Here is a 144,179-nt window from a genome sequence, read left to right as displayed (position 1 = left end):
GTCTGATCGTGTGGAGCAGCTCGCTGCGGAAGTGCGGGGAATTTCCGCCTACCTTGCTCATTCACATGCTGCTGAACCAAAGATTCCTACACCTGATGTATTTTTTGGGGATCGGTCTAAATTTTTGAATTTCAAAAATAATTGTAAATTATTTTTTGCCTTGAAGCCTAACTCGTCAGGGAGCTCCGCGCAGCAGGTTAAAATTGTCATCTCTTTGCTGCGTGGCGATCCCCAGGATTGGGCGTTTTCTTTGAAACCAGATTATCCTATTCTGACTAATGTGAACGCATTCTTTCAAGCTTTGGGGTTGTTGTATGACGAACCTAATGCCATTGATCAGACTGAAAAGACCCTGCTGGCATTGAGCCAGGGTCGTGATTCTGCAGAATTGTACTGTCAAAAATTCCGAAAGTGGGACGTACTTACTACCTGGAATGATAATGCCTTGGCTGCTCTCTTTCGGAAGGGGTTGTCAGAAGCCGTAAAAGATACTATGGTGGGATTTCCTGTTCCCTCTGGTCTGGACGATTCTATGTCATTAGCCATTCAGATTGATCGGCATTTGCGCGAACGCAAAGCTGCACAAGAGGTGTTGCCACCTGTTGAACAAATGTCTGAACCTATGCAATGTGATAGAGTTTTTTCCAGAGAGCAGCGTCAGGAGTTCAGAATGCGTAATAAGTTGTGTTTTTTCTGTGGAGATGCCTCGCATATTATTTCTGTCTGTCCTAAACGAGAGAAACGCTTTGCACACACGTTTTCTGTTGGGGGTGTTCAACCTAAGTTTCTTCTGGCTATTACTCTGATCTGCTCCCTGTCCACATTTTCCGCCAAGGCTTTTGTGGATTCGGGAGCAGCCCTAAACCTAATGGACTTGGATTTTGCTAAACGTTGTGGATTTCCGATGACACCTCTGCAGACGCCTATCCCTTTGAGGGGGATTGATGCTACTCCTTTGGCTAAAAATAAACCCCAGTTTTAGACCCAGGTGGTAATGCGGGTCGCCCCAGACCATCAAGAAAATTGCAGATTTTTGGTGTTGCATAATCTGCATGATACTATTGTTCTGGGGTTTCCCTGGTTACAGATTCATAATCCAGTTTTGGATTGGAAATCTGTGTCTGTGGTGAGTTGGGGTTGTCGGTGTGCCTTTAGTGAGGCTCCGGTGTTTTCCACCTCTCCTCAGTCGCATGATGTTCCTGATTATTTGGCGGACTTTTATGATGTATTTAGTGAGAATGAGTCTGCGTCTTTGCCTCCCCATAGGAGTTATGACTGTGCAATTGAACTGAGCCCGGGGTGTAAATTTCCCAAGGGTCGGCTCTTCAATTTATCTGTACCCGAGCACGAGGCTATGCTATCCTATATTAAGGAGGCGTTGGAGAAGGGTCATATTAGACCATCCTCGTCACCCTTAGGTGCCATTTTTTTTTTTGTAGCCAAAAAGGATGGATCATTAAGACCTTGTATTGATTATCGTGCCCTCAACAAAATTACTGTTAAATATCAGTATCCGTTACCCCTGATTTCTGATCTATTCTCCAGAGTTAAAGGTGCTTGCTGGTTTACCAAGCTTGACCTCAGGGGGGCGTATAATCTTATTCGCATTAAGCATGGGGATGAATGGAAGACGGCGTTTAATACTCCGGAGGGACATTTTGAGTACCTGGTGATGCCTTTTGGGCTCACTAATGCCCCTTCTGTCTTCCAGTGCTTCATGAACGATATTTTCCGAGATTTTGTCGATAAATTTTTGATTATCTATCTGGATGATATTTTGATCTTCTCCAAGGATTGGGATTCTCATGTGGAACATATTCGGACTGTGTTCCGGATCTTGAGGGAGAATTCCCTGTATGTCAAAGGATCCAAATGCCTTTTTGGAGTACAGAGGATTTCTTTTTTGGGATTTATTTTGTCCCCGTCAACTATTGAAATGGACCCGGCCAAGGTACAGGCCATTCACGATTGGGTTCAGCCCACTTCTTTGAAGGCCCTCCAGAAGTTTTTGGGTTTTGCTAATTTTTATCGGAAATTTATAGCAAAATTTTCTAGTATTGCCAAGCCATTGACTGATTTGACTAAAAAGGGTGCTGATGTGTTAAATTGGTCTCCGGAGGCTGTTTCTTCCTTTCAGGAGCTGAAGCGAAGACTCACCTCCGCCCCGGTTTTGCGGCAACCTGATGTCTCACTTCCATTCCAGGTAGAGGTGGATGCTTCTGAGATTGGTGCAGGAGCTGTTTTGTCCCAAAAGGATCCTGTAACATCTAAAATGAATCCCTGTGCTTTCTTTTCCCGAAAGTTCTCTCCATCTGAACGTAACTATGATGTGGGGAATAGGGAACTGTTGGCCATGAAATGGGCATTTGAGGAGTGGAGACATTGGTTGGAGGGAGCTAAGCATCAAGTCGTGGTCCTCACTGACCACAAGAATTTGATTTACCTAGAGTCGGCCAAACGCTTGAACCCTAGACAGGCTAGGTGGGCCTTGTTTTTTACACGTTTTGATTTTGTGGTTTCTTTCCTTCCTGGAACAAAGAATGTCAAGGCAGACGCCCTCTCTAGGAGCTTCTTTGCTGATTCTCCTGTGGTGACCAAGCCTGCTACCATCTTAGGCGAAGGGGTATTTCTTTCTGCCATCTCGCCCGATTTGAGACGTGCTCTGGAAGAATTCCAGGAGGACAAACCTGAGCGTTGTCCCAGTGGAAAGTTGTATGTTCCTGACCAGTGGAAGAAGAGAGTGATGTCTGAAGTTCATTGCTCTGCTTTGGCTGGTCATCCAGGTATTTTTGGTACTAGAGATCTGGTGAGTCGGTTTTTTTGGTGGCCCTCCTTGTCTCGTGATGTCAGGAATTTTGTGCAGTCCTGTGGGACGTGCTCCCGGTCTAAATCGTGTTCTCGCTCTAGTGGGTTGTTGATGCCTTTGCCTGTCCCCAAGAGGCCATGGACCCATATTTCAATGGATTTCATCTCTGATATGCCTGTCTCTCAGAGGATGACTGCTATTTGGGTGATTTGTGATAGGTTCTCTAAGATGGTTCATCTTGTACCACTCCCTAAGTTGCCATCTTCCTCTGAGTTGGTGCCCCTGTTTTTACAACAGGTGGTTCGTTTGCACGGGATTCCTGAGAACATTGTATCTGACAGAGGAGTCCAGTTTGTGTCTAGATTTTGGAGAACTTTCTGTTCCAGGCTGGGAATTCAGTTGTCCTTCTCCTCTGCTTTTCACCCTCAGACCAATGGGCAGACAGAGAGAACAAACCAGACCTTGGAGTCATATTTGAGATGTTTTATCTCTGCTGATCAGGATGATTGGGTTTCATTTTCGCCCTTGGCCAAATTTGCTTTAAATAATAGAGCTAGTTCTGCCACTTTGATGTCACCTTTTTTTTTGTAACTTTGGGTTTCATCCTCGATTTTCTTCAGGGTAGGTGGAGCCCTCTGCCTGCCCAGGTGTTGACACTGTGGTGGAGAGAATGCACCAGATCTGGGACCAAGTGGTGGATAAGTTATCTCTCTCCCAGGAAAAGGCCCAGCGGTTTTCCAACTGACATAGGACCATTGGTCCCCAGTTTAAGGTTGGTGATATGGTGTGGTTATCATCAAAAAATATTGCTATGAAGGTGGCTTCTCCTAAGTTTAATCCTAGATTTATTGGACCTTACAAGATTGTGGAGATTATTAATCCGGTCTCTTTTCGTTTGGCTCTTCCTGTCACATTTAAAATCCATAATGTGTTCCATAAATCTTTGTTGAAGAGGTTTGTTGAACCTGTTGTTCCGGGGGTGGCACCTCCAGACCCTGTATTGGTTGAAGGTAACATGGAATATGAGGTAGAGAAAGTACTGGATTCCCGTCTGGCTAGACGGAGACTCCAGTATTTGGTTAAGTGGAAGGGTTATGGTCAGGAGGATAATTCCTGGGTCTCTGCCTCTGATATTCATGCCAAAAGATTGGTGCGTGCCTTTCATCGGGCTCACCCTGATCGCCCTGGTGGCGTAGTTGAGGGTTCGGTGACCCCTCCTCAAGGGGGAGGTACTGTTGTGAGTTCATTTTCCCCTTCATTACTGAGTCCCGAGGAACTCCCTCTTCTGGTAAAGAAAGGTAGTGAGCCTGATTATCAAACATCTGAGGCTGATGATGATGACTGGCTGAGTGGAGTTACTGACTGGATATAAGGCTGCCGACGCCCTTCTGCCCTGCGGGTGATTTCTCTGTGGGATCCTTGGAGACCAGTCTGAATTCCTGCTCCTCTAAAGCTAAGTTTGCTGCTCGGCCTTTTGCTTTGGTGCTTTGACTTTGTTTTGCTTTGTTTCTCTGGATTTCTGCCATTCCCTGCTGGGGTGTGCTGAATTCATTTAGCTCTGTCTTCTGAAAATACCTGAGTGCTGATTTAGTTTTTGAAGCCTAGCTGCTTCAGGGCCTTTTTCATATCAGCTTGTTGGCTTATGTCTTTGATAGGGTTTTGGCAGATTGCAGACAGCAGCCTTCCTGTCCTTTCCTATCTAGGTAGTTTTGGGCCCCGTCTTTGCTCAGTCTATCTTTCCGTCTGTGTTAGTATTTTCATCTTGCTTCACCGTCATTATATGTTGGGGGCTGCCTATTGCTTTGGGGTCTGCTCTGGGGCAGTTTAGATTTCCCCTTTCTTTCTTTACGCCTACAGTATGTAATTCTCCGGCTGTGATCGAGGGGTCTAGGGCATCGTAGGAACCCCCCACGGCTACTGCTAGTTGTGTTGATAGGTTCAGGGGTCTGCAATCTGATAGTTGCCAACTTCTCTGGTTTTCTGGACTTAGCTTGTATTTCTGCTTTTGCCTCCTACGGTGACTCATTCATAACAGCATTCCTTGTCAACCGTTTGTTCCGCCTCTGTCCTTGTTCCTGTGCCGTCCTCCTTGCCTGCCTTTGCCCTGCTCTGTCCGTGCGTTCCCCAGTGTCTTCGCTGTCTGTCGGTTGTGTATGAGCCTCTCCGCCAGTCTCTCTGTACCTTTCCCTGCTGTTTCTATTGCTCCTCCTTCCCGCCCAGGAACTCCTGCTCTAGTTCCTTTAGTTCCGTCTGTCTCCCATAGCCTTGCTGTCCTTCAAGCCGTCCCTCTTGGTTCTGGCTGTCGCGCTTCTGTCCCCTGTGGTCCTGCCCAAAACGATCCCTGTATAGGGGTCGGTCTTCACCTGGCGTGCTCGCCCCAGGGGCTCCAGATCCACGATCCAGAGGGTCCACTCTCGGACGTAACCTGCTCCTAATTGTCACACACAGCTTCTGGCTGGCCTGGGCCTGCACCATGTTCCCATGCACCAGCTGCGTCATTGCCTGCATTTTGTCATGGAGACGCATGACATACTCTATGACTAATACTTGAAGCAAAGGGAGACACAAAGCGCAAAATAGGGTCTTATCCCACAAATTAAACAGCGATTTTTACAAAAAAGCTGCTCACCTGGCATTCAGTAGTCCAAGCGCGTATAGTAGGTAAAGGCCACAGGTCGAACATCAACCAGATAACACAGAATACTGCAGGGTAGGATGTGGATTATTGCCTGCGCTGCCAAATGATGAAATTCCAGGAATAGGTAGAAGATAACAGTGGTTTATTTGACGCTTTTCAAGGTTAATACAACCCCTTCTTCAGGAAATACCACGTACAACTTACAAGAATAGTGACAAGACCAGGGGCGTATCCGGGGGGGGCAACCGGTGCATTTGCCCCGTGCGCAGCCGACCGGGGGCGCCATCGAGCTGCCTGATGCGGCGGTCCAAGGGGGAGACTCCCTGTCGGCGGCATTCTGCCGCCCCCACACTCAGACTCTCCGGTTCTCTGAGCCGACTGTCAAACTAACAGCTGGCGCAGAGAAAGTGCTGCGCGTCTGTGTACTAGCGTCTTCAGACCGCTAGTACACATACACGCTGTCTGACAGACTCTGTCTCTGACTCACTTGTTGCGAAGGTGTAAGCGCCGCTGCGCCCGTGCGCCGCCACTGCCAGCGGCCAGCAGCGTGATCACGCTGATCACATGATCACGCTGTGACGTCACACGCCAGCTCTTCAGAGGCGAAGACTCAGGCAGTGAGGCAGCGTTGCAGTTGGTGCGGTAAGTGCTCCAGACGGGTAATGGAGCTGAAGACACCACCGACGACTGTGCAAGGGAAGATAGGGGGATGGCTGCCTGCAGAGTCCCATGGAATGGATAGGGAGGGAGCAGGGGGAGTTAATTTACTGAGGACAGTGTGTGAGGAGGACTCGGAGCAAGGCCAGGCCCAGGGTGCAGACATATTAATGTGATTTGGTGGAGAAAGATTGAGGAACATATGGGAGGTGGAGGGGGAAACCTGAGGACATTATGGGGGAAACCTGAGGACATTATGGGGGAAACCTGAGGATATTATGGGGGGAAACAGCGTTGAGCAATTATATAAAGGGAATCTGTCACCTCATTTTTTCTCCTATGAGATGCGGCCACCGCCATCAGGGGCTTATCTCCAGCACTCTGTAATGCATTCTGTAATGCTGTAGATAAGCCCCTGATGTAACCTGAAAGAGAAGAGAAACGAGTTAGATTATACTCACCCCGGCGTCCGGTCCGATGGGTGTCGTGGTTCTGTCCGGCACAGCTGACTTCTGAATTCTTATACATAGTAGGGCATGCTGTCAGGATCCTCTGGTGCCAGCGATGAGAGTGGGAGGTCATGAAACCGCAAGTATGCAATTTGCATATATACGGTCACATGCCAACTAGAAATGCAGGGCCTCGCTCAATAAAAATGAATTGAGCAAGGCTGGACAGGACACGTTTGACCAGAAGTTTACAAATCACATTCTTGGCTCACATGATAGTCCACTCTTGGCACTGGCCAGGGAGAATCCTGAAAGTGTGCAGTGCATGCGCTGTGGGAATTCAGAAGCCAGCAGTCTTATAGCGTAATTACGCGGCATAAGAAAATGAAGCCCTGTAGCCAATCCTAGCAGAGCGTGTAATATCCTCACTGTCAGGATTCAGCTCTGCTTGCTGGTTTCATCAGTTATCACATGGCCACTTCGCTCATATGCGATTTTTCTAGTTACTGTCATGTGACAATGAGCTTCTCTTCCTGCTTCTCTCAGTCGTCGTCTTCTCATGGTGAGTCGAATTTTGACATCGACTGTTATGACCCAGGAATGTGGCCAAGCACATTTTCCGATGCACAAAGGTGTTTTGTTACCAGCATGAGTACAAAAGCAGCCCATGAACCTGACATCAGTAATAGCTAAAGAGATGGACGAAAACTCACAAATGGACAGAAAGTGCGCCGGTCTGGGCTCGAATACAGCCGGTTAAGAAATGCTGTATCCTGCATTCCATGTCCAATGTTTCCAAACTCAGAACCAAAACGGTCATTTTTGTCAAAGGAGGAAGGTTTGACACAATGGAAAAAATGAAGGGAGAGAATTCCTGAACATGAAAATTCTTTCCACCATAAAATGTGTTTCTGTTCATGGGAACCTCTGGAGGCCTCATTAGGTAAGGGAGGCAGTGACAAAGAACTTCAAGAGCAGATACTGAAGGAAGAAGACACCTGGAGGGAAGTTCTTCATGTAATTGTGGACGTGTCCTTAGCAAGACAAGGGCGTGCATTGCCAGGCTCACGTGAAGGTCTTGATTTTGCAGACCCTAAAAGCGGAACATTTCTAAATGCAGTTGAACTTGCTTCTCATTATAGCGCCCCTCTGCGGGAACATTGGCAGCGTCATAAGAAAGGACAAGGGAGCTATTTCTCACCTAATATTCAAAATGAATTTTTAGACATCATAGCAGGCAAAATAAGGGAGCACATACTTAATGATGTTGTGGAGGCGAAATATTTTTCTGTGATGTTTGACTGCACACCTGACATAAGCCATTTGGATCAAATGTCTGAAGTCATTAGATATGTCAAAATAGCAAAATATGGCCCTGAAATCGCAGAAAGCTTCATAGACTTTTTAACTGTGAGTGAGAAGACTGGACTCGCTCTCACTGAAATAATTTTACATCAAATAAGATGGCTTAGATCTTAAAAATTGCAGGGGTCAATCCTATGACAATGGGGCAAATATGGCTGGAAAGTACAAAGGGGTTAAAGCACGATTGCTTCAAGAAAATAACCTAGCGCGTTTTGTACCCTGTGCCGCTCATTCCCTAAATCTGGCTGGTGTGGCACGAGAAGCCGAGACTTCCTTTGGAACAGTGCAGTGTCTTTATTTGTTCTTTGTTGCCTCCACTTTTAGATGGGAAGTTTTACAGAAACATGTACCGGTTACCCTCAAGTCACTAAGCGAAACCAGGTGGTCAGCGAAGCGAGAAGTGGTAAGACCTATTTATATGCATCTAAGTAGAGTTGAGCGAAGCGGATCAAAGAAATTCAAAAGTCGCCAACTTTCGCCAAAATCGGGTTTCATGAAATGAAACCCGACCTTAGCGTGAGCTCGGCCACGAGGTCGGCGACTTTAGCGCCAAAGTGGCGTTTCAAAAGATGCTTTAGCGCCCTTTTTCAGCCAATCAGGAAGAACGGACACTGTGGGCAACGTAATGACATAGGCAGCGGTCACCACCATCTTGGAGAAGGGCATGTAAGAGATTGGCTTGCTTTGGGGGGCGTCACAGGGGGTATAAAAGGGCGTGCACGCCGACCGCCATGTTACTCATGCTGATCTCAGAATAGGGAGAGCTGCTCCAGCTGCTGATTCTGTAGGGAGAGCGTTAGGAATGCAAAAAGAAAAAAAAAAACGCTTCTGCTGCTAGCGCTTTTCACTGTAGTTAGTGTGCAGTGAAAGGTGAAGATTTTTGCTTTTGTGCAGCAGCTCTGGTGGTGATTAGGCTTCCTTTTAAGGCTAGCTGCATTGCTGTGTGCACACTGGTGTTCAAACTGCTTTTTTAAAAGCAATCCAAATTGTATTGTTTTGTCCTGGTGAGGTAGTGAGCATTCATTTTTTCACACACCATACAGCGGTGTACGCTCCTCACACAGTACCATGTAACGGCTGTTATCACGGCCAAATTGAAGCTATCTACGTGTGTGACTGTAAGGAAAAGTCGAGGAGTTTGTCTGTTCTTACAGACCTACACCTTATAGTTTTGTCCGTTTTTCAAACAGTTTAGTATATTTGCTGTTTGATTACATTCAAAACTAGAGAGAGACAGCGTGCGTCAATCCGTATACAAAAACACAGAGCTTGACAATTTTACATACACCGTACAGCGGTGTACGTGCACGCTCCTCTCTCAGTACCGTGTAACGGCTGTTATTACTGCCAAATTGAAGCTATCTACGTGTGTGACTCTGTAAGGAAAAGTCGAGGAGTTTGTCCGTTCTTACAGACCTACACTCTAGGGAGATTCCAATTCTGCCCAATTGAGGAGATCAATTGCATATCCCAGTGTCTTCTGGGATAAGTGAAGAGTCTCCGCGAGCTCAACGATCACTGGGTTTTGGCCGTTGCAGCTGAAAAGAGGAAATCGGATTTTGGCTCATCTTTCATCATTTTTAAGAAATCTCAAGATGGAAGAGGCCAGGAGCCATTTGGTGAGCTGCATTTCTTGCTACATGTTCACAGACTTACCAGTGGAAAAGCCAAACTTCACATGCCACAAATGCAGCTTGTGTCCCTATTGGAGGAAAAGTTGCAAAATCTCGAAGAGAGGTTAGCTACGTTGAAGATCATTAAGGAAGGTGAAGAGTTCTTAGACAGAGCAGAATTATCTCTTCATGTTACAGAAAGAGAAGAAATTCGAAGTGCACCTGAAGAAACAGAGGAATGGAGACATGTGACCCAGAGAAGCAGGAGGATCAGGAGGCAGTCAGCACCCATACTGCTCAGGAACCAGTACCAGGCTCTCACGCAGGAAAACGATGAAGAAATACATCAGGATAAGACTTTGCCCACAAACAGCAACCTTGTACGCCTTCAGAGTCCTCCTGGATGGAGAAAGAAAAATGTTGTGAAGAAGAAACGGAGAGTGGTGGTCATGGGGGATTCCCTGTTGAGAGGAACAGAGGCCGCTATCTGCAGACCGGATATAACCTCAAGAGAAATGTGCTGTCTTCCAGGTGCAAAAATTAAAGATGTGTCTGACAGGATATCAGGACTCTTCAGACCTACAGATGACTACCCATTCCTGCTACTACATGTGGGGACAAATGACACCGCAAGAAACGACCTGGAAACCATCTGCAGAGACTTTGAAGACTTAGGCAAGAAAGTAAAAGAACTGGGAGCGCAGGTGGTCTTCTCTTCCATCCTCCCAGTGGATGGCCATGGAACAAGGAGGTGGAATAAGATTCTGCAGGTGAACAACTGGCTACGTCGATGGTGCCGTCAGCAACGATTTGGATTTCTGGATCACGGATTGAATTACTTATTCGATGGACTACTTGCTAGAGATGGGGTGCACCTTACAAAGACTGGAAAGCATGTATTTGGAAGTCGCCTTGCTACACTCATCAGGAGAGCTTTAAACTAGAACAACATGGGAAGGGAAGCAAAAGACCAGAAAAAGCCATACACCTGACAAATGCTATTGAGAACTCTGCTATTAGAAGTGGAAAGGAAGAACAAAGATGAAAGAATCTAATTAATAAAAATATTGGAGAAAGAGAAACCAATAACAAACTAAAATGTTTCTATACTAATGCACAAAGCATGGGCAACAAACAAGGAGAATTGGAACTACTAACACAGGAAAAGAAATATGATGTCATTGGAATCACTGAAACTTGGTGGGACAATACACATGATTGGAACACAAGAGTAGAAGGATACAACTTATTTGCAAGAAACAGACTTGGTAAACGAGGAGGAGGTGTCGCATTGTATGTTAGAAACGCGTATATCTGCACAGAGATCCAAGCTTCAGAGACTGGGAGTTCTGTGGAAACTGTTTGGGTAAGAATACATGGACAGAACAATGGAAAAGACACCATTGCAGGCATTTACTACAAGCCGCCTGTGCAAGGTGAAGATATGGATGAACTCTTTATGCATCAAATGGCCAAGTTCTCCAAAAAATATGACATAGTTGTCATGGGAGATTTCAACTATCCAGACATTTGTTGGGAATCTCTCTCAGGCAAAACTAACAGGTCAAGGAAATTCTTATCCTCTCTTGCTGACAACTTTATCTTCCAAAAGGTAAGGGAGAAAACAAGGGGAACTGCTACCTTGGATCTAATCCTTATAAACAGGGAGGAAATGGTTGAGGAGGTAAAAGTGGCTGGGACCCTAGGAGGTAGCGACCATGCTATTTTAGAATTTTGGATAACTAGAGGCGGAAGACCTGTGAAGACTCAGTCGTCAAGGTTAGATTTCAGAAAGGCAGATTTTATGGGATTCAGAAAGAGAATTGGAGGGATCCAATGGCTGGATATCCTTAAAGACAAAAATGTCCAGGAAGGATGGGAAATCTTGAAAAATGAAATTCTCAAAACACAGTTGTTAACAATTCCGAAAAGATGGAAGAATAGGAAGCATTTAAGGAAACGAGGATGGATGAACACAGAACTTAAGCACATGCTAAAAAGGAAGAAAAAAATGTTTATAAAATGGAAAGAGGGAGGCATATCTAAAGAAGAATATAATGCTGTCTGCAGAATGTGCAGGGCACAAATCAGATTATCTAAAGCTGAAAATGAATTGAGGCTTGCAAGAGATGTCAAAAGCAATAATAAAGGATTTTGGGGATATGTCAAAAGTAAAAGAAAAGTCAAAGATGCTATAGGATATTTACAGGATGAAAATGATGAAATGGTAAGACAGGATGTTGAGAAGGCTGAACTTTTAAGTTCCTATTTTGCATCTGTTTTCTCTCAGAAAGGAAATGTAACATCAACTGTTATTCACTGTCCTATTAAGGGAATAGAAGAATCCAGGATATCTATAAACAGAAAGATAGTGAGGAAACACTTAGCTAACCTAAATGAATTCAAGTCTCCAGGTCCAGATGAATTACACCCCAGAGTACTGAAGGAGATAGCAGAAGAAATTTTTGAACCCCTCTCCATAATCTTTGAAAATTCTTGGAGAACAGGAGAAGTGCCAGAAGACTGGCGAAGAGCAAATGTTGTTCCTATCTTGAAAAAGGGGAAGAAGGTGGACCCAGGCACCTATAGGCCGGTGAGTCTGACTTCAATATCAGGAAAGATCTTTGAACAAATTATTAAACAACATGTATGTCAATACCTGGATAAGAATGAAGTGATTAAACAGAGTCAGCTAGGGTTTGTAACTAATAAGTCATGTCAGACTTCAGGAAATGTAACATCAACTGTTATTCACTGTCCTATTAAGGGAATAGAAGAATCCAGGATATCTATAAACAGAAAGATAGTGAGGAAACACTTAGCTAACCTAAATGAATTCAAGTCTCCAGGTCCAGATGAATTACACCCCAGAGTACTGAAGGAGATAGCAGAAGAAATTTTTGAACCCCTCTCCATAATCTTTGAAAATTCTTGGAGAACAGGAGAAGTGCCAGAAGACTGGCGAAGAGCAAATGTTGTTCCTATCTTCAAAAAGGGGAAGAAGGTGGACCCAGACACCTATAGGCCGGTGAGTCTGACTTCAATATCAGGAAAGATCTTTGAACAAATTATTAAACAACATGTATGTCAATACCTGGATAAGAATGAAGTGATTAAACAGAGTCAGCTAGGGTTTGTAACTAATAAGTCATGTCAGACTAACTTAATTTCCTTCTATGACGGTATCACTGATTGGGTGGATCAAGGAAATGCTGTAGATATAGTATATCTTGACTTCAGCAAAGCATTTGACAAAGTCTCTCATACAATCCTTATTGAAAAAATGACTAAGTATGGAATGGACAAGGCAACTGTTAGGTGGATTCATAACTGGCTTAGTGATCGGACCCAAAGCGTGGTCGTAAATGGCTGCACATCCAGTTGGAAGAATGTCTCAAGTGGGGTACCACAGGGCTCTGTCCTGGGCCCTGTATTGTTCAACATCTTTATCAGCGATTTAGATGAAGGAATTGAGGGTAAACTGATTAAATTTGCTGATGACACAAAGCTAGGAGGGATAGCTAATACTAGAGAAGAGAGAGAGAGGATTCAAAAAGATTTAAATAAACTGGAGAAGTGGGCAGCAACTAACAGAATGGTTTTTAACAGGGAGAAATGCAAAGTACTACATCTGGGCAATAAAAATGAAAAAAGCATATACAGAATGGGAGGAATAGGGCTAAGCAACAGCATATGTGAAAAAGACTTGGGTATACTAATAGATCACAGACTGGATATGAGTCAACAGTGTGGTGCAGCAGCAAAAAAGGCAAATGCAATTCTAGGATGTATTAACAGAAGCATACAGTCTAGATCACGTGAAGTCATTATTTCCCTCTACTCCTCTTTGGTCAGACCTCATCTGGAATAGTGTGTCCAGTTTTGGGCACCACATTTTAAAAAAGACATCAACAAACTGGAGCAAGTTCAGAAAAGAGCGACCAGAATGGTGACCGGTCTGCAAACCCTGTCTTATGAGGAAAGGTTGCAGGATTTGGGAATGTTTAGTTTGCAAAAGAGAAGACTGAGAGGAGACTTAATAGCTGTCTACAAATATCTAAAGGGCTGTCACATTGTAGAAGGATCAACTTTATTCTCATTTGCACAAGGAAAGACTAGAAGCAATGGGATGAAACTGAATGGGAGGAGACACAGATTAGATATTAGAAAAAACTTTTTGACAGTTAGAGTGATCAATGAGTGGAACAGGCTGCCACGAGAAGTGGTGAGTTCTCCTTCAATGGAAGTCTTCAAACAGAGGCTGGACAGACATCTGACTGGGATGATTTAGCAAATCCTGCTTTGAGCGGGGGGTTGGACCAGATGGCCCAGGAGGTCCCTTCCAACTCTACGATTCTATTATTCTATGATTCTATATACACCTTGTAGTTTGTCATACACTAGGCAATTTCTGCCAGTCACATTGCGGTGTTATAGACACAGGGCCTGACAGAATCCAACTGTGTTCTGAAGTCTACAGAGATTCCAATTCTCCACAGTCCTCTATCCACCTTTATTACACCATCCAGAATCCGCCTGTCACATTGCGGTGTAAAATAAACAGGGTCTGACAGAATCCAACTGTGTCCTGAAGTCTACAAAGATTCCAATTCTCCCCACTCCTATATACACCTTGTACCTTGTTTTAAAGTACCATATAGTTGGTGGTTTTTTGGGTACATTTTCCCCAAAAATGAGGAAGTGTGGTGGAAGAGTCCGTGGAAGTGCGCGGGGGTTGGCAGCTGGTAATGATGGTGTTGGTGTTGGTGGTGGACCTGCTGGTAGTGGCAAAAGCAAAATAGCACCTAATGCAGGAGGTGTTGAGCCTGCATCATCGTCTGGCTACACAAGGCCTCGAAGGCTCCCTTTTCTGGGAGTAGGTAAACAGCTTTTAAAGCCGGAGCTTCAAGAACAAGTTTTGGCTTACATTGCTGACTCAGCCTCCAGCTCTATCGCCTCCTCTTCTGAAGTTTTAAAAAATTAAAGCACTGAGTCGTCATTGGAGGCTCATGTTCATGAACCACACCTTTCCTTGTGTCCTTCACCCCAACCAAAATTGAAGGATGCGGCAGGCCACACTACAGATTACTCCATGGAGCTGTTTTCACATACCATGCCTGGGTTATCAAGTCAAATCGTGAATTACCCAGGCCAAGATGAATCTGACATGGAGAGCACTGATGCACAGACACTGATAGATGATTCTGCTGGTACATTCACTCAGAGCACTACATTGTCCTCGCAGTGTACTGAGCCAGAAACTGACCCAGATGAAACTCAGGTGCCCCTTCCCACATACTATACCACCATACACGGTGACACAGAGGAAGGTGCACATGACATTGAAGAGGAGGTGATGGATGACCCAGTTGTTGACCAAGATTGGCATCCATTGGGGGTAGAGTGTGCCGCTGCCAATAGCTCAGAAGAGGAGGAGGAGCATCCGCAGCGGGCATCGACATCGCAACAGCTGTTATCTGGCAGGCCCGGAGCAGTCCAAAAACGGGTTACAAAAAACAAAAGAGTTGCAGGACAGCTTGGCCAGACGGTCAAAATAGCACAGTGCGCAAGGCCTCAAAATGTCTTCCCTAGTAGGAAGAGTGCAGTGTGGCACTTTTTTGAACAAAATCCTAATGATCAGGCAAAGGTTATCTGTAAGAAGTGCGCAAAGACCTTTAGCCGAGGGAAAAATCTGAGAAATTTGAATACCAGTTGTATGCTTAGACATTTAACCAACATGCACTTGCAAGCGTGGACGGACTACCAAAACTCACGTACCACATGTGCTACTGCTCCCAAAGAAGGTAGTCAGCAACACTACATTGTTTCCCCCACTGTAAGCCCACCGGTTAGCACACCACCAGCAGCAAATGTTGAGTTGTCGTCGCAAGGGCAAATCAGTCAGGCAATCACACTGTTATTGCAACGAAAGACTGAATCTAGGCCATCAGAAAGAACACCAACTCCTTCACCATCATCAACCCTCTCTCAGTCCGCCATGTCCACCGCTAGTTCCACCATATGCAGCTCTCAAGTCCAGCTCACCCTACCAGAGATTATGAGTAGGACAAGAAAGTACTCAGTCTCTCATCCGCGTACACTGGGATTGAACGCCCACATTGCCAAACTAATTTCGTTAGAGATGATGCCCTATCGGTTGGTTGAAAGCACAGCTTTCCGCGAACTCATGACCTACGCAGTACCACGCTATGACCTACCCAGTCGCCACTTCTTTTCTCGCAAAGCCATCCCAGCCCTCCACCTTCATGTGAAAGACCGCATTGTCCATGCACTCAAGCAATCAGTGAGTGGAAAGGTGCACCTCACAACTGATGCATGGTCCAGTAGGCATGGCCAGGGCCGTTACGTGTCCATCACTGCGCACTGGGTTAATGTGGTGGATGCAGGGTCCACAGGGGACAGCGGTGGTGGGACAGTGCTGCCTAGCCTACGGTATAGGAAACAGCTGGCTGTAGGCGTTCTACGCTCCTCCTCCTCCAGAAGTGAAAGCTCGTCCACAGAGCGCAGTCGCACGAGCACTGCATCCACAGATGACAGTGGTGCACTCGATGTGTCCCACTATCGATCAGCTAGTGGAAAGCGTCAGCAGGCTGTGTTGCAGATGATGTGTTTGGGCGACAGACACACGGCGGAGGTGCTGGCCGACTACTTTCAGCGACAAACTGAGTCATGGCTGGGCAGTGTACATCTTGAGGCAGGCAAGGTAGTTAGTGATAACGGCCGGAATTTTGTGGCAGCCATAGCCCTTTCAAAACTCAGACACATACCTTGCTTGGCTCACACCTTGAACCTGGTGGTGCAGTGCTTCCTCAATAATTATCCGGAGTTAACAGGCCTGCTTCATAAGGTTCGAAGACTGTGCTCGCACGTCCGCCGGTCGCCCGTACACTCCAGTCGTATGCAGAAGCTGCAGCGATTGCTCCACCTTCCCAAGCACCGCCTAATTATCGACGTTGCAACAAGGTGGAACTCCACCCTGCACATGGTTGAGCGGCTGTGCGAACAGAGGCAGGCCGTAATGCATTTGTGGGAGGATACACGGGCAGGCACTTTGAGGGCAGACATGGAGTTGACAGGTGTGCTGTGGTCGAAGCTGAAAGACCTCTGTAAAGTCCTTCAATGTTTTGAGGAATGCACACGGCTGGTAAGCGCAGACGACGCCATCCTAAGCATGAGCATCCCACTTATGCGTCTGCTCATGCAAACTTTGACACACATCAAGGAGCAGGAATCTGCAGCCGAGGATGATGAGGAAGAGGAGGAGGGAATCCTTGATGACAGTCAGCCATTGTCTGTTCAGGGAACTGTCGTGGACGAGGTGGAGGGAGAAGAGGAGGAGGATGATGATGATGGGGATGATTATTTAGGGGAGGAGGATGCTTCTCATGGGGCAAGAGAAAATGTTGGCGTGGCAAGGTCTGGTACTGGGTTTGTGTGTGACTGGAGGGATATGGATTTGCCTGAAAGTGCTCCTCCACCCAGCACTCGCAGTGCATCATTGACACCGGGAACATTGGCCCACATGTCAGATTATGCCTTGCAGATCCTAAAAAGGGACCCACGCATTGCCAAAATGATGAACGATGACGACTACTGGTTGGCCAGCATCCTGGATCCACGCTATAAAGGCAAATTCCAAAACATCATGCCACAGAACAACCTTGACCTAATATTGGCTAATAAACAAGCAACTCTGGTAAATCGGTTGGTTGAGGCATTCCCAGCACACAGCAGCGGTGATGGTTGTCACACGAACCGTACGGGCCGGGGGCAACTTGGAAGAGGTGTTGGTGGTGCACACATCAGAAGTGGCGTTGGAGACAGGGGTTTCATGGCCATGTTGTGGACTGATTTTTCAAGTCCCGCTCAAACGACTGGTAATACTGCATCAATTGAAAGTGACAGGAGACAGCACTTGTCAGCTATGGTTACAAACTACTTCTCCTCCCATGTCGATGTACTCCCTCACAGGTAATTCCCCTTTGACTATTGGGCCGCTAAACTGGACACCTGGCCTGAATTGGCACAATATGCATTACAGGAGCTCGCTTGCCCAGCTGCAAGTGTGCTATCGGAAAGAGTCTTCAGTGCAGCTGGATCAATCCTGACAGAAAAAAGGACCCGTCTGTCGACCCAAAATGTGGATGATCTAACCTTCAATAAAATGAACCATGCATGGGTTTCCAAGGATTTTGTCCCACCTTCCCCTGATGACACATAGGTTGACAGAAAAATGGCTTTCTTTGGTCCGCCTCTTCCTGGGACTTGACCAATTTCGCCTTTAGCAGCAGGTGAATGTCCCACATCAACATATGCCATTTTGTAAACCTCCCTAACTGGGCTGCCTCCTCCCCCCATGGCCGGGGTCACCACCTAGCGCACACAACCGTGCGAGTGCCGTTGCCCTGGGCAGGTGGGTGGGCCGACTCTTGGGCGCGGGCCCTGGCACAGGGTCCCTCATAGTGCAATCAAGTGTCTCTGACGGTGGGGGTGCACACCCGCCGTCAGACACACCGCTGTACTATGAGGGGCCCAGTGCCAGTACAGACGCCCACGAGTGGGCCCCCCTTGCTTGGGCAGGGCCCCAGCATTTGCAATGTTTACCTCTCCCTGCTCCTTCGCTGTGTAGTCTGGGCTGTCAAATCCTTCACTGGGACTGCCACTACAAATTTGGTGAACTGATAGAAAATGATGGTTAAGACGTAGCTATGCCCTGTCCCGCTGGCCGGGATCTAGCTTCAGATGATCAATGACTTCCATTTCTTATGGACGTCGACTCACAATGAGATGCAGTGGTGGTTTCTCGTCAGCTTTCACAGTTTTCCTACCCACAGACGTGTGACATTCTGGCGCACATTTTTAAATGTGCCCTCTCATGCCAATCCAATTGAATCGCCTACGGCCTGTGGCTTCTGTCTTTTGCACTCCAAAGTTACGTGACAGATCATGATAGGCAGTGAGCACCATGTTTACATCTCTCCCTGTGATCAAAATTGGATATGAGTAACGGCGATGGGATCAACGGTACTGCGATACAGCAACACTTTCTTCACAAAGAAAGGTTTTCGCTGTCTCCACACACTAATTAATTGAGGGTCAGCATCGCCTCTGAGAATTGTGATGGAAGTTTTCCCCGTGATTATTAATTCCTAGATTTCTGCAATCACTAGACTTTATGTCAGTAATTGTATGCATCTCATTTCCTATTGCGGAGAGTCTGGGCTGTCTTACTGAGACAGAAATATAAATGAAGATTTAAAAATACCACCAAAAGTGTATACTGGTGTACGCTTCAAATACATTTCCTTTTTTCTACTTTTTAGATTGTTGTCTAATCCATACTGAGAACATGGAGATTTTAAATATTTAAACTATGCTATATATACCTGCTATCCAGTGATAATGTACCCTTTCTCAACTTTGTACAAGCTGGTCAAATCCATACTGGGCCTGAGACCGTCTGAGCCTGCCTCCTGATCTATAGACATAGGTTTTTAATATGTAAACTATGCTATACATACCTGTTATCCAGTGATATTGTACCCTTTCTCACCTTTGTCCAATCACGTCCAATCCATACTGGGCCTGAGACCGTCTGAGCCTGCCTCCTGATCTATAGACATAAATTTTAAACTATATATATACGTGTTACCCGGTGAAACTGTACCCTTTACCAACTTTCTAGAATCTTGTCGAATCCATACTGGGCCTGAGAACGGCTGCCGAGCTGTTAAGCAAGCTACAGCACCTGTGGTTTGGACACGTAATTTTTTGCATTTTTTTCAGGAATGCCGGTTAGGCCTAATTCAGGAATTGCGGTTGACCTGCACTTACTGGGAAATCATCGTTCGCGGGGAATAATTGGAATCACAGATCCCCAACACTAACGGTGTTCTGCTGGTTATCTGCACCTGTAAGCGACAAAAGCTGGTCCTTTCAGTGTAGCGCGCATGCAGCCACGGACATGTAACGCCATGATAGACCATGATAGTGCCAGAGCCTCGCGTATCCCTCTAGTAAGCTTTATGCGTACCGCGGGGGCATGCCGAAGTCTCGTTCGTTAACAGAATAAAGCTGACAAATCGCTAGCACAACTACAAACGGACATACCACACCACACACAGAATCGACAAAGCTTTCAATATGTGCATCTTTTCTGTAGCTTGTATGGTTGTGGTTTCCCGAGTGGAGTCCAATTAAGCCGCAGGCTCCACTCCTGGTGGTGCCCTTTTGGACATTCCTTTAAGGTTCAGCTTTGCAATCATACTGCCCCCGGAAAGAAAACACTTTGCCTTCATGGACGCTGTTTGGAGGTTCATGGTAATAACGCCGCCCGATCGCCAGTTGGCATAATTTATTGGTGGGAAGTCCGACGGTATATGATCGTGTTCGATTTCAGAAATTTTTTTTGGGTTGGTATTTTACATTTTTATTCCAGCCTTTCTTGACTTTATAAGGGAATGACAAGCCTAGATCTGTGTCTCCTCACCTCCTCCTTTTACTCCTCCACCTCTTTTGTAAATGGAGTTGCCCTTTTCCATATGTTATTTTTGGCTTCTGAGCATTTTGTCGGCTTTGGGACACCTTTCAAGGTGTTATGTAATTGTTTTCTATGTGTTTGTATGTGTTTGCCTGCCATTGTTTTCAATGGGGTTCGACGAACATTCGATGAACTTGCCTCCTGTGCGACGAACCAAAACACTAGCGGGGTGGCTAAACACTACTCCTGATATATAGACGTACATTGTTAATGTTTAAACTATACTATATATACCTGCTATCTGATGATACTGTACACTTTGTCTACTTTTTATATTCTTGTCTAATCCATACTGAGCCTGTGAGTTTCTCTGTGTGACTGATGGAATATATATGGAGATTGACAATTATCCTTTGACTGAATAGAGCTGTACGCTTCTGATACAGTGCCATATATTTGATGCTATTTTGCGTCTATTTTGTGCTAAATTTGGAAGTTTGGTGGAAGAGTGTTGTGAGTTGATTTTCCCCTTCACCTTTGATGTCTGATGAACTCCCTCTGCTGGTGAAGAGAGGTAGTGAAATTGATTGGGATGGGAAGAACCTGTCATCTGAACAGGCGGAGTGTGATTGGACATCTGGAATTTCTGAGTGGATATAAGGCAGCCGACGCCCTGCAGGGTTTGCTGGTGACACTTTCTGCTCTGAGCTCTGGCATCCAGTTTTAGTTCCTGTCTACTAAAAGCTAAGTTTTTGCCCTGCTATTATTCCATGAGATTTTGCCTGGTTTCCTTAGTGTTTGTATTCAGCCAGTCCTGGTTGGGACTGGCTGAATTCCATTTTTGTCTCTGATCAGTTGATCTCTTTGCTCTGTTTTCAGAATATACCTGAGTGCTGATATAGTGATTTTGAAGTCTAGCGACTTCAGGGCTTTTTTTTCCTATCAGACGGTTGGGACATTTTTGGTACGGTTTTTTGCAGATTGCAGCCAGCATCTTTTCTGTCCTGTCCTATCTAGTTAGTTGGGCCCCATCGTTTGCTCAGTCTGTCTTTCTGTCTGTGTTTGTGTTTTCATCTGTTTTTCACCGACAATACATGTTGGGAGCTGTCTATTGCTTTGGGGTCTGCTCTGGGGCAGTTTAGATTTCCCCTTTCGTTCTTTAGGCTTATTTAGTTCTCCGGCTGTGATCGAGGGGCTACTGTTAGTTGTGGTGTATAGGATCAGGGGTCTGCAATCCGATAGCTACCAACCTCTCCGGTTTTCTGGACTTAGCTTGTATTTTTGTTTTCTCCTCCTCCGGTGACTCATTCATAACAGAATCACCAGCCATACCGCAGATTCTAGGGTACTCAATAGCAGGAGAGAATTGTAAAAAAAAAAAGTGTCAGAATTTTTTTTTTGTGTATATTTTTTACTCTATTTCTCTGAGGCCGTAGGAGGAATTTTTTCTCAATTGAGATTAAGCAATTGTCTGATCGTGTGGAGCAGCTTACTGCTGAAGAGCGGGGAATTTCCGCCTATCCTGCTCATTCACATGCTGCTGAACCAAAGATCCTTACTCCTGATGTGTTTTTTGGGGATCGGTCTAAATTTCTGAATTTTAAGAATAATTGTAAATTATTTTTTGCCTTGAAGCCTAACTCATCGGGAGCTCCGCGCAGCAGGTTAAAATTGTCATCTCTTTGCCCAATCCTGGGGATCGCCGCGCAGCAAAGAGATGACAATTTTAACCTGCTGCGCGGCGATCCCCAGGATTGGGCGTTTTCTTTGAAACCTGATGATCCTATTCTGACTGATGTGAACGCATTTTTTCAGGCCTTGGGGTTGTTGTATGATGAACCTAATGCTATTGATCAGGCTGAAAAGGCCCTGTTGGCATTGAGCCAGGGTCAGGATTCTGCAGAGTTGTACTGTCAAAAATTCGGAAAGTGGGCAGTCCTTACTACCTGGAATGATAATGCCTTGGCAGCTCTCTTTCGGAAGGGTTTGTCAGAAACCGTAAAAGATACTATGGTGGGATTTCCTGTTCCCTCTGGTCTTGACGATTCTATGTCATTAGCCATTCAGGTTGATCGGCGTTGGCGTGAACGCAAAACTGTACGAGAGGTGTTGCCACCTGTTGAATAAATGTCTGAACCTATGCAATGTGATAGAGTTTTGTCTAGGGTGCAACGTCAGGAGTTCAGAAGGCGTAATAAGCTGTGTTTTTTCTGTGGAGATGCCTCCCATATGATTTCTGTCTGCCCTAAACGAGAGAAACATTTTGCACACACATTTGCTGTGGGTGGTGTTCAACCTAAGTTTCTTCTGGCAATTACTCTGATCTGCTCCCTGTCCAAATTTTCCGCTAAGGCTTTTGTGGATTCGGGAGCAGCTCTGAACCTGATGGACTTGGATTTTGCTAAACGTTGTGGGTTTCCTATGACACCTCTGCGGACGCCTATCCCTTTGAGGGGTATTGATGCTACTCCTTTGACGAAGAATAAACCTCAGTTTTGGACCCAGGTGGTAATGCGGGTCGCCCCAGACCATAAAGAAAATTGCAGATTATTGGTGTTGCATAATTTGCATGATACCATCGTTCTGGGGTTTCCCTGGTTGCAAATTCATAATCCGGTTTTGGATTGGAAATCTGTGTCTGTGGTGAGTTGGGGTTGTCGGTGTGCCCTTAGTGATGCTCCTGTTTTCTCCACCTCTCCCCAGTCGCATGATGTTCCTGACTATTTGGCTGATTTTTATGATGTATTTAGTGAGAGTAAGTCTGCGTCTTTGCCTCCTCATAAGAGTTATGCAATTGAGCTGAGCCCTGGGTGTAAATTTCCCAAGGGTCGACTTTTTAATTTATCTGTACCCGAGCACGAGGCTATGCGATCCTATATTAAGGAGTTGTTGGAGAAGGGTCATATTAGACCATCCTCTTCACTGGGTTTTTTTTTGTGGCCAAGAAAGATGGGTCATTAAGACCTTGTATTGACTATCGTTCCCTTAACAAAATTACTGTTAAATATCAGTATCCGTTACCCCTGATTTCTGATCTATTCTCCAGAGTTAAAGGTGCTTGCTGGTTTACCAAGCTTGACCTCAGGGGGGCGTATAATCTTATCCGCATTAAGCATGGGGATGAATGGAAGACGGCGTTTAATACTCCAGAGGGACATTTTGAGTACCTGGTGATGCCTTTTGGGCTCACTAATGCCCCTTCTGTCTTCCAGTGCTTCATGAATGATATTTTCTGAGATTTTGTGGGTAAATTTTTGATCATCTATCTGGATGATTGTCATGATGTATATATTTTTCCCTGTCCTGTATTTGTATAATATGCCACGTAATTGTTCTCTGGTTCTATTAGCTGTAACTAACCTGACTTCATTCCTGAGACTATAATGTAATTAACTTGGTCAACAGATTGGGAGAGATTAGCTATTGTTTAGTAAGCAGAGGACTGCTTTCAGTGCACATCCTCATAGACACAGTGGTGCCTTGCTGTGGGCCAAACCATTACATAGGAGGAGTGGAACCCTCCTCAACCACACACATGGGTTGATCCAGGAGCAGAGACACTAGATCCCTGTGGTCGTAAATGGCTGCACATCCAGTTGGAAGAATGTCTCAAGTGGGGTACCACAGGGCTCTGTCCTGGGCCCTGTATTGTTCAACATCTTTATCAACGATTTAGATGAAGGAATTGAGGGTAAACTGATTAAATTTGCTGATGACACAAAGCTAGGAGGGATAGCTAATACTAGAGAAGAGAGAGAGAGGATTCAAAAAGATTTAAAAAAACTGGAGAAGTGGGCAGCAACTAACAGAATGGTTTTTAACAGGGAGAAATGCAAAGTACTACATCTGGGCAATAAAAATGAAAAAAGCATATACAGAATGGGAGGAATAGGGCTAAGTGACAATGTAGGGAAGGTGACCTGACGGACGGACGGACTAGTCAGAGTGAAGAAGGAAAGGTTTGCACAGTGTACGTAGGTGTCAGTTATTACAGTGGGGAAACAGCTAGGAAAGTGTAGTGGACGTGCAGTACCTTGGGTTGACCATTAGATGGCAGGGAGGAGTGTGAGCAAAGGACTTGACAACAGCTTAGGGCTTTAGAAACCGTTGGTCATGGGGGGCGTGGTTACAGTGACAGTTTCAAGGAACCGGGTTAGCTATAAATACTGAGGGAGGGTTCCAGAAAGTTCCAGTCCCCAGGGGGAGCTCCAGTGACAGGAGGACTGCTACAGTCTGTGCGCTGTGAGGTGAATCCAGACCAGGGGGACTGAGGAGAGAGAACGTCAGGGGGGTGGTCCTGACAGGAAAGTACTGCAAAAAGGACGAGACAGAGGCGAAACATACCGTGTGGAAGAAGACGTCTGACCAATAAAATTTCTGTTGGTGTACGGGCCTAAGGCGGCCACAGTGACGGACCGGTCAGCAGCGTCATCAAGTGAAGTAGGGACGGTACGTGCATGTACGTCCCTGGTGCTAAGGTACGGTTTGTAAAGCGGGCCTAGAAACGGAGGCTCAGGAAAGTGAAGTGAATTGAAGTGAAGTGCGGTGTACTTCAGAGGCCGTCAGGCGGACGGCAAGCGAATAAACCTGGACCTGTTGTACCCGAATGTTGCCTCCAATTGTCTCTGTACGTCTCTACGCGGTATAACGAGGGATCACCCCCCACCCCCTAGCTCGGCCCACACCTCTACAACAGCACATGTGAAAAAGACTTGGGTATACTAATAGATCACAGACTGAATATGAGTCAACAGTGTGATGCAGCAGCAAAAAAGGCAAATGCAATTCTAGGATGTATTAACAGAAGCATACAGTCTAGATCACGTGAAGTCATTATTTCCCTCTACTCCTCTTTGGTCAGACCTCATCTCGAATATTGTGTCCAGTTTTGGGCACCACATTTTAAAAAAGACATCAACAAACTGGAGCAAGTTCAGAAAAGAGCGACCAGAATGGTGACCGGTCTGCAAACCCTGTCTTATGAGGAAAGGTTGCAGGATTAGGGAATGTTTAGTTTGCAAAAGAGAAGACTGAGAGGAGACTTAATAGCTGTCTACAAATATCTAAAGGGCTGTCACATTGTAGAAGGATCAACTTTATTCTCATTTGCACAAGGAAAGACTAGAAGCAATGGGATGAAACTGAATGGGAGGAGACACAGATTAGATATTAGAAAAAACTTTTTGACAGAGTGATCAATGAGTGGAACAGGCTGCCACGAGAAGTGGTGAGTTCTCCTTCAATGGAAGTCTTCAAACAGAGGCTGGACAGACATCTGACTGGGATGATTTAGCGAATCCTGCTTTGAGCAGGGGGTTGGACCAGATGGCCCAGGAGGTCCCTTCCAACTCTACGATTCTATGATTCTATGATTCTATGATTTAACTCAGTCAGATGTGAGTTGGATGCTGAAAGAGAAGGACGAGGCTGTCTGAGGAAGCCTCGGCCTCTGTGTGATCGTGGTGGATTTCTGGGACTCTTAAAGGACTATGGTTTTGTGATCTGGCACAAGGATTGTCGGGAGGTGCCCCCGAATCAGTTTCCTGTGGACTTATTTTGGGACTCTGCAAATTACCTTTGTGTTGTTCCTGTTTACTGGTCAATAAATCTGTTGGATCGTTCCCAGGCCTGTTGTCCCTCCTTGCTCTGGAGAATACTCCCGTCACAAACTGGTTGGCAGCGGTGGGATCGGAGCAGAAGGAATGGAGGAGAACGGCCCATCAACATCGGGAACCAGCACCGCAGAGTACAAGAACTGGACTGCGGTGAACCTACAAACAAAGGCCCGTGAACTGGGAGTCAGCTACAAGGGACTCTCCAAGGAGCAGCTGATTGAGGCTTTGGAAGCAATTCGCCTGCAAGATGATGCTGAGGAAGGATCCTCACAGCAAAGAGAGGAAAGACGGCAGCCGGAGGTAAATACCCAAAAAAGTCAGTGGGTTGTGTGGTACGAGGAGGAGATGGCCTTGCTGGGAGAAGAGGTCTCCATAGAATATAAGATGGAGGTCATGCGCAGAGCCGAGGAGAGGCAGCACAGGATGGAGGAGAGGGCAATGCTGGAGAGGGAGATCGTTTTGGAGGCAGCGAGAAGCTCCAGACAGACTGTACCCACAGCATCCCTCATGAGGGAACTCCCCAGAGTGTCCCGCAAAGACTTCAAGCCGTTTAATGAGGCTTCCGGTGACATTCAGGGCTTCTTCCAGGACTTTGAGCATCAGTGTCGATTAATGGAAGTCCAGGAAAGGGGGCGCGTCCGACATCTTGTGGGGCTCTTAGAGGGTGGAGATGCCGCAGCCTATAGAGCTATGGACCCTCGGTGGAACTGTGAGTATGCGGAGATTAAACAGACTATTCTAGAACATTATGCTGTGACCCCAGACACTTACAGGACTCAGTTCCGTGCTTTAGCCTGTGATGAGGAAGTGTCCTTCAAGATGTATGCTCACAAACTCAAACATATATGTCAACGCTGGCTGGAGGCAGAGGAGGCCATAACCTGGGAGACGTTCCTGCAGGTCATCCTAAAAGAGCAGTTTTATTTTAAGTGCCCCGCTGAGATACGGTAATGGGTGCGTGAAAGGAGACCAGCAACAGTGGAGGAAGCTGCAGCTCTAGCTGATGAGGCTCTCACCATCAAGCCTCAGTGGAAAAAATTACTACTCAGGGAGAAAAACACTACCAGCCCCCCAACGCTGGCGGCCCCTGGTCCTTCTGCCTCCAATATTCACCATCCCACTAGACCATCAATTCATGGTGACCTTCGTGTGACTGTGCCTCGCATTACTCCTGCTCCACCTTTGGGACTACGACGTGGAGGAAGAATCCCAGAGCGCAGATGCTATGGATGTGGGCAGCCCGGGCATATGCAATTCCAATGTCCAGGTGTACGGAGGCAGAACACCTACAGACCGCCTTTGCCTGTTCATTATCTACAGACCCCCTCACCTGGAGAAGAGATGGATTCAGTGCCTGATGACTTGCCAAGTGACTCTGATATCCTGGCTTCCCTACCAGGAGTCTATGGGGTGCGAGCCCCAGCCACCTGTTCTTCTGATCTTCAGCACAAACATCTACAGGAGGTCGTGCTGGATGGTCAAAAAGTTGTTGGCTTCCGTGACACTGGGGCTTTTCTCACCATAGCCAATCCCCAAGTAATTCAACCAGAAGCAATTCAAAAGGGACCAGGAATTGCCATTGAATTGGCTGGAGGTACCCAGAGATATATTCCAAGAGCGAGTGTGACCCTGGATTATGGCTTTGGGGCCGAACAATGCGTGGTCGGTGTGATGAGCGGCCTCCCTGCAGACGTTCTTCTAGGAAATGATGTGGGGAATCTTCATTGCCACTTTGTCGGTGCGGTAACCCGAAGTCAAGCCAAGAGAGCAGCAAATGTGGACGTGTACAACCCATCCATGGAAATGAGGCCACCAGAACCGCCATCACAGCCGGTGAGTGATTCTTCTTGTGGGGATAATATGAATGTTACCTGGGATAAAGTTCAGTTTAGACAAGAAGTGGAGACTGACCCCACCCTAGCTAGTTTTAGAGCTCGAGCTGAAATAGGGCAGCTAGGGGAGAATGGGGAAAGAATTATCAGAGAAAATGGACTTCTGTATCGGGTTACCAATGCCGACTCCCTAGATAAGCCCTGGACTTATAGCAAACAGCTGATTGTTCCTCAGAAATACAGAATTCCCCTATTTCACCTTGCTCATGATATTCCTACTGCTGGCCATCAAGGCAAAACCCGCACCGAGAGACGATTGACTCAATCTTTCTATTGGCCTGGGATTTCCCAAGCAGTGGCGCATTTCTGCCGAACTTGCGACATATGTCAGCGTAGAGGGCGACCCGGAGATCACCCAAAGGCACCCCTGCAACCGCTCCCTATAATAGAATAATCCTTTCAAAGAGTAGCTGTTGATATCATTGGACCTCTGGCTAAACCAAGTAAATCTGGAAAGCAGTACATTCTCACTGTTGTGGACTATGCCACCCGATATCCAGAAGCGGTGGCCTTGTCAAGTATTTCTGCAGCCAAGGTGGCCGAGGCCCTGGTTACCATTTTCACCAGAGTAGGATTTCCCAGTGAGATCTTGTCGGACCAAGGCTCCCAGTTCATGTCAGAGCTGGTCCAGTGTCTGTGGCGCACCTGTGGTGTACGAGCGATCCGCACGACCCCGTATCATCCCCAAACAAATGGACTTTGTGAACGATTCAATGGCACTCTGAAGAATATGCTGAGGGCCTTCACTGACAGAGATTCAAACTGGGAGAAGTACCTACCCTATCTCTTGTTTGCCTATCGGGAAGTTCCCCAGGAGTCCACTGGGTTCTCCCCCTTTGAACTACTCTATGGAAGAAAGGTCCGAGGACCCTTAACCCTGCTCAAGGAATACTGGGAGGGGCAAGTTGAAGATACAGGGGCCCCTGTTGTCCCTTATGTCCTAAAGCTGCGAGAAACCCTGGCCCAACTTGCTAGTTTTGCCCAGAATCATGTGCGGATGGCTCAAACCAGACAGAAGACATGGTATGACCGTAAAGCACGCTACCGGGAGTTTGTAGAAGGACAACAGGTCTTAATGATTGTTCCCCACCGGCAGAATAAACTGCAGACAACATGGGAGGGTCCCTTCCGGGTTCTCAGAGAACTGAATGACACCAATTACCTTCTTGCTTTAGATGATCAGGGGCTAAGACAAAAGACTGTCCATGTGAATATGATTAAGGAGTACCATGACCGGACCCTTCCAATGATAGCGAGCTGTCGGCTAGCTTCAGAGAACGGTCAAGAGGATGAGGACTCCCTACCTGATCTCGTGGAAGCAGCGAGAGCCCCATCCACTGTGGAACAGGTTCCTCTGGGAGATCACCTGGATTCCTTACAGAAAAACCAGATGCTGGGAGTGCTTCAACAGAGACGTGCTGCTTTCTCATCCCAACCAGGTCGAACCACCGTCACCCAACATCATGTGGACACTCAGGGCATCTGTCCCATACAACAGGCTCCTTACCGGGTACCTGAATCAGTTCGAAACACCATGCAGCACGAACTGGAGGAGATGTTACAGCTTGGGGTAATCCAGGCCTCCCATAGCCCTTGGACCTCTCCTGTGGTGTTAGTACCCAAGAAGGATGGGAGTACTCGATTTTGTGTGGACTATCGACGTCTAAACGACCATACCGTCAGTGATCCTTACCCAATGCCTCGTATTGATCAACTTCTAGACCGACTGGCTGGATCCCGATTTGTCACTATCTTGGATCTCAGTAAGGGATACTGGCAAATCCCTCTGACGGAGGAGGGGAGAGAACAGTCCGCTTTTATAACCCCCTTTGGTCTGTATGAATTCCTAAATATGCCCTTTGGAATGAAGAATGCCCCGGCCACCTTCCAGAGAATGGTGGACCAGATCCTCTGGGGATGTCGTGACTTTGCTTGTGCCTACTTGGATGATATCGCCATCTTCAGCCAGACGTGGGAGGAACATCTGAACCAAGTAGCCGTTATTCTTGACCTGCTTCTTGCAGCAGGCCTAACCATTCGACCAGATAAATGCCAATTGGGGATGGGTGAAGTCCAGTGCCTAGGGCATAGAGTAGGAGGAGGGAAGCTCCGTCCTGAACCTGCCAAAATCCAGGCTATTAGAGACTGGCCTGTACCCCAAACTAAGAAACAAGTTATGGCTTTTTTGGGCACTGCCAGTTATTACCGAAAATTTGTTCCTCATTTCAGCACTGTGGCCAAGCCTCTTACCGACCTGACCAAGAAAACGATGCCCCGGCTGGTGATCTGGACTCCAGCCTGTGATGAGGCTTTTAACCAGCTGAAGGACGCTCTGGTCTGTGACCCTGTTCTGGCTGCTCCAGACTACAAGAGGAGATTCATTGTGCAGACGGACGCCTCTGCTTATGGACTGGGAGCTCTACTCAGCCAGGTGAATGCAGCTGGGGACGAGCACCCCATTGCCTACCTCAGCCGGAAACTGCTGGACCGAGAAGTGGCCTATGCAACTGTTGAAAAAGAATGTCTGACTGTAGTGTGGGCCCTTAGAAAACTAAGGCCATATCTGTATGGACGAGAATTCACTGTGGTTACTGATCACAATCCCCTCACCTGGCTGAACAGAGTCTCTGGGGACAATGGACGCTTACTACGATGGAGCCTGGCACTGCAGCCCTATAACTTTACCATACAGTATAGAAGAGGCAGCCAACACCAAAATGCAGATGGACTGTCCAGGCAAGAGGAGCCCTGAGTCCTGTCAGCCATGCCGGTGTGTACGTAACCAGTGACCTGTAGAGGTCCCTAGTACGTACACAAATTGGGAGGGGAAGGGAATGTCATGATGTATATATTTTTCCCTGTCCTGTATTTGTATAATATGCCACGTAATTGTTCTCTGGTTCTATTAGCTGTAAGTAACCTGACTTCATTCCTGAGACTATAATGTAATTAACTTGGTCATCAGATTGGGAGAGATTAGCTATTGTTTAGTAAGCAGAGGACTACTTTCAGTGCACATCCTCGTAGACACAGCAGTGCCTTGCTGTGGGCCAAACCATTGCATAGGAGGAGTGGAACCCTCCTCAACCACACACATGGGCTGATCCAGGAGCAGAGACACTAGATCCCTGTGCAACTAAGTCAGATGTGAGTTGGATGCGGAAAGAGAAGGACGAGGCTGTCTGAGGAAGCCTCGGCCTCTGTGTGATCGTGGTGGATTTCTGGGACTCTTAAAGGACTATGGTTTTGTGATCTGGCACAAGGATTCTCGGGAGGTGCCCCCGAATAAGTTTCCTGTGGACTTATTTTGGGACTCTGCAAATTACCTTCGTGTTGTTCCTGTTTTCTGGTCAATAAATCTGTTGGATCGTTCCCAGGCCTGTTGTCCCTCCTTGCTCTGCAGAATACTCCCGTCACAATGATATTTTGATCTTTTCCAAGGATTGGGACTCTCATGTGGAACATGTTCGGACTGTGATCCGGATTTTGAGGGAGAATTCCCTGTATGTCAAGGGATCGAAATGCCTTTTTGGTGTACAGAGGATTTCATTTTTGGGATTTATTTTGTCTCCGTCATCTATTGAAATGGACCCGGCCAAGGTACAGGCCATTTATGATTTGGTTCAGCCCACTTCTTTGAAGGCTCTCCAGAAGTTTTAGGGTTTTGCTAATTTTTATTGTAAATTTATAGCTAATTTTTCTGGCATTGCCAAACCATTGACTGATTTGACTAAGAAGGGTGCTGATGTGCTGAATTGGTCTCCGGAGGCTGTTTCTTCCTTTCAGGAGCTGAAGCGAAAGTTCACTTCTGCCCCGGTTTTGCGGCAACCTGATGTCTCACTCCCGTTTCAGGTAGAGGTGGACGCTTTTGAGATTGGTGCAGAAGCTGTTTTGTCCCAAAAAGATCCTGTAACATCTAAAATGAATCCTTGTGCTTTCTTTTCCCGAAAGTTCTCCCCATCCGAACGTAACTATGATGTGGGGAATCGGGAACTGTTAGCCATGAAATGGGCATTTGAGGAGTGGAGACATTGGTTGGAGGGAGCTAAACATCAAGTCGTGGTCCTTACTGACCACAAGAATTTGATTTACCTGGAGTCGGCCAAACGCTTGAATCCTAGACATCCTAGGTGGGCCTTGTTTTTCACACGTTTTGATTTTGTGGTCTCTTTTCTTCTGGGCACTAAGAATGTCAAGGCAGACGCCCTCTCTAGGAGTTTCTTTGCTGATTCTCCTACTGTGACCAAGCCTGCTACCATCTTAGGTGAGGGGGTAGTTCTTTCTGCCATCTCGCCCGATTTGAGACGTGCTCTGGAAGAGTTTCAGGAGGACAAACCTGAGCATTGTCCCATTGGAAAATTGTATGTTCCTGACCAGTGGAGGAAGAGAGTGATGTCTGAGGTTCATTGCTCCGCATTGGCTGGTCATCCAGGTATTTTTGGTACTAGAGATTTGGTGAGTAGGTCTTTTTGGTGGCCCGCCTTGTCTCGTGATGTCAGGAATTTTGTGCAGTCCTGTGGGACTTGCTCCCGGTCTAAACCTTGTTCTCGCTCTAGTGGGTTGTTGATGCCTTTGCCGGTGCCCAGGAGGCCATGGACCCATATTTCAATGGATTTTATCTCTGATATGCCTGTCTCTCAGAGAATGACTGTTATTTGGGTGATTTGTGATAGATTCTCTAAGATGGTCCATCTTGTACCACTCCCTAAGTTGCCATCTTCCTCAGAGTTGATGCCCTTGTTTTTGCAACAGGTGGTTCGCTTGCACGGGATTCCTGAGAACATTGTGTCTGACAGAGGAGTCCAGTTTGTGTCTAGATTTTGGAGGACTTTCTGTTCCAGGCTGGGAATTCAGTTGTCCTTCTCCTCTGCGTTTCACCCTCAGACCAATGGGCAGACGGAGAGAACAAACCAGACTTTGGAGTCGTATTTGAGATGTTTTATTTCTGCTGATCAGGATGATTGGGTTTCATTTTTACCCTTGGCCGAATTTGCTTTAAATAATAGAGCTAGTTCTGCCACTTTGATGTCACTTTTTTTTGTAACTTTGGGTTTCATCCTCGATTCTCTTCAGGGCAGGTGGAGTCTTCTGCCTGCCCAGGTGTTGACACTGTGGTGGAGAGAATGCACCAGATCTGGGACCAAGTGGTGGATAAGTTGTCTCTCTCCCAGGAAAAGGCCCTGCGGTTTTCCAACCGGCATAGGACCAGTGGTCCCCGGTTTAAGGTGGGTGATATGGTTTGGTTGTCATCAAAGAATATCTCTATGAAGGTGGCTTCTCCAAAGTTTAAACCTAAATTTATTGGACCTTACAAGATTTTGGAGATTCTTAATCCTGTCTCTTTTCGATTGGCTCTTCCTGTTACATTCAAGATCCATAACGTGTTTCATAAGTCTCTGTTAAAGAGGTTTTTTGAGCCAGTAGTTCCTGTGGTGGCACCTCCTGACCCTGTAATGGTTGAAGGTAATGTGGAATATGAGGTTGAGAAGATACTGGATTCTCGTCTGGTTAGAAGGAGACTCCAGTATTTGGTTAACTGGAAGGGTTATGGCCAGGAGGATAATTCTTGGGTCCCTGCATCCGATATTCATGCCGAAAGATTGGTTCGTGCTTTTCATCGGGCCCATCCTGATCGCCCTGGTGGCGTGGATGAGGGTTCGGTGACCCTCCTCAAGGGGGAGGTACTGTTGTGAGTTCATTTTCCCCTTCACCTTTGATGTCTGATGAACTCCCTCTGCTGATGAAGAGAGGTAGTGAAATTGATTGGGATGGGAAGAACCTGTCATCTGAACAGGCGGAGTGTGATTGGACATCTGGAATTTCTGAGTGGATATAAGGCAGCCGACGCCCTGCAGGGTTTGCTGGTGACACTTTCTGCTCTGAGCTCTGGCATCCAGTTTTAGTTCCTGTCTACTAAAAGCTAAGTTTTTGCCCTGCTATTATTCCATGAGATTTTGTCTGGTTTCCTTAGTGTTTGTATTCAGCCAGTCCTGGTTGGGACTGGCTGAATTCCATTTTTTGTCTCTGATCAGTTGATCTCTTTGCTCTGTTTTCAGAATATACCTGAGTGCTGATATAGTGATTTTGAAGTCTAGCGACTTCAGGGCCTTTTTTTCCTATCAGACGGTTGGGACATTTTTGTAGGTTTTTTTGTGGATTGCAGCCAGCATCTTTTCTGTCCTTTCCTATCTAGTTAGTTGGGCCCCATCGTTTGCTCAGCCTGTCTTTCTGTCTGTGTTTTCATCTGTTTTTCATGTTGGGGGCTGTCTATTGCTTTGGGGTCTGCTCTGGGGCAGTTTAGATTTCCCCTTTCTTTCTTTAGGCTTATGTAGTTCTCCGTCTGTAACGAGGGGTCTAGGGCACCGTAGGAACCCCCCACGGCTAATGTTAGCTGTGGTGAGTAGGATTAGGGGTCTGCAATCCGATAGCTACCAACCTCTCCGGTTTTCTGGACTTAGCTTGTATTTTTGTTTTCTCCTCCTCCGGTAACTCATTCATAACAGAAGAGGCCGCGGACATGGGCGTGGGGGGGCCAGCTGGTGCTGATGGTGGTGGTGCATCTGCTGGTAGTGTCAAAAGCACAATAGCAGCTAAGGCAGGAGGTGTTGAGCCTGCGTCATGGTCTGGCTCCGGAACGATACCTTTTCTGGGAGTAGGTTAACTGCTTTTAAAGGCGGAGCATGAGGAACTGGTTTTGGCTTACATTGCCAAAACAGACTCCATCAAATATGCCCTCCTCTTCTGAAGTTTCAAAAAATGCAAGCACTGAGTCGTCAAGTGCTGGTTCCTGATCAGGAAGAACCCCTTTCCTTGTGTCCTGCACCCCCACCCAAACTGAATGAGGCAGCAGGCCACACTTCACATTAGTCCATGTAGCTCTTTCTATCATACCATGCCTGGGTTATCAAGTCAAATTGTGAATTCCCCAGTCCTAGATGAATCTGACATGGAGTGTGGGTGGCCAGCCAGGGCAGTGGGGTTAATTGGTACCGAGCCGATGTCTCACAGGGATGTGTCACGGTGGTGGTGACCCGTTCCGTGGCCCTGGGCGTCCATGCAAAGGGGTGAATTACGTTTATAGGTGAATGATGCGTGACGCCACCTGTGGTTTCTGATAAGATTGACCAGCACTGCAGTGTAGCTTCTGTGGGGCAGATGTTGTGGTGCAGCTAAGATGTAGAAGACCTGCACAGGTAGGGCCATAGTCACAGGGCAGATGATAGAGTTGGGAGATGGTGTGCAGTGCAGGATGTAGCTGAGCCGTGCGCCAGGCGCAGGAGAAAGATGACAGACACAGTCGTACAGTTCCTTTACCTGTACTTGGCAGGTGCTGTCCAGGATCCAGAGTACAGATGGAGAAGGAGTTGGTCAGCCTGGAAGCCAATTTGGATTTCTCTCTCTGCAGATAGGTAGTGTGGCCTCCGTTCTAGAGCTTATCTGAGGTACTCGTAGTGCTGAGTTCAATGAAGTTCCCCTGTTGACTCTCTTTTGGAACTTTCTCGTATGGCTGGCAGCCGTAGCCTTTTCCTTCTGGCTCACACACGTCGATGCTGGGGCCTCCGAGCCTCAGTTGGGTACAGAGCATTTACAGCTGCTACTTCCTCCGGATTCTGCTGCAGGAATGTCAGTGTCCCTACAAACTCGGAGACCGGAATCTGGACCATGCGCTCCAGCTAAGAGTGAGCCTTAACTCTGCTCATCCTCCAGCTCCCCTTCTCACGTTCACACACTTCCCCTTCTCTGCACAGAATGGCCTAACTTACCTCCTCCTGACCACAGAGAGCAGCTCCTCAGCAGTCATGTTCAGAGGTCTCCCAGCTGGCGTGGAGTGGGAAATGTGTTGTGTGTTGGTTGAACTGCTAGAGAGATCCTTCGTTGCTCCAAGCATGACATCACACTCCCTAGGAGGAAGGTAATGCCACTGTGGCGACCGTACTCCTGGGGACGCCACAAGTGCACTAATGCCCAGCCACTGCTAGATGATTCTGCTGGTACATTGACCCAGACCACTACATTCCCCTCGCACTCTACACAGCCAGAATCTGACCCAGAGGAAACTCAGGTTCCCCTTCCCACATACTATACCACCTTACATGGTGACAAAGAGGAAGGTGCAGATGAAAGTGCAGGTTCCTTGAGCTGGTGGGGGGGCATACTCATGGGCGACGGCACTGGCACAGGGCCCCTCATAGTCCACCACACACCTCCATACTATTAGAGGGGCCCTGTGCCACTGCCGTCGCCAACGAGTGGGCCCCCCCTGCTTGCTCAGGATCACAGCACTTGCAAAGTTGAAATACTTACCTCTCCCTGCTCCACCGCCATGACGTCTTCCGCGTTTCCTGACAGTGATAGTCTGATCAGAGAGCGCAATGACATCACATCTGTACGCCCTCTGCCTAAACAGCCAAGTGCAGTGAGATGGACGATGGGGACGACGAGGAGTCCAGACTAGTACAGGGATTCCCTAGCGAGGAGACTTATTTAATTGTTTTCAATGTTGGGACAGCAATTTTTGGGGAGCACTATACTCTGGAGAATGATAGATGGGGCCCACCATACACTGGAGCATTCCAAAGGTGGACATCAGACACTGGAGCAGCATTTACAGGGCCCATTATACACTGGAGCATTAGAAATGGGGCCCATTATATATGGAGCATTATTTGGGCCCATAAGACAGTGGAGCTTCATCCATGGGGACCAACATATACTGTAGCATTGTGTGGAGCTCATCATATACTGTTTCAAACATTATATGGGACCAATGATTCTGTATGGAGAAATATATGGGCCTCATTACTCTGTATAGCGCACTATGCGGTGGCCATAATTCTGTATGGAGTAATATACTGTCCGTTTTTGGAGCTATTAAAAATGGATATCAGTCATGAGATGTAAAAAGTGAAGTATTTTTCATTGTATTATACCGCTATTTCTCTGCCGTATCGGAGCATCATGAGTTGTGGTATGTGTTAAAGGGGCGATCTTTGGCCCAGAGCACATGAAAATCTGGAACCAGCCCTACCCCCCCACAAATTTAGCCAAATAACCCCCATTTTTCAGTGCGTAACTAGTATTATGAAGTAAATTAAGGTTAACAAGCTTAAGTAATCAGAATTGATGCTTTTGGCATTCAAATGGGCACTGTAGGTGTGTTTCCTGTCCTCCTCTCACTGCCGACTTTAATTCTCCATTGACTTGCATTGGGTTTCGTGTTTCAGTCGACCTTCGACTTTCACGATAATCGGCCGATTTCGTGAAACCCGACTCGACCCGAAAAAAGGCAAAGTCGCTCAACTCAACATCTAAGCAAAATCATTGATGCTTTAAGTGATCTAAAAACCAATATAGTAGCCAATATGGAGACAAAGGTTGAGGCTGCTTCTCTGATGCACAATAGTGCGAAGTTTGATTTTGTTGCAATGTCTTGTTTTTGGTATAAAGTGCTAAGTCACATTAATCGCATCAACAAACTTCTACAAAATGAAAAATCAGTATTGATATGTCTGCAAAGCATATTCATGGTCTCTTGACTCTGTTAGAGTCAACTAGAACAAGTAATGCAGCTGATGCAATCAGTGAAGCAAAGCAGTTGGCAGAAAGGTGAGGCCTCGATCCGCACTTCAGACCGATAAGGGAGAGAAAGATTCATAAGATGTCTGACGAACAATGTGAAGATGACAGCGTTCAGTTGTCACAGGAAGACAAATTCAAGATTTCTCTTTTAGAAATCAGTGATAAAATCATTTTTGAAATGAGAACCCAATTTGACGCTATAGACAAGCTTAGCAATACATTCGGTTTTTTCTCTGGACCTCAGTTTCACTCATTAACAGCAGAAGAACGCAAGGAGCAGGCCATGAAATTAGCCCAGATATATCAGAAGGATCTTGATAAAGATGAAATAATTCCAGAAGTGGAGAGTTTTAAAGATCATGCACTGAATTTAAACATGAGCATGAAAACTGCCACACCTGAAGGTCTGCTTATCGAGATATACAAGAATGGACTACAAGATGCCTACCCCAATATAGCCACAGCTCTGAAAATCTTCCTGACTATACCAGTATCGGTTCCTTCCAGTGAAAGAAGCTTTAGCAGGCTAAAGTCGCTGAAAACATATCTTTGGAGTGTCATGGGACAACAACGGCTGACAAACTTAAGCATTATTTCCATAGAGCATGAGTTGGCTTCAAAACTTTCTTATGATGAAATTATAAAATCTTTTGCAGTCACAAAAGCTCGTAAAATTAAATTTTAGACCGTTCTATTGTGAAACATAGGAATTCTTGTTATACCACCAATAGCCTCACAGGTACAGTACAGACCAAAAGTTTGAACACACCTTCTCATTCAAAGAGTTTTCTTTATTTTCTTGATTCACTCTGAAGGCATCAAAACTATGAATTAACATATGTGTTATTATATAATTAACCAAAAAGTGTGAAACAACTGAAAATATGTCTTATATTCTAGGTTCTTCAAAGTAGCCACCTTTTGCTTTGATTACTGCTTTGCACACTGTAATGTAAAATGTCTGTAAGGTAGAACTTTCTAGAATCTCCCATTGCTACACACTGAGGAGACCAGCCTGTCACATAGCTGCAGCCTTCCCCCTTGCCCCTCCTTAGCAGATGTGTGTGTACAGCTCTCTGCCGGCACCTGAAACCTGATACCGGGCATTTCCTCTCGAAGCCTTCTCACTTCCCCCCTCCCTGCAACCATGAACGAAAGTCTTTTGTTTCCTGGACATGTGGCCTGAATATAGGTATAGGAAATATTAAAAGACGCTCTAGTTGCAATGTTCTAACACCCCCAGAAGCTGAGATATGGATTGCTCCCAAACGGAGTGTCCTAAGTATGGCATGTCTGATGCTGTTCTATTACATTCGATGAACTACAACCTATGAGGCCCTCTGTGTGTTGATACGAGCTTCCCTCGTTGAGATATGGTTATCATAAGTTTTTTAGTTAATTGGCAACTTGGAGAAAGGGGGGATGAACTTCTGCAGACTGCCCCTTTCGTGATGTCACAGACCCTGGGCTATAAGGCACCCCTCCCTTACAATGAGTTAGTTGAAGCTACAGCGTCCGTGCTGACCAGAGCCCAGATGAGTGGAGACGTGTGGCTCCGCCTTCTCTCCCCAGCCACATGGTCTGCTTATACCGACTAAGCACATGTGAGTGTTACCTTCTGTCTTTTTTAATCCCTTTACGATATATTTGCATTGTACATATTTGATGTCTCAACTTTATAGCAACTTTTATCTATGTAATCACTGCCCATTTGGGAAATAAATGATAAAATTATTCAGTCTGCCTTCATGCTCTAAGAAACGAACTATGCGCCTTTTTTAGATAATTACGCTACTGTTCGGGTTGGCTTCGAACCCCTCCATTAAGTCTATAACTTGAGTGGAGAAACCAGGAGCTGGTGGCAGCGTGGTGTGTGCAGTTGGTTAGGCTGGTTGGCAGTCCAGAAGGGTCTTATATTGCTGAATGAGTGGTTGAGGCCACAGCATTGATAATTCCCTTACTGCAGCAGTCTAATTGGCCGTGCACAACAAGCAGCTCGTCTGGTGACTAATTATCCTAGGTTCAGTTCCTTGACTGACCTGAGGGTAAGGGGGACACCGGAGAGCTGCGAGTTCCAAAGTGGAACTGAGAAAGTGGGATATACATAAATCCCGGCAGTTCTTGGAAGGTTGTTAGCAGTGGTGGGGCATCCAAAATACCCCCTTGCGGTAAATTGTTAAAGCGAGGTTAGCTTGCTGTGTTTTAATCACATGGTGACAGTGGTGGGATAACTGAGATAAGCCCCTACTGTGCCTGTGATAGCCGTGTGCCAGCAGTGCATCGCATCCCTCCGTCCACTGACAAACCCGTGTCAGTGGTGGGATCGTGACGTATTGGTGGCACCGGCCGAGCTGTTTGTCACATATTGGTGGCAGAGCGGTGGGATAATCCTAGAGCATTAGTGATTTGGTTTGAGCAATCATTCCTCTTACTAAAGACCTGCACGGTTCCTGCGGGAATCCTGCGTCATAGGTTTTGGAGAACAGACTCAGTGGTTACTAGTCCTGAGACATTTTTGTGTACTTGCAAGTATTCCCTCCCTTCTTCGTTTTTCTTTTCTATCTTTTATTTGGCAACCATGGCGGCAAAAGGAGAAGGCTGGTACAAACAGTAGACAAAGGAAGTTCTTGCTGGGTTATGCATGTACGAAGGCCTTGACTCCACGAACAAAAACAGAGCCCAACTGATCGCGGCTCTGGCACCTGAGGTCCAACCACCATATGCCAGCCCCACATGCAACCAGGCCAGGCTGGACCCCTACCTGCAAGCGGCCTTGGACACACTCCATACTGAAGACCGTGAGGGACGTCTGAAGCTGATCCAGCAAGCTCGGGAGAGAGCGGAGCAGCGAGCCGAGCGGGAGGCGTAGAGAGCCGAGCGGGAGGTGTTGTGAGTTCATTTTCCCCTTCATTACTGAGGCCCGAGGAACTCCCTCTTCTGGTAAAGAAAGGTAGTGAGCCTGATTATCAAACACCTGAGGCTGATGATGATGACTGGCTGAGTGGAGTAACTGACTGGATATAAGGCTGCCGACGCCCTTCTGCCCTGCGGGTGATTTCTCTGTGGGATCCTTGGAGACCAGTCTGAATTCCTGCTCCTCTAAAGCTAAATTTGCTGCTCGGCCTTTTGCTTTTGTGCTTTGACTTTGTTTTGCTTTGTTTTTCTGGATTTCTGCCATTCCCTGCTGGGGTGTGCGGAATTCATTTAGCTCTGTCTTCTGAAAATACCTGAGTGCTGATTTAGTTTTTGAAGCCTAGCTGCTTCAGGGCCTTTTTCATATCAGCTTGTTGGCTTTTGTCTTTGATAGGGTTTTGGCAGATTGCAGACAGCAGCCTTCCTGTCCTTTCCTATCTAGGTAGTTTTGGGCCCCGTCTTTGCTCAGTCTATCTTTCTGTCTGTGTTAGTATTTTCATCTTGCTTCACCGTCATTATATTGCATGACGAACCTAATGCCATTGATCAGGCTGAAAAGACCCTGCTGGCATTGAGCCAGGGTCGTGATTCTGCAGAATTGTACTGTCAAAAATTCCGAAAGTGGGCAGTACTTACTACCTGGAATGATAATGCCTTGGCTGCTCTCTTTCGGAAGGGGTTGTCGGAAGCCGTAAAAGATACTATGGTGGGATTTCCTGTTCCCTCTGGTCTTGACGATTCTATGTCATTAGCCATTCAGGTTGATCGGCGTTTGCGCGAACGCAAAGCTGCACGAGAGGTGTTGCCACCTGTTGAACAAATGTCTGAACCTATGCAATGTGATAGAGTTTTTTCCAGAGAGCAGCGTCAGGAGTTCAGAAGGCGTAATAAGTTGTGTTTTTTCTGTGGAGATGCCTCGCATATTATTTCTGTCTGTCCTAAACGAGAGAAACGCTTTGCACACACGTTTTCTGTTGGGGGTGTTCAACCTAAGTTTCTTCTGGCTATTACTCAGATCTGCTCCCTGTCCACATTTTCCGCCAAGGCTTTTGTGGATTCGGGAGCAGCCCTAAACCTAATGGACTTGGATTTTGCTAAACGTTGTGGATTTCCGATGACACCTCTGCAGACGCCTATCCCTTTGAGGGGGATTGATGCTACTCCTTTGGCTAAAAATAAACCCCAGTTTTGGACCCAGGTGGTAATGCGGGTCGCCCCAGACCATCAAGAAAATTGCAGATTTTTGGTGTTGCATAAGCTGCATGATACTATTGTTCTGGGGTTTCCCTGGTTACAGATTCATAATCCAGTTTTTGATTGGAAATCTGTGTCTGTGGTGAGTTGGGGTTGTCAGTGTGCCTTTAGTGAGGCTCCGGTGTTTTCCACCTCTCCTCAGTCGCATGATGTTCCAGATTATTTGGCGGACTTTTATGATGTATTTAGTGAGAATGAGTCTGCGTCTCTGCCTCCTCATAGGAGTTATGACTGTGCAATTGAACTGAGCCCGGGGTGTAAATTTCCCAAGGGTCGGCTCTTCAATTTATCTGTACCCGAGCACGAGGCTATGCGATCCTATATTAAGGAGGCTTTGGAGAAGGGTCATATTAGACCATCCTCTTCACCCTTAGGTGCCGGTTTTTTTTTTGTAGCCAAAAAGGATGGTTCATTAAGGCCTTGTATTGACTATCGTGCCCTCAATAAAATTACTATTAAATATCAGTATCCGTTACCCCTGATTTCTGATCTATTCTCCAGAGTTAAAGGTGCTTGCTGGTTTACCAAGCTTGACCTCAGGGGGGCGTATAATCTTATTCGCATTAAGCATGGGGATGAATGGAAGACGGCGTTTAATAATCCGGAGGGACATTTTGAGTACCTGGTGATGCCTTTTGGGCTCACTAATGCCCCTTCTGTCTTCCAGTGCTTCATGAACGATATTTTCCGAGATTTTGTCGATAAATTTTTGATTATCTATCTGGATGATATTTTGATCTTCTCCAAGGATTGGGATTCTCATGTGGAACATATTCGGACTGTGTTCCGGATCTTGAGGGAGAATTCCCTGTAAGTCAAAGGATCTAAATGCCTTTTTGGAGTACAGAGGATTTCTTTTTTGGGATTTATTTTGTCCCCGTCAACTATTGAAATGGACCCGGCCAAGGTACAGGCCATTCATGAATGGGTTCAGCCCACTTCTTTGAAGGCCCTCCAGAAGTTTTTGGGTTTTGCTAATTTTTATCGGAAATTTATAGCAAAATTTTCTAGTATTGCCAAGCCATTGACTGATTTGACTAAAAAGGGTGCTGATGTGTTGAATTGGTCTCCGGAGGCTGTTTCTTCCTTTCAGGAGCTGAAGCGAAGATTCACCTCCGCCCCGGTTTTGCGGCAACCTGATGTCTCACTTCCATTCCAGGTAGAGGTGGACGCTTCTGAGATTGGTGCAGGAGCTGTTTTGTCCCAAAAGGATCCTGTAACATCTAAAATGAATCCCTGTGCTTTCTTTTCCCGAAAGTTCTCTCCATCTGAACGTAACTATGATGTGGGGAATAGGGAACTGTTGGCCATGAAATGGGCATTTGAGGAGTGGAGACATTGGTTGGAGGGAGCTAAGCATGAAGTCGTGGTCCTCACTGACCACAAGAATTTGATTTACCTAGAGTCGGCTAAGCGCTTGAACCCTAGACAGGCTAGGTGGGCCTTGTTTTTTACACGTTTTGAGTTTGTGGTTTCTTTTCTTCCTGGAACAAAGAATGTCAAGGCAGACGCCCTCTCTAGGAGCTTCTTTGCTGATTCTCCTGTGGTGACCAAGCCTGCTACCATCTTAGGCGAAGGGGTAGTTCTTTCTGCCATCTCGCCCGATTTGAGACGTGCTCTGGAAGAGTTCCAGGAGGACAAACCTGAGCGTTGTCCCAGTGGAAAGTTGTATGTTCCTGACCAGTGGAAGAAGAGAGTGATGTCTGAAGTTCATTGCTCTGCTTTGGCTGGTCATCCAGGTATTTTTGGTACTAGAGATCTTGTGAGTCGGTTTTTTTGGTGGCCCTCCTTGTCTCGTGATGTCAGGAATTTTGTGCAGTCCTGTGGGACGTGCTCCCGGTCTAAATCGTGTTCTCGCTCTAGTGGGTTGTTGATGCCTTTGCCTGTCCCCAAGAGGCCATGGACCCATATTTCAATGGATTTCATCTCTGATATGCCTGTCTCTCAGAGGATGACTGTTATTTGGGTGATTTGTGATAGGTTCTCTAAGATGGTTCATCTTGTACCACTCCCTAAGTTGCCGTCTTCCTCTGAGTTGGTGCCCCTGTTTTTACAACAGGTGGTTCGTTTGCACGGGATTCCTGAGAACATTGTATCTGACAGAGGAGTCCAGTTTGTGTCTAGATTTTGGAGAACTTTCTGTTCCAGGCTGGGAATTCAGTTGTCCTTCTCCTCTGCTTTTCACCCTCAGACCAATGGGCAGACAGAGAGAACAAACCAGACCTTGGAGTCATATTTGAGATGTTTTATTTCTGCTGATCAGGATGATTGGGTTTCATTTTTGCCCTTGGCCGAATTTGCTTTAAATAATAGAGCTAGTTCTGCCACTTTGATGTCACCTTTTTTTGTAACTTTGGGTTTCATCCTCGATTTTCTTCAGGGCAGGTGGAGCCCTCTGCCTGCCCAGGTGTTGACACTGTGGTGGAGAGAATGCACCAGATCTGGGACCAAGTGGTGGATAAGTTATCTCTCTCCCAGTAAAAGGCCCTGCGGTTTTCCAACCGACATAGGACCATTGGTCCCCAGTTTAAGGTTGGTGATATGGTGTGGTTATCATCAAAAAATATTGCTATGAAGGTGGCTTCTCCTAAGTTTAAGCCTAGATTTATTGGACCTTACAAGATTGTGGAGATTATTAATCCGGTCTCTTTTCGTTTGGCTCTTCCTGTCACATTTAAAATCCATAATGTGTTCCATAAATCTTTGTTGAAGAGGTTTGTTGAACCTGTTGTTCCGGGGGTGGCACCTCCAGACCCTGTATTGGTTGAAGGTAACATGGAATATGAGGTAGAGAAAGTACTGGATTCCCGTCTGGCTAGACGGAGACTCCAGTATTTGGTTAAGTGGAAGGGTTATGGTCAGGAGGATAATTCCTGGGTCTCTGCCTCTGATATTCATGCCAAAAGATTGGTGCGTGCCTTTCATCGGGCTCACCCTGATCGCCCTGGTGGCGTAGTTGAGGGTTCGGTGACCCCTCCTCGAGGGGGAGGTACTGTTGTGAGTTCATTTTCCCCTTCATTACTGAGGCCTGAGGAACTCCCTCTTCTGGTAAAGAAAGGTAGTGAGCCTGATTATCAAACACCTGAGGCTGATGATGATGACTGGCTGTTTGGAGTTACTGACTGGATATAAGGCTGCCGACGCCCTTCTGCCCTGCGGGTGATTTCTTTGTGGGATCCTTGGAGACCAGTCTGAATTCCTGCTCCTCTAAAGCTAAGTTTGCTGCTCGGCCTTTTGCTTTTGTGCTTTGACTTTGTTTTGCTTTGTTTTTCTGGATTTCTGCCATTCCCTGCTGGGGTGTGCTGAATTCATTTAGCTCTGTCTTCTGAAAATACCTGAGTGCTGATTTAGTTTTTGAAGCCTAGCTGCTTCAGGGCCTTTTTCATATCAGCTTGTTGGCTTTTGTCTTTGATAGGGTTTTGGCAGATTGCAGACAGCAGCCTTCCTGTCCTTTCCTATCTAGGTAGTTTTGGGCCCCGTCTTTGCTCAGTCTATCTTTCTGTCTGTGTTAGTATTTTCATCTTGCTTCACCGTCATTATATGTTGGGGGCTGCCTATTGCTTTGGGGTCTGCTCTGGGGCAGTTTAGATTTCCCCTTTCTTTCTTTACGCCTATGTAATTCTCCGGCTGTGATCGAGGGGTCTAGGGCATCGTAGGAACCCCCCACGGCTACTGCTAGTTGTGTTGATAGGTTCAGGGGTCTGCAATCTGATAGTTGCCAACTTCTCTGGTTTTCTGGACTTAGCTTGTATTTCTGCTTTTGCCTCCTACGGTGACTCATTCATAACAGAATCACCCGCCATACCGCAGATTCTAGTGTACTCAATAGCAGGAAAGAATTGTAAAAAAAAAAAAAAAAAAAGTGTATATTTTTTCCTCTATATCTCTGAGGCCGTAGGGGGAATTTTTTTTTTTCTCTCAATGGAGATAAAGCAATTGTCTGATCGTGTGGAGCAGCTCGCTGCGGAAGTGCGGGGAATTTCCGCCTATCTTGCTCATTCACATGCTGCTGAACCAAAGATTCCTACACCTGATGTATTTTTTGGGGATCGGTCTAAATTTTTAAATTTCAAAAATAATTGTAAATTATTTTTTGCCTTGAAGCCTAACTCGTCAGGGAGCTCCGCGCAGCAGGTTAAAATTGTCATCTCTTTGCTGCGTGGCGATCCCCAGGATTGGGCGTTTTCTTTGAAACCAGATGATCCTATTCTGACTAATGTGAACGCATTCTTTCAAGCTTTGGGGTTGTTGTATGACGAACCTAATGCCATTGATCAGGCTGAAAAGACCCTGCTGGCATTGAGCCAGGGTCGTGATTCTGCAGAATTGTACTGTCAAAAATTCCGAAAGTGGGCAGTACTTACTACCTGGAATGATAATGCCTTGGCTGCTCTCTTTCGGAAGGGGTTGTCGGAAGCCGTAAAAGATACTATGGTGGGATTTCCTGTTCCCTCTGGTCTTGACGATTCTATGTCATTAGCCATTCAGGTTGATCGGCGTTTGCGCGAACGCAAAGCTGCACGAGAGGTTTTTGCCACCTGTTGAACAAATGTCTGAACCTATGCAATGTGATAGAGTTTTTTCCAGAGAGCAGCGTCAGGAGTTCAGAAGGCGTAATAAGTTGTGTTTTTTCTGTGGAGATGCCTCGCATATTATTTCTGTCTGTCCTAAACGAGAGAAACGCTTTGCACACACGTTTTCTGTTGGGGGTGTTCAACCTAAGTTTCTTCTGGCTATTACTCTGATCTGCTCCCTGTCCACATTTTCCGCCAAGGCTTTTGTGGATTCGGGAGCAGCCCTAAACCTAATGGACTTGGATTTTGCTAAACGTTGTGGATTTCCGATGACACCTCTGCAGACGCCTATCCCTTTGAGGGGGATTGATGCTACTCCTTTGGCTAAAAATAAACCCCAGTTTTGGACCCAGGTGGTAATGCGGGTCGCCCCAGACCATCAAGAAAATTGCAGATTTTTGGTGTTGCATAAGCTGCATGATACTATTGTTCTGGGGTTTCCCTGGTTACAGATTCATAATCCAGTTTTTGATTGGAAATCTGTGTCTGTGGTGAGTTGGGGTTGTCAGTGTGCCTTTAGTGAGGCTCCGGTGTTTTCCACCTCTCCTCAGTCGCATGATGTTCCAGATTATTTGGCGGACTTTTATGATGTATTTAGTGAGAATGAGTCTGCGTCTCTGCCTCCTCATAGGAGTTATGACTGTGCAATTGAACTGAGCCCGGGGTGTAAATTTCCCAAGGGTCGGCTCTTCAATTTATCTGTACCCGAGCACGAGGCTATGCGATCCTATATTAAGGAGGCTTTGGAGAAGGGTCATATTAGACCATCCTCTTCACCCTTAGGTGCCGGTTTTTTTTTTGTAGCCAAAAAGGATGGTTCATTAAGGCCTTGTATTGACTATCGTGCCCTCAATAAAATTACTATTAAATATCAGTATCCGTTACCCCTGATTTCTGATCTATTCTCCAGAGTTAAAGGTGCTTGCTGGTTTACCAAGCTTGACCTCAGGGGGGCGTATAATCTTATTCGCATTAAGCATGGGGATGAATGGAAGACGGCGTTTAATACTCCGGAGGGACATTTTGAGTACCTGGTGATGCCTTTTGGGCTCACTAATGCCCCTTCTGTCTTCCAGTGCTTCATGAACGATATTTTCCGAGATTTTGTCGATAAATTTTTGATTATCTATCTGGATGATATTTTGATCTTCTCCAAGGATTGGGATTCTCATGTGGAACATATTCGGACTGTGTTCCGGATCTTGAGGGAGAATTCCCTGTAAGTCAAAGGATCTAAATGCCTTTTTGGAGTACAGAGGATTTCTTTTTTGGGATTTATTTTGTCCCCGTCAACTATTGAAATGGACCCGGCCAAGGTACAGGCCATTCACGAATGGGTTCAGCCCACTTCTTTGAAGGCCCTCCAGAAGTTTTTGGGTTTTGCTAATTTTTATCGGAAATTTATAGCAAAATTTTCTAGTATTGTCAAGCCATTGACTGATTTGACTAAAAAGGGTGCTGATGTGTTGAATTGGTCTCCGGAGGCTGTTTCTTCCTTTCAGGAGCTGAAGCGAAGATTCACCTCCGCCCCGGTTTTGCGGCAACCTGATGTCTCACTTCCATTCCAGGTAGAGGTGGACGCTTCTGAGATTGGTGCAGGAGCTGTTTTGTCCCAAAAGGATCCTGTAACATCTAAAATGAATCCCTGTGCTTTCTTTTCCCGAAAGTTCTCTCCATCTGAACGTAACTATGATGTGGGGAATAGGGAACTGTTGGCCATGAAATGGGCATTTGAGGAGTGGAGACATTGGTTGGAGGGAGCTAAGCATGAAGTCGTGGTCCTCACTGACCACAAGAATTTGATTTACCTAGAGTCGGCTAAGCGCTTGAACCCTTGACAGGCTAGGTGGGCCTTGTTTTTTACACGTTTTGAGTTTGTGGTTTCTTTTCTTCCTGGAACAAAGAATGTCAAGGCAGACGCCCTCTCTAGGAGCTTCTTTGCTGATTCTCCTGTGGTGACCAAGCCTGCTACCATCTTAGGCGAAGGGGTAGTTCTTTCTGCCATCTCGCCCGATTTGAGACGTGCTCTGGAAGAGTTCCAGGAGGACAAACCTGAGCGTTGTCCCAGTGGAAAGTTGTATGTTCCTGACCAGTGGAAGAAGAGAGTGATGTCTGAAGTTCATTGCTCTGCTTTGGCTGGTCATCCAGGTATTTTTGGTACTAGAGATCTTGTGAGTCGGTTTTTTTGGTGGCCCTCCTTGTCTCGTGATGTCAGGAATTTTGTGCAGTCCTGTGGGACGTGCTCCCGGTCTAAATCGTGTTCTCGCTCTAGTGGGTTGTTGATGCCTTTGCCTGTCCCCAAGAGGCCATGGACCCATATTTCAATGGATTTCATCTCTGATATGCCTGTCTCTCAGAGGATGACTGTTATTTGGGTGATTTGTGATAGGTTCTCTAAGATGGTTCATCTTGTACCACTCCCTAAGTTGCCGTCTTCCTCTGAGTTGGTGCCCCTGTTTTTACAACAGGTGGTTCGTTTGCACGGGATTCCTGAGAACATTGTATCTGACAGAGGAGTCCAGTTTGTGTCTAGATTTAGCCAGGCAAAGAGGGCCCATGAACTGGAGGTGCTCCAGCGGGGGGGAATGCCCCCACATCCCGAAGCAGTGAGCCCAGCAGCGTCCAGAGTCCTTAACCCCGGCCAGAGCATTTTCCCGTGATGGAAAAGGACGGGGATTTGGACACGTTTCTGCGAGCCTTTGAGAAAGCCTGCAGACAGTACCAGCTGGATAAGGTCCAATGGGCCAGGTACTTGACCCCAGGGCTGAAAGGTAAAGCTCTGGAGGTGTTTGCTTCTCTCCCGCCAGAAGACGATGACGACTATGATGCCATCAAGCAGGCCCTGATCGCCAAATACCGGCTGACACCTGAGGTATACCGAAAGAAGTTCCGGAGCCTCCAACGTGGCCCACACGATAGCTATAGTGATGTGGTGCAAGGACTCAGGACCCACTTTGACCATTGGATCCATGGACTGTCAGTGGACACCTTTGAGCTGCTACGGGACCTGATGATCAAAGACCAGTTCCTGCATCTCTGCCCAGCTGAGGTCCGACAGTTCATCCTGAACCGCGAACCACCGAATGCGGACAAAGCGGCGCAGATCGCCGACAACTATGAGGCCAACCGGAAGCCAGAGATGCGGAGGCCAGTCACCACCAGCTGGAGAGGGGGTAAGCCTGCAACCAACCCCAGTGCCCCAGCTAGCCGTCCCTCCAGAGGCCCTGTCCCTGTTGCCAACACCAGGCCTACTACTGACAGTCGCCCGTGTTTCAACTGCAATCGGACTGGTCACTTCCGTCACGCCTGTCCGGAAAAGCCGAAGAACCCCCCAGCCAAGGCCTCTGTGCCCAACGCCTCTGTTCTTTTGGTGGGAGGTGTGGTTGGGAGGATTGACGACAACGTTCAACCTGTTCAGATGGGGGCCCGTCTTGCTACAGGCCTCAAGGACACCGGGGCTGAACGAACCCTCATCCGTCCTGGACTGGCGGCCCCTGAAGAGTTTGTTGAGGGGAAAACCCTGACTGTCACCGGGATCGGGGTACCCGCTGTCCCTTGCCAGTGGCCCGGGTATTCCTTGATTGGGGTGCTGGGATCGGGTTGAGGGAAGTGGGAGTGTCTGAAAACCTGCCCAATGATGTTTTATTGAGGACTGACTTGGGGAGGATGGTTGCATACTACGTCCCTGACACCCTTCCCCAACCTGATAATAAGGGTAACGTTAACCCTGGTGATGATGATGATGATGATGGGAAACTGAATGTGTTACCTGCTAATGACGTGATGAGTAATGATGCAACTAACAATCATTCTCTCCCCAGGAATGATGCTGATGGTGGTATTACTGTACCAAAGAAATCTGATAACCATTCTTTTCCTAGGAATGATGATGTATCTGTGCTGACTGAACCTGTTAACCATTTCTTTGAAACGGTAGATGTGTCCACAGGTACCGAAGTGCTCAGCCCCGTCACTCTGCGGAGTGAGACGGCTGAGGAACCCCTGGCAGGAGCAAGCAATGGTGCTCAAGGAAATGGGGAGGTGCATGGGGACCATGAGGAAGGTAATGCCATGCAGCTGACCAGTGCCACCGAGGAAGGTAACTGGCCCATAAGTAGCATGGCTCCTGAAGTGTTGGGGGTGGATGAGGAGGTAGAGCCCATAGCAGCACCGACTGGTGGGTCTGTAGAAATCCCCAGGGAGGCAGCATTCATAGCAGCTGTCACACGCAGTCAGAGTGCCCAGATCGCAGGTAACGCACTGTCTTCTGGACTCTCTTCTGCTACAGGAGAGACTGAACCAGAGGTGAACCCAGAGCAGGTTCCAGAGGGTCCCAGTAAGGTGGGGACCCTGATGTCACTTCTGGCAGCCTCCAGCAAGGAGTTCCAGGCAGCTCTGCACTCAGATGCAAGCCTGGAGAAATTGAGACACCTCGCCGAGACGCCCACCTCCGAGTTTGATAAGGAGAGGGTGTTCTGGAAACGAGGAAGGTTGTACCGGAAGACAGTACCCGGAGATTCCCAAAAGGAGTGGTTGAGGGAAAGACAGCTAGTTGTCCCCCTACAGTTCAGAACTGAGTTGTTGCGGATTGCCTATGAGATTCCACTCGCTGGACACTTGGGGATCAGCAAAACAAAAGGCACAGCTGTCTCAACACTTCTATTGGCCCAAGATGGGGACAGATGTAACATAATACTGCCGCACCTGTAACACCTGTCAAAAAGTGGGTAAGGTGGGGCCTTCTCTTAAGGCTCCCCTTATTCCTTTGCCGGTGATAGAGGAGCCTTTCCAGAGAATCGCGGTGGACATTGTAGGCCCGCTGGCCGTCCCCAGCAGCTCTGGAAAGCAATACATTCTCATCGTGGTAGACTACGCTACCCGGTACCCAGAGGCAGTAGCTCTGTCTTCAACCAGGGCAGATAAGGTGGCTGACGCACTGGTGACCATCTTTTCAAGGGTAGGATTTCCCAGGGAGATGCTTACCGATCAAGGGACCCAATTCATGTCTCGCCTAATGGAGGCTCTCTGTGACAAAATTCAGGTGAAGCACCTGTTATCGAGTGCGTATCACCCACAGACTAATGGTTTGTGTGAACGCTTCAACGTTACCCTCAAACAGATGCTCCGCATGCTGGTTGAGACCCAAGGGCACGACTGGGAGCGGTACCTCCCACACCTGCTGTTCGCTTACAGAGAAGTTCCGCAGGCCTCGACTGGGTTCTCCCCCTTCAAGCTCCTGTATGGCAGGCGAGTCCAGGGACCCCTTGGGTTGATAAGAGAATCCTGGGAAGATGATCCAAACCCCACAGAAGTGTCCATTATGGATTATGTCATGCGCTTCCGTGACAAGATGCAGACCTTGACGCAGTTGGTGCATGACAACATGACGCAGGCTCAGGCTGACCAGAAGCACTGGTACGACCAGCATGCCCGGGAGCGGACCTACCAGGTGGGTCAAAAGGTGTGGGTGCTGGTCCCCGTACCAACGGATAAGCTTCAGGCAGCCTGGGAAGGCCCATACGTCGTCCACCAACAGCTCAACCCGGTAACCTACGTGGTCACGCTTGACCATGCTCGGGGTAGGCGCAAGGCCTTTCACGTCAATATGCTGAAGGAGCACCACGAACGTGAAGCTTGCGTCCTACCGGTCTGCAACCTGCCCGAGGATGGGGAGCAAGATCCCCTCCTGGACATGCTGGCCCAAGCCAAGGCCAATGGGTCCCTTGAGGACATGGAGATAAGTGGTTTGCTAACCGTATCCCAGCGGTCGCAGTTGGGGGAAGCCCTGAAACCCTTCTGGGCCGTGTTCACCAAACGACTTGGGAGGACGGAGTTAGCGGTTCATGAGGTGGACACCGGGAATCACGCCCCACTACGGCGAACACCTTATCGGATCTCTGAGGCAGTGCAACAAGTCATGCGCCAAGAGATCGATGAGATGTTAAGGCAGGGGGTTATTCTACGGTCAAAAAGCGAGTGGGCCTCACCGGTAGTCCTCGTGCCTAAAAAGGATCGAAACACCCGGTTCTGCGTGGACTACAGGGGGCTTAACGCCATCACAACCTCTGATGCCCACCCGATGCCGCGCATCGAGGATCTGCTTGAGCGGTTGGCGAAAGCAAGGTACATATCCATCATGGATTTGAGTTGGGGATACTGGCAGATCCCCCTGAGCCCTGAGGCGCAGGAGAAATCCACCTTTATCACCCCCTTTGGACTGTACGAGTCCACAGTCATGCCCTTCGGCATGAAAAATGCCCCTGCCACTTTCCAGCGGAAGGTCAACCACCTGCTTTGGGGACTGGAGGAGTACGCAGTGGCGTACTTAGACGACATCGCCATCTTCAGTTCCACCTGGGAGGAACACCTTCAGCATCTCCAGGAGGTGCTCAAGCATCTTCACCAAGCAGGCCTGACTATCAAGCCGGGAAAGTGCCAGACGGGCATGAGCGAGGTCCACTACCTGGGGCACCGGGTAGGCGGGGGTTCCATGAGTCCGGAGCCAGAAAAGGTGGACGCAATCGCATCCTGGCCCACCCCCAGGACCAAGAAACAGGTGAAGTCCTTCTTGGACACTGCAGGGTACTATAGGCGGTTCGTGCAGGACTATAGCGCCGTTGCAAAACCCTTGACCGACCTTACCAAGCAGAGGCTACCCCAAACAGTCAACTGGACAGATGACTGTGAGGTCGCCTTCCAAGCTTTGAAAGGAGCCCTGTGCAGCTCTCCAGTTTTGAGAGCAGTCGACAGCAGTCGCCCGTTTCTGGTACAGACCGACGCCAGCGAGTTTGGTCTCGGTGCTGTGCTCAGCCGGGTCAACTCGGGGAACGAGGAGCACTCCGTGTTGTACCTGAGCCGGACACTTTTGCCGAGGGAAGTGGCAAACTCCACAATCGAGAAGGAGTGTCTGGCCATGGTGTGGGCACTGCAACGTTTGCAGCACTACCTGTACGGGTGCACCTTCACGGTGGTAACCGACCACAACCCTCTGGCTGGTTGCACACAGTGTCCGGAACCAATGGAAGGTTGCTCCGCTGGAGCCTTGCCCTTCAACAGTACGATTTTACGGTACAACACAAAAAGGGCAGTGAACATGGTAATGCCGATGGGTTGTCCTGCCGGCGTGAACCCGCTGAGGTGCGCATGGCCGATTACCGAGAGGTAATGCCTCCATAGTGCCCTCTAAAAGAGGGAGGTGTAATGTAAAATGTCTGTAAGGTAGAACTTTCTAGAATCTCCCATTGCTACACACTGAGGAGACCAGCCTGTCACATAGCTGCAGCCTTCCCCCTTGCCCCTCCTTAGCAGATGTGTGTGTACAGCTCTCTGCCGGCACCTGAAACCTGATACCGGGCATTTCCTCTCGAAGCCTTCTCACTTCCCCCTCCCTGCAACCAGGAACGAAAGTCTTTTGTTCCCTGGACATGTGGCCTGAATATAGGTATAGGATATATTAAAAGACGCTCTAACGGGCACTTCCCTCATGCCAGAGATATAATAACCATATTGCTGCGTAGGCAACAAACCCAGCGCTCTACCCTCTAAGTTGCAATGTTCTAACACCCCCAGAAGCTGAGATATGGATTGCTCCCAAACGGAGTGTCCTAAGTATGGCATGTCTGATGTTGTTCTATTACATTCGATGAGCTACAACCTATGAGGCCCTCAGTGTGTTGATACGAGCTTCCCTCGTTGAGATATGGTTATCATAAGTTTTTTAGTTAATTGGCAACTTGGAAAAAGGGGGGATGAACTTCTGCAGACTGCCCCTTTCGTGATGTCTCAGACCCTGGGCTATAAGGCACCCCTCCCTTACAATGAGTCAGTTGGAGCTACAGCGTCCGTGCTGACCAGAACCCAGATGAGTGGAGACGTGTGGCTCCGCCTTCTCTCCCCAACCACATGGTCTGCCTGATACCGACTAAGCACATGTGAGTGTTACCTTCTGCCTTTTTTAATCCCTTTATGTTATATTTGTATTGTACATATTTGATGCCTCAACTTTATAGAAACTTTTATCTGTAATCACTGCCCATTTGGGAAATAAATGATAAAATTATTCAGTCTGCCTTCATGCTCTAAGAAACGAACTATGCGCCTTTTTTAGATAATTACGCTACTGTTCGGGTTGGCTTTGAACCCCTCCATTAATTCTATAACTTAAGTGGAGAAATCAGGAGCTGGTGGCAGCGTGGTGTGTGCAGTTGGTTAGGCTGGTTGGCAGTCCAGAAGGGTCTTATATTGCTGAATGAGTGGTTGAGGCCACATCATTGATAATTCCCTTACTGCAGCAGTCTGATTGGCCGTGCACAACAAGCAGCCCGTCCGTCGACTAGTTATCCTAGGTGCAGTTCCCTGACTGACCTGAGGGTAAGGGGGGCACCAGAGAGCGCATACATAAATCCCCGCAGTTCTTGGAAGGTTGTTAGCAGTGGTGGGGCATCCAAAATACCCCCCTGCGGTAAATTGTTAGAGCGAGGTTAGCTTGCTGTGTTTTGATCACATGGTGACAGTGGTGGGATAACTAAGATAAGCCCCCACTGTGCCTGTGATAATCGTGTGCCGGCAGTGAGTCGCATCCCTCCGTCCGCTGACAAACCCGTGTCAGTGGTGGGATCGTGACGTATTAGTGGCACCGGCCGTGCTGTTTGACACACACACTCTTGGCATTTCTCTTGATGAGCTTCAAGAGGTAGTCAATGGAAATGGTTTTCACTTCACAAGTGTGCCCTGTCAGGTTTAATAAGTGGGATTTCTTGCCTTAAAATTGGGGTTGGGATCATCAGTTGTGTTGTGCAGAAGTCTGGTGGATACACAGCTGATAGTCCTACTGAATAGACTGTTAGAATTTGTATTATGGCAAGAAAAAAGCCGCTGAGTAAAGAAAAACAAGTGGCCATCATTACTTTAAGAAATGAAGGTCAGTCAGTCCGAATGGACATTAGACCAGTGGAAATCTGTGCTTTGGTCTGATGAGTCCACATTTGAGATCTTTGGTTCCAACCACCGTGTCTTTGTGCGATGCAGAATAGGTGAACGGATGGACTCTACATGCCTGGTTCCCACCGTGAAGCATGGAGGAGGAGGTGAGATGGTGTGGGGGGCTTGGCTGGTGACACTGTTGGGGATTTATTCAAAACTGAAGGCATACTGAACCAGCATGGCTACCACAGCATCTTACAGCGGCATGCTATTCCATCCGGTTTGTGTTTAGTTGGACCATCAATTATTTTTCAACAGGACAATGACCCCAAACACACCTCCAGGCTGTGTAAGGGCTATGTGACCAAGAAGGAGAGTGATGGGGTGCTACGCCAGATGACCTGACCTCCACAGTCACCAGACCTGAACCCAATCGAGATGGTTTGGGGTGAGCTGGACCGCAGAGTGAAGGCAAAAGGGCCAACAAGTGCTAAGCATCTCTGGGAACTGCTTCAAGACTGTTGGAAGACAATTTCCGGTGACTACCTCTTGAAGCTCATCAAGAGAATGCCAAGAGTGTGCAAAGCGGTAATCAAAGCAAAAGGTGGCTACTCTGAAGAATCTAGAATATAAGACATATTTTCAGTTGTTTCACACTTTTTCGTTAATTATATAATTCCACATGTGCTAATTCATAGTTTTGATGCCTTCAGAGTGAATCTACAATTTTCATAGTCAGGAAAATAACGAAAACTCTTTGAATGAGAAGGTGTGTCCAAACTTTTGGTCTGTACTGTATACCAGCAATTTTAGTCATACCCACTGACTAGCTTAGTTTAGTATAAGTTATTGTTAACATACCATATATACATGTATAGTGTGTAATATATACATACATAACATTTTATTGTTTATTAAATAAAGCAATGTGGAAAGAACAGGAATGTACTTGGCTCAGTCGAATACAGTTTCAATAGAATTAAGGTTGAAATGGGGGGGGCGCCAAACTGATCCTTTGCCCCGGGTGCAGGAAAAGCTAGATACACCTCTGGACAAGACCTTCCGTATATAAATCCAAGGTTCAAAAAAACGAGCGCCAAGTGGTCAGACGACACATGTCAGAGTTCAAAGTTACTAAATGGTTAATACGTTATTGTTTTTATAATATTTATACTGATTGTTTAGAATTGTCATTTAAATAACATGTCCATTTTGGCTTCCAGGTTTTCAAAAGAAAAATAAAGATAAGGATGATGAAGAAATAAATTACCAATAAAAGGGAGAGCGTCCTGCGTGAACCTCAAAAAAGGGAGGCTCTGCTGACATCAAAGGCCAGTGTCTAACCGTGGAGCTGTTGGACTATAACACAAATTACCTTCAAAGATTAAGGGTTAGACTTTTGTTGCAATAAACCATTTAAAAAAAAAAAAAACTTTGATAATTTATAAAGAGATTAAACAAACTTTTATTATTAAAAATTAATATTATTATTATTATTATATATTTCTATAGCCCCATTGGTTCCATGGTGCTGCACATGAGAAGGGGTTACATACAAATTACAGATATCACTTACAGTAAGGTAACAATCACAGACTGATACACAGGAGAGAGAGGACCCTGCCCTTGGGGGCTTACATGATACAGGATGGTGGAGAAGGAGACAGTAGGTCGGGGGTTGCAGCAATTCCAGTGTTGGTTGAGGTGATATCTCCAGTAGTGGTGAGGAGGAGCCATTATTCACCCGGATTGGTTGCTGCTCTCGCTCTTTTCTGTGGAGGAGCCATTATTCACCCGGATTGGATGCTGCTCTCGCTCTTTTCCATGGAGGAGCCATTATTCACCCGGATTGGATGCTGCTCTCGCTCTTTTCCATGGAGGGGCCATTATTCACCCGGATTGGTTGCTGCTCTCACTCTTTTCCATGGAGGGGCCATTGTTCACCGGGATTGGATGCTGCTCTCGCTCTTTTCCATGGAGGAGCCATTATTCACCCGGATTGGATGCTGCTCTCGCTCTTTTCCGTGGAGGAGCCATTATTCACCCGGATTGGATGCTGCTCTCGCTCTTTTCCGTGGAGGAGCCATTATTCACCCGGATTGGATGCTGCTCTCGCTCTTTTCCGTGGAGGGGCCATTATTGACCCGGATTGGATACTGCTCTTGCTCTTTTCCGTGGAGGGGCCATTATTCACCCGGATTGGATGCTGCTCTCGCTTTTTTCCGTGGAGGGGCCATTATTCACCCGGATTGGATGCTGCTCTCGCTCTTTTCCTTGGAGGAGCCATTATTGACCCGGATTGGATACTGCTCTTGCTCTTTTCCGTGGAGGGGCCATTATTCACCCGGATTGGATGCTGCTCTCGCTCTTTTCCGTGGAGGGGCCATTATTCACCCGGATTGGATGCTGCTCTCGCTCTTTTCCGTGGAGGGGCCATTATTCACCCGGATTGGATGCTGCTCTCGCTCTTTTCCGTGGAAGAGCCATTATTCACCCGGATTGGATGCTGCTCTCGCTCTTTTCCAAGGAGGAGCCATTATTCACCCGGATTGGATGCTGCTCTCACTCTTTTCCGTGGAGGAGCCATTATTCACCCGGATTGGATGCTGCTCTCGCTCTTTTCCATGAAGAAGCCATTGTTCACCCGGATTGGTTGCTGCTCTCGCTCTTTCCCATGGAGGAGCCATTATTCACCCGGATTGGATGCTGCTCTCGCTCTTTTCCGTGGAGGAGCCATTATTCACGCGGATTGGATGCTGCTCTCGCTCTTTTCCATAGAGGAGCCATTATTCACCCGGATTGGATCCTGCTCTCGCTCTTTTCCATGGAGGAGCCATTATTCACCCGGATTGGATGCTGCTCTCGCTCTTTTCCGTGGAGGAGCCATTATTCACCCGGATTGGATGCTGCTCTCGCTCTTTTCCATGGAGGAGTCATTATTCACCAGGATTGGATGCTGCTCTCGCTCTTTTCCGTGGAGGAGCCATTATTCATCCGGATTGGATGGTGCTCTCGCTCTTTCCCATGGAGGAGCCATTATTCACCCGGATTGGTTGCTGCTCTCGCTCTTTTCCATGAAGAAGCCATTATTCATCCGGATTGGATGCTGCTCTCGCTCTTTCCCATGGAGGAGCCATTATTCACCAGGATTGGATGCTGCTCTCGCTCTTTTCCGTGGAGGAGCCATTATTCACGCGGATTGGATGCTGCTCTCGCTCTTTTCCATAGAGGAGCCATTATTCACCCGGATTGGATGCTGCTCTCGCTCTTTTCCATGGAGGAGCCATTATTCACCCGGATTGGATGCTGCTCTCGCTCTTTTCTGTGGAGGAGCTATTATTCACCCGGATTGGATGCTGTTCTCGCTCTTTTCCGTGGAGGAGCCATTATTCAACCGGATTGGATGCTGCTCTCGCACTTTTCCTTGGAGGGGCCATTATTCACCCGGATTGGATGCTGCTCTCGCTCTTTTCCGTGGAAGAGCCATTATTCACCCGGATTGGATGCGGCTCTCGCTCTTTTCCATGGAGGAGCCATTATTCACCCGGATTGGAAGCTGCTCTCGCTCTTTTCCATGGAGGAGCCATTATTCACCCGGATTGGATGCTGCTCTCGCTCTTTTCCGTGGAGGGGACATTATTCACCCGGATTGGATGCTGCTCTCGCTCTTTTCCGTGGAGGGGCCATTATTCACCCGGATTGGATGCTGCTCTCGCTCTTTTCCGTGGAGGGGCCATTATTCACCCGGATTGGATGCTGCTCTCGCTCTTTTCCATGGAGGAGCCATTATTCACCCGGATTGGATGCTGCTCTCGCGCTTCTCCGTGGAGGAACCATTATTCACCCGGATTGGATGCTGCTCTCGCTCTTTTCCATGGAGGAGCCATTATTCACCCGGATTGGATGCTGCTCTCGCTCTTTTCCGTGGAGGGGCCATTATTCACCCGGATTGGATGCTGCTCTCGCTCTTTTCCATGGAGGAGCCATTATTCACCCGGATTGGATGCTGCTCTCGCTCTTCTACATGGAGGAGCCATTATTCACCCGGATTGGATGCTGCTCTCGTTCTTTTCCATGGAGGAGCCATTATTCACCCGGATTGGATGCTGCTCTCGCTCTTTTCCATGGAGGAGCCATTATTCACCCGGATTGGATGCGGCTCTCGCTCTTTTCCATGGAGGAGCCATTATTCACCCGGATTGGAAGCTGCTCTCGCTCTTTTCCATGGAGGAGCCATTATTCACCCGGATTGGTTGCTGCTCTCGCTCTTTTCCATGGAGGAGCCATTATTCACCCGGATTGGTTGCTGCTCTCGCTCTTTTCCATGGAGGATCCATTATTCACCCGGATTGGATGCTGGTCTCGCTATTTTCCATGGAGTAGTCATTATTCACCCGGATTGGATGCTGCTCTCGCTCTTTTCCATGGAGGAGCCATTATTCACCCGGATTGGATGCTGCTCTCGCTCTTTTCCATGGAGGAGCCATTATTCACCCGGATTGGTTGCTGCTCTCGCTCTTTTCCGTGGAGGAGCCATTATTCACCCGGATTGGTTGCTGCTCTCGCTATTTTCCATGGAGTAGTCATTATTTACCCGGATTGGATGCTGGTCTCGCTATTTTCCATGGAGTAGTCATTATTCACCCGGATTGGATGCTGCTCTCGCTCTTTTCCATGGAGGATCCATTATTCACCCGGATTGGATGCTGGTCTCGCTATTTTCCATGGAGTAGTCATTATTCACCCGGATTGGATGCTGCTCTCGCTCTTTTCCATGGAGGAGCCATTATTCACCCGGATTGGATGCTGCTCTCGCTCTTTTCCATGGAGGAGCCATTATTCACCCGGATTGGTTGCTGCTCTCGCTCTTTTCCGTGGAGGAGCCATTATTCACCCGGATTGGTTGCTGCTCTCGCTCTTTTCCATGGAGGATCCATTATTCACCCGGATTGGATGCTGGTCTCGCTATTTTCCATGGAGTAGTCATTATTTACCCGGATTGGATGCTGCTCTCGCTCTTTTCCATGGAGGTGCCATTACTCACCCGGATTGGATGCTGCTCTCGCTCTTTTCCGTGGAGGGGCCATTATTCACCCAGATTGGATGATGCTCTCGCTCTTTTCCGTGGAGGAGCCATTATTCACCCGGATTGGATGCTGCTCTCGCTCTTTTTCGTGGAGGAGCCATTATTCATCCGGATTGGATGCTGCTCTCGCTCTTTTCCATGGAGGAGCCATTATTCACCCGGATTGGTTGCTGCTCTCGCTCTCTTCCATGGAGGAGCCATTATTCACCCGGATTGGATGCTGCTCTCGCTCTTTTCCGTGGAGGAGCCATTATTCATCCGGATTGGATGCTGCTCTCGCTCTTTTCCATGGAGGAGCCATTATTCACCCGGATTGGATGCTGCTCTCGCTCTCTTCCATGGAGGAGCCATTATTCACCGGGATTGGTTGCTGCTCTCGCTCTTTTCCAAGGAGGAGCCATTATTCACCGGGATTGGATGCTGCTCTCGCTCTTTTCCATGGAGGAGCCATTATTCACCCGGATTGGTTGCTGCTCTCGCTCTTTTCCATGGAGGAGCCATTATTCACCCGGATTGGTTGCTGCTCTCGCTCTCTTCCATGGAGGAGCCATTATTCACCCGGATTGGATGCTGCTCTCGCTCTTTTCCGTGGAGGAGCCATTATTCATCCGGATTGGATGCTGCTCTCGCTCTTTTCCATGGAGGAGCCATTATTCACCCGGATTGGATGCTGCTCTCGCTCTCTTCCATGGAGGAGCTATTATTCACCCGGATTGGTTGCTGCTCTCGCTCTATCCAAGGAGGAGCCATTATTCACCCGGATTGGATGCTGCTCTCGCTCTTTTCCATCAAGGAGCCATTATTCACCAGGATTGGTTGCTGCTCTCGCTCTTTTCCATCAAGGAGCCATTATTCACCCGGATTGGTTGCTGCTCTCGCTCTTTTCCATCAAGGAGCCATTATTCACCAGGATTGGTTGCTGCTCTCGCTCTTTTCCATCAAGGAGCCATTATTCACCCGGATTGGATGCTGCTCTCGCTCTTTTCCATGGAGGAGCCATTATTCACCCGGATTGGTTGCTGCTCTCGCTCTTTTCCATCAAGGAGCCATTATTCACCAGGATTGGATGCTGCTCTCGCGCTTTTCCATGAAGGAGCCATTATTCACCCGGATTGGATGCTGCTCTCGCTCTCTTCCATGGAGGAGCCATTATTCACCCGGATTGGATGCTGCTCTCGCTCTCTTCCATGGAGGAGCTATTATTCACCCGGATTGGTTGCTGCTCTCGCTCTTTTCCGTGGAGGAGCCATTATTCACCCGGATTGGATGCTGCTCTCGCTCTTTTCCGTGGAGGAGCCATTATTCACCCGGATTGGATGCTGCTCTCGCTCTTTTCCGTGGAGGAGCCATTATTCACCAGGATTGGATGCTGCTCTCGCGCTTTTCCATGAAGGAGCCATTATTCACCCGGATTGGATGCTGCTCTCGCTCTTTTCCGTGGAGGAGCCATTATTCACCAGGATTGGATGCTGCTCTCGCGCTTTTCCATGAAGGGGCCATTATTCACCCGGATTGGTTGCTGCTCTCGCTCTTTTCCATGGAGGAGCCATTATTCACCCGGATTGGTTGCTGCTCTCGCTCTTTTCCGTGGAAGAGCCATTATTCACCCGGATTGGATGCTGCTCTCGCTCTTTTCCATGGAGGAGCCATTATTCACCCGGATTGGTTGCTGCTCTCGCTCTTTTCCGTGGAAGAGCCATTATTCACCCGGATTGGATGCTGCTCTCGCTCTTTTCCGTGGAGGAGCCATTATTCACCCGGATTGGATGCTGCTCTCGCTCTTTTCCGTGGAGGAGCCATTATTCACCCGGATTGGATGCTGCTCTCGCTCTTTTCCACGGAGGAGCCATTATTCACCCGGATTGGATGCTGCTCTCGCTCTTCTCCGTGGAGGAGCCATTATTCACCCGGATTGGATGCTGCTCTCGCTCTTTTCTGTGGAGGAGCCATTATTCACCCTGACTGGTAGCTGCTCTCGCTCTTTCCGTGGAGGAGCCATTATTCACCCGGATTGGATGCCGCTCTCGCTCTTTTCCATGGAGGAGCCATTATTCACCCGGAATGGTAGCTGCTATCGCTCTTTTCCGTGGAGGAGCCATTATTCACCCGGATTGGATGCTGCTCTCGCTCTTTTCCATGGAGGAGCCATTATTCACCCGGATTGGATGCTGCTCTCGCTCTTTTCCATGGAGGAGCCATTATTCACCAGGATTGGATGCTGCTCTCGCTCTTTTCTGTGGAGGAGCCATTATTCACCCGGATTGGATGCTGTTCTCGCTCTTTTCCGTGGAGGAGCCATTATTGACCCGGATTGGATGCTGCTCTCGCTCTTTTCCATGGAGGAACCATTATTCACCTGGATTGGTTGCTGCTCTCGCTCTTTTCCATGGAGGAGCCATTATTCACCCGGATTGGATGCTGCTCTCGCTCTTTTCCATAGAGGAGCCATTATTCACCCGGATTGGTTGCTGCTCTCGCTCTTTTCCATGGAGGGGCCATTGTTCACCGGGATTGGATGCTGCTCTCGCTCTTTTCCATGGAGGAGCCATTATTCACCCGGATTGGTTGCTGCTCTCGCTCTTTTCCATGGAGGAGCCATTATTCACCCGGATTGGATGCTACTCTCGCTCTTTTCCATAGAGGAGCCATTATTCACCCGGATTGGTTGCTGCTCTCGCTCTTTTCCATGGAGGGGCCATTGTTCACCGGGATTGGATGCTGCTCTCGCTCTTTTCCATGGAGGAGCCATTATTCACCCGGATTGGATGCTGCTCTCGCTCTTTTCCATGGAGGAACCATTATTCACCCGGATTGGTTGCTGCTCTCGCTCTTTTCCATGGAGGAGCCATTATTCACCCGGATTGGATGCTGCTCTCGCTCTTTTCCATAGAGGAGCCATTATTCACCCGGATTGGTTGCTGCTCTCGCTCTTTTCCATGGAGGGGCCATTGTTCACCGGGATTGGATGCTGCTCTCGCTCTTTTCCATGGAGGAGCCATTATTCACCCGGATTGGATGCTGCTCTCGCTCTTTTCCATGGAGGAACCATTATTCACCCGGATTGGTTGCTGCTCTCGCTCTTTTCCATGGAGGAGCCATTATTCACCCGGATTGGTTGCTGCTCTCGCTCTTTTCCATGGAGGAACCATTATTCACCCGGATTGGTTGCTGCTCTCGCTCTTTTCCATGGAGGAGCCATTATTCACCCGGATTGGATGCTACTCTCGCTCTTTTCCATAGAGGAGCCATTATTCACCCGGATTGGTTGCTGCTCTCGCTCTTTTCCATGGAGGGGCCATTGTTCACCGGGATTGGATGCTGCTCTCGCTCTTTTCCATGGAGGAACCATTATTCACCCGGATTGGATGCTGCTCTCGCTCTTTTCCATGGAGGAGCCATTATTCACCCGGATTGGATGCTGCTCTCACTCTTTTCCATGGAGGGGCCATTGTTCACCGGGATTGGATGCTGCTCTCGCTCTTTTCCATGGAGGAACCATTATTCACCCGGATTGGTTGCTGCTCTCACTCTTTTCCATGGAGGGGCCATTGTTCACCCGGATTGGATGCTGCTCTCGCTCTTTTCCATGGAGAGGCCATTGTTCACCCGGATTGGATGCTGCTCTCGCTCTTTTCCATGGAGGGGCCATTATTCACCGGGATTGGATGCTGCTCTCGCTCTTTTCCATGGAGGAACCATTTTTCACCCGGATTGGTTGCTGCTCTCGCTCTTTTCCATGGAGGAGCCATTATTCACCCGGATTGGATGCTGCTCTCGCTCTTTTCCATAGAGGAGCCATTATTCTTTCGGATTGGTTGCTGCTCTCGCTCTTTTCCATAGAGGAGCCATTATTCACCCGGATTGGATGCTGCTCTCGCTCTTTTCCATAGAGGAGCCATAATTCTTTCGGATTGGATGCTGCTCTCGCTCTTTTCCATGGAGGAGCCATTATTCACCCGGAATGGTTGCTGCTCTCGCTCTTTTCCATGGAGGAGCCATTATTCACCCGGATTGGTTGCTGCTCTCGCTCTTTTCCATGGAGGGGCCATTATTCACCGGGATTGGATGCTGCTCTCGCTCTTTTCCATGGAGGAGCCATTATTCACCCAGATTGGTTGCTGATCTCGCTCTTTTCCATGGAGGAGCCATTATTCACCCGGATTGGATGCTGCTCTCGCTCTTTTTCATAGAGGAGCCATTATTCACCCGGATTGGTTGCTGCTCTCGCTCTTTTCCATGGAGGGGCCATTGTTCACCGGGATTGGATGCTGCTCTCGTTCTTTTCCATGGAGGAGCCATTATTCACCCGGATTGGATGCTGCTCTCGCTCTTTTCCATGGAGGGGCCATTGTTCACCGGGATTGGATGCTGCTCTCGCTCTTTTCCATGGAGGAACCATTATTCACCCGGATTGGTTGCTGCTCTCACTCTTTTCCATGGAGGGGCCATTGTTCACCGGGATTGGATGCTGCTCTCGCTCTTTTCCATGGAGGAGCCATTATTCACCCGGAATGGTTGCTGCTCTCGCTCTTTTCCATGGAGGGGCCATTGTTCACCGGGATTGGATGCTGCTCTCGCTCTTTTCCATGGAGGAACCATTATTCACCCGGATTGGTTGCTGCTCTCACTCTTTTCCATGGAGGGGCCATTGTTCACCGGGATTGGATGCTGCTCTCGCTCTTTTCCATGGAGGAGCCATTATTCACCCGGATTGGATGCTGCTCTCGCTCTTTTCCATAGAGGAGCCATTATTCACCCGGATTGGTTGCTGCTCTCGCTCTTTTCCATGGAGGAGCCATTGTTCACCGGGATTGGATGCTGCTCTCGCTCTTTTCCATGGAGGAGCCATTATTCACCCGGATTGGATGCTGCTCTCGCTCTTTTCCATGGAGGAGCCATTATTCACCCGGATTGGATGCTGCTCTCGCTCTTTTCTGTGGAGGAGCCATTATTCACCCGGATTGGATGCTGCTCTCGCTCTTTTCCATGGAGGAGCCATTATTCACCCGGATTGGTTGCTGCTCTCGCTCTTTTCCATGGAGGAGCCATTATTCACCCGGATTGGATGCTGCTCTCGCTCTTTTCCATGGAGGAGCCATTATTCACCCGGATTGGATGCTGCTCTCGCTCTTTTCTGTGGAGGAGCCATTATTCACCCGGATTGGATGCTGCTCTCGCTCTTTTCCGTGGAGGAGCCATTATTCACCCGGATTGGATGCTGCTCTCGCTCTTTTCCATGGAGGAGCCATTATTCACCCGGATTGGATGCTGCTCTCGCTCTTTTCCATGGAGGAGCCATTATTCACCCGGATTGGATGCTGCTCTCGCTCTTTTCCATGGAGGAGCCATTATTCACCCGGATTGGATGCTGCTCTCGCTCTTTTCCATGGAGGAACCATTATTCACCCGGATTGGATGCTGCTCTCGCTCTTTTCCATGGAGGAACCATCTTTGTCTATTTCACCAGGCTTATTAGCTGAAGTATCCAAACCAATTTTGTTTTTGTTTTTAGTTTTCTCTTCATTAAGTTTGTTAATTTGTGACCTGATATTTTCTAAATGTTTCCTTCCTTCTGATAAGGTTTGGGAATGATTTAAAATGTCTCCATTGGCCGTTGTAGAACATGCCTTGGGAGTCCTCAAAGTAATTTCAGCACTAGCTACTTGTTTAGTGATAGGATGTTTTTTCAATAGTTTTTGTTCTACTCAGTCCATTATTTCTACTTGGAGTTGCCTCATTTGTGGTTTTAGGGTCATTTGTCATTTTCTTTTTCTTTTTATAATCATCTCTATCTCAAATTCAAATTCAAAGAAGCTTTATTGGCAGGACTAAATACACATTATTTTTGCCAAAGCAAGTGTACAAAAGGGAATAGGGATAGGGACTGTAGGGATGTGGGGAAGGGGCTGTAGGAAAGGTGGGTGGGGCCAGATCCAGGATGGGGCTATCGAAGTCCATGGCATAGGGAAGGTGGATGAGAGGATGGGGTAGATCCAGGATGGGGCCATAGAAGTCCATGGCATAGGGAAAGTGGATGAGAGGATGGGGCATATCCAGAATGGGGCTATAGAAGTCCATGGCATAGGGAAGGTGGATGGGGGGATGAGGCAGATCCAGGATGGGGCTATAGAAGTCCATGGCATAGGGAAGGTGGATGGGGGGATGGGGCAGATCCAGGATGGGGCTATAGAAGTCCATGGCATAGGGAAGGTGGATGGGGGGATGGGGCATATCCAGGATAGGGCTATAGAAGTCCATGGCATAGGGAAGGGGGATGGGGGGCATGGGGCAGATCCAGGGTAGGGCTATAGAAGTCCATGGCATAGGGAAGGTGGATGGGGGGATGGGGACAGATCAAGGATGGATCTATAGAAGTTCATGGCATAGGGAAGGTGGATGGGGGGAATGGGGCAGATCCAGGGTGGGGGCTATAGAAGTCCATGGCATAGGGAAGGTGGATGAGGGTATGGGGCAGATCTAGGGTGTGGGCTATAGAAGTCCATAGCATAGGGAAGGTGGATGGGGGGATGGGGCAGAAACAGGGTAGGGCTATAGAAGTCCATGGCATAGGGAAGGGGAATGGGGGGCATGGGGCAGATCCAGGGTAGGGCTATAGAAGTCCATGGCATAGGGAAGGTGGATGGGGAGATGGGGCAGATCAAGGATGGGGCTATAGAAGTCCATGGCATAGGGAAGGTGGATGGGGGGGATGGGGCAGATCCAGGGTGGGGGCTACAGAAGTCCATGGCATAGGGAATGTGGATGGGGCAGATCTAGGGTGGGGGCCATAGAAGTCCATGGCATAGGGAAGGTGGATGAGGGGATGGAGCAGATTCAGGGTAGGGGCTATAGAAGTCCATGGCATAGGGAAGGCGGATGGGAGGATGTGGCAGATCCAGGGTGGGGTCTATATAACTCCATGGCATAGGGAAGGTGGATGGGGGGATGGGGCAGATCCAGGATGGGGCTATATAAGTCCATGGCATAGGGAAGGTGGATGGGGGGATGGGGAAGATCCAGGATGGGGCTATAGAAGTCCATGGCATAGGGAAGGTGGATGAGGGGATGGGGCAGATCCAGGGAGGGGGCTATAGAAGTCCATGGCATAGGGAAGGTGGATGGGGGGATGGGGCATATCCATGGTGGGGCTATAGAAGTCCATGGCATAGGGAAGGTGGATGGGGGGCATGGGGCAGATCCAGGGTGGGGCTATAGAAGTTCATAGAATATGGAAGGTGGAAGGGGGGATGGGGGCAGATCCAGGATGGGACTATAGAAGTCCAAGGTATAGGGAAGGTGGATGGGGGGGATGGGGGCAGATCCAGGGTGGGGCTATAGAAGTCCATGGCATAGGGAAGGTGGATGGGGGGCATGGGGCAGATCCAGGGTGGGGCTATAGAAGTTCATAGAATATGGAAGGTGGAAGGGGGGATGGGGGCAGATCCAGGATGGGACTATAGAAGTCCAAGGTATAGGGAAGGTGGATGGGGGGGATGGGGGCAGATCCAGGGTGGGGCTATAGAAGTCCATGGAATATGGAAGGTGGATGGGGGCAGATCCAGGGTGGGGCTATAGAAGTCCATGGCATAGGGAAGGTGGATGAGAGGATGGGGTAGATCCAGGATGGGGCCATAGAAGTCCATGGCATAGGGAAGGTGGATGGGGGGATGGGGCATATCCAGGATGGGGCTATAGAAGTCCATGGCATAGGGAAGGTGGATGGGGCATATCCAGGATGGGGCTATAGAAGTCCATGGCATAGGGAAGGTGGATGAGGGGATGGGGCAGATCTAGGGTGGGGGCCATAGAAGTCCACGGCATAGGGAAGGTGGATGAGGGGATGGAGCAGATTCAGGGTAGGGGCTATAGAAGTCCATGGCATAGGGAAGGCGGATGGGGGGATGTGGCAGATCCAGGGTGGGGGCTATATAAGTCCATGGCATAGGGAAGGTGGATGGGGGGATGGGGCAGATCCAGGGTGGGACTATAGAAGTCCAAGGTATAGGGAAGGTGGATGGGGGGATGGGGGCAGATCCAGGGTGGGGCTATAGAAGTCCATGGAATATGGAAGGTGGATGGGGGCAGATCCAGGGTGGGGCTATAGAAGTCCATGGCATAGGGAAGGTGGATGAGAGGATGGGGTAGATCCAGGATGGGGCCATAGAAGTCCATGGCATAGGGAAGGTGGATGGGGGGATGGGGCATATCCAGGATGGGGCTATAGAAGTCCATGGCATAGGGAAGGTGGATGGGGGGATGGGGCATATCCAGGATGGGGCTATAGAAGTCCATGGCATAGGGAAGGTGGATGGGGGGATGGGGCAGATCCAGGATGGGGCTATAGAAGTCCATGGCATAGGGAAGGTGGATGGGGGGATGGGGCAGATCCAGGATGGGGCTATAGAAGTCCATGGCATAGGGAAGGTGGATGGGGGGATGGGGGCAGATCCATGATGGGGCTATAGAAGTCCATGGCATAGGGAAGGTGGATGGGGGGATGGGGCATATCCAGGATGGGGCTATAGAAGTCCATGGCATAGTGAAGGTGGATGGGGGGATGGGGCAGATCCAGGGTGGGGCTATAGAAGTCCATGGCATAGGGAAGGTGGATGGGGGGATGGGGGCAGATCCATGATGGGGCTATAGAAGTCCATGGCATAGGGAAGGTGGATGGGGGGATGGGGCAGATCCAGGGCGGGGGCTATAGAAGTCCATGGCATAGGGAAGGGGGATGGGGGGCATGGGGCAGATCCAGGGTGGGGCTATAGAAGTCCATGGCATAGGGAAGGTGGATGGGGGGATGGGGGCAGATCCATGATGGGGCTATAGAAGTCCATGGCATAGGGAAGGTGGATGGGGGGATGGGGCAGATCCAGGGCAGGGACTATAGAAGTCCATGGCATAGGGAAGGTGGATGGGGGGATGGGGGCAGATCCATGATGGGGCTATAGACGTCCAAGGCATAGGGAAGGTGGATGGGGGGATGGGGCAGATCCAGGGTGGGGGCTATAGAAGTCCATGGCATAGGGAAGGTGGATGGGGGGATGGGGCAGAACCAGGGTAGGGCTATAGAAGTCCATGGCATAGGGAAGGTGGATGGGGGGATGGGGCAGATCCAGGGTAGGGCTGTAGAAGTCCATGGCATAGGGAAGGTGGATGGGGGGATGGGGGCTGATCAAGGATGGATCTATAGAAGTCCATGGCATAGGGAAGGTGGATGGGGGGAATGGGGCAGATCCAGGGTGGGGGCTATAGAAGTCCATGGCATAGGGAAGGTGGATGAGGGGATGGGGCAGATCTAGGGTGGGGGCTATAGAAGTCCATGGCATAGGGAAGGTGGATGGGGGATGGGGCAGAACCAGGGTAGGGCTATAGAAGTCCATGGCATAGGGAAGGGGGATGGGGGGATGTGGGCAGATCAAGGATGGGGCTATAGAAGTCCATGGCATAGGAAAGGTGGATGGGGGGATGGGGCAGATCCAGGGTGGGGGCTATAGAAGTCCATGGCATAGGGACGGTGGATGAGGGGATGGGGCAGATCTAGGGTGGGGGCCATAGAAGTCCATGGCATAGGGAAGGTGGATGAGGGGATGGGGCAGATCCAGGGTAGGGGATATAGAAGTCCATGGCATAGGGAAGGTGGATGGGGGGATGTGGCAGATCCAGGGTGGGGGCTATATAAGTCCATGGCATAGGTAAGGTGGATGGGGGGATGGGGCAGATCCAGGATGGGGCTATATAAGTCCATGGCATAGGGAAGGTGGATGGGGGGATGGGGAAGATCCAGGATGGGGCTATAGAAGTCCATGGCATAGGGAAGGTGGATGAGGGGATGGGGCAGATCCAGGGTAGGGGCTATAGAAGTCCATGGCATAGGATAGGTGGATGGGGGGATGTGGCAGATCCAGGGTGGGGGCTATAGAAGTCCATGGCATAGGGAAGGTGGATGGGGGGATGGGGCAGATCCAGGATGGGGCTATAGAAGTCCATGGCATAGGGAAGGTGGATGAGGGGATGGGGCAGAAACAGGGTAGGGCTATAGAAGTCCATGGCATAGGGAAGGGGAATGGGGGGCATGGGGCAGATCCAGGGTAGGGCTATAGAAGTCCATGGCATAGGGAAGGTGGATGGGGAGATGGGGCAGATCAAGGATGGGGCTATAGAAGTCCATGGCATAGGGAAGGTGGATGGGGGGGATGGGGCAGATCCAGGGTGGGGGCTATAGAAGTCCATGGCATAGGGAATGTGGATGAGGGGATGGGGCAGATCTAGGGTGGGGGCCATAGAAGTCCATGGCAAAGGGAAGGTGGATGAGGGGATGGAGCAGATTCAGGGTAGGGGCTATAGAAGTCCATGGCATAGGGAAGGCGGATGGGAGGATGTGGCAGATCCAGGGTGGGGTCTATATAACTCCATGGCATAGGGAAGGTGGATGGGGGGATGGGGCAGATCCAGGATGGGGCTATATAAGTCCATGGCATAGGGAAGGTGGATGGGGGGATGGGGAAGATCCAGGATGGGGCTATAGAAGTCCATGGCATAGGGAAGGTGGATGAGGGGATGGGGCAGATCCAGGGAGGGGGCTATAGAAGTCCATGGCATAGGGAAGGTGGATGGGGGGATGGGGCATATCCATGGTGGGGCTATAGAAGTCCATGGCATAGGGAAGGTGGATGGGGGGCATGGGGCAGATCCAGGGTGGGGCTATAGAAGTTCATAGAATATGGAAGGTGGAAGGGGGGATGGGGGCAGATCCAGGATGGGACTATAGAAGTCCAAGGTATAGGGAAGGTGGATGGGGGGGATGGGGGCAGATCCAGGGTGGGGCTATAGAAGTCCATGGCATAGTGAAGGTGGATGGGGGGCATGGGGCAGATCCAGGGTGGGGCTATAGAAGTTCATAGAATATGGAAGGTGGAAGGGGGGATGGGGGCAGATCCAGGATGGGACTATAGAAGTCCAAGGTATAGGGAAGGTGGATGGGGGGGATGGGGGCAGATCCAGGGTGGGGCTATAGAAGTCCATGGAATATGGAAGGTGGATGGGGGCAGATCCAGGGTGGGGCTATAGAAGTCCATGGCATAGGGAAGGTGGATGAGAGGATGGGGTAGATCCAGGATGGGGCCATAGAAGTCCATGGCATAGGGAAGGTGGATGGGGGGATGGGGCATATCCAGGATGGGGCTATAGAAGTCCATGGCATAGGGAAGGTGGATGGGGCATATCCAGGATGGGGCTATAGAAGTCCATGGCATAGGGAAGGTGGATGAGGGGATGGGGCAGATCTAGGGTGGGGGCCATAGAAGTCCACGGCATAGGGAAGGTGGATGAGGGGATGGAGCAGATTCAGGGTAGGGGCTATAGAAGTCCATGGCATAGGGAAGGCGGATGGGGGGATGTGGCAGATCCAGGGTGGGGGCTATATAAGTCCATGGCATAGGGAAGGTGGATGGGGGGATGGGGCAGATCCAGGGTGGGACTATAGAAGTCCAAGGTATAGGGAAGGTGGATGGGGGGATGGGGGCAGATCCAGGGTGGGGCTATAGAAGTCCATGGAATATGGAAGGTGGATGGGGGCAGATCCAGGGTGGGGCTATAGAAGTCCATGGCATAGGGAAGGTGGATGAGAGGATGGGGTAGATCCAGGATGGGGCCATAGAAGTCCATGGCATAGGGAAGGTGGATGGGGGGATGGGGCATATCCAGGATGGGGCTATAGAAGTCCATGGCATAGGGAAGGTGGATGGGGGGATGGGGCATATCCAGGATGGGGCTATAGAAGTCCATGGCATAGGGAAGGTGGATGGGGGGATGGGGCAGATCCAGGATGGGGCTATAGAAGTCCATGGCATAGGGAAGGTGGATGGGGGGATGGGGCAGATCCAGGATGGGGCTATAGAAGTCCATGGCATAGGGAAGGTGGATGGGGGGATGGGGGCAGATCCATGATGGGGCTATAGAAGTCCATGGCATAGGGAAGGTGGATGGGGGGATGGGGCATATCCAGGATGGGGCTATAGAAGTCCATGGCATAGTGAAGGTGGATGGGGGGATGGGGCAGATCCAGGGTGGGGCTATAGAAGTCCATGGCATAGGGAAGGTGGATGGGGGGATGGGGGCAGATCCATGATGGGGCTATAGAAGTCCATGGCATAGGGAAGGTGGATGGGGGGATGGGGCAGATCCAGGGCGGGGGCTATAGAAGTCCATGGCATAGGGAAGGGGGATGGGGGGCATGGGGCAGATCCAGGGTGGGGCTATAGAAGTCCATGGCATAGGGAAGGTGGATGGGGGGATGGGGGCAGATCCATGATGGGGCTATAGAAGTCCATGGCATAGGGAAGGTGGATGGGGGGATGGGGCAGATCCAGGGCGGGGGCTATAGAAGTCCATGGCATAGGGAAGGTGGATGGGGGGATGGGGGCAGATCCATGATGGGGATATAGACGTCCAAGGCATAGGGAAGGTGGATGGGGGGATGGGGCAGATCCAGGGTGGGGGCTATAGAAGTCCATGGCATAGGGAAGGTGGATGGGGGGATGGGGCAGAACCAGGGTAGGGCTATAGAAGTCCATGGCATAGGGAAGGTGGATGGGGGGATGGGGCAGATCCAGGGTAGGGCTGTAGAAGTCCATGGCATAGGGAAGGTGGATGGGGGGATGGGGGCTGATCAAGGATGGATCTATAGAAGTCCATGGCATAGGGAAGGTGGATGGGGGGAATGGGGCAGATCCAGGGTGGGGGCTATAGAAGTCCATGGCATAGGGAAGGTGGATGAGGGGATGGGGCAGATCTAGGGTGGGGGCTATAGAAGTCCATGGCATAGGGAAGGTGGATGGTGGATGGGGCAGAACCAGGGTAGGGCTATAGAAGTCCATGGCATAGGGAAGGGGGATGGGGGGATGTGGGCAGATCAAGGATGGGGCTATAGAAGTCCATGGCATAGGAAAGGTGGATGGGGGGATGGGGCAGATCCAGGGTGGGGGCTATAGAAGTCCATGGCATAGGGAAGGTGGATGAGGGGATGGGGCAGATCTAGGGTGGGGGCCATAGAAGTCCATGGCATAGGGAAGGTGGATGAGGGGATGGGGCAGATCCAGGGTAGGGGCTATAGAAGTCCATGGCATAGGGAAGGTGGATGGGGGGATGTGGCAGATCCAGGGTGGGGGCTATATAAGTCCATGGCATAGGTAAGGTGGATGGGGGGATGGGGCAGATCCAGGATGGGGCTATATAAGTCCATGGCATAGGGAAGGTGGATGGGGGGATGGGGAAGATCCAGGATGGGGCTATAGAAGTCCATGGCATAGGGAAGGTGGATGAGGGGATGGGGCAGATCCAGGGTAGGGGCTATAGAAGTCCATGGCATAGGATAGGTGGATGGGGGGATGGGGCAGATCCAGGATGGGGCTATAGAAGTCCATGGCATAGGGAAGGTGGATGAGGGGATGGGGCAGATCCAGGGTGGGGGCGATAGAAGTCCATGGCATAGGGAAGGTGGATGGGGGGATGGGGCATATCCAGGGTGAGGCTATAGAAGTCCATGGCATAGGGAAGGTGGATGGGGGGCATGGGGCAGATCCAGGGTGGGGCTATAGAAGTTCATAGAATATGGAAGGTGGAAGGGGGCGTGGGGCAGATCCAGGATGGGACTATAGAAGTCCAACGTATAGGGAAGGTGGATGGGGGGATGGGGGCAGATCCAGGGTGGGGCTATAGAAGTCCATGGAATATGGAAGGTGGATGGGGGCAGATCCAGGGTGGGGCTATAGAAGTCCATGGCATAGGGAAGGTGGATAGGGGGATGGGGCAGATCCAGGATGGGGCTATAGAAGTCCATGGCATAGGGAAGGTGGATGGGGGGATGGGGGCAGATCCCGGGTGGGGGCTATAGAAGTCCATGGCATAGGGAAGGTAGATGGGGGGATGGGGCAGATCCATGGTGGGGGCTATAGAAGTCCATGGCATAGGGAAGGTGGATGGGGGGGATGGGGCAGATCCATGGTGGGGGCTATAGAAGTCCATGGCATAGGGAAGGTAGATGGGGGGATGGGGCAGATCCAGGGTGGGGGCTATAGAAGTCCATGGCATAGGGAAGGTGGATGGGGGGGATGGGGCAGATCCATGGTGGGGGCTATAGAAGTCCATGGCATAGGGAAGGTAGATGGGGGGATGGGGCAGATCCATGGTGGGGGCTATAGAAGTCCATGGCATAGGGAAGGTGGATGGGGGGATGGGGCAGATCCAGGGTGGGGGCCATAGAAGTCCATGGCATAGGGAAGGTGGATGGGGGGATGGGGCAGATCCAGGGTGGGGGCCATAGAAGTCCATTGGAATATCATAGTTCTTCTTCTCGCAGTCCATGACATTCATTTACATACCGCGCTGCTATCTCCACTGCTCTCTCTTCTTCCCCCAGCAGGATATATACGTTTTCTCTTCCTCTTTCATGGTGATGAAATCTGGGAAGAGATGTGAGAGTCTCCTGAAGTCTCCTATCTCTCTGCAATTTTTGGGATTTTCTTAGTGGCAGCCCTGCTGGCAGGTGAAGTTCTCTCTGTGGCCTCTGGTGTCAGTACAGAGCACAATGGCAGGTGCAGTTCTCTATGTGACCTCTGATGTCAGTATAGAGCACACTGGCAGGTGCAGTTCTCTCTGTGGCCTCTGGTGTCAGTATAGAGCACACTGGCAGGTGCAGTTCTCTCTGTGGCCTCTGGTGTCAGTATAGAGCACACTGGCAGGTGCAGTTCTCTCTGTGGCCTCTGGTGTCAGCATAGAGCACACTGGCAGGCGCAGTTCTCTCTGTGGCCTCTGGTGTCAGTATAGAGCACATTGGCAGCTGCAGTTCTCCCTGTGGCCTCTGGTGTCAGTATAGAGCACACTGGCAGGTGCAGTTCTCTCTGTGGCCCTTGGTGTCAGTATGGAGCACACTGGCAGGTGCAGTTCTCGCTGTGGCCGCTGGTGTCAGTATAGAGCACACTGGCAGGTGCAGTTCTTTCTGTGGCTGCTGGTGTCAGTATAGAGCGCACTGGCAGGTGCAGTTCTCTCTGTGGCCTCTGGTGTCAGTATAGAGCACACTGGCAGGTGCAGTTCTCTCTGTGGCTGCTGGTGACAGTATAGAGCACACTGGCAGGTGCAGCTCTCGCTAAGGCCTCTGGTGTCAGTATAGAGCACACTGGCAGGTGCAGTTCTCTCTGTGGCCTCTGGTGTCAGTATAGAGCACACTGGCAGGTGCAGTTCTCTCTGTGGCCGCTGGTGTCAGTATAGAGCACACTGGCAGGTGCAGTTCTCTCTGTGGCCGATGGTGTCAGTATAGAGCACACTGGCAGGTACAGTTCTCTCTGTGGCCGCTGGTGTCAGTATAGAGCACACTGGCAGGTGCAGTTCTCTCTATGGCTGCTGGTGTCAGTACAGAGCACACTGGCAGGTGCAGTTCTCACTGTGGCCTCTGGTGTCAGTATAGAGCACACTGGAGGTGCAGTTCTCACTGTGGCCTCTGGTGTCAGTATAGAGCACACTGGCAGGTGCAGGTCTCGCTGTGTCCGCTAGTGTCAGTATAGAGCACACTGGCAGGTGCAGTTTTCTGTGTGGCCGCTGGTGTCAGTATAGAGCACACTGGCAGGTGCAGTTCTCTCTGTGGCCGCTGGTGTCAGTATAGAGCACACTGGCAGGTGCAGTTCTCTCTGTGGCTGCTGGTGTCAGTATAGAGCACACTGGCAGGTGCAGTTCTCGCTGTGGCCGCTGGTGTCAGTATAGAGCACACTGGCAGGTGCAGTTCTCCCTGTGGCCTCTGGTGTCAGTATAGAGCACACTGGCAGGTGCAGTTCTCTCTGTGGCCGCTGGTGTCAGTATAGAGCACACTGGCAGGTGCAGTTCTCTCTGTGGCCTCTGGTGTCAGTATAGAGCACACTGGCAGGTGCAGTTCTCTCTGTGGCCGCTGGTGTCAGTATAGAGCACACTGGCAGGTGCAGTTCTTTCTGTGGCCTCTGGTGTCAGTATAGAGCACACTAGCAGGTGCAGTTCTCTCTGTGGCCTCTGGTGTTAGTATAGAGGACACTGGCAGGTGCAGTTCTCGCTGTGGCCTCTGGTGTCAGTATAGAGCACACTGGCAGGTGCAGTTCTCTCTGTAGCCTCTGGTGTCAGTATAGACCACACTGGCAGGTGCAGTTTTCGCTGTGGCCGATGGTGTCAGTGTAGAGCACACTGGCAGGTGCAGTTCTCGCTGTGGCCGCTGGTGTCAGTATAGAGCACACTGGCAGGTGCAGTTCTCTCTGTGGCCTCTGGTGTAAGTATAGAGCACACTGGCAGGTGCAGTTCTCTCTGTGGCCGCTGGTGTCAGTATAGAGCACACTGGCAGGTGCAGTTCTTTCTGTGGCCTCTGGTGTCAGTATAGAGCACACTAGCAGGTGCAGTTCTCTCTGTGGCCTCTGGTGTTAGTATAGAGGACACTGGCAGGTGCAGTTCTCGCTGTGGCAGCTGGTGTCAGTATAGAGCACACTGGCAGGTGCAGTTCTCTCTGTAGCCTCTGGTGTCAGTATAGACCACACTGGCAGGTGCAGTTTTCGCTGTGGCCGATGGTGTCAGTGTAGAGCACACTGGCAGGTGCAGTTCTCGCTGTGGCCGATGGTGTCAGTGTAGAGCACACTGGCAGGTGCAGTTCTCTCTGTGGCCTCTGGTGTCAGTATAGAGAACACTGGCAGGTGCAGTTCTCTCTGTGGCCGCTGGTGTCAGTATAGAGCACACTGGCAGGTGTAGTTCTCTATGTGGCCGCTGGCGTCAGTATAGAGCACACTGGCAGGTGCAGTTCTCGCTGTGGCCGCTGGTGTCAGTATAGAGCACACTGGCAGGTGCAGTCCTCTCTGTGGCCTCTGGTGTCAGTACAGAGCACACTGGCAGGTGCAGTTCTCTCTGTGGCTGCTGGTGTCAGTATAGAGCACACTGGCAGGTGCAGTTCTCTCTGTGGCCTCTGGTGTCAGTATAGAGCACACTGGCAGGTGCAGTTCTCTCTGTGGCCGCTGGCGTCAGTGTAGAGCACACTGGCAGGTGCAGTTCTCTCTGTGGCCTCTGGTGTCAGTATAGAGAACACTGGCAGGTGCAGTTCTCTCTGTGGCCGCTGGTGTCAGTATAGAGCACACTGTCAGGTGTAGTTCTCTATGTGGCCGCTGGCGTCAGTATAGAGCACACTGGCAGGTGCAGTTCTCGCTGTGGCCGCTGGTGTCAGTATAGAGCACACTGGCAGGTGCAGTCCTCTCTGTGGCCTCTGGTGTCAGTACAGAGCACACTGGCAGGTGCAGTTCTCTCTGTGGCTGCTGGTGTCAGTATAGAGCACACTGGCAGGTGCAGTTCTCTCTGTGGCCGCTGGCGTCAGTATAGAGCACACTGGCAGGTGCAGTTCTTTCTGTGGCCTCTGGTGTCAGTATAGAGCACACTGGCAGGTGCAGTTCTCTCTGTGGCCTCTGGTGTCAGTATAGAGCACACTGGCAGGTGCAGTTCTCTCTGTGGCCGCTGGCGTCAGTATAGAGCACACTGGCAGGTGCAGTTCTTTCTGTGGCCTCTGGTGTCAGTATAGAGCACACTGGCAGGTGCAGTTCTCTCTGTGGCCTCTGGTGTTAGTATAGAGCACACTGGCAGGTGCAGTTCTCGCTGTGGCCTCTGGTGTCAGTATAGAGCACACTGGCAGGTGCAGTTCTCTCTGTGGCCGCTGGTGTCAGTATAGAGCACACTGGCAGGTGCAGTTCTTTCTGTGGCCGATTGTGTCAGTATAGAGCACACTGGCAGGTGCAGTTCTCGCTGTGGCCTCTGGTGTCAGTATAGAGCACACTGGCAGGTGCAGTTCTCGCTGTGGCCGATGGTGTCAGTATAGAGCACACTGGCAGGTGCAGTTCTCTCTGTGGCCGCTGGTGTCAGTATAGAGCACACTGGCAGGTGCAGTTCTTTCTGTGGCCTCTGGTGTCAGTATAGAGCACACTGGCAGGTGCAGTTCTCTCTGTGGCCTCTGGTGTTAGTATAGAGCACACTGACAGGTGCAGTTCTCGCTGTGGCCTCTGGTGTCAGTATAGAGCACACTGGCAGGTGCAGTTCTCTCTGTGGCCTCTAGTGTTAGTATAGAGCACACTGGCAGGTGCAGTTCTCGCTGTGGCCGCTGGTGTCAGTATAGAGCACACTGGCAGGTTCAGTTCTTTCTGTGGCCGCTTGTGTCAGTATAGAGCACACTGGCAGGTGCAGTTCTCCCTGTGGCCGTTGGTGTCAGTATGGAGCACACTGGCAGGTGCAGTTCTATCTGTGGCTGCTGGTGTCAGTATAGAGCACACTGGCAGGTGCAGTTCTCTCTGTGGCCTCTGGTGTCAGTATAGAGCACATTGGCAGGTGCAGTTCTCTCTGTAGCCGCTCGTGTCAGTATAGAGCACACTGGCAGGTGCAGTTCTCTCTGTGGCTGCTGGTGTCAGTACAGAGCACACTGGCAGGTGCAGTTCTCGCTGTGGCCTCTGGTGTCAGTATAGAGCACAGTGGCAGGTGCAGTTCTCGCTGTGGCCTCTGGTGTCAGTATAGAGCACACTGGCAGGTGCAGTTCTCTCTGTGGCCACTGGTGTCAGTATAGAGCACACTGGCAGGTGCAGTTCTCTCTGTGGCCTCTGGTGTCAGTATAAAGTACACTGGCAGGTGCAGTTCTCTCTGTGGCCGTTGGTGTCAGTATAGAGCACACTGGCAGGTGCAGGTCTCTCTGTGGCTGCTGGTGTCAGTACAGAGCACACTGGCAGGTGCAGTTCTCGCTGTGGCCTCTGGTGTCAGTATAGAGCACAGTGGCAGGTGCAGTTCTCGCTGTGGCCTCTGGTGTCAGTATAGAGTACACTGGCAGGTGCAGTTCTCGCTGTGGCCGTTGGTGTCAGTATAGAGCACACTGGCAGGTGCAGGTCTCTCTGTGGCTGCTGGTGTCAGTACAGAGCACACTGGCAGGTGCAGTTCTCGCTGTGGCCTCTGGTGTCAGTATAGAGCACAGTGGCAGGTGCAGTTCTCGCTGTGGCCTCTGGTGTCAGTATAGAGCACACTGGAGGTGCAGTTCTCTCTGTGGCCACTGGTGTCAGTATAGAGCACACTGGCAGGTGCAGTTCTCTCTGTGGCCTCTGGTGTCAGTATAGAGTACACTGGCAGGTGCAGTTCTCTCTGTGGCCGTTGGTGTCAGTATAGAGCACACTAGCAGGTGCAGTTCTCTCTGTGGCCTCTGGTGTCAGTATAGAGCACACTGGAAGGTGCAGTTCTCTTTGTGGCAGCTGGTGTCAGTATAGAGCACACTGGCAGGTGCAGTTCTCTCTGTGGCTGCTGGTGTCAGTATAGAGCACACTGGCAGGTGCAGTTCTCACTGTGGTAGCTGGTGTCAGTATAGAGCACACTGGGAGGTGCAGTTCTCTCTGTGGCCGCTGGTGTCAGTATAGAGCACACTGGGAGGTGCAGTTCTCTCTGTGGCCGTTGGTGTCAGTATAGAGCACACTAGCAGGTGCAGTTCTCTCTGTGGCCGTTGGTGTCAGTATAGAGCACACTGGAAGGTGCAGTACTCTTTGTGGCAGCTGGTGTCAGTATAGAGCACACTGGCAGGTGCAGTTCTCTCTGTGGCTGCTGGTGTCAGTATAGAGCACACTGGCAGGTGCAGTTCTCACTGTGGTAGCTGGTGTCAGTATAGAGCACACTGGGAGGTGCAGTTCTCTCTGTGGCCTCTGGTGTCAGTATAGAGCACACTGGCAGGTGCAGTTCTCTCTGTGGTTTCTGGTGTCAGTATTGAGCACACTGGCAGGTGCAGTTCTCTCTGTGGCCGCTGGTGTCAGTATAGAGCACACTGGGAGGTGCAGTTCTCTCTGTGGCCTCTGGTGTCAGTACAGAGTACACTGGCAGGTGCAGTTCTCTCTGTGGCCGCTGGTGTCAGTATAGAGCACACTGGAAGGTGCAGTTCTCTCTGTGGCCTCTGGTGTCAGTATATAGAGTACACTGGCAGGTGCAGTTCTCTCTGTGGCCGCTGGTGTCAGTATAGAGCACACTGGAGGTGCAGTTCTCTCTGTGGCCTCTGGTGTCAGTATAGAGCACACTGGCAGGTGCAGTTCTCTCTGTGGCCGCTGGTGTCAGTATAGAGCACACTGGGAGGTGCAGTTCTCTCTATGGCCTCTGGTGTCAGTATAGAGCACACTGGCAGGTGCAGTTCTCTCTGTGGCCTCTGGTGTCAGTATTGAGCACACTGGCAGGTGCAGTTCTCTCTGTGGCCGCTGGTGTCAGTATAGAGCACACTGGGAGGTGCAGTTCTCTCTGTGGCCTCTGGTGTCAGTATAGAGTACACTGGCAGGTGCAGTTCTCTCTGTGGCCGCTGGTGTCAGTATAGAGCACACTGGAAGGTGCAGTTCTCTCTGTGGCCTCTGGTGTCAGTACAGAGCACACTGGCAGGTGCAGTTCTCTCTGTGGCCGCTGGTGTCAGTATAGAGCACACTGGAAGGTGCAGTTCTCTCTGTGGCCTCTGGTGTCAGTATAGAGTACACTGGCAGGTGCAGTTCTCTCTGTGGCCTCTGGTGTCAGTATAGAGCACACTGGCAGGTGCAGTTCTCTCTGTGGCCTCTGGTGTCAGTATAGAGCACACTGGCAGGTGCAGTTCTCTCTGTGGCCGCTGGTGTCAGTATAGAGCACACTGGGAGGTGCAGTTCTCTCTGTGGCCTCTGGTGTCAGTATAGAGTACACTGGCAGGTGCAGTTCTCTCTGTGGCCGCTGGTGTCAGTATAGAGCACACTGGAAGGTGCAGTTCTCTCTGTGGCCTCTGGTGTCAGTATAGAGTACACTGGCAGGTGCAGTTCTCTCTGTGGCCTCTGGTGTCAGTATAGAGCACAGTGGCAGGTGCAGTTCTCGCTGTGGCCTCTGGTGTCAGTATAGAGTACACTGGCAGGTGCAGTTCTCGCTGTGGCCGTTGGTGTCAGTATAGAGCACACTGGCAGGTGCAGGTCTCTCTGTGGCTGCTGGTGTCAGTACAGAGCACACTGGCAGGTGCAGTTCTCGCTGTGGCCTCTGGTGTCAGTATAGAGCACAGTGGCAGGTGCAGTTCTCGCTGTGGCCTCTGGTGTCAGTATAGAGCACACTGGAGGTGCAGTTCTCTCTGTGGCCACTGGTGTCAGTATAGAGCACACTGGCAGGTGCAGTTCTCTCTGTGGCCTCTGGTGTCAGTATAGAGTACACTGGCAGGTGCAGTTCTCTCTGTGGCCGTTGGTGTCAGTATAGAGCACACTAGCAGGTGCAGTTCTCTCTGTGGCCTCTGGTGTCAGTATAGAGCACACTGGAAGGTGCAGTTCTCTTTGTGGCAGCTGGTGTCAGTATAGAGCACACTGGCAGGTGCAGTTCTCTCTGTGGCTGCTGGTGTCAGTATAGAGCACACTGGCAGGTGCAGTTCTCACTGTGGTAGCTGGTGTCAGTATAGAGCACACTGGGAGGTGCAGTTCTCTCTGTGGCCGCTGGTGTCAGTATAGAGCACACTAGGAGGTGCAGTTCTCTCTGTGGCCGTTGGTGTCAGTATAGAGCACACTAGCAGGTGCAGTTCTCTCTGTGGCCGTTGGTGTCAGTATAGAGCACACTGGAAGGTGCAGTACTCTTTGTGGCAGCTGGTGTCAGTATAGAGCACACTGGCAGGTGCAGTTCTCTCTGTGGCTGCTGGTGTCAGTATAGAGCACACTGGCAGGTGCAGTTCTCACTGTGGTAGCTGGTGTCAGTATAGAGCACACTGGGAGGTGCAGTTCTCTCTGTGGCCTCTGGTGTCAGTATAGAGCACACTGGCAGGTGCAGTTCTCTCTGTGGTTTCTGGTGTCAGTATTGAGCACACTGGCAGGTGCAGTTCTCTCTGTGGCCGCTGGTGTCAGTATAGAGCACACTGGGAGGTGCAGTTCTCTCTGTGGCCTCTGGTGTCAGTACAGAGTACACTGGCAGGTGCAGTTCTCTCTGTGGCCGCTGGTGTCAGTATAGAGCACACTGGAAGGTGCAGTTCTCTCTGTGGCCTCTGGTGTCAGTATAGAGTACACTGGCAGGTGCAGTTCTCTCTGTGGCCGCTGGTGTCAGTATAGAGCACACTGGAGGTGCAGTTCTCTCTGTGGCCTCTGGTGTCAGTATAGAGCACACTGGCAGGTGCAGTTCTCTCTGTGGCCGCTGGTGTCAGTATAGAGCACACTGGGAGGTGCAGTTCTCTCTATGGCCTCTGGTGTCAGTATAGAGCACACTGGCAGGTGCAGTTCTCTCTGTGGCCTCTGGTGTCAGTATTGAGCACACTGGCAGGTGCAGTTCTCTCTGTGGCCGCTGGTGTCAGTATAGAGCACACTGGGAGGTGCAGTTCTCTCTGTGGCCTCTGGTGTCAGTATAGAGTACACTGGCAGGTGCAGTTCTCTCTGTGGCCGCTGGTGTCAGTATAGAGCACACTGGAAGGTGCAGTTCTCTCTGTGGCCTCTGGTGTCAGTACAGAGCACACTGGCAGGTGCAGTTCTCTCTGTGGCCGCTGGTGTCAGTATAGAGCACACTGGAAGGTGCAGTTCTCTCTGTGGCCTCTGGTGTCAGTATAGAGTACAGTGGCAGGTGCAGTTCTCTCTGTGGCCTCTGGTGTCAGTATAGAGCACACTGGCAGGTGCAGTTCTCTCTGTGGCCTCTGGTGTCAGTATAGAGCACACTGGCAGGTGCAGTTCTCTCTGTGGCCGCTGGTGTCAGTATAGAGCACACTGGGAGGTGCAGTTCTCTCTGTGGCCTCTGGTGTCAGTATAGAGTACACTGGCAGGTGCAGTTCTCTCTGTGGCCGCTGGTGTCAGTATAGAGCACACTGGAAGGTGCAGTTCTCTCTGTGGCCTCTGGTGTCAGTATAGAGTACACTGGCAGGTGCAGTTCTCTCTGTGGCCTCTGGTGTCAGTATAGAGCACACTGGAGGTGCAGCTCTCGGTGGGTCTCTGAGCTGCGTGTTGTGACGTCAGTCCTCGGAAGTGACGTTGTGCTGCGGCCCCGCCCCCTCGCTCTTTCCTGTGGCGGCCATGCTGCAGCGGCCATAACCGGAGTCTCGCGCCCGTTCCCCGCAGCTGTTCGTGCAGGAGTTCCCGCCGCAGACATGCCGGCCTACTTCCAGCGCCCCGAGAATGCCCTGAAGAGGGCGAACGGTCAGTGCTGGGGCTGCGGGGCGTCTCCTGTGCGGCGTCCGAGGCCTGATCCCCGGCCGGCGACAATGCGTGCAGGCCGCAGCGCGGACACCCGAGCGGTATATACGGGGCGCTGACGTCACATCGCGGTATATACGGGGAGCTGGCGTCACATCGCGGTATATACGGGGAGCTGGCGTCACATCGCGGTATATACGGGGAGCTGGCGTCACATCGCGGTATATACGGGGCGCTGGCGTCACATCGCGGTATATACGGGGCGCTGGCGTCACATCGCGGTATATACGGGGAGCTGGCGTCACATCGCGGTATATACGGGGAGCTGGCGTCACATCGCGGTATATACGGGACGCTGACGTCACATCGCGGTATATACGGGGCGCTGACGTCACATCGCGGTATATACGGGGCGCTGACGTCACATCGCGGTATATACGGGGAGCTGGCGTCACATCGCGGTATATACGGGGAGCTGGCGTCACATCGCGGTATATACGGGGCGCTGGCGTCACATCGCGGTATATACGGGGCGCTGACGTCACATCGCGGTATATACGGGGAGCTGGCGTCACATCGCGGTATATACGGGGAGCTGGCGTCACATCGCGGTATATACGGGGAGCTGGCGTCACATCGCGGTATATACGGGGAGCTGGCGTCACATCGCGGTATATACGGGGAGCTGGCGTCACATCGCGGTATATACGGGGAGCTGGCGTCACATCGCGGTATATACGGGGAGCTGGCGTCACATCGCGGTATATACGGGACGCTGGCGTCACATCGCGGTATATACGGGGAGCTGGCGTCACATCGCGGTATATACGGGGCGCTGACGTCACATCGCGGTATATACGGGACGCTGACGTCACATCGCGGTATATACGGGGAGCTGGCGTCACATCGCGGTATATACGGGGCGCTGACGTCACATCGCGGTATATACGGGACGCTGGCGTCACATCGCGGTATATACGGGACGCTGGCGTCACATCGCGGTATATACGGGGAGCTGACGTCACATCGCGGTATATACGGGACGCTGGCGTCACATCGCGGTATATACGGGGAGCTGGCGTCACATCGCGGTATATACGGGGCGCTGGCGTCACATCGCGGTATATACGGGGAGCTGGCGTCACATCGCGGTATATACGGGACGCTGACGTCACATCGCGGTATATACGGGGAGCTGGCGTCACATCGCGGTATATACGGGGCGCTGGCGTCACATCGCGGTATATACGGGGCGCTGGCGTCACATCGCGGTATATACGGGGCGCTGGCGTCACATCGCGGTATATACGGGGCGCTGGCGTCACATCGCGGTATATACGGGGAGCTGGCGTCACATCGCGGTATATACGGGGCGCTGGCGTCACATCGCGGTATATACGGGGCGCTGGCGTCACATCGCGGTATATACGGGGCGCTGGCGTCACATCGCGGTATATACGGGGAGCTGGCGTCACATCGCGGTATATACGGGGCGCTGACGTCACATCGCGGTATATACGGGACGCTGACGTCACATCGCGGTATATACGGGGCGCTGACGTCACATCGCGGTATATACGGGGAGCTGGCGTCACATCGCGGTATATACGGGGCGCTGGCGTCACATCGCGGTATATACGGGGAGCTGGCGTCACATCGCGGTATATACGGGACGCTGGCGTCACATCGCGGTATATACGGGGAGCTGGCGTCACATCGCGGTATATACGGGGCGCTGGCGTCACATCGCGGTATATACGGGGAGCTGGCGTCACATCGCGGTATATACGGGGAGCTGGCGTCACATCGCGGTATATACGGGGCGCTGGCGTCACATCGCGGTATATACGGGGAGCTGGCGTCACATCGCGGTATATACGGGGCGCTGGCGTCACATCGCGGTATATACGGGGAGCTGGCGTCACATCGCGGTATATACGGGGCGCTGACGTCACATCGCGGTATATACGGGACGCTGACGTCACATCGCGGTATATACGGGGAGCTGGCGTCACATCGCGGTATATACGGGGAGCTGACGTCACATCGCGGTATATACGGGACGCTGGCGTCACATCGCGGTATATACGGGGAGCTGGCGTCACATCGCGGTATATACGGGGCGCTGGCGTCACATCGCGGTATATACGGGGAGCTGGCGTCACATCGCGGTATATACGGGACGCTGACGTCACATCGCGGTATATACGGGACGCTGACGTCACATCGCGGTATATACGGGGAGCTGGCGTCACATCGCGGTATATACGGGGCGCTGGCGTCACATCGCGGTATATACAGGGCGCTGGCGTCACATCGCGGTATATACGGGGAGCTGGCGTCACATCGCGGTATATACGGGGCGCTGGCGTCACATCGCGGTATATACGGGGAGCTGGCGTCACATCGCGGTATATACGGGGCGCTGGCGTCACATCGCGGTATATACGGGGCGCTGGCGTCACATCGCGGTATATACGGGGCGCTGGCGTCACATCGCGGTATATACGGGGCGCTGGCGTCACATCGCGGTATATACGGGGCGCTGGCGTCACATCGCGGTATATACGGGGCGCTGGCGTCACATCGCGGTATATACGGGGAGCTGACGTCACATCGCGGTATATACGGGGCGCTGGCGTCACATCGCGGTATATACGGGGAGCTGGCGTCACATCGCGGTATATACGGGGCGCTGACGTCACATCGCGGTATATACGGGGCGCTGACGTCACATCGCGGTATATACGGGGCGCTGGCGTCACATCGCGGTATATACGGGGAGCTGACGTCACATCGCGGTATATACGGGGCGCTGACGTCACATCGCGGTATATACGGGGAGCTGGCGTCACATCGCGGTATATACGGGGCGCTGACGTCACATCGCGGTATATACGGGGCGCTGACGTCACATCGCGGTATATACGGGGAGCTGGCGTCACATCGCGGTATATACGGGGAGCTGACGTCACATCGCGGTATATACGGGGCGCTGACGTCACATCGCGGTATATACGGGGAGCTGGCGTCACATCGCGGTATATACGGGGCGCTGACGTCACATCGCGGTATATACGGGACGCTGACGTCACATCGCGGTATATACGGGGAGCTGGCGTCACATCGCGGTATATACGGGGCGCTGGCGTCACATCGCGGTATGTACGGGGCGCTGACGTCACATCGCGGTATGTACGGGGCGCTGACGTCACATCACGGTATGTGCGGGGCGCTGGCGTCGCGTTATGTGCGGGGCGCTGGCGTCGCGTTATGTGCGGGGCGCTGGCGTCGCGTTATGTGCTGGGCGCTGGCGTGGCGGTATGTGCGGGGCGCTGGCGTGGCGGTATGTGCGGGGCGCTGGCGTGGCGGTATGTGCGGGGCGCTGGCGTGGCGGTATGTGCGGGGCGCTGGCGTCGCGGTATGTGCGGGGCGCTGACGTCGCGGTATGTGCGGGGCGCTGGCGTCGCGGTATGTACGGGGCGCTGACGTCGCGGTGTAGGTGGGGCGCTGACTACGATAAATAGGTCTTCTGATTTGTGGTATTCTGGGTTCCTTGGTCCATCGAATTCTCTCCTTTGCTGTTTCTGGGATCATGGTCTAGTGACTCTCGTTTGGTCTGTTCTGTGGTTGGTGCTCTATCAGATCCTCTTTTGTGATGTTTTTGGGGTCCTTGGTATGGTGGATCCCTTTTTGCTTGAGTTTACTTGGTTCTTTGATCTGGTGGATTCCCTTCTCTGTTATTTCTGTGGTACTTGATCTGATAGATCCTCCTTTAGTTTGGGATTTTCTGGTGGATCCTCGTCTGTTGTGATTCTGGGGTCATGGGTCATAGAATCGTAGAGTTGGAAGGGACCTCCTGGGCCATCTGGTCCCAACCCCCTGCTCAAAGCAGGATTCGCTAAATCATCCCAGTCAGATGTCTGTCCAGCCTCTGTTTGAAGACTTCCATTGAAGGAGAACTCACCACTTCTCATGGCAGCCTGTTCCACTCATTGATCACTCTAACTGTCAAAAAGTTTTTTCTAATATCTAATCTGTGTCTCCTCCCATTCAGTTTCATCCCATTGCTTCTAGTCTTTCCTTGTGCAAATGAGAATAAAGTTGATCCTTCTACAATGTGACAGCCCTTTAGATATTTGTAGACAGCTATTAAGTCTCCTCTCAGTCTTCTCTTCTGCAAGCTAAACATTCCCAAATCCTGCAACCTTTCCTCATAAGACAGGGTTTGCAGACCGGTCACCATTCTGGTCGCTCTTCTCTGAACTTGCTCCAGTTTGTTGATGTCTTTTTTAAAATGTGGCGCCCAAAACTGGACACAATATTCCAGATGAGGTCTGACCAAAGAGGAGTAGAGGGAAATAATGACTTCACGTGATCTAGACTGTATGCTTCTGTTAATACATCCTAGAATTGCATTTGCCTTTTTTGCTGCTGCATCACACTGTTGACTCATATTCAGTCTGTGATCTATTAGTATACCCAAGTCTTTTTCACATGTGCTGTCACTTAGCCCTATTCCTCCCATTCTATATATGCTTTTTTCATTTTTGTTGCCCAGATGTAGTACTTTGCATTTCTCCCTGTTAAAAACCATTCTGTTAGTTGCTGCCCACTTCTCCAGTTTATTTAAATCTTTTTGAATCCTCTCTCTCTCTTCTCTAGTATTAGCTATCCCTCCTAGCTTTGTGTCATCAGCAAATTTAATCAGTTTACCCTCAATTCCTTCATCTAAATCGTTGATAAAGATGTTGAACAATACAGGGCCCAGGACAGAGCCCTGTGGTACCCCACTTGAGACATTCTTCCAACTGGATGTGCAGCCATTTACGACCACTCTTTGGGTCCGATCACTAAGCCAGTTATGAATCCACCTAACAGTTGCCTTGTCCATTCCATACTTAGTCATTTTTTCAATAAGGATTGTATGAGATACTTTGTCAAATGCTTTGCTGAAGTCAAGATATACTATATCTACAGCATTTCCTTGATCCACCCAATCAGTGATTCCGTCATAGAAGGAAATTAAGTTAGTCTGACATGACTTATTAGTTACAAACCCATGCTGACTCTGTTTAATCACTTCATTCTTATCCAGGTACTGACATACATGTTGTTTAATAATTTGTTCAAAGATCTTTCCTGGTATAGAAGTCAGACTCACTGGCCTATAGTTGCCTGGGTCCACCTTCCCTTTTTTGAAGATAGTAACAACATTTGCTCTTCTCCAGTCTTCTGGCACTTCTCCTGTTCTCCAAGAATTTTCAAAGATTATGGAGAGGGGTTCAAAAATTTCTTCTGCTATCTCCTTTAGTACTCATAATTCATCTGGACCTGGAGACTTGAATTCATTTAGGTTAGCTAAGTGTTTCCTCACTATCTTTCTGTTTATAGATATCCTGGATTCTTCTATTTCCTTAATAGGACAGTGAAGAACAGTTGATGTTACATTTCCTTTCTGAGAGAAAACAGATGCAAAATAGGGTCCTGTGAATCCTTTTCTGATTTCATGTTTTCTGGGGTCTGTGATCTGGAGGATCGTTTTCTGGGGTCTGTGATTTTGGCGCATTCTCTTCTGGTTTTTATCTTTTTAGTGTCTGTGATCTAGTGGCTCCACGTCTGGCTTCCGGTTTTCTGGGGTCTCTGATCTAGTGCATCCTCGTATGGTTTTGTGTGATCTGTGGTCTTGTGGTTCCTCTTCTGTCTTGTTTCTATTGTCTCTGCTCCAGTTGAACCTCTTCTGATTTGGTGTTTTCTGCGCTTGATCTGGTGAATCCTCTTCTGTGGTCCATGATCTAGTGGAGCCCCTGCTTCTTTTCATGCTTTTTTTTTTTTTTTTTTATTCCTTCTTGTAGAATTCCTTGAAGTTGGTAAGAAGCAGCCGGCCCTGGATGTTTTATATGACGTAATAAAGAGTAAGAAGCACCGAACATGGCAGAAAATCCACGAGCCCATAATGCTGAAGTATCTGGAGCTGTGCGTGGACCTGCGCAAGAGCCACCTGGCCAAAGAAGGCTTGTACCAGTACAAGAACATCTGCCAGCAGGTCGGGGGGCAGCGCCGGGCCTCCTGCATGTCTTGGGGGTAGCGGCCACTGTGCTGACTCCTGTTTTCCTGCTCTTTAGGTTAATATCAAATCTTTGGAAGATGTGGTACGAGCCTATTTAAAGCTGGCGGAGGAGAGGACAGAGGCCGCCAAAGAGTCTTCACAGCAAATGGTTCTAGATATTGAAGACCTTGATAACATCCAGACCCCAGAAAGGTAATGAGGGGTGACCTTAGGGTTAGGGTCTGGCAGGAGAACTCACAACTGGTGGTGGACCAGAAAATGAACTCCCAACACCTGGGGAATGACGATTCTTGACCTCTCCGGCTGCGGCATGCCTGGGGAATGACGATGCGCGACCTCTCCGGCTGCGGCATGCCTGGGGAATGACGATGCGCGACCTCTCCGGCTGCGGCATGCCTGGGGAATGACGATGAACAACTTCTCCAGCTGGGGAATGGGGGACGACGATGCGCGACCTCTCCGGCTGCGGCATGCCTGGCGAATAGGGGACAACGATGCGCTACCTCTCCGGCTGCGGCATGCCTGGGGAATGGGGGACGACGATGCGCGACCTCCGCCTGGGGAATGGGGGACGACGATGCGCGACCTCTCCGGCTGCGGCTTGCCTGGGGAATGACGATGAACAACTTCTCCGGCTGCGGCATGCCTGGGGAATGGCGATGAACAACCTCTCCAGCTGCGGCATGCCTGGGGAATGGGGGACGACGATGCGCGACCTCTCCGCCTGCGGCATGCCTGGGGAATGGGGGACGACGATGCGCGACCTCTCCGGCTGCGGCATGCCTGGGGAATGACGATGAACAACCTCTCCGGCTGCGGCATGCCTGGGGAATGGGGGACGACGACGATGCGCGACCTCTCCGGCTGCGGCATGCCTGGGGAATGGGGGACAACGACGATGCGCGACCTCTCCGGCTGCGGCATGCCTGGGGAATGGGGGACGACGATGCGCGACCACTCCGGCTGCGGCATGCCTTGGGGAATGGGGGATGACGATGCGCGACCTCTCCGGCTGCGGCATGCCTGGGGAATGACGATGAACAACCTCTCCGGCTGCGGCATGCCTGGGGAATGACGATGAACAACCTCTCCGGCTGCGGCATGCCTGGGGAATGACGATGAGCAACCTCTCCGGCTGCGGCATGCCTGGGGAATGACGATGAACAACCTCTCCGGCTGCGGCATGCCTGGGGAATGACGATGAACAACCTCTCCGGCTGCGGCATGCCTGGGGAATGACGATGAACAACCTCTCCGGCTGCGGCATGCCTGGGGAATGACGATGAACAACCTCTCCGGCTGCGGCATGCCTGGGGCATGAGGATGAACAACCTCTCCGGCTGCGGCATGCCTGGGGCATGAGGATGAACAACCTCTCCGGCTGCGGCATGCCTGGGGAATGAGGATGAACAACCTCTCCGGCTGCGGCATGCCTGGGGAATGGGGGACGACGACGATGCGCGACCTCTCCGGCTGCGGCATGCCTGGGGAATGGGGGACGACGACGATGCGCGACCTCTCCGGCTGCGGCATGCCTGGGGAATGACGATGCGCGACCTCTCCGGCTGCGGCATGCCTGGGGAATGACGATGCGCGACCTCTCCGGCTGCGGCATGCCTGGGGAATGGGGGACGACGCGCGACCTCTCCGGCTGCGGCATGCCTGGGGAATGGGGGACGACGCGCGACCTCTCCGGCTGCGGCATGCCTGGGGAATGGGGGACGACGCGCGACCTCTCCGGCTGCGGCATGCCTGGGGAATTGGGGACGACGACGATGCGCGACCTCTCCGGCTGCGGCATGCCTGGGGAATTGGGGACGACGACGATGCGCGACCTCTCCGGCTGCGGCATGCCTGGGGAATTGGGGACGACGACGATGCGCGACCTCTCCGGCTGCGGCATGCCTGGGGAATGGGGGACGACGACGATGCGCGACCTCTCCGGCTGCGGCATGCCTGGGGAATGGGGGACGACGACGATGCGCGACCTCTCCGGCTGCGGCATGCCTGGGGAATGACTATGCGCGACCTCTCCGGCTGCGGCATGCCTGGGGAATGGGGGGGGCGACGATACGTGACCTCTCCGGCTGCGGCATGCCTGGGGAATGACGATGAACAACCTCTCCGGCTGCGGCATGCCTGGGGAATGACGATGAACAACCTCTCCTGCTGCGGCATGCATGGTGAATGGGGAACGACGATGCGCGACATCTCTGGCTGCAGCATGCCTGGTGAATGGGGAACGACGATGCGTGACCTCTCCGGCTGCGGCATGCCTGGGGAATGGGGGGCGACGATGCGTGACCTCTCCGGCTGCGGCATGCCTGGGAGACGACGATGCGCGACATCTCCGGCATGCCTGGGTGTTATGAATGAGTCACCGAGGAGAAAAAAACAAAATAAGCTAAGTCACAGAAAACCAGAGAGGTTGGTAACTATGCAGATTGCAGATCCCTGATCCTAACCACACAACTAGCAGTAGCCGTGGAGCGTACCTACGATGATGCTAGAGGCTTCGTCACAGCCGGAGAACTACATAAGCCTGAAACAAGAAAAGGGGAAAACTAACTGCCCCAGAGCAGACCCCAAAGGAAAGACAGCCCCCCACATGTATTGACGGTGAAACAAGATGAAAGCACAAACACAGGCAGGAAAATAGGCTGAGGAAACGATGGGGCCCAAAGTAGAAAGGATAGGAAAGACTCTGCAAAAAACCCTACAAAAATAATGTCCAACACTTCTGATAGCAAAATTAACCCTGAAGTCACTAGACTTCTCGCACTATATCAGCACTCTGAAATATTCTGAGACAGAGCAAAAAAGAGGCCAATCTAATAAGGGACAAAAAGCAAATTGGCAAATACAGGTAAATAAGAGTGGAAATTCAGCACAGCCCCAGCCGAGGCTGGCTGACCACACAAAAAACTGAATAGACCAACAAAATCAAGTGTGAACATTAGAAGAGAAACTTAGCTTTAGATGACTGGAACAGAGCTGAAAACCAAGACCTGACAAGCAGAAGGAATCACCAGCATCAGAATAGGGCGTCGGCTGACTTAAATCCAGTCTGAGATTCCTGAGGTCCAATCGTCATCCTCATTATCAGGTGGCAGATCTCTACTGATTAAAACAGCCTCACTACCTCCTGTTACCACCAGAGGGAGCCTAGCAGGAGAACTCACAACTGGTGGACCAGAAAATGAACTCACAACAGTACCCCCCCCCCCTTGAGGAGGGGTCACCGAACCCTCATCCACGCCACCAGGCCGATCAGGATGGGCCCGGTGAAAAGCACGAACTAATCTATTGGCATGAATATCAGAGGCAGAGACCCAAGAATTATCCTCCTGGCCATAACCCTTCCATTTGACCAAATACTGGAGTCTCCGTATAACCAAACGAGAATCCAATAATTTCTCTACCTCATATTCCACATTGCCTTCAACCAACACAGGGTCAGGAGGTGCTGCCATAGGCACCTGTTGTGAGTTCATTTTCCCCTTCACCATTGTGATCTGATGAACTCCCTCTTCTGGTGAAGGAAGGTAGTGAGGCTGATTACCAAGCACCTGTGCAGGATGATGATGACTGGGTGACTGGAATTGCTGACTGGATATAAGGCAGCCGTCGCCCTTCTGCCTTGCTGGTGATCTTTCTGAGGAGACCAGTCTGATTCCTGCTCCTCAAAAGCTAACTTTTCTGCTCTACTTCTTGCATTTATGTTTTGGTTTTGTTTTGCCTTGTTTTTCTGGATTTCTGCCATCCCCTGCTGGGGTGAGCTGAATTCCTTTTTGCTCTGTCTTCAGAAAATACCTGAGTACTGATAGTCTTTTTGAAGCCTAGCGTCTTCAGTGCTTTTTTCCCTATCAGTCTGTTGGCTCTTGTTTTGATAGTTTTTTGGCGGATTGCAGACAGCAGCTTTTCTATCCTTTCCTACTTAGTTAGCTTGGGCCCCATCATTTGCTCAGCCTATCTTTCTATCTGTGTGAGTGTTTTTTCATCTTGCTTCACCGTCATTATATGTTGGGGGGCTGCCTATTGCTTTGGGGTCTGCTCTGGGGCAGTTTAGATTTCCCTTTCTGTCTTTAGGCTATTTAGTTCTCCGGCTGTGATCGAGGGGTCTAGGGCACCGTAGGTACCCCCCACGGCTACTGCTAGTTGTTGTTGATAGGTTCAGGGGTCTGCAATCCGATAGCTGCCAACTTCTCTAGTTTTCTGGACTTGGCTAGTATTTCTGTTTTTGCCTCCTACGGTGACTCATTCATAACAGGCACCACTGGCTCAACAAACCTCTTCAACAGAGATTTGTGAAATACGTTATGGATTTTGAACGTAACTGGAAGAGCCAATCGAAAAGAAACAGGATTAAGAATCTCCAAAATCTTATAAGGACCAATAAATCTTGGCTTAAATTTTGGAGATGCAACCTTCATAGGAATATTCTTAGACGACAACCAAACCATATCACCCACTTTAAACCGGGGACCAATTGTCCTATGCCGGTTGGAAAATCGCTGGGCCTTTTCCTGAGAGAGTGACAACTTATCCACCACTTGTTCCCATATCTGCTGCATTCTGTCAACCACAGTGTCCACACCTGGGCAGGACGAAGATTCCACTTGCCCTGAAGAGAATCGAGGATGAAACACAAAATTACAGAAAAAGGGTGACATCAAAGTGGCAGAACTAGCTCTATTGTTCAGTGCGAATTCGGCCAAGGGCAAAAATGAGACCCAATCATCCTGATCAGCAGATATAAAACATTTCAAATAAGACTCCAAGGTCTGGTTTGTTCTGTCTGTCCATTGGTCTGGGGATGAAACGCGGAGGAGAAGGATAACTGAATTCCCAGATTGGAACAAAAGGCTTTCCAGTATCTGGAAACAAGCTGGACTCCTCTGTCGGACACAATGTTCTCAGGAATCCCATGTAACCGAACCACCTGTTGTAAAAACAAGGGCACCAACTCAGCGGAAGATGGCAACTTTGGGAGTGGTACAAGATGGACCATCTTCGAAAATCTATCACAAATCACCCAGATAAGTCATTCTCTGAGAGACAGGAAGATCAGAAATAAAATCCATTGAGATATGGGTCCATGGCCTCTTGGGCACTGGCAGGGGCATCAGCCACCCACTAGAACGAGAATAGGGTTTAGACCGAGAACAAGTCCCACAGAACTGTACAAAATTCCTGACATCACGAGATAAGGCAGGCCACCAAAAAGACCGACTCACCAAATCTCTGGTACCAAAAATACCTGGATGACCAGCCAATGCGGAGCAATGAACTTCAGACATCACTCTTTCTCCACTGGTCAGAAACATACAATTTTCCCATAGGGCAACACTCAGGTTTATCCTCCTCAAATTCCTCCAGGGCGCGTCTCAAATCGGGCGAAATGGCAGAAAGAACTACCCCCTCACCTAGGATGGTAGTGAGGCTCGGTCACACTAAGGGAATCGGCAAAGAAACTCCTAGAAAGGGCGTCTGCCTTAACATTCTTAGTGCCCGGAAGAAAAGAGACCACAAAATTAAAACGCGTGAAAAACAAGGCCCATCTAGCCTGTCTAGGATTCAAGCGTTTGGCCGACTCCAGATAAATCAAATTCTTGTGATCGGTGAGGACTACAACTTGATGTCTAGCTCCCTCCAACCAATGTCTCCACTCCTCAAATGCCCATTTCATGGCCAACCATTCCCGATTCCCCACGTCATAGTTGCGTTCAGATGGGGAGAACTTTCGAGAAAAGAAGGCACGGATTCATCTTAGAAGTCACAGGGTCTTTTTGGGACAAAACAACTCCTGCACCAATCTCAGAAGCATCTACCTCCACCTGAAATGGAAGTGAGACATCAGGTTGCCGTAAAACCGGAGCAGAAGTAAATCTCCGCTTAAGCTCCTGAAATGCTGAGACAGCGTCAGGAGACCAATTCAGCACATCAGCACCCTTCTTGGTCAGATCAGTCAGTGGTTTGACAATACCAGAAAAATTACCTATAAATTTACGATAGAAATTAGCAAAACCCAAAAACTTCTGGAGGGCCTTCAAAGAAGTGGGCTGAACCCAATCATAAATGGCCTGTACCTTGGCCGGGTCCATTTCAATAGTCGATGGAGACAAGATAAATCCCAAAAATGAAATCCTCTGTACACCAAAGAGGCATTTCGATCCCTTAACAAACAGGGAATTCTCCCTCAAAATCCGGAACACAGTCCGGACGTGTTCCACATGAGAATCCCAATCACTAGAAAAGATCAAAATATCATCCAGATAGATGATCAAAAACTTATCCACAAGGTCACGGAAAATATTATTCATAAAGGACTGAAAGACAGAAGGGGCATTAGTGAGCCCAAAAGGCATCACCAGGTACTCAAAATGTCCCTCCGGAGTATTAAACGCCGTCTTCTATTCATCCCCGTGCTTGATGCGAATAAGATTATACGCGCCCCTGAGGTCAAGCTTAGTAAACCAGCAGGCACTCAACTCAGATGCAGACTTGCTCTCACTAAATACATCAGAAAAATCTGCTAGATAATCAGGAATGTCATGAGACTGAGGAGAGGTGGAGAAAACAGGAGCGTCCCTAAGAACACACTGACAACCCCAACTCACCACAGACCCAGATTTCCAATCCAAAACTGGGTTATGAGTTCGCAACCAGGGAAAACACAGAACAATAGTATCATGCAAGTTATGCAGCACCAAAAATTTACAATTTTCTTGGTGGTCTGGGTAACTCGCATTGTCACCTGCGTCCAAAACTGAGGTTTATTCTCCGCCAAAGAAGTAGCATCAATACCCCTCAAAGGAATAGGCGTTCACAGAGGCGTCATAGAAAAACCACAACGTTTAGCAAAGTCCAAATCCATCAGATTCAACGCTGCTCCTGAATCCACAAAAGCCTTCGTGGAAAATGTGGATAAGGAGCAGATCAGAGTAATTGCCAAAATGAACTTAGGTTGTATACTGCCCACAGCAAATGTGTGTGCAAAACATTTCTCTCGTTTAGGGCAGACAGAAATAGTATGAGAAGCGTCTCCACAGACAAAATACAGCTTATTACGCCTTCTAAACTCCCGACGTTGCGCCCTAGACAAAACACCATCACATTGCATAGGTTCAGACGTTTGTTCAAAAGGTGGCAGCACCTCCCATGTAGTTTTACGTTCACGTAAACGCCGATCAACTTGAATGGCCAATGACTTAGAGCCATCCAGACCAGAAGGAACAGGAAATCCCACCATAACATCTTTTACGGTCTCTGATAAACCCTTCTGAAAGAGAGCTGCCAATGCCAATTCCATGTAGTAAGGACCGCCCACTTTCGGAATTTTTGACAGTATAACTCTGCAGAATCCTGACCCTGGTTTAATGCCCACAGGGTTCTCTCAGCTTGATCAACAGCATTAGGTTCATCATACAACAACCCCAAGGCTTGAAAAAATGCATCCACATTAGTCAGAATAGGATTTCCAGGTGTCGGAGAAAACGCCCAATCCTGGGGATCGCCGTGCAGGAAGGAGATGACCATTTTAACCTGCTGTGCAGAGCTCCCCGATGATTTAGGCTTCAAGGCAAGAAATAATTTACAATTATTCTTAAAATTCAGAAATTTAGACCGATCCCCAGAAAACACATCAGGAGTAGGGATCTTGGGTTCAGCAGCATGTGACTGAATGAGGTAGGTGGAAATTCCCTGCACTTCAGCAGCGAGCTGCTCCACACGATCAGACAGTTGCTTAATCTCCATTAGAAAAAAAAAAAGAAATCCTCCTACGGCCCCAGAAAAAGAGGAAAAAATATAAAAAAAAAAAAAAAATCTGACACTTTTTTTTGTTTTAAACAACTTTTTCCTGCTTTTGAGTACCCTAGAATCTGCGGTATGGCTGGTAATTCTGTTATGAATGAGTCACCGAGGAGAAAAAAACAAAACAAGCTAAGTCACAGAAAACCAGAGAGGTTGGTAACTATGCAGATTGCAGATCCCTGATCCTAACCACACAGCTAGCAGCAGCCGTGGAGCGTACCTTCGTTGGTCCTAGACGCCTCGTCACAACAGGAGAACATAAGCCTGAAGCAAGAAAAGGGGAAAACTAACTGCCCCAGAGCAGACCCCAAAGCAATAGACTGCCCCCAAACATGTATTGTCAGTGAGACAAGATGAAAGCACAAACACAGGCAGAAAAATAGGCTGAGCAAACGATGGGGCCCAAACTAACTAGATAGGACAGGAAAGGGGGGCGTGGCCTGGCAGGCAATGTGAAAGGACGCAGGGTCTGTTCCTCCCTCTGGTCCCTGGAGTAATCCGCAGCCCCGCTGACACCACTGATATCCTCGGCTGGACGATCAGATAAGGGGGGAGACTACCTGCAGCTGCATTCTGAAGCCCTGGTGAGGAGCCATGACCCGCCGGAGACAGATGCAGGAAGGGGAGATGTACTCGGCTCAAAAGATGGAGCTGAGGCCAGGAAGGAGGTGGAGAGAGCCAACACTGAATGTCAGAGACGTATGAAGGCTGCAGCTAAGCTGAAGAAGTTTGCTAGAACTGAGGAGGATTCCCTGCAATCTGGAGGTAAACAAGGGGAGGAGGAGGAGAATGATTCAGAGGATTCCCTGGGGGAGGAAGAGGAGCAGCCGCAAAATGGAGGAGCTGTGGTGGGGGCAGGTGAGACCCAGAAGGCCGGGGAGGATCATGAGAATCCCACACTGAAGGACATATTTGCCGCGGTCTCCTTCCTTAAGAATGCCTTAACCACGCTGACACAGCAGGTTCTGGGAATTCAATCTGAAGTGGCTGGTTTAAAAAAAGATATGAAAAAAGCCGATACCAGAACAGAAGAGGTAGAAAAGAGAGTGGGGCAAGCAGAGGACCACATCACCAAACTCCAGAAAGCAGAAAAAAGATTCGCTCAGCAAACCTCTGAAATAGTGGGCAAAAATGATGATCTAGAGAATCGCTCTAGACGTAATAATATAAGGATTGTTGGCCTCCCGGGAAAATCCGAAGGGAGAAACCCCACAGAATTTATGGAAGAGTGGCTCAGGGAGAAATTTGGCACAGATACTCTGACCAGGTTTTTTGTGGTGGAGCGTGCACACAGAGTTCCCATGCAGCCACAACCACCGGGTAGGGGACCACGCACTATGCTTGCTAAGCTTCTCCATTATAGGGATAGAGACATAATTCTAAGGAGGGCGAGAGAGATGGGGATCCTGCCATGAATGGTGAAAAAGTAGCTGTCTACCCAGACTTTTCTATTGCAGTCCAAAAACAGCGTATGCAATTTGGAGGAGTGAAGAAGCGTCTTAGAGAGCTGGGAGTGCAGTGCTCCATGATTTTCCCGGCTAAACTAAGGGTGGTGGCGCTTGATAAAGTGCAATTTTTCATCGTTCTGATAGAAGCTAACCAATGGATTGACATTAATGCGCATAAACTCCGGGGGAAGACATGAGCTGGAATTGATTGATTAGTCAAGAGGACTATGCCTGAGATGGTCGGCTGAGGACATATTGCATCTTTCAGTGTCTCGCAAGGAATTCTTAACCGGTTTTTTCCTGTCAAAGAACTGATTTTTGGTAGGCTTCGGCCTTGTTCCTCGTTTTCCTGTTTTTTTTGTTTGCCATCGGTTCTTTGGCCCTTTTATTACACGCCTTTTGATCTCCTGAATATGATCTTCCTTAGATCCACTGGCATATGGTTGAGATTAAGGCTTCGGTGGGGTGAAATGATTGGGATTTGGTGGTTGCCCAATGTTGGGCACAGTGTGGGTGTTTATTGTTATAGTTTCCAAAATTTGAATTGTGTATATGTTTTATTATATTATTGATGTTATACAATGGGATCTCCTATCCTGCACAACAGGACTGGGGGGGAGCTGGGAAGATAGTTGCTCTACGTATGCAATTAGATGAATGTAGAAGCATGGTGGTGCGGGAGGGGAGGGGGGCCAGGGACCAGATTACCCAGCTCTCTTTGAGAGTATATGCACTAGGAAGGGGGAGAAGAGGAGGGGGGGGGTGAGGGAGGAGGGATGGGTTCAGACAGCAAGGGGGAAAACTACACAGATTAATAATTCCAGTTATCAACACTATGGAGGGGGGGAATGTTAGGGGTTTATCTGACAAAACTAAGAGGGCAGCTATATTCAAATATACACAAGACCAGGGCCCCTCGGTGGTATGCCTCCTGGAGACGCATCTTTTACCGGACACAACGAGACTCTTGAGTAGGCGATGCATACAGAGGGCCTACCACTCTACTTTTTCTAGCTACGCAAGGGGGGTATCTGTGCTAATTCATACTTCAATACGAGGAAATAGAGGTGCATATTGACCCGGATGGACAGTGTGTAGTCATCAAATGTAAATTATTTGGCCACCTTATGTGCATTGCCGCTATTTATATTCCACCCCCCTACTCGAGTACTAAGCTGAGGGAGACTTGGGAATCCTCAGGAACAGGGGGAGTATTGCCTCTTTTGGTAGTGGGTGACTATAATAATAGACTCTTATTGGGACAGGAATAGGAGGCCGTTGGGAGTATTGAGTGACACTATAACCCCATTTGGCAATTTAGTTCGGGAAATGGGTTTGATGGACATTTGGAGGGTAAGAAATGACGGGAAACAGTGCTTCTCCTGCTATTCAGCTTCTCATAATACCCCCATCCCGCATCGACATGGCATTAGCTAATGAGTTGATGAATGCAGTGGTGGGGGACGTGCAATACTTACCGAGAGTGATCTCAGACCACAGTCCCATCCTTGTGCCCATTAAACGGGAGCGTTTGAGAGGGGGGATAAGGGGAGAGTGTAAGTTACATCCGGCCTGGATACAACATATAAATATGCAGGGCATCATGCGGGAGATTGGGGAATTCTTTGTCCATAATGATGATAGTGCTCACCCTCTGGTGGTATGGGACGCCATGAAGGCATATCTCCGGGGAATTCTATACAGGGATATATGTAGGAGAAAGACACAAACTAAGCGAGATGAGGTGGATAGTCTGGAAGCCCTAACTAGGGCGGAAATAGAAGTGGCACAGCACGCTACACCCGACACTCAACTGACACTTAGGCAGGCACATGAAAGGGTCAATAGGTTACTACTAGATAAAGCAACTAGGAAGCAGGCTTTTCAGAAGACTAGATTCTACGAAGAAGGGGAAAAAGTTGGTCATCTATTGTCGATTATAGCTGCAGCCCAGAGAGGCAGCTCATTTATACATAGTATGGATACTGCAAAGGGGACAAGGGTTACTGAGACGCCCGACATTCTGGAGGTCTTCGCAGGTTTTTACCAGAACCTCTATTCATCGAGTAGAATGGGAGGGGAAGGGGGGGCGGAGGCATTTCTAGGAGCGGGACTGCTTCCGACACTATCTATGGAAGATAGGGATAAGTTGGAGTCTCCTATCACAGTAGAGGAGTTGGAGATGGCTCTGCATGGCATGACTACTGAGAGGGCCCTGGGAGCAGACGGTCTTCCTGCGGAAATATACAAACACCTAGAAGAAATTCTGCTACCCAAGCTATTAGTAGTGTTGGACGAGGCTATGAAAGAAGGGATTTTGCCTGCGTCTATGCGGGAGTCGGTGATAGTGGTGATTCCTAAGGACGGTAAGAATCCAGGAATTCCGGACTCATACAGGCCAATATCCTTGCTGACAGCTGATGTGAAAATACTGGCTAAAGTGCTGGCGAACCGACTAACTGGTGTTATAGATACATTGATCCATATGGATCAATCGGGGTTTATGCCCAACAGATCAACAGCAGCCAATATACGGGGACTATATCTCAATCTGCAGTTGCCAGTCGATAACCCAGGTGGGAGGGTGATGGCCTCAGTTGATGCCCATAAAGCCTCTGACGCTGTAGAATGGTCATACCTGTGGAGAGCTGCATAGTATGGGCTTTGGTCCTCAATTTACAGCGTGGATTCAGCTATTGTATACTCATCCCACAGCTAGAGTTAAGATTAATGGGGTAATGTCTGCGGGAATACAGCTGCATAGAGGAACGAGGCAAGGCTGTCCACTGTCGCCGCTCCTGTTCGCTATTGCGATAGAGCCATTGGCGGCTGCTATTAGACGCAACAAGGCAATAAAGGGGTTTCAATATGGCGATTTGGAGGAAAAGGTGGCCCTGTTTGCGGATGACCTTTTGTTATTCCTAGGGGACCCCTCGGCTTCATTGGATCATGCTGTGCAGACCATTGAGGGGTTCGGTGAGATCTCAGGCACAACCATAAATTGGTCTAAATCAAGCCTATTTAAAGTGGACAAGGAGGTGGTATGGACTCAGGAAGACATAGGGGCCAACAAACTACAATGTGTGGAAATGTTTAAATATTTGGGGGTACAGGTTTCCCTACTGGTGACTGAGTACCTTAATACTAATCTAGTATCCCTACTGGCAATTCTAAGAACTAAGGTGGACACTTGGAACAAATTACACTTGTCGGTGATGGGAAGGATTAATCTACTTAAAATGGTTTTAATGCCCAAGCTTTTATATATATATTACACAACTCCCCAATCTGGATACCGCAGAAAAGGTTCGGAGTGGTGAATTCACTGTTTAGGGCCTTGGTATGGGGTAAGAAACAACCTAGAATAAGACTTGAAACCTTGCAAAGACCAAAGGATGAGGGGGGACTGGCACTACCAAATCCAGAACTGTATTTTTTAACTGCCCAAAGTCAACATCTCAGAGGGTGGTCTAGTCAAGAGAAGGCAGGCGTCGTCAGAGGAGTGCTGGAATACGTACTAAATAGAAGCCCGTTGATACTTGGCCTAGAAGATGGGAAGATGGGTGTAATGGGAGACGGGTGTCCCACTCTGCGACTCTTACAAGACCTGTGGAACAGACTAAAGAGGGTGAGAGGGGTGACTAGATTCACAGCTATATGGGATAATAGTAACCTCCCAGAGATTCGGAAACTTGGGAGACTAGAAGGCTGGAAACGTAGGGGGCTGACATTAATGTCTCAAATTATGGGTAACGGGGAGCTGAGACCGTTTGTGCAATTACAGAGTGAGTTTCAGTTGCCGGATTCTGAGTGGTACCACTACTGTCAGGTACGGCATGCCATTACGGCTCAAAAACTTTCCAGAAACCTGCAGATACAATCTGACATAGTGTTGGACTATATATGTGGTGGTGATGGACTTACAAAAGGGGTAATTTCTAACACCTATAAAGATATATTGCATACACATTTAATGGGGTTCCCACTTAAAGCAAGATCCAAATGGGAGGGAGAGATTGAGGTGATGACTGACGAGGTATGGGACAGCGTCCTAGAATATGTCCCCAAACTCACTATGAGTGAAGCAGCGAGGTTGTCCCATCTTTATGTGATCCATCGTGTGTATCGTACCCCCCTTCTGATGTTTAAAATGGGGCTGAGGGACAACTCTGACTGTCCAAGATGTGGGGGGTCTGATGCCGGAATCCTTCATATGATGTGGACTTGTCCCAGGCTATCTGCGTTCTGGTTTAATGTCATTGACAGAATAGAAGGGGCTTACGGAAGTGTTATACCCAAAAACCCACTGGTCTGCATACTGGGATATGTGGAGGAAATTGGAATAGTTAATAGTGCAAAGCTTGCTATAGCCAGACTACTATATGTAGCAAGGAAGCTGATTGCGAGGAACTGGATCAGGAAAGAACCACCTTCTGGGAGAGAGTTTGTGAAACAGGTGTCTTGTATCATCCGGCTGGAGGAGAGGATATATGCTACAAGAGGCAATTCTAAGACCTATGAGAGGCTGTGGAATCCCTGGTTACAATACGGTACAGTGAACTGATGGGAATGTGCTATATTTTACAATGCTGGTGTTGTGGATGGACCATTAATACCCGGACATAGGAACATTTCTGTTTTGTATGGTTTGTTTGACAATATGGGTAAAGAGGATGACTAATGGTAAATTACGGTGTAAGAGAAATCTTATGGAGAAAAGTTATATATGCTGCCTACATGGGGGGGGGATAGGGATGTTCAATCTGTAAATCTATTGTTTGTGGAAGATTTACTGTATATTCTGTATTTTGAATTCTGATTAATAAAAATCTATTTGATCAAAAAAGGAAAGGAAAGACACTGCAATCTGCAAAGAACCCTACAAAAATAATGTCCAACACTTCTGATAGCAACATTAACCCTGAAGTCACTAGACTTCTCCCATTATATCAGCACTCTGAAATATTCTGAGACAGAGCAAAAAGAGGCCAATATAATAAGGGACAAAAAGCAAATTGGCAAATACAGGTAAATAAGAGTGGAAATTCGGCACAGCCCAAGCCGGGGCTGGCTGACCACACCAAAAAACTGAATAGACCAACAAAATCAAGTGTGAACATTAGCAGAAAAACTTAGCTTTACATGACTGGAACAGAGCTGAAAACCAAGACCTGAAAAGCCAGAAGGAATCACCAGCACCAGAATAGGGCGTCGGCTGTCTTAAATCCAGTCTGAGATTCTTGAGGTTCAATCGTCATCCTCATTATCAGGTGGCAGATCTCTACTGATTAAATCAGCCTCACTACCTCCTGTTACCACCAGAGGGAGTCTGGCAGGAGAACTCACAACTGGTGGTGGACCAGAAAATGAACTCCCAACACCTGGGGAATGACGATTCTTGACCTCTCCGGCTGCGGCATGCCTGGGGAATGGGGGACAACGATGCGCGACCTCCGGCTGCGGCATGCCTGGGGAATGGGGGACAACGATGCGTGACATCTCTGGCTGCTGCATGCCTGGGGAATGACGACGCGTGACATCTCTGGCTGCGGCATGCCTGGGGAGTGACGACGCGCGACATCTCTGGCTGCGGCATGCCTGGGGAGTGACGATGCGCGACATCTCTGGCTGCGGCATGCCTGGGGAGTGACGACGCGCGACATCTCTGGCTGCGGCATGCCTGGGGAGTGACGGCGCGCGACATTTCTGGCTGCGGCATGCCTGGGGAGTGACGACGCGCGACATTTCTGGCTGCGGCGCGCCTGGGGGACGGGGTGCGACCTGTCCGGCTGCGGCTTGAGCTTGTGTGACATTACTTTCCTCCACTGCAGTGTTCTTCTGAGTGCCGTGAGTGGAGAGGACACCCAGGACCGCACTGACCGTCTGCTGCTGACTCCATGGGTGAAATTTCTCTGGGAGTCGTACAGACAGTGCCTGGACCTGTTGAGAAATAACTCCAAGGTGGAGCGCTTGTATCATGACATTGCACAGCAAGGTGTGTGCAGCTGGTGGTGGTGGGGGATGGCGCGTGGAGCGAGTTCTGCCCTTCACATCATTGATTTCTATTTCCGCAGCTTTCAAGTTCTGCCTGCTGTACACCAGGAAGGCCGAGTTCCGTAAGTTGTGTGATAACTTGAGAATGCACCTGGGTCAGATCCAGCGTCACCACAATCAGAGCACGGCCATCAATCTGAACAACCCGGAGAGTCAGTCTATGCACCTGGAGACCCGACTTGTGCAGCTGGACAGCGCCATCAGCATGGAGCTCTGGCAGGTACCGTTAGTGGAGGGCAGATGAGGCCGGGGGTCCTTTCAGGTGACGCCGGGGGTTCAGCACTTCTTCCGACTGCTTTCTTATGCCCTTGCTGTGCCTTTTCTGCTGCAGGAAGCCTTTAAAGCTGTTGAAGATATTCATGGACTCTTCGCCTTATCCAAGAAGCCACCAAAACCTCAGCTGATGGCGAATTACTACAACAAGGTGTCCACAGTGTTCTGGAAGTCAGGGAACACGCTGTTCCACGCCTCCACCCTGCACAGACTCTACCATCTGTCCAGAGAGATGCGGAAGAACCTGACGCAGGAGGAGATGCAGAGGTGAGAGGCATGCTTGCTCCCTGGCACATCACGGCATTGTCCTCTTCACCTCCTGTGAGGATGAAGTCCTGTCGTATGTGCAGATGAACGTGGAAGGACAATTAGCAGTGCAGCGCTTCTGATGGCCAGCACTGTCAGTCACCTTCACACAATCCTCCGGCCATTTGTCTCCTGCGTTTTATCATTTATCGGGACCCTCAAGTAAAGGTGCAATATCTCTTCAGGTCATGAGACACGGCTTTATTTCCCTCCTTAGGATGTCAACCCGGGTCCTGCTGGCCACGTTGTCCATCCCCATAACTCCAGAACGTACGGACATTGCTCGGCTGCTGGACATGGATGGGATCATTGTGGAGAAGCAGAGGCGCCTGGCCACTCTCCTGGGACTGCAAGCTCCTCCGACGCGTGTGGCCCTCATCAATGATATGGTGAGAGACTATATGGCAGAAGTCAGGTCCCTGCCTTTGATGTGGTCTCACTCTGAGCCACATCATTCCCCACACATGATTGCTGATTTAATCAGTCATCATGTGCCTCTAACACCTGCAGGTGAAGCAGACTCTGCTTGCAACTGTTAACCTGTTAAAACCCGTTGTCAATCTCTGACAGCGACACTTAACACTTGCTGGCAGGGGTCACGTCATTCCGTGCTACCCTTGGCACCTGAAACAGGATTGTAGGGCACCAGTAGGTTGTCATAACAGCCAAGGGTCTGCGGGAGACCCCTGTGCCTGTCTTTGTGATCCTCGTGTGAAAGCCGGTCATCGGTGGCGGTGATTTCTCTATACATACTCTATGTGCAGCACAAGCGATCGGACGAGCGAAGCCTTGACTATTCTATACAGTAAAGAACACAAGTTCAGATCTCCCGATCATTAAAAATAAGTGGATGGATTTGTTACTGCCGCATTCAGAAATGTCCGATCTGCCATAAAGTGATATAAAGTAAATGAATCTGATCAGTACATGGCGGAGTGAGAAAAAAATGCCTCCGCTACGCTGTAATGCAATAAGAGGCGATGAAAACGTCGTGTCTGCCCCAGAATGGAATCCGTAAGCCTATCAGATCATAAGCCCACCCCAGATCCTGAAAACTGGTGACGCCACAAACACAAATGCTTGTTTTTTTCACCAATTAAGTAGAAAAAACACTAAATATTCGTTATGTCCGTGCTCGTTCTAACCTGGGGAATCATAATGCCTAGTCACTTTCACCATAGACCATGGGGAACAAAATACAGTCACGGAATAGCACGGTTTTTTTTTTTTTTTTTTTCTTTTGCAATTTCACCACATTTGGAATTTGTTTTCCTGCTTTCCAGTGCGTCACACGATAAAATTAATGGTGTCATTCAAAAGTACAACCCGTCCTGCAAAACACGATCCCTCACACTGCTATATTAACGGGGGGGGAAAAAACTTATGGCTCTTGGTTAAAGGGGAGGTAAAAAATGTAAGCTGAAAATCACCCGGGGGTGAAAGGGTTAAAGTCACCCTTTTGGTTTCCAGATCTACTTATTTGTGTAGGAGCTTAGCTTGTGAGCTGAAGGAGGATGATGGGATCATGGGGCCTGATTATTCCTGATGTCTCTTGTGTTGTAGGTCCGCTTTAATGTTCTTCAGTATGTGGTCCCTGAAGTGAAGGAGCTCTACAACTGGATAGAAGTCGACTTCCACCCCCTGAAGCTCTCTGCACGCGTCACCAAGGTACGAAGCTCCAGTGGCCTGGTCCCCCTCGCCGTCGTGGCCTGGTCCCCCTCGCCGTCGTGGCCGTATCCGTTGTGGTTTTGCCACCACCTGTTTAACTGTTTGTCTTCCTAAAGGTTTTGGACTGGGTAAAAGACCAAGCGGAGAAGGAGCCTGAGCTTCAGCAGTACGTGCCGCAGCTCCAGAACAACACCATTCTGCGCCTCCTGCAGCAGGTGAGGCTTCGGCTGCCGGTCATGTCTGCCCTCTTCTGCTTTATGGACAGATCTGACTGCTGATTTTCTGCTCTTCTTTCCACAGGTGGCTCAGATCTATCAGAGTATCGAGTTCTCGCGCCTTACGTCCCTTGTGCCTTTTGTCGATGCGTTCATGTTGGAGAGAGCCATTGTTGATGCTGCCCGTCACTGTGATCTGCAGGTGAGCATTTCCGGGGTGCAGCGTTTCTAGCGTGCATCATCCCCAGGGTGCAGCATCCCTACAATGTGGCTCTCCATGGGCCCATTTCAAGGCCCTGCTTTGAGTCCTGATGTGTGACAACAGACGAAGGTTAATTAGCAGCGTAAATTGTTTCGAGTGGTTACTTGTGCCACTCCCGTTGTGCGGCCGGCCCCCTACCTCATGTCCGCTACTTTGCTTATCTGTTTGTTCTCTACAGGTCCGTATAGACCATTCTTCCAGAACGCTAAGTTTTGGTTCCGACCTGAATTATTCTACACGGGAGGATGCACCTGTTGGACCTTACTTACAGAACATGCCCTCGGAGCACATCCGGAACCAGCTGACTGCTATGTCTTCTGTCCTGTCCAAGGCGGTGGCCACCATTAAGCCTGCTCATATCCTGGTTAGTTGCTGCCCTCCACTCCCTAGTGCTCCTGTGGCACATCTCGTTGACTTGCTTTGCTTCTTGATGAGCAGAGTGATTTCTGATGTGCTAGACCAAGCTGAAGGCTAATTAGCAGTGTAACTTCTCCACAGTAGTTACTGCTGCCAGTCTCCTTCATACATTTGTCACTGTCTCCGTGTGTTACACGCTGGCACTCCAGTATGGCCATGAGACTATGAAGGTCAGCATTATCCATCTTAACCAGATGTGGCTTTCCTTTCAGCAAGAGAAGGAAGAACAGCAGCAGGTCGCTATCACCTCTTTTTTGAAGAACTCAAGGAAAGAACATCAGCGTATCTTGACACGCCGTCAGACCATTGAAGAAAGGAAGGAGCGTCTAGAAAATCTCAATATCCAAAGAGAGAAGGAAGAACTGGAGCAACGAGAAGCCGAACTCCAGAAAGTACGGAAGGCTGAGGAGGAACGTCTACGCCAGGAAGCCAAAGAGCGAGAGAAGGAGCGAATTCTTCAGGAACATGAACAGATCAAGAAGAAGACTGTAAGAGAGAGGCTAGAACAGATCAAGAAAACAGAGCTGGGCGCCAAAGCCTTCAAGGACATAGACATTGAGGTAAGGAGCACATGGTGTGTGGGCTGCCGTACCAGAACCCCCGTCGCAATGAGCCTAGTATGGTCTGTGAAATCATTACTGAACATGTCTGAACCTTCTGCAGAACCTGGAGGAATTGGATCCAGATTTCATAATGGCCAAACAGGTGGAGCAGCTTGAGAAGGAGAAGAAGGAGCTGCAGGAACGTCTGAAGAATCAGGAGAAAAAAGTAAGTGGCTGAACTGGGGGACTATGCTGGTCTGGCTCTTGGATCTTTGCTTAACATGTTAATATTTGTGTTTCTGGTCAGATTGATTATTTTGAGAGAGCAAAACGCCTGGAAGAAATCCCCCTGATTAAGAAAGCTTATGACGAGCAAAGGATCATGGACATGGAGCTGTGGGAGCAGCAGGAGGCAGAGCGGGTATGGACATTCAGCTCTGGGGGGCTCGTCACCTGCCAGACTCCAGTCACTTGGGATTTTTCTGAAAAGTTTGTGATGGACGAATGAGTCACTCCTTGCTATAAATTTCTGTTCACTCATTTGGGGTGTGCTGGTCAGCTCTGAGGGTCACGACTTACTCTTTGTGTTTTATGGGATTTTTGTCCCGACAGATTAACACACTCATGTTGGAGCGGGAGAAAGCAGTGGAGCACAAGAACAGGATGTCCCGGATGCTGGAAGATCGAGACACGTTTGTTTCGAAGCTGAAGACTTCCCGCCGCTCTGTATATGAGGTCAGTCAGACAATTGCAGCTTGGACTTTCTTTCCTCCTAGCAGAGATGCTTTGACAATGGGTTCCTTTCCTATGCTAAGTCCACCAGACGCATGCCTGAAGTTTTCTTGTCTGACTGTTCTCTTTGGTCACAAGTGTAGGATGGAGTAATTATGTATGGACGATATGTATCACATATCCATAGGGCACCTATTAAATATCTGCTGGAGGTCCTATGACTGCAATCCCCTTCAATCACTAGAATGGGGTCCTCATGCCGTGTTCCTCCTAAAGTGTGATGGTCAGTGCTGCCTTCATTACCTACATGACAGACTGAGATCGGCAAGTGCTTAAAGGTCTGTTTACACGGACCGACCCACAGCTCTAAGCAACCGCTGAGCTGTAAACCTTTACCGATCGGCAGTTGTTTAATAGCCTGGTTACACAGGCAGACCGCAGTAAAACATGCGATCTGTAATGGATCTAATAGATCTCTTGGTCTAAATAGGCTGCCATTGTTCTCGGCAGTGCGATTCCTGATTACACAGGCAGACTGCAGTAAAACATGCGATCTGTAATGGATCTAATAGATCTCTTGGTCTAAATAGGCTGCCATGGTTCTCAGCAGTGCGATTCCTGATTACACAGGCAGACTGCAGTAAAACATGTGATCTGTAATGGATCTAATAGATCTCTTGGTCTAAATAGGCTGCCATGGTTCTCGGAAGTGCGATTCCTGATTACACAGGCAGACTGCAGTAAAACATGCGATCTGTAATGGATCTACTAGATCTCTTGGTCTAAATAGGCTGCCATGGTTCTCGGCAGTGCGATTCCTGATTACACAGGCAGACTGCAGTAAAACATGCGATCTGTAATGGATCTACTAGATCTCTTGGTCTAAATAGGCTGCCATGGTTCTCGGCAGTGCGATTCCTGATTACACAGGCAGACTGCAGTAAAACATGTGATCTGTAATGGATCTAATAGATCTCTTGGTCTAAATAGGCTGCCATGGTTCTCGGCAGTGCGATTCCTGATTACACAGGCAGACTGCAGTAAAACATGCGATCTGTAATGGATCTACTAGATCTCTTGGTCTAAATAGGCTGCCATGGTTCTCGGCAGTGCGATTCCTGATTACACAGGCAGACTGCAGTAAAACATGTGATCTGTAATGGATCTAATAGATCTCTTGGTCTAAATAGGCTGCCATGGTTCTCGGCAGTGCGATTCCTGATTACACAGGCAGACTGCAGTAAAACATGCGATCTGTAATGGATCTACTAGATCTCTTGGTCTAAATAGGCTGCCATGGTTCTCGGCAGTGCGAGTTCTGATTAACACCAGACACAATAATTGTTTGTGCTGCACATATAAGTCTCATAAACAATGGAAAGTAGCGCATATGTGCGACCATGCCACCCTACTCCATCCTGACTGCAGGTTGGGGGCTCTGGGACCCCCTCCTTTAGGGATAGTTGAGGGCCCCGGTGGGTCTAATCTGACATTGATCACCTTACCCCTGTAAGTTGCCCTTCTTGTGTGCAGCAGTACAGTTGGCATGGCTGTCCCCGACATCCCGTGGAAGATGCCTCCACCTCATTTGTGCCTTGTAAGATTTTAAGTTTTCAAATTTACTTTAGGATAAACTGAAGCAATTCCAGGAAAGGCAATCGGAGGAAAGGAAGGCTCGACTGGAGGAGCGCAAGAGGCAACGGAAGGAAGAGCGGCGCATTGCTTACTACAAGCATAAGGAGGAGGAGGCACAGAGGGAGCAGGAGGAGCAGCTGAAGAAAGGTGCGTGCAGCTGACACCCCACAATATGGCGGTGGCATATGCCCTCTTGTCGCTCACATCTGGACAGTGTGCCGCTTATCCAGAACACTCCGTGAATTCTTTTCACAAGATTGGGGTGTGCAGTTTCCTGTTAGCACTTCTCCATCACAGTACTCTGCAAATTAACAAGTAGCTCCTGTGTTGGGAACTGAAAGATGTGACCATCTGGCTATGAAACTTGTCGTGCTGGTAAAGGTCAGATTGGTGGCTCTGTGGCTGTGATGGTCACTGGTTACGACGTCACCAGTCCATCCACCTGTAATGTTTCCTGTCTTGGTTCCAGAGCGAGAAGAGCGAGAGCAGATAGAGAATGAAAAGAGAGAAGCTGAAGAGCGAGAATACCAAGAACGTATCAGGAAGCTTGAGGAGCAGGAGCGTAAGAAACGCCAGCGGGAGCTGGAGATAGAAGAGAGGGAGCGGCGGCGAGATGAGGAGCGGCGTGGTGGCGATGACTCTTTCAGAAAGGTGGGTGTTCTGCAACATGGTAGCTGTCTATAGAACGTCTGTAATCTGCAGTCACAAACTTCTACCAACACCGTCTGCGTGGGCCCTGCGCTCACTTTTTAGTATGATCTCTCAACTTTTAAGACGAGACGTCTTGTATGAGCTATGTCACATAATATAATGTCCTTTATGTTAGGACTCCAGTCGCTGGGCTGATAGAGAGGCTGAGAGCGGCTGGCGGCGAGCAGGCGATGCTGACGATCGCAATAAACCAGCAGATCGGTAGGTCCTCTTCCTATATTGGCCATTGCCAGTAAAGATTTAGTTCAGGTGCCTTTCCCCACTACTCTATGATCCTTGATCCTAAAGGTGTATACATTTTATACAGTAGTCATGTTCTGGTGTTTTTTTTTGTTCCAGAGCATGGCGCAGAGGACAGGAATCTGACAAATCGCCAAGACCAGAAATGGAAGAGAATGCACCAAGCCCTGATGAAGCATCTCTCTTCAAAAAAGATGCTGAAGGTCCTGTGGATGAAGATCATGAACCACCCCGCGGTGGGCCAAACGAAAGAGGACCAAAGAGAGATGTAGAAGAGGATAAAGGGTCATGGAGAGGTGCAGAAGAGGATCGCAGTCTTAGGAGAGGTTTTGATGATGACAGGGGTCCTAGAAGAGGCTTTGATGAGGACCGTGGCCCAAGGAGGGCTTTTGAAGATGATGAGCGTGGACCTAGGAGGGGCTTTGATGAAGATCGTGGTCCCCGGAGAGGTTTTGATGATGATCGTGTTCCAAGGAGAGGGATTGACGAGGACCGGGGCCCCAGGCGTGGCTTTGACGAGGACCGGGGCCCCAGGCGTGGCTTTGACGAGGACCGGGGCCCCAGGCGTGGCTTTGACGAGGACCGGGGCCCCAGGCGTGGCTTTGACGAGGACCGGGGCCCCAGGCGTGGCTTTGACGAGGACCGGGGCCCCAGGCGTGGCTTTGACGAGGATCGGGGACCCCGGCGTGGCTTTGACGAGGACCGGGGACCCCGGCGTGGCTTTGACGAGGACCGGGGACCCCGGCGTGGCTTTGACGAGGACAGGGGACCCCGGCGTGGCTTTGACGAGGACAGGGGCCCCCGGCGTGGCTTTGACGAGGACAGGGGCCCCCGGCGTGGCTTTGACGAGGACAGGGGCCCCCGGCGTGGCTTTGACGAGGACAGGGGCCCCCGGCGTGGCTTTGACGAGGACAGGGGCCCCCGGCGTGGCTTTGACGAGGACAGGGGCCCCCGGCGTGGCTTTGACGAGGACAGGGGCCCCCGGCGTGGCTTTGACGAGGACAGGGGCCCCCGGCGTGGCTTTGACGATGATCGTGTACCACGAAGGGGCAATGATGAAGATCGAACACCACGTAGAGGATTGGAGGAAGACCGTAGTTCGTGGAGAAGTGGTGAAGAAGACAGAGGTTCCAGGAGAGGTGGAGATGAAGACAGAGGTCCCAGGCGTGGAGGTGATGATGATGATGATGATGGAGGACAAACGCCCTGGAAACCATATGGGTCCAGTCGCCCAGGTGATAAATGAGTTTCCTCTGAGGGCGACAGTTCAGGAGGACCTGTCACAACTTTTGCTCTTATACACTACACTCCTGCACATAGTAGTGAGTCTATAGATAGAGGTTTTTATTTCACTGTTGCTTCATTGGGAGACACAGGAAACCATGGGTGTATGCTGCTGTCGCTAGGAGGCTGACACTAGGTAAAAATATTGAACTGCTCCTTAGCAGGTTACACCCACCCTCTGGAATGAAGAGCATTGGTGCCAGCAGGAGGCAGATGCTGTGTTCCCAGACCTGTTTCTACCTTAGATTTCTTACAGAGCTGTAGGAGAGATCAGTGCAATCCGAGAGGTATGACAGACGGTAAAATCAGATTACACTCACCTTCTAGACATATTCAAAAAGCATGTCAAATGGAATTTCAGCTACAGCAGATCCTCGGGTCAGCAATTGACCATAACATATCAAAGGATGGAAGGAAAGGTTTGGGGATGGCTTCTGCGCTTGCCGACAGTTGAAACGTATATCCCAGGATGTAAAACAAAACAGTGGTTTATTCTATGCATTTCAAAGTACAAATGACTTGTTCATCAGGAAAGACCACAAGTCTACCGACCAGACCAGGTAGACTTGTGGACTTTCCTGATGAAGTCATTTGTACTTTGAAACGCGTAGAATAAACCACCGTTTCGTTTTATTTCCTGGGATATACGTCTCATTAACTGTCGGAAAGCGCAGAAACCATCCACAAACCTTTCTTTCCATCCTTTGATACCTTAGATTTGTTGTGTTTTCCTTTTTCTTTCAGATGTGGCTTGTGACTTGGGCATCAAAGTGCAACCGCTCACTTTGTCATCCCATCAGGAGAACAGTGTGGAAAGAGCCACATCGTACCCTCTCTGGTCTACACGGCAGGACCCTAACACATCAAAAGTGTTTGGGGCGACTGGGCTGACAGTCTTGTCCACCATAGCGAGACTGTGCAGAGAGGAAAGATGGACCCGATTCAAGCAACGGGGATCCTAATGACAGTCTTCTATACTACGAAGGAGTTGGGACATATCTTCAGGATCAGATACGCCTGACTCTTCTTCCAGGTGTCAGCATCGGGGCTCCTAGGTCAATGTTCAGGTCCTGTAGGATCTTATGGCTATTTTCCTCTCTGTTCTGGTTCCTCTGTGCGGTTTATCATTTTTGCCGGATCCCCTTCTGTATTTAGTTCCCAGCTTTTTTGAGGCCTTCTTGTTCTCTTGGGGCCTCTTGCCCCTTCCTCCTCGGCACATCTGGGCTCTTTTTGGGCCCACCCATTCTATCGTCCTATCTGGTACCACCTTATTCTCAACCAAAACACAGTTGCTCTGGAGGTTTTGCGCGTCTTTTTTACTTCTCCCATATTCCTCTCCTTGGTGCCATTACGGTTTGATCATTTCCAGCTTCAGTTATGGCGACACTCTTGACTAGTGATTTTCAGCCTCTGCTCTCAACACAGGTTTCTCTGCCAGGGCGCCTCCAACTTCAGGAACGGCATAGGCTCTTGTCTTTTTAGACCACACTAGCCCATTAGATACCTTTAGTGGAAACCTTTTTTCTTCTCTGTGTCTAACCTCAGGAAGAATCGCTCCTACCCCTCTATAGTCTTGCAATTTGTCTGCTACTCATGCAATAAAAGATTTCCCTCAGGTCAGCCCATTGCTCTGCTCGGACTGCAGGCCGCTCACACTATGCTGGATCCTCAGGAGCCTCCCACTGCCAGAGATGAGAGCATGCCTCCTTCCCCTGGGCAGGCCGCTGCTCTATCAGTTTGTCACTGACCTAATCAAGGAATCCCAAACTTTGGTCTCGGTCAGAGCGTCTGCCTAACCCATCAGCCGCCATTGGAGCTCCGATTGTCATTCCGCATGAATCAGACCCACTCCATTATGGCAGGTTGTCCATGAGAAGTGGTCACGTACCAGCTCCTCTTCCAGGTCTCCTTTCTCCAACTCCTCCAGTGTGGCTTCCGTTTTGTGTTCCCGTTCACCCGAATCCCAGGAAGTTCAGGAGTGTCTTCTCCTCTTTGACCATGTTTCCAAACTTCAGGATATGATGAACAGTCTGGTTTGAGCCGTTAATCAGACCCTCTGACCACAGAACCTTCAAGAAGGTGAAGTGTCCTCCAAGGTTTTTTAATCACAAGGCGTTTGATAAGATATTCTGCAATGAGTGGGAGCATCCAAAAAAAGTTTCCAGAGGAAAAGACTCATTTTTATTTTGTACCCTTTTCTTTCCTCCAATCTTCTCAGAAATTGTACTGATTCCCCTACCATGGACCCTCTTGTATCCCTATTGTGTACCAACACTATACTTCCTCTCTCGGATGGCTCCTCTCTGAAGGATCCTACCGACAGACACACTGAATCCATGGACAAGTCCGCCTTCAAAGCTGTGGGTATGGCTCTCTGCCCAGCCTTTGCCTCCACCTAAATCTCCTCTAAATCAGTCTCTGCTTGAGCGAAACTCCTTCATCAGGGCATCCCCCTCTCCACTACCGCACCAGACAACTTAATGGATCGGATAATTTCTGATGCTACCAGCGGAAAGAGGACTTCTGTTCTCCAGTCAAGATCCAATGCCCCCCCCAGAGGAAATGTACCCGCCACCCTCTATTTTCACTACTTTCGTCAATGTTTGTGTTCCGGGGTCTCCAATTGACAGAATAAGTCTCCAGCACAACAAGAGAATTAAATACCTTTGTTTAAGCAAATTCCTTTCTGGCGGCCAGCAAATCAGGTTTTCCAGATCAAACAGGTTCTCCTCTGCATGACAGTGCACTCCCACCTTGGACCCATCTCAGGGTGGACAGCCGTCTCCTTCTTTTTCGGAACGTTTGGCTTTCCGCAGTTGACGATTCCTGGGTTAGGGAAGTAGTCTCCTCCGGCTACAAAATAGAATTTTCTTCCCTCCCTTAGAATCGTGTCTTTGAGTCCCTGACACCCTCCATTCTGGAACTGAGAGCCATTTATCTTTCTCCTTCACTGGTAAGACCTGCTGCTGGCCGGTCATTAATTGTGACAGCAACATAACAGTGGTGTACACCAATAATCAGTGCGGAACTCTGAGCTAGCCAGTTATGTCAGAAGTATCTTTTATCCTGTTATGGACCGAACAGAGTGTATCAGCGGTTTTGGCAGTGCACATCCCTCGAGTGGACAACTGGCCCGCCGACTTTCAAAGCCGAGAGTGGTCTCTGAATCCAACGGGCTTCAATCAAATTTGTCTTTGGGCCGACCTGATTGTGTCCATAATGAGCAACAAAGTTCCTCAGCTCCTTTCCTGGTCCCGTGATCTCCTAGCAGTCGACTTCTATGCTTTAGTGATCCCCTGGTCCCAATTCACCCTTCCGTAATTGTTCCCCTTGTTCATCAAGAAGAAGATGGCGAAAGGAGTGATGGTAATCCTCGTAGCTCACGACTGGCCCGGAAGAGTTTGGTATGCAGAGGTAATCGACCTTCTCGTAGACACCTTGTGGAAGCTTCCGAATCATCCTGACCTTTTTCAGGGTCCTCTCCTATCTATCCCCCACACATGGAAGACCTTTTTTTGCAGGTATGAAACCAATCAGGCTGCACTCTTGTCCTATTGTTTACCTCCTGGTCTTGAGTCCAGTCTGTCCCTAAGTTCTCTAAAGGGTCAGGTCGCCACCCTTTATTTTTTGGGGTTTTTTTTTTACAAAGGAATATGGCTTACTGCAATCAGATCAAAACTTTCCTCCAGGGCTTTACCCTATCAGTTACACACTACCGGCCTTCCATGGAACCTCAATTTGGTGCTGAACTTCCTTCCTGCTTTGCTCTCCTAGAAGGTTTCTTTTCTTGTGGCCATCACTTCCATCAGGCCAGTCTTATAGCTAGCAGCACTCTTATGTCATTCTCCTTTCCTGGTTCACCACCAGGACAACGCGGTCTTGCATCCAGTTCCAATTTTGCTCCCCAAGGTGGTAACCCCCTTGTACCTCAATGAGGATATCCTCCTTCCCTCGTTCTGCCCGTCTCCTTTCCGTCCTCTGAAGCAGCATCTAAACAAACTGGATCTTTTCAGAGCACTGCTCTTCCCTTCCTGGACAACATCCTTAAGACGCTCGGGTTCTTTGTTTGTGATCTCCTAGGGTCATTATAGATGGATACTTGCTTCTAAGGCAGCCATTGATCTTTGGGTCCGTTCTGCCATCTTGGAAGCATATCTAGTAAAGGCTAGACTGCCCCCACTCAGGGTCTTTAGGCCTCTGTTTTTCAGTTCTGCAAGGCGGCTACCTGGTCTACTGTTCATACTTTTCCCAGGTTCTACAGAGTGCATACCTGCATCTCGACAGATGCGCATCTGGGCCATAAGGTCTTGCGAGCGGCAGTGGGCCAGCCTTCATCCTAAGACTAAGGTGCCTCCTTTTTTTCCCACCCTTGGGACTGCTTTTGGGACGTCCCATGGTTTCCTATGTCCCCCAGTGAAGCGACAGAGAAAGGGGGATATTGGGGGACACTGCAATTGCCATTAGATTCCTAGAATGTTAGTCGGATGGGCCCTCCAGGGTCATCGCATCCGTGCAGCCTGTGAAGACTTCCATTGAAGGAGAGCTCACCCCTTGTCTATGCCTATATGTAGCCGCTTTGAAGTTATTCTTGTTGTTTCTCCAACTATTCTCTCACTGATTAGAGTGGTTCCAGGTGGTGGGTGTAACCTGCTGAGGAGTTAACTCTTTTTGCCTCATGGCTGCCGCATACACCCATGGATTCCTGTGTCCCCCAAAGACTCCGATAGAGATTTTATGGTAAATATCCCAATTGTGGAGATATAGGGTGCTGAACTTAATGGCATCTAATGCGTGTGGTGTATGATACAACTGGGCGGCTCCTTTCTCTTAACTCTGTACTTTCATCCCACTACGATGCCCCTCAATAGGGGCCAGTAATTTTGATGACATGTATCTCCGTGATGGAGGGCAGTAAATAAAACAGATTTTATTTACCGTATATACTCGAGTATAAGCTGAGATTTTCAGCCCATTTTTTGGGGCTGAAAATCCCTTGGCTTATACTTGAGTCATACGGGGGGTCGGCGGGGAGGAGGAGCACGGGTGTCAGAGACCATACTCACCCCCTGCACCTTCCTTGGTCTCGGCGCCACAGCTCTTCCTGCATTCAGCGGTCACGTGGTACCGCTCATTAAAGTCATGAATATGCGCATATCCATGACATTAATGAGCGGTACCATGTGACCGCTAAAACCTGGAAGAGCTGCGGCGCTGAGACCATGGAAGGACAGGGGCTGCAGAGACCGTGCGCCAGGAGTGGGTGAGTATGACAGCGGAGGACTGGGAGGAGAACAATATTCAGCTGTCCCCGTTCACCGCCGCACACCGCTCTGTCCTCCGCGTCCTCAGACTGTGACGTTCATGTCGGAGGTCGCGGTGACGTAGTCAGTGCTCGCCCTCTGCTGAACGTCACTGCAGAGACCCGGGAGACAGAGCGGCGCGCGGTGATGGAACGGGGACCAGTGAATATAGCCAGTGTCGGGGGCCTGAGCCAGCGGCGACACCAGCACCTGTGCCACTTAAGGCCTCTTTCACACTTCCGTTTTTGACAATCAGTCAAGATCCGCCAATTTTGAAAAAAAACGGATCCGCCATTTTTCTTAGCGGATCCGTTTTTTTCCCCATTGACTTTCATTATTGGCGGATCCTGACTGATTACCGTCCGTTGTATCCATTTTTTTGAGGATCCGCCACAATGTTAGTGTCCGTCAACATCCTCAAAGATTTCCAAACGGAGCTTGCAATGTTTTTTTGGCCAGCGGATCCTCCAGACACTGAATTAACCCCAAATTCTGTCTGGGTGCCGGACAAATAAAAAATCTCTCTCTCCTTTAAATTTCCTCATTTTCAGGATCCGTCTAAAAGCGGATCCTGTGCCATCCGTTCACATCAGTTGAGAACGGATCCGCTTGTCTGCCTTTTTGGCGGATTTTAACTGATGCAAATAACCGAAGTGTGAAAGAGGCCTTAACGCGCTGGTGTCCCCGCCTGCTCAGATCACCGGCACCTGGCCCCCAACGGTGAGAGGCGAGTATACCATTAATCCTTGTGTAGCATTTTATAGGGTATTTATCTATGGAGCATCTTCTTGGCCACCATTAACCCTTGTGCAGCATTTTATGGGGTTTATTTATCTATGGAGCATCTTCTTGGCCACCATTAACCCTTGTGCAGTATTTTATGGGGGGTATTTATCTATGGAGCATCTTCTTGGCCACCATTAACCCTTGTGTAGCATTTTATGGGGGTATTTATCTATGGAGCATCTTCTTGGCCACCATTAACCCTTGTGTAGCATTTTATGGGGGTATTTATGGAGCATCTTGGCCACCATTAACCCTTGTGTAGCATTTTATGGGGTTTATTTATCTATGGAGCATCTTCTTGGCCACCATTAACCCTTGTGCAGCATTTTATGGGGTTTATTTATCTATGGAGCATCTTCTTGGCCACCATTAACCCTTGTGCAACCTTTTTTTGGGGTTTATTTATGTAGCATCTTCTAGGCCACTATTAACCCTTGTGCAGCATTTTATGGGGGGTATTTACCTATGGAGCATCTTCTTGGCCACCATTAACCCTTGTATAGCATTTTATGGGGGTATTTATATATGAAGCATCTTCTTGGCCACCATTAACCCTTGTGCTGCATTTTATGGGGGTATTTATCTATGGAGCATCTTCTTGGACCACCATTAACCCTTGTGCAGCATTTTATGGGGGTATTTATCCTTGGGGCATCTTCTTGGACCACCATTAACCCTTGTGTGGCATTTTATGGGGGGTATTTATGGAGCATCTTCTTAGCCACCATTAACCCTTGTGTAGCATTTTATGGGGGTATTTATGGAGCATCTTCTTGGACCACCATTAACCCTTGTGCAGCATTTTAGGGGGGCATTTATCTATGGAGCATCTTGTTGGCCACTGTTAACCCTTGTGCTGCATTTTATGGGGGTATTTATCTATGGAGCATCTTCTTGGCCACCATTAACCCTTGTGCTGCATTTTATGGGGGTATTTATCTATGGAGCATCTTCTTGGCCACCATTAACCCTTGTGTAGCATTTTATGGGGATATTTATTGGGCATCTTCTTGGCCACCATTAACCCTTGTGCAGCATTTTATGGGGGGGTATTTATCTATGGAGAATCTTCTTAGCCACCATTTTAACCCTTATGTAGCATTTTATGGGGGTATTTATATATGGAGCAACTTCTTGGCCACTATTAACCCTTGTGCAGCATTTTATGGGGGTATTTATGGAGCATCTCCTTGGCCACCATTAACCCTTGTGTAACATTTTATGGGGGTATTTATGGGGCATCTTCTTGGCCACCATTAACCCTTGTGCAGCATTTTATGGGGGGGTATTTATCTATGGAGCATCTTCTTGGCCACCATTAATCCTTGTGTAGCATTTTAGGGGGGATATTTATCCTTGGAGCATCTTCTTGGACCACCATTAACCCTTGTGCAGCATTTTATGGGGCTATTTATCTACGGAGCATCTTCTTGGCCACCATTAACCCTTGTGTAGAATTTTATGGGGGTATTTAACCGTGGAGCATCTTCTTGGACCAACATTAACCCTTGTGTAGCATTTTATGGGGGGTATTTATCTACGGAGCATCTTCTTGGCCACCATTAACCCTTGTGTAGCATTTTAGGGGGGGTATTTATCCTTGGAGCATCTTCTTGGACCACCATTAACCCTTGTGCAGCATTTTATGGGGGTATTTTTCTACGGAGCATCTTCTTGGCCACCATTAACCCTTGTGTAGCATTTTATGAGCGGTATTTATCTACGGAGCATCTTGGACCACCTTTAATCCTTGTGTAGCATTTTATGGGGGGCATTTATCTATGGAGCATCTTCTTGGCCACCATTAACCCTTGTGCAGCTTTTTATGGGGGTATTTATCTATGGAGCATCTTCTTGGCCACCATTAACCCTTGTGTAGCATTTTATGGGGGTATTTATCCTTGGAGCATCTTCTTGCACCACCATTAACCCTTCTGTAGCTTTTTATGGGGGTATTTATCTATGGAGCATCTTCTTGGGCCACCATTAACTCTTCTGCAGCATTTTATGGGGGGTATTTATGGAGCATCTTCTTGGACCACCATTAACCCTTTTGTAGCATTTTATGGGGGTATTTATATATAGAGCATCTTGGCCACTATTAACCCTTGTGCAGCATTTTATGGGGATATTTATCTATGGAGCATCTTCTTGGCCACCATTAACCCTTGTGTAGCATCTTATGGGGGTATTTATATATGGAGCATCTTCTTGGCCACTATTAACCCTTGTGTAGCATTTTATGGGGGTATTTATCTATGGAGCATCTTCTTGGCCATCATTAACCCTTGTGCAGCACCACCCTCGGCTTATACTCAAGTCAATAAGTTTTCCCAGTTCTTTGTGGCAAAATTAGGGGTCTCTGCTTATAATCGGGTATACGGTATATATCCGCTAGTATGTGCAGGAGTGTACGGTTGAGAAACAACGCGTTTCAAAGTCATCTTCTGACTTAATACGGATAAACCACAAGTATCAAAGGAGTGAGGAGTGTATAAGTGCAGCAGTTGTGAAACGTCCTCCATAAGAAACGTAGACATCTTTGAGTTGAGTTTTTTCTATTGCTACATTAAAATCTAACTTTCCATCTGTAATTGGCAATGTCCTATTGTTGTATTTAGCGTTCCTTTATGTTGCTGCTATTCTGCGTGATCTCACGTAGGTCGTGTCTGTGTCGCCTCTTATCTCTGTGTTAAGACATAGCAGAGGGAAAGGTGAGGAGCTAGTATCAGATGAATGAAACCATCCAAGTCATCAGAGGGGCAGATGCCATTGATAGGGAGTGATGGATACTGGCGGTCTGCGGGGAGGCTTGATATGAGGGTGAAACGTGCCCATGGCGCTCTTCACTGAGGGACCTGAATCCAGGAGATGGTTAGAAGCCACTTTTCAGGCATCTGAAAATCAAAGTAGGATTGAAGATTGATGAAATTTAGTACAACATTTTAAATAGAGTGAAAGCCAATAATCACTTTTTTGATGTCAGAGTTGTCTGGGGTTTAAAGCTAAACGATTACACTGGTGTCTGCTGTGCTTGGGATGAGAGCCAAGAAGGGAACAGCCTCACAGTCCGCATTGCTCAGTGACCGTGGATCAGGAGAAGAGAAATGGAAAGGCTTTGTTTTGTATATGTCCTTTCAATGATATAACTTTTGCAGGAGGGTGGCGAGAACGTGAAAAAGCTCGGGAGGACAGCTGGGGGCCTCCACGGGAAACCAAGCCTTCTGAAGATCGTGAATGGTCCAGGAGTGAGAAGGAACTAGATTCTGAGCGTGAGAGGAAGCCAACCCTGTGAGTGAAGATGATAGGACAATGTGCAGTCCCTGTGATAAGGACACCCCTATAATCTGGACTAGACAAAAGAAGTGAGCGCTCCAGTCAGGATCACAACATTGTGTTAAATGACCGAAGAATCTTTATTCACAAATCAGGTAGACATACATAATCACAATATACGCATTGTGTACAGCATCTCAGAGCAGAAAATGGATTATATTGTGGGCTATAACTAATAGCCACAGGGAAACACTGCTGTACAGTGTGTAGGCGTGATATATCGTTCTTCCACACATGCACAGCACTGATCGCACTACGCGCCTGCACATTCCTACTTTCTCTTGTGCACAGACGATTACAGTCCTGACGGACGCCATATGGCTAATTCAATCTCTGCTGCACAGCCACATTCTGCAACTTCTTGGCTTGTTGCAGTGTGCTTGCTCACTGGTTAATCTTGTACTAAATCCCTTTCCCTTCCAGTACTTTGTGCGCTTGCTCACTGCTTAATCTTGTACAAAATCTTTTTCCCTTCCAGTACTTTGTGTGCTTGCTCACCGGTTAATCTTGTACTAAATCCCTTTCCCTTCCAGTACGTTGTGCGCTTGCTCACTGCTTAATCTTGTACTAAATCCTTTTCCCTTCCAGTAGTTTGTGCTCTTGCTCACTGCTTAATCTTGTACTAAATCCTTTTCCCTTCCAGTACTTTGTGCACTTGCTCACTGGTTAATCTTGTACTAAATCCTTTTCCCTTCCAGTACTTTGTGCGCTTGCTCTCTAGTTAATCTTGTACTTAATCCTTTTCCCTTCCAGTAGTTTGTGCTCTTGCTCACTGCTTAATCTTGTACTAAATCCTTTTCCCTTCCAGTATTTTGTGCACTTGCTCACTGGTTAATCTTGTACTAAATCCTTTTCCCTTCCAGTACTTTGTGCGCTTGCTCTCTAGTTAATCTTGTACTTAATCCTTTTCCCTTCCAGTAGTTTGTGCTCTTGCTCACTGCTTAATCTTGTACTAAATCCTTTTCCCTTCCAGTATTTTGTGCACTTGCTCACTGGTTAATCTTGTACTAAATCCTTTTCCCTTCCAGTACTTTGTGCGCTTGCTCTCTAGTTAATCTTGTACTTAATTCCCTTCCAGTACTTTGTGCACTTGCTCACTGGTTAATCTTGTACTACCGTAAATCCTTTTCCCTTCCAGTACTTTGTGCGCTTGCTCACTCGTTAATCTTGGACTAAATCCTTCTCCCTTCCAGTACGTTGTGCGCTTGCTCACTGGTTCATCTTGTACTAAATCCTTTTCCCTTCCAGTACTTTGTGCGCTTGCTCACTGGTTAATCTTTTACTAAATCCCTTTCCTTCCAGTACGTTGTGCGCTTGCTCTCTTCTTAATCTTGTACTAAATCCTTTTCCCTTCCAGTACTTTGTGCGCTTGCTCAATGGTTCATCTTGTACTAAATCTTTTTCCCTTCCAGTACTTTGTGCCCTTGCTCACTGGTTCATCTTGTACTAAATCCTTTTCCCTTCCAGTACTTTGTGCGCTTGCTCACTGGTTATTCTTTTACTAAATCCTTTTCCCTTCCAGTACTTTGTGCTCTTGCTCACTGGTTAATCTTTTACTAAATCCCTTTCCCTTCCAGTACGTTGTGCGCTTGCTCACTTCTTAATCTTGTACTAAATCCTTTTCCCTTCCAGTACTTTGTGCGCTTGCTCACTGGTTATTCTTGTACTAAATCCTTTTCCCTTCCAGTACTTTGTGCGCTTGCTCACTGGTTATTCTTTTACTAAATCCTTTTCCCTTCCAGTACTTTGTGCGCTTGTTCACTGGTTAATCTTGTACTAAATCCTTTTCTCTTCCAGTACTTTGTGCGCTTGCTCACTTCTTAATCTTGTACTAAATCCTTTTCCCTTCCAGTACTTTGTGCGCTTGCTCACTGGTTCATCTTGTACTAAATCCTTTTCCCTTCCAGTACTTTGTGCACTTGCTCACTGGTTCATCTTGTACTAAATCCTTTTCCCTTCCAGTACTTTGTGCGCTTGCTCACTGGTTAATCTTTTACTAAATCCCTTTCCTTCCAGTACGTTGTGCGCTTGCTCTCTTCTTAATCTTGTACTAAATCCTTTTCCCTTCCAGTACTTTGTGCGCTTGCTCAATGGTTCATCTTGTACTAAATCTTTTTCCCTTCCAGTACTTTGTGCCCTTGCTCACTGGTTCATCTTGTACTAAATCCTTTTCCCTTCCAGTACTTTGTGCGCTTGCTCACTGGTTATTCTTTTACTAAATCCTTTTCCCTTCCAGTACTTTGTGCTCTTGCTCACTGGTTAATCTTTTACTAAATCCCTTTCCCTTCCAGTACGTTGTGCGCTTGCTCACTTCTTAATCTTGTACTAAATCCTTTTCCCTTCCAGTACTTTGTGCGCTTGCTCACTGGTTATTCTTGTACTAAATCCTTTTCCCTTCCAGTACTTTGTGCGCTTGCTCACTGGTTATTCTTTTACTAAATCCTTTTCCCTTCCAGTACTTTGTGCGCTTGTTCACTGGTTAATCTTGTACTAAATCCTTTTCTCTTCCAGTACTTTGTGCGCTTTCTCACTTCTTAATCTTGTACTAAATCCTTTTCCCTTCCAGTACTTTGTGCGCTTGCTCACTGGTTCATCTTGTACTAAATCCTTTTCCCTTCCAGTACTTTGTGCGCTTGCTCACTGGTTCATCTTGTACTAAATCCTTTTCCCTTCCAGTACTTTGTGCGCTTGCTCACTGGTTCATCTTGTACTAAATCCTTTTCCCTTCCAGTACTTTGTGCGCTTGCTCACTGGTTCATCTTGTACTAAATCCTTTTCCCTTCCAGTACTTTGTGCGCTTGCTCACTGGTTAATGTTTTACTAAATCCTTTTCCCTTCCAATACTTTGTGCACTTGCTCACTGGTTAATCTTGTACTAAATCCTTTTCCCTTCCAATACTTTGTGCGCTTGCTCACTGGTTAATCTTGTACTAAATCCTTTTCCCTTCCAGTACTTTGTGCGCTTGCTCACTGGTTATTCTTGTACTAAATCCTTTTCCCTTCCAGTACTTTGTGCGCTTGCTCACTGGTTATTCTTGTACTAAATCCTTTTCCCTTCCAGTAGTTTGTGTGCTTGCTCACTGGTTAATCTTGTGCTAAATCCCTTTCCCTTCCAGTGCGTTGTGCGCTTGCTCTCTGGTTAATCTTGTACTAAATTGTTGTGAACTCATTTTCTGGTCTACCAGTTGTGAGTTCTCCTTCCGGGCTCCCTCTGGTGGTAACAGGAGGTAGTGAGGTTGATTTAATTAGTAGAGATCTGCCACCTGATGATGAGAACGATTGGATCTCTGGAATCTCAGACTGGATTTAAGTCAGCCGACCCCCTATTCTGGTGCTGGTGATTCCTTCTGGCTTTTCAGGTCTTGGTTTTCAGCTCTGTTCCAGTCATCTCAAGCTAAGTGTTTCTGCTAATGTTCACACTTGATTTTGTTGGTCTATTCAGTTTTTTGTGTGGTCAGCCAGCCTGGGCTGGGGCTGTGCTGAATTTCCACTCTTATTTATCTGTATTTGCCAATTTGCTTTTTGTCCCTTATTAGATTGGCCTCTTTTTTGCTCTCTCAGAATATTTCAGAGTGCTGATATAGTGGGAGAAGTCTAGTGACTTCAGGGTTAATTTTGCTATCAGAAGTGTTGGACATTATTTTTGTAGGGTTTTTTGGGCAGATTGCAGACAGTGTCTTTCCTTTCCTGTCCTTTCTAGTTAGTTTGGGCCCCATCGTTTGCTCAGCCTATTTTCCTGCCTGTGTTTGTGTTTTCATCTTGTTTCACCGTCAATACATGTGTGGGGGCTGTCTATTCCTTTGGGGTCTGCTATGGGGCAGTTAGTTTTCCCCTTTTCTTGCTTTAGGCTTATTAAGTCCTCCGGCTTTGACGAGGCGTCTAGATTCATCGTAGGAACGCTCCACGGCTGCTGCTAGTTGTGTGGTTAGGATCAGGGGTCTGCAATCTGCATAGTTACCAACCTCTCTGGTTTTCTGTGACTTAGCTTGTTTAGTTTTCCTCCTCGGTGACCCATTCATAACAGAATCACCAGCCATACCGCAGATTCTAGGGTACTCAAAAGCAGGAAAAAATTGTTTAAAAAAAATTTTTTTTTTTTAATGTATTTTTTTCTCTGGGGCCGTAGGAGGATTTTTTTTTCCTAATGGAGACATTGGTTGGAGGGAGCTAGACATCAAGTTGTGGTCCTCACCGATCACAAGAATTTGATTTATCTGGAGTCGGCCAAGCGCTTGAATCCTAGACAGGCTAGATGGGCCTTGTTTTTCACGCGTTTTAATTTTGTGGTCTTTTCTTCCGGACACTAAGAATGTTAAGGCAGACGCCCTTTCTAGGAGTTTCTTTGCTGATTCTCCTAATGTGACCGAGCCTACTACCATCCTAGGTGAGGGAGTAGTTCTTTCTGCCATTTCGCCCGATTTGAGACGCGCCCTGGAGGAATTTCAGGAGGATAAACCTGAGCGTTGCCCTATGGGAAAATTGTATGTTCCTGACCAGTGAAGAGAGTGATGTCTGAAGTCCATTGCTCCGCATTGGCTGGTCATCCAGGTATTTTTGGTACCAGAGATTTGGTGAGTCGGTCTTTTTGGTGGCCTGCCTTATCTCGTGATGTCAGGAATTTTGTACAGTCCTGTGGGACTTGTTCTCGGTCTAAACCCTGTTCTCGTTCTAGGGGGTTGCTGAGGCCCCTGCCGGTGCCCAGGAGGCCATGGACCCATATCTCAATGGATTTTATTTCTGATCTTCCTGTCTCTCAGAGAATGACTGTTATCTGGGTGATTTGTGATAGATTTTCGAAGATGGTCCATCTTGTACCACTCCCAAAGTTGCCATCTTCCACTGAGTTGGTGCCCTTGTTTTTACAACAGGTGGTTCGGTTACATGGGATTCCTGAGAACATTGTGTCGGACAGAGGAGTCCGTTTGTTTCCAGATTCTGGAAAGCCTTTTGTTCCAATCTGGGAATTCAGTTATCCTTCTCCTCCGCGTTTCATCCCCAGACCAATGGGCAGACTGAGAGAACAAACCAGACCCTGGAGTCTTATTTAAGATGTTTTATATGTGCTGATCAGGATTATTGGGTCTCATTTTTGCCCTTGGCCGAATTCGCGTTGAACAATAGAGCTAGTTCTGCCTCTTTGATGTCACCCTCTATCTGTAATTTTGGGTTTCATCCTCGATTTTCTTCAGGGCAAGTGGAATCTTCGTCCTGCCCAGGTGTGGACACTGTGGTTGAGAGAATGCAGCAGATATGGGACCAAGTGGTGGATAAGTTGTCAATCTCTCAGGAAAAGGCCCAGCGATTTTCCAACCGGCATAGGACCATTGGTCCCCGGTTTAAAGTGGGTGATATGGTTTGGTTGTCGTCTAAGAATATTCCTATGAAGGTTGCATCTCCAAAATTTAAGCCAAGATTTATTGGACCTTATAAAATTTTGGAGATTCTTAATCCTGTTTCTTTTCGATTGGCTCTTCCAGTTACGTTCAAGATCCATAACGTATTTCACAATTCACTGTTGAAGAGGTTTGTTGAGCCAGTAGTTTCTATGGCAGCACCTCCTGACCCTGTATTGGTTAAAGGCAATGTGGAATATGAGGTAGAGAAGATATTGGATTCTCGTTTGGTTAGACGGAGACTCCAGTATTTGGTCAAATGGAAGGGTTATGGCCAGGAGGATAATTCTTGGGTCTCTGCCTCTGATATTCATGCCAATAGATTGGTTCGTGCTTTTCACCGGGCCCTTCCTGATCGGCCTGGTGGCGTGGAAGAGGGTTCGGTGACCCCTCCTCAAGGGGGGGTACTGTTGTGAACTCATTTTCTGGTCTACCAGTTGTGAGTTCTCCTGCCGGCCTCCCTCTGGTGGTAACAGGAGGTAGTGAGGTTGATTTAATTAGTAGAGATACATAAGGTTGATACATAAGATGAGAACAATGGGGATAGGGGAAAATATGTGTAGGTGGGTTAAGAGCTGGCTCAGGGATAGGAAACAAAGGGTGGTTATTAATGGAGCACACTCGGACTGGGTCACGGTTAGCTGTGGGGTACCACAGGGGTCAGTTTTGGGCCTGCTTCTTTTTAACATTTATTAATGACCTTGTAGGGGGCATAGAGAGTAGAATTTCAATATCTGCAGATGACACTAAACTCTGCAGGGTAATCAATACAGAGGAGGACAATTTTATATTACAGGAGGATTTATGTAAACTAGAAGCTTGGGCTGATAAATGGCAAATGAGCTTTAATGGGGATAAATGTAAGGTCATGCACTTGGGTAGAACGAACAAGATGTATAATTATGTGTTGTAAAACACTGGACAAAACTGTCACTGAAAAAGACCTGGGTGTATGGGTGGACGACAAACTCACATTTAGCGGCCAGTGTCAGGCAGCTGCTGCAAAGGCAAATAAAATAATGGGATGCATTAAAAGAGGCATAGATGCTCATGAGGAGAACATAATTTTACCTCTATATAAGTCACTAGTGCGACCACACTTAGAATACTGTGTACAGTTCTGGTCTCCGGTGTATAAGAAAGACACAGCTGAACTGGAGCGGGTGCAGAGAAGAGCGACCAAGGCTATTAGGGAGCTAGGGGGTCTGTAATACCCAGACAGGTTATTACACTTGGGGTTATTTAGTTTGGAGAATCGAAGGCTTACGGGTGATCTTAATACAATGTATAAATATATGCGGGGACAATACCAAGACCTTTCTAATGATCTTTTTACTCTTAGACCTGTGACGGGGACAAGGGGGCATCCTCTACATCTGGAGGAAAGAAAGTTTAAGCATACTCACAGACGCGGATTCTTTACTGTAAGAGCAGTGAGACTATGGAACTCTGCCATATGATGTTGTAATGAGTGATTCCCTACTAAAATTTAAGAAAGGACTGGATGCCTTTCTTGAAAATTATAATATTACAGGGTATATACACTAGTTTCCTTAATATTGCGTTGATCCAGGGAGCTAGTCTGATTGCCGTATGTGGAGTCGGGAAGGAATTTTTTTCCCCAATGTGAAGCTTACTGTTTGCCACATGGGGTTTTTTTGCCTTCCTCTGAATCAGCATGTTAGGGCAAGTTAGGATACGATATGGGTTGAACTAGATGGACTTAAAGTCTCCCTTCAACCTTAATAACTATGTTACTATGAGATCTGCCACCTGATGATGAGGATAACGATTGGATCTCTGGAATTTCAGACTGGATTTAAGTCAGCCGACGCCCTATTCTGGTGCTGGTGATTCCTTCTGGCTTTTCAGGTCTTGGTTTTCAGCTCTGTTCCAGTCATCTCAAGCTAAGTGTTTCTGCTAATGATCACACTTGATTTTGTTGGTCTATTCAGTTTTTTGTGTGGTCAGCCAGCCCCGGCTGGGGCTGTGCTGAATTTCCACTCTTATTTATCTGTATTTGCTTTTTGTTCCTTATTAGATTGGCCTCTTTTTTGCTCTGTCTCAGAATATTTCAGAGTGCTGATATAGTGGGAGACGTCTAGTGACTTCAGGGTTAATTTTGTTATCAGAAGTGTTGGACATTATTTTTGTAGGGTTTTTTGGGCAGATTGCAGACAGTGTTCCACCATCAATACATGTGTGGGGGCTGTCTATTCCTTTGGGGTCTGCTCTAGGGCAGTTAGTTTTCCCCTTTTCTTGCTTTAGGCTTATTTAGTCCTCCGGCTGTGACGAGGCGTCTAGGACCAACGAAGGTACGCTCCACGACTGCTGCTAGTTGTGTGGTTAGGATCAGGGGTCTGCAATCTGCATAGTTACCAACCTCTCTGGTTTTCTGTGACTTAGCTTGTCTAGTTTTCCTCCTCGGTGACTCATTCATAACACTAAATCCTTTTCCCTTCCAGTAGTTTGTGCGCTTGCTCGCTGGTTAATCTTGTACTAAATCCCTTTCCTTGCCAGTACGTTGTGCGCTTGGTCACTTTGATACTTCCGAACGCCGCTTCCAGACTTGATTTCCTCGTCTGCTTCACCATGTGGTAATTATCTTTAAGCTGCCTCATTAATTATGCATATATATGGAACAGACTCTCAGCATACTTCCACCATTACCCCTGAGGAAGCCTCATCTAGTGGCGATACACTCCCTGTGTCACGGGTTCTATCTGCAGGTCCCAGTGTGTATTATTGTGTTGTCATTTACCCCGAATTCTTCTAGTGGATTTGGATTTGTTGGATCTATATGTGTACTACTATTAAGGGTTTTTCAAGGTCATGTTTAGATAATTGTTTTTTTTTGTTATTTATATTTGGGAACATCACATGGTATCTTCTTTGTTGGTTTAGTCAATTGTCATCTCTTACATTGGAGAAGTGGTTTTTTCCCTTACATAGATACACCCGTGGTTATATACAAGTCTTTTTGGCTTTTTAATTGTTTTTTTTTTATGTACTAGCTGAAGAGCCCGACGCTGACCGAGCATAGTGACGATCTACGGTTAGTTATAACAAATTAAAATGATCATATCTAATATATATATATATATATATATATATATATATATATATATATATATATATATGTATATAGCTGTGTAGAGCCCCGCCCACTCCACATAGCCACATTCACTATAATATCCCACATCATCCCGTCAGCCAGAGCCACCGGACTACTACCCCTAATATCCCACATCATCCCGTCAGCCAGAGCCACCAGACTACTACCACTAATATCCCACATCATCCCATCAGCCAGAGCCACCGGACTACTACCCCTAATATCCCACATCATCCCGTCAGCCAGAGCCACCAGACTACTACCCCTAATATCCCACATCATCCCGTCAGCCAGAGCCACCGGACTACTACCCCTAATATCCCACATCATCCCGTCAGCCAGAGCCACCGGACTACTACCCCTAATATCCCACATCATCCCATCAGCCAGAGCCACCAGACTACTACCCCTAATATCCCACATCATCCCGTCAGCCAGAGCCACCAGACTACTACCCGTAATATCCCACATCATCCCATCAGCCAGAGCCACCGGACTACTACCACTAATATCCCACATCATCCCATCAGCCAGAGCCACCAGACTACTACCCCTAATATCCCACATCATCCCGTCAGCCAGAGCCACCGGACTACTACCCCTAATATCCCACATCATCCCGTCAGCCAGAGCCACCGGACTACTACCCCTAATATCCCACATCATCCCATCAGCCAGAGCTACCGGACTACTACCACTAATATCCCACATCATCCCGTCAGCCAGAGCCACCGGACTACTACCACTAATATCCCACATCATCCCGTCAGCCAGAGCCACCGGACTACTACCCCTAATATCCCACATCATCCCGTCAGCCAGAGCCACCGGACTATTACCCCTAATATCCCACATCATCCCGTCAGCCAGAGCCACCGGACTACTACCCCTAATATCCCACATCATCCCATCAGCCAGAGCTACCGGACTACTACCACTAATATCCCACATCATCCCGTCAGCCAGAGCCACCGGACTACTACCACTAATATCCCACATCATCCCGTCAGCCAGAGCCACCGGACTACTACCACTAATATCCCACATCATCCCGTCAGCCAGAGCCACCGGACTACTACCCCTAATATCCCACATCATCCCGTCAGCCAGAGCTACTGGACTACTACCCCTAATATCCCACATCATCCCGTCAGCCAGAGCCACCGGACTACTACCCCTAATATCCCGCATGAACCCGTCAGCCAGAGCTACTGGACTACTACCCCTAATATCCCACATCATCCCGTCAGCCAGAGCCACCGGACTACTACCCCTAATATCCCCCATCATCCCGTCAGCCAGAGCCACCGGACTACTACCCCTAATATCCCCCATCATCCCATCAGCCAGAGCCACCGGACTACTACCCCTAATATCCCACATCATCCCGTCAGCCAGAGCCACCGGACTACTACCCCTAATATCCCACATCATCCCGTCAGCCAGAGCCACCAGACTACTACCACTAATATCCCACATCATCCCGTCAGCCAGAGCCACCAGACTACTACCCCTAATATCCCACATCATCCCGTCAGCCAGAGCCACCAGACTACTACCCGTAATATCCCACATCATCCCATCAGCCAGAGCCACCGGACTACTACCCCTAATATCCCACATCATCCCGTCAGCCAGAGCCACCGGACTACTACCTCTAATATCCCACATCATCCCGTCAGCCAGAGCCACCGGACTACTACCCCTAATATCCCACATCATCCCATCAGCCAGAGCCACCAGACTACTACCCGTAATATCCCACATCATCCCATCAGCCAGAGCCACCGGACTACTACCCCTAATATCCCACATCATCCCATCAGCCAGAGCCACCGGACTACTACCCCTAATATCCCACATCATCCCGTCAGCCAGAGCCACCGGACTACTACCCCTAATATCCCACATCATCCCATCAGCCAGAGCCACCGGACTACTACCTCTAATATCCCACATCATCCCGTCAGCCAGAGCCACCGGACTACTACCACTAATATCCCACATCATCCCGTCAGCCAGAGCCACCAGACTACTACCCGTAATATCCCACATCATCCCATCAGCCAGAGCCACCGGACTACTACCCCTAATATCCCACATCATCCCGTCAGCCAGAGCCACCGGACTACTACCTCTAATATCCCACATCATCCCGTCAGCCAGAGCCACCGGACTACTACCCCTAATATCCCACATCATCCCGTCAGCCAGACCTACCGGACTACTACCCCTAATATCCCACATCATCCCGTCAGCCTGGGGTCATAATCAGAGCACTGAGTGGATTTGCCCTCATTTCCGTATCGGGGATCCCTCTTAAAGGGAACCTGTGACACACACACACCCCCGGGCGTTTTTAAGTAAAAGAGCCCCCTTCAGCAGCACTAAGGCTGCATTCTGTGAAGGCGCCAGATACCCAGCCCCGCAGTGTGAATACAACATAACACACAGTGCGGGCGGGATCTGGGGCCTCGAGGTGAGAGACCATTACATGAAGACATGATGTCAGTTCCTGGGCAGGACGTGCGGCGCATGCCCGAGAACTGTTGGCAGAGTGCAGGTGCCGGGCATGTAAGGAGCAGAGGAGGTGGCGCAACAACGCAATAAGGAAATGATTGACGGCTCTGACGCTGGACACCGGGGGAGAAAACACACCTCCCGGACACACGAGGTATGGCGCGGATTTTATAGAAGTATGGATTTCAGCATTACTAGGTATCAGAAACATAAGAGCCACCTTCACAGAATGCAGCCTTAGTGCTGCTGAAGGGGGCTCTTTTACTTAAAAAGGCCCGGGGGGGTGACAGGTTCCCTTTAAGAGGGTCCTGGGTTCAGAACTAGAGCGCTGAATGGATTTGCCCTCACTTTCTTATCGGGGATCCCTTTAAGAGAGACCTGGGTTAAGAACCAGAGCGCAGAGTGGATTTGCCCTCATTTCCATACCGGGCATCCCTTTAATAGAAGTCTGGGAGGGGGGTCAGAATCAGAATGCTGAGAGATTTTTCCGACTTCCATACAAATGATCCCTTTAAGAGGGAATATGGATATGTGTGATGTGTATATCAGCACTGGATTATGGGATGGAGGATGTGTGATGGGTATATGGGCACTGGATTATGGGATGGAGGATATGTATGATGGGTATATGGGCACTGGACTATGGGATGGAGGATATGTGTGATGTGTATATGGGCACGGGACTATGGGATGGAGGATATGTGTGATGGGTATATGGGCACGGAACTATGGTATGGAGGATGTGTGATGGGTATATGGGCACGGGACTATGGGATGGAGGATGTGTGATGGGTATATGGGCACGGGACTATGGGATGGAGTATGTGTGATGGGTATATGGGCACGGGACTATGGGATGGAGGATGTGTGATGGACAAGGAGGGGTGATTCATTTCTGTCATGTGCTCTCTGCTCCTTTCTGGGGGGCAGACAATGGCTGGAGCTTATGTTCCTGGGGATGCTAGATTTCTTCCACCCGGTCAGTGTCTGCTGAGGTGTTGTGGAGCAGGAAAACTGTTGCTCATAGCAACCAATCACAGCTCAGCTCTGGTGAAATGATATCTGCTTAGTGATTGGGTGGGGCTATGTGGAGTGGGCGTGGCTGATACACACATACATTCATTTTTGTATATATATAGATGTCTTTATCTGCTTTGTGAAAAGATTTTTGTGGTCATTTAACAAAATGTTGTGATCTGACTAGAGTGCTCTTTTTTTTTTTTTTTTTTTTTTTTGTCTAGTCTATGTTCACACCAAGTGTAGTGTAGTCCGTGGTCGTATTATAATAGTAGTGCCCTCTGTTTTTCTCACTAAAAGGTTTTTCTGGTAGATTTTCACGACACCCTTATCTCTGTATGTTCTAGAGAGGAGTCAGGCTGGAGACGTGGAGGAGAAAGTGGCTCATCAGCTAGGAGAACCTCACCTGGTGATGAAGACCAGACGGATGACCGAAGACGTCCTGCAAGGACAGAACGGGATGAACGTACGTCAGTCTCATTGTTCCCTACACCTAATTATTGATTTCTGAACACATGAAGGCAGGCGATGAAGTAGCTGTCACCTTGCAATGCTCACCTGTGAGTGTTCTTCGAAGAGCTAATTGCATTTGGGCCATACAGGGATTGCCCTTCTGAACACTTTTGTTTCTCATAACTGGAGGGCACGCAAGTCTCTTTGTGTGGTTCCAGGTTCAATCTTCTTTTCTGTATTACAGCAAGTCCTTGGCGAATAGGAGAAGATAAAGAGGAACGTGGGACTCCCCGGCGAGCTCCTGCTGCCGACAAGGAGAAAAGTTCATGGCGCACCGAAAAGAAAGAGGACAAAGAAACTCCTCGTCGTAGCAAGAATGAGACTGATGAGGAAGGGTGGACGACCGTGCGCCGCTAGGTACAGCCTTTGTTTTCCTCCACTATTTTTACAGATATTCCTTTAAAATCATAAATCGTCAGGTCCATGGACAGTGACATACATAGCAGCAGGTATCTGTGCAGATAAAGCCTCCTGTCCTCCTATGGATAGCATAATCTTGTGACCACCCTGTTTTTCATCAACTGCTTCTCAAACTACAACTCCTTTGCCCCTTATCATTCCGGGTCCAGATCGTCTCGCCTCTGTCAAGACCTTTACGAGTCAGCGGTCATTCATTTGTGCATGCTCGCCATTATTCTTGGTGACTGCCCCTTATCTGGGTCTTGTGGATTTTTGTATGTAGGATTCCCGCGCCTGCTAGATAATGGGTAACGCTCCCCTCCGCCTTTCTGAGTGAGCACTCTAGTAACTTCCTGTCTCTTTGTATTTTAGGGCTAATGGTCACAATTTAATAAAACATTTTGGGTCCTCGTTGCATTGCGACTCTTCAGTGATTACATGAAGCAAAGACCAAACCATCGTGAAGTGTTGCCTGTTGAGCAGGGTGGGAACATGGCTTCCATCGATTGAGATGACCATATTATCGGAGTGACCCCAGGAGGGTTATGTGATCTGCTTCTCCATGTGTCTGCAGCATGGTCAAGTCCTGACATGATCTTAGTGAGGGAATTCTGATTTTAGTCTTTTCTTTTCCCATGAGTCCTTTGTTGTATTGTATCACGATGATGTGCGATTTAATGTCGTGAGCACAGGATTTAGTTCTGCTTATCGAGAAAGAAATAAAACTTGGCAACAATTTGTGTGTTGTTTGATGAAAAATAAGTAAGGATACGTTTACTCCAGGGCGTCCATGCCTTGCAGGACCAGTACTGAGGTCTGAGGCAGCCATTGTGAATGTCTTTTTTTTTTTTTTTTTTTCTCCTGGCATTGAGCTTCTCCCACCATCAGGTAAGTGGAGAAATTTCCCAATGGTGATGTAAGGGAAATAAAGTCCCAGCACAAGTTGCCGTTCCTTGTGACTTCGGAGCATGGACCTCTCACTAGGTCATGATCACATCAATGCCGGTGAGGCCATATTGCACGTCTCTGAAAGATGGCATTCTCGATGGACTGCTCAACTAGTTCAGGACTGGGCTATTTCCGGCCATGACCAGACACATTTTCAGGTATTGGCCTATGTATGCTTTTATTTATTTTTTTTCTCACCCATGACAGCACCAATCAGAGTGGGGATCCTCCCTTCAAGGACAGGAAATCTTCAAGATAACAAGGGTAGCGCATCTCCCCACCTCAGTGGTTTCCTGTCCTTGATGGGTGAACCTTCTTGAACGGTGGTGGGAAGAAAAAGAAGAATGAAGACAGAGTTCCCACACGTGGGCTGTTCGATATCCAGCAGGTCACAGTCTCTGCTGGAAGTGCCGCAGGGGGCCCTATGGGGGTCTCGTCCATCGCATGTGGGTCTGCGGCGCCATCACTGCATGAATGCCTGCAGCCTCACCTCCCACATGTGCAAAGTGCCAACCGGAAGTCGTGCCTCTATGACGAGCGCTGCGACCTTTCACGCAGAAACATACTTCTGGGGGGGGGGGGTGTACCGGAAACTGCAACAGCGCGCCGGCCTGCTGATCCCCATAATATAATCTTTTTATGGGGAGTATCGCCGGTCATGCACAGCAGGGCTGTGGAATCGGTATAAAATGGACCGACTCCTAAAATATATAATAAATTGGGTACAGTTCAATGCAGAATGTGCTGAATATTTTTTCATAGGAATTTGGGAAAGTTATGAAATGTCCTATAAATGACTGTTCTGTTCCTGATCTAAGGCTACATTCACACACAGCGTTTTTCAGTTGCAAAAGCAGATCAGCTTTTTTAAAAAACGCACACCTGAAAGGTTTTTGAGCTCATAGATAATGTTTTCAATAGCAAAAGCAGATTAGAAATCTGCTCTATCCATTTATCCATATCTGTCTATCCATATCTTATCTGTACCAAAAAGAATGAAAGCCGGATAGCACACAGACTAACACTCCTTTTTTAGCACCAGTCAGGTACACCTCATAGCTGCCCAAAAGGACGCCCAGGACAGGCATTGCTCGTCTTCAGTAACATCAACATCAATTGATAGTTGGAAGAAATAGACTGCATTCATCACCACATCTTCTTAAGGTGCAGGCTTTATTTTCAAGTGTAGGGGTGTGCAGTATGAGGTTCTGCAGCAGCTGAGGTGTGCAGTATGAGATTCTGCCCCCCCCCCAGGTTTGATCCTGGCTACGCCCATGGTGTGAATGTAGCCTGAGGATCTAGGAAAGATGTATATCTTTGTACCGTGTTAGCCAGTAGATAGAAAAATATTTAGAACTGAGTCCTCAGTGGTTGATACCTTTTAATGGCTAACTGAAAAGATGGTAACACATTGCAAGGGCCTTGTGGGGGCATCGCAGCACAGAACTAGACCCCAATCGGAGGACCGTGAAACATCCGGACTCCTTATCTATGAACTGGTCCAATGTTTGTTTATGTTTCTCCCTCTCCCATGTTGATAGTTCTGCTTCACGTCACTTGTCTATTGCATTTTTCTAGGCTGTATTGTGCATAAATATGTGACTTCAGATTTTGTATTGGTCTAGCCTGGTGAAGAGACCTAGGTGGTCTCGAGGGCTTGCAATGTGTTACCATCTTTTCAGTTGGCCTGAGGATCTAGGCTTTATGTTAGCCGAGATAAGTCACTGTGTGTGTGTGTGTGTATATATATATATACACACACACACACAGTACAGACCAAAAGTTTGGACACACCTCATTCAAAGCGTTTTCTTTATTTTCGTGACTGAAAATTGTAGATTCACTCTGAAGGCATCAAGACTATGAATTAACACATGTGGAATTATATAATTAACAAAAAAGTGTGAAACAACTGAAAATATGTCTTATATTCTAGGTTCTTCAAAGTAGCCACCTTTTGATTTGATTTCTGCTTTGCACACTCTTGGCATTCTCTTGATGAGCTTCAAGAGATAGTCACTGGAAATGGTTTTCACTTCACAGGTGTGCCCTGTCAGGTTTAATAAGTGGGATTTCTTGCCTTATAAATGGGGTTGGGACCATCAGTTGTGTTGTGCAGAAGTCTGGTGGATACACAGGTGATAGTCCTACTGAATAGACTGTTAGAATTTGTATTATGACAAGAAAAAAGCTGAGTAAAGAAAAACGAGTGGCCATCATTACTTTAAGAAATGAAGGTCAGTCAGCCCGAAAAATTGGGAAAACTTTGAAAGTGTCCCCAAGTGCATTGGCAAAAACCATCAAGCGCTACAAAGAAACTGGCTCACATGAGGACCGGCCCAGGAAAGGAAGACCAAGAGTCATCTCTGCTGCGGAGGATAAGTTCATCCGAGTCACCAGCCTCAGAAATCGCAGGTTAACAGCAGCTCAGATTAGAGAACAGGTCAATGCCACACAGAGTTCTAGCAGCAGACACATCTCTACAACAACTGTTAAGAGGAGACTTTGTGCATCAGGCCTTCATGGTAAAATAGCTGCTAGGAAACCACTGCTAAGGACAGGCAACAAGCACAAGAGACTTGTTTGGGGTAAAGAACACAAGGAATGGACATTAGACCAGTAGAAATCTGTGCTTTGGTCTGATGAAATCTTTGGTTCCAACCACCATGTCTTTGTGCGACGCAGAAAAGGTGAACGGATGGACTCTACATGCCTGGTTCCCACCGTGAAGCATGGAGGAGGAGGTGAGATGGTGTGGGGGTGCTTTGCTGGTGACACTGTTGGGGATTTATTCAAAATTGAAGGCATACTGAACCAGCATGGCAACCACAGCATCTTGCAGCGGCATGCTATTTCCATCCAGTTTGTGTTTAGTTGGACCATCATTTATTTTTCAACAGGACAATGACCCCAAACACACCTCCAGGCTGTGTAAGGGCTATTTGACCAAGAAGGAGAGTGATGGGGTGCTACGCCAGATGACCTGGCCTCCACAGTCACCAGACCTGAACCCAATCGAGATGGTTTGGGGTGAGATGGACCGCAGAGTGAAGGCAAAAGGGCCAACAAGTGCTAAGCATCTCTGGGAACTGCTTCAAGACCATTTTTGGTGACTACCACTTGAAGCTCATCAAGAGAATGCCAAGAGTGTGCAAAGCAGTAATCAAAGCAAAAGGTGGCTACTTTGAATAATCAAGAATATAAGACATTTTCATTTGTTTCACACTTTTTTGTTAATTATATAATTCCACATGTGGTAATTCATAGTTTTGATGCCTTCAGAGTGAATCTACAATTTTCATAGTCATGAAAATACAGAAAACTCTTTGAATGAGAAGGTGTGTCCAAACATGTACATGTATACAGTGTATTACATATTTACAAATTATTACAGTTTTTTGTGTTCTAAGGTTGTATTCCAATAAATAAATATTCTGTTCTATCTAAATATCTTGATTATTGGATCATAGAAATGATTAAATGTCTGATGTTCACATTGTACTACAATAAATTTTTCACTTAAATATAAGCAATATATGTGGGAGTCGGAGTCGATGTAAGGGAAATTGAGGAGTCGGAGTCGCAGGTTTGGCTTACCGACTCCACAGCCCTGATGCACAGGGGCACATGTGATCTTTTATTATGGAGTCCCAGCAGCCTTTACTATCGCAGCAGCGTTCGGAGCCGGAGCATCAGCCACAACGTCTCCAGCCACACCACCAGAAGCGTCAGCAGTCACTTCTGGACAAAGGTGGTGGCCGCTGGAGCAGAGTATGCAGTACTGGAGTCTCCAGGTCATGTCAGCACAGCTCCAGCAGAAAAGATTCTGCTGTCTCAAGGAGGAGAGATTATGGATCATATTCTGCCTCCTGTTTCGGTACCCCATTTTATCCTCTGAGAGGTGAGTGATTGTTGCGATAATATAAATATGCCATATTCTGAGTATACTTCTAGAAGGTTCCATGCCTTTACAGACATGCTGTGGGATTTTTGACCCCTTCCCCCAACTCCTCCTCACTAAACTCTGTGCAAGGTGATACTAGGGTGTTAGCTGCCCCCCACTGAGTAGTTTATGGCCCTAAGATGGCTGAAGGCAGTTGTGGAAACGTGCTCTTTTGTTCATTTAAAAACTTGATAGGGCATAACTTGACCCCAATTAGTGATAGAGATATAAAAGTTACATATTCCGAATGACTTCCGATAGATCTATAACAGTGAAATCCCTAGGATCCAAACCCAATAGAATCCAAGGAATGGATTTCTCCATTATCAGGTCATGTATCCACTTCGTGTTTATTCTTAAATGAACCCTCATGTCATACTTAGCATAATGATAATTTTGTCGTTCTTCTACGAGGCTTATCCTAAGAGATATGGGTAATGGAGTATTTCATAACTGTTCAGAAAGGGGCGTTCCCCAACCACCCAGTGAGTTCAGCACAGTGGGAGTGCCTTAAGTTTGAGCACAGGTATAAGACATAGAGGCGGGACTAGAGCTACCGCTCCCTCCCTCTCGGCCTGGGAAGTCACCTAGCAGATACTGTGCCTGATGCATTGGGACATATGCTCCTCCCTGTCGCATGGCTTACCATGGAATAACAAGACAAATGTAAGTTTATTTTCTACTTTCAACACTTTTATTTCGTAGTTGCTTTGTACATATTATAATTGTCTCAGTTTGTAACATCTTATTTGTAAACACTGCCTACTTTTTGGAGTAAGATATAAAATTACTAGCTTCGTTTGTCCTTGCTCTATAACGTACTTTCACGTCTCCTGGGGCTAAACGCTACCATTTGGGTTGCCCCTGACCCGATATTAAGCACGATTCAAGGGGCTGGTGGCTGACATATTGGTGGCAGCAGTGTGTTATACATAAATCCCTGCAGAAGAAGAACTTGGGGCAACCCAACACCCCCAGTTTGTGACTGATCTATGTGAAAGTCCAACCTGTTAATAAGGTTTTCGTTTTATCTGTCTCTACCCTGTATGTCTAGGAAATTCCCTAAAAATGCTCAACAAAATCTAATCACATAGCCTATGCTTTGTGTGGCCAGGGCATGGCCTTAAAGATTATACCAGTCTTGTATAGATGACACCGTTTCAGAGAAATCCCCAAATTTCTTCTCTAGTCTAAGATCCCTCATTAGAACAGAGGTGGAGAACTCCTTGAGCTCCCTATCCCACTCAGGGACAACCTCACATAGACACAAGATCTCCCACTTTATCAGCTGCGGAGTTGGATGAAGTGGTTCTGCAGGACTCTTCCTCAAGTTTTTCCTCATCAGAAAGTGACTCTGGGACTGGTCATTGATTTCCACTAGAGGAAGTGGACAATGTGGTAAAATCTATGAGATCCACAATGGGACTAGTTGACCAAAAAAATCGGTGTAAGACAAACTGTGTGGGACTCTGGATCAGAAAAAAAAACATAAAACGTTCCCCATTGAGTGTGCTGGGTCTCATTAACAAAGAATGGGGAAAGTCAGAAAAAAGGGGCCCCTTCTTCCTTCAAAATGAAGTACCCATTTGAAGAGGAGGCAACAACATCCTGGAATAAAGCCCCCAAATTGGATGTTGCCATTTCTAAAGCCTCAAGAAAATACTCTCTCCACCTAGAAGATACATGGTTATTAAAAGATACCTTGTGAAGGAGAGAATGGCTAATGAAATCAATTATTAAACCTTATATAAGTCAGTTCAGATATGGTGTAGCAAGATGGCGTCTGTGTCCTGGACAACACCCTGGAAGGAATCTTTAGCATGTAGAAGTGAGGACACTGAAGCCAACTTATATGGACATGGAGTGAAGTTGAAACGGACCTATCATAGACTGACACTGGCTGTTCAGAAGATTGTGTGACGTCCTTTTCCTGTCTGTTACAAGACTCTTGTTTTAAGAATAAAGTCCAGTTGTGGGCCGCCTTTGCTGAGAAAGGAGTATACACTCCCTGACAGAAGTTATGTCGCTTATCCATGTTATGCAAATAAGAGCTTATAACCTGATGCTAAATTCATCCATTGGTTGTATAAATTATTCTTTAGAAAGCTGAAACCCTCCGAAATATGGTTTAGGTTAAGAAAATAAATTGCCATCAATGCAAAAATATTGATCATTTAATGGACACAGAATGGTCAGATTTTGGCAAGACAAGTTTTGTCGGCCACAGAAAGTAATGTGATATTCAAGCAAATAATTACCTTAAAATACAAATCTATGTTGCATAACATTGGTGAATGAAGTTGTGGTGCTATTAGAGTCATATTTAATATTTTGTGTGACTTCCATGAACTTGAAGGACGGCATCCATGCAGTTCAACAATGATTCATACAACTTATTAATGAAGTCATCAGGAATAGCACAGAATTCAGTCTTACCTGCCTCCCAGAGTTCATCTAGATTCTTTGGTTTTGTCTTCCAAGCTTCCTCTTTCATCCTAACCCAAAAATGCTCAATGATGTTCCTGTCTGGTGACTGGGCTGGCCAGTCCTTGAGCACCTTGATCCTTTTTGCCTGGAGGAACTTGGTTGTAGAGATGGATGTATGAGATGGAGCACCATCCTGCTGCAGAATGTGACCCCTTTTATGATTTGGAATATAAGAGGTAGCTGTTATGAATGAGTCACCGGAGGAGGAAAAAACAAAAATGCAAGCTAAGTCCAGAAAACCGGAGAGGTTGGTAGCTAGCGGATTACAGACCCCTGATCCTATTCACAACAACTAGCAGTAGCCGTGGAGCGTTCCTACGGTGGTCCTAGACGCCTCTTCACAGCCGGAGAACTAAATAAGCCTAAAGAAAGAAAGGGGAAATCTAAACTGCCCCAGAGCAGACCCCAAAGCAATAGACAGCCCCCAACATGTATTGTCTGTGAAAACAGATGAAAACACAAACACGATGGGGCCCAACTAACTAGGTAGGAAAGGACAGAAAAGATGCTGGCTGCAATCCGCAAAAACCCTACCAAAAATGTCCCAACAAGTCTGATAGGAAAAACGGCCCTGAAGTCACTAAACTTCAAAATCCCTTTATCAGCACTCCGATATATTCTGAAGACAGAGCAAAAGAGATTTAACCGATCAGGAACAAAAATGGAAATTCAGCAGAGCCCCAGCCGGGGCTGGCAGAACACAAAACTAAGCAAATCAGACAAAATCTCATGGAACAATAACAGAGCAAAACTTAGCTTTAGAAGACGGGAACTGAACTGGAGGCCAGAGCTCAGAGCAGAGAAATCACCAGCAACCCTACAGGGCGTCAGCTGCCTTATATCCACTCAGAGATTCCGGATGTCCAATCGCAATCCACCTGTTCAGGTGACAGGTTTCTCCCATCCAAATCAGTTTCACCACCTCCTTTCACCAGCAGAGGGAGTTCATCGGACATCAAAGGTGAACAAGAAAATGAGCTCACAACAGAACCTCCCCCTTGAGAAGGGGTCACCCTAACCCTCATCCACGCCACCAGGCCGATCAGGATGGGCCCGATGAAAAGCACGAACTAATCTTTCGGCATGAATATCAGATGCAGAGACCCAAGAATTATCCTCCTGGCCATAACCCTTCCACTTAACCAAATACTGGAGTCTCCAACTAGCCAGACGAGAATCCAGTATCGTCTCAACCTCATATTCCACATTACCTTCAACCAATACATTGTCAGGAGCTGCTACCACAGGAACTACTGGCTCAACAAACCTCTTCAACAGAGACTTATGAAACACGTTATGTATCTTAAATGTAACAGGAAGAGCCAATCGAAGAGACCAGATTAAGAATCTCCAAAATCTTGTAAGGTCCAATAAATCTAGGTTTAAACTTTGGAGAAGCCACGTTCATAGAGATATTCTTTGATGATAACCAAACCATATCACCCACCTTAAACCGGGGACCAATGGTCCTATGCCGGTTGGAAAACTGCTGGGCCTTTTCCTGGGAGAGAGACAACTTATCCACCTCTTGGTCCCAAATCTGGTGCATTCTCTCCACCACAGTATCAACACCTGGGCAGGCAGAAGACTCCACCTGCCTTGAAGAGAATCGAGGATGAAACCCAAAGTTACAAAAAAAAGGTGACATCAAAGTGGCAGAACTAGCTCTATTATTTAAAGCAAATTCAGCCAAGGGCAAAAATGAGATCCAATCATCCCGATCAGCAGAGATAAAACATCTCAAA

General features: G+C 48.7%; 1 protein-coding gene and 1 non-coding gene across 3 annotated transcripts; both read left to right on the top strand.

Moving 5' to 3' along the window:
- The first annotated feature begins 82,848 nt into the window (after positions 1-82,848).
- Positions 82,849-135,794, top strand: EIF3A (eukaryotic translation initiation factor 3 subunit A). Of its 2 annotated transcripts, none has more exons than XM_073552723.1 (23): positions 82,849-83,008; positions 88,861-89,051; positions 89,131-89,267; positions 104,170-104,333; positions 104,413-104,612; positions 104,724-104,932; positions 105,189-105,360; positions 106,535-106,639; positions 106,756-106,854; positions 106,940-107,056; positions 107,295-107,480; positions 107,746-108,093; positions 108,197-108,301; positions 108,383-108,496; positions 108,688-108,810; positions 110,436-110,589; positions 110,912-111,093; positions 111,269-111,354; positions 111,493-112,565; positions 121,922-122,054; positions 134,492-134,610; positions 134,842-135,014; positions 135,429-135,794. In XM_073552723.1, exons 1-22 carry the CDS (start codon positions 82,960-82,962, stop codon positions 135,012-135,014), a joined length of 4,239 nt encoding a protein of 1,412 aa, XP_073408824.1. In that variant the 5' UTR covers positions 82,849-82,959; the 3' UTR covers positions 135,429-135,794. The 2 variants fall into 2 exon arrangements, with proteins under 2 accessions (XP_073408824.1, XP_073408823.1); XM_073552722.1 differs by having other exon boundaries at positions 111,493-112,628.
- Positions 107,515-107,646, top strand: LOC141056054 (small nucleolar RNA SNORA19). Its single transcript, XR_012221571.1, has one exon. It is a non-coding gene; the product is annotated as a small nucleolar RNA SNORA19 (small nucleolar RNA).
- Positions 135,795-144,179: the final 8,385 nt, after the last annotated feature.

This window comes from Dendrobates tinctorius, unplaced genomic scaffold, assembly GCF_039654945.1.
Source record: "Dendrobates tinctorius isolate UK_male_01 unplaced genomic scaffold, ASM3965494v1 ptg000195l, whole genome shotgun sequence".
NCBI classification, from domain to species: domain Eukaryota; kingdom Metazoa; phylum Chordata; class Amphibia; order Anura; family Dendrobatidae; genus Dendrobates; species Dendrobates tinctorius.
The sequence above is the reverse complement of the archived record's forward strand: the minus strand, read 5'-3'. Positions and strand labels throughout refer to the sequence as shown.

Excerpts from the sequence above, each read along its gene's own strand:
- EIF3A (XM_073552722.1), top strand. The coding sequence starts at position 82,960 with ATGCCGGCCTACTTCCAGCGCCCCGAGAATGCCCTGAAGAGGGCGAAC. Across the intron at positions 108,302-108,382 it reads TGAAGAATCAGGAGAAAAAA|ATTGATTATTTTGAGAGAGC; the intron begins GTAAGTGGCTGA and ends GTTTCTGGTCAG. Across the intron at positions 110,590-110,911 it reads GGAGGAGCAGCTGAAGAAAG|AGCGAGAAGAGCGAGAGCAG; the intron begins GTGCGTGCAGCT and ends TCTTGGTTCCAG.